This window comes from Orbicella franksi, chromosome 3 (assembly GCF_964199315.1).
Source record: "Orbicella franksi chromosome 3, jaOrbFran1.1, whole genome shotgun sequence".
Lineage (NCBI taxonomy): Eukaryota > Metazoa > Cnidaria > Anthozoa > Scleractinia > Merulinidae > Orbicella > Orbicella franksi.
The window spans coordinates 582431-726609 of record NC_138147.1 but is presented as its reverse complement, the minus strand read 5'-3'; the positions used below and the strand labels follow the sequence as shown (position 1 = coordinate 726609).

General features: G+C 45.8%; 1 protein-coding gene across 1 annotated transcript; it reads right to left on the bottom strand.

The window, feature by feature from the left end:
• Nucleotides 1-51742: 51742 nt before the first annotated feature.
• Nucleotides 51743-111616, bottom strand: LOC145482563 (uncharacterized). Its single transcript, XM_081461153.1, has 2 exons — nt 111040-111616; nt 51743-53092 (listed from the first exon to the last, which is right to left on the bottom strand). The coding sequence occupies exons 1-2, from the start codon at nt 111614-111616 to the stop codon at nt 51840-51842; spliced, it is 1830 nt and encodes a 609-aa protein (XP_081317279.1). The 3' UTR covers nt 51743-51839.
• Between the last annotated feature and the right edge of the window lie 32563 nt (nt 111617-144179).

Sequence of the window (144179 nt, the reverse complement as noted above, 5' to 3'; positions counted from 1 at the left end):
GCCGTCGATTCCCCTCAATACCACTCCACATTGCCTTAAAGAGCCAAAGCTTTCTGCTGTAAGAATCAGGGGCCTCAGGAATCTGTTTTTATCATATTGGCAATCATGCTGCGTGGCTGATATTCGAGACTCAGTAAAAGTTGTCACACAACCGTACGAGCAGCCCAGTCACGCTTTCACTGCTCTTGCGCAAATGTTCAACATTTCGCAATTTACCTAAACCGATTACAGGTTTAAAGTAGTGACAGTAGACTGAAATGCGCTTCTTAAAGCTGACCTATCCAGGAGCAATTATTTCTTGTTCTTGAATGGCTCTTGGTTGTAGCTACGGTCGGGAAGAGGGGGGGAGGGGGTACTCCTGGAAATTTCGGATATCTGTATGCAGTGGAAGGTTAAGTGGTCTCCAGCTCTTAACGCCAACACTGACACACCAGATGATTCTCGAAGTATCACAGGGATCACTAAGCTAAATAATTTTGAGTTTAGCTCCGCTGAGTCAATTACCTGTTGGCGCGCATATTGCATTGACCGTGGACAGGTGGAAAAACAGTTGGGAAACGGGAAAAGCCTGGTGCACATTGTAATTTAGCGTTGTCCAACACGCAATCGGTCAGGTTGTAATGCTAATCGTATTTGACAGAATCTCAAGTTTTCTTTGGACACATACTGGGGTGACATACTCCTAGATGGGCGTGGCCGGGAGCCATGAGTCAAGTCAGTCAACTCGCAAAGCTTAACAGAAGAGTGATAGCGAACCACTGGTGGAAGGACTGCAGATTGTCCCTACGCTTTACCCTGATAGGCCTCTGTTTTATTCTAATGAACTGATGCTGTGACAATGATACCAAAAAATCATAAATAAGTAGTTCTTTGTGAAAAACTATTTTCAGGAAAGTAAGCTGTTTGGGAGCTCTATGTTTTCAGATGTTCTAGAGTGATTAGTTTGTTAAGGCACTGTTGCGCTGCGTCTACGCGCAGTGTCGGAAACAAAATGCATTAGATCATCTAATTTTAAGTCGATAAAGGTAAATTAATCGTTGCAGCGAATTTGGAAAGGGTGACTCAAATCAAAAGGGTGATTCAAACCTCGTTCCTAGAGTCTCTCATCTTTCCGCCGGACTGGAGTACGCTCCAGGGTGCGGTAAGATGAGAGACCCTAGGAACGAGGTTGAGACGATTCGGCCATGAGGTTTTCCTCCAAAGGGTCTTCCTCCTCTACTCCCTCTCCCTCTCTACAAAAATTTAACGATCCTCCCCGCCCCGAAAAACTAGCACCTGAAAAAGACGAATATTATAAGGATCCTGGGCTCTGCGCATTTCCCGCGCCACCATTTCGGCGTCAAGCTTTCGGCCTGTCGTTTGACCAGTGCGGAATTTTGCCATAAGATATGAGTGCTGCTTGTCACTGACTGCCTTGAGAGCCCAACCCTCTTTTGAAACAACAAGGGCTTCTTGGAGACCTATTGTGGCTTTGAATAACGCGCCAACGCTTGCTCCAAGCAGGGTTTGTAGCACATTTTGGCTAAGTCCATAAGGGAATGTCTCTCCAGTGACTGAGTATATTTCTCCAGAGACAAGTGCCTCTCTAAAGTGGACAGGTTATGAAAGACACGAATGCAGCTGCCTTGAAGACATTAATACACTCCTGCCATGCATGGTTACTATCCATGGAAGCATCACCAGACGCTTTCTCGGTCACACCCGTTGATAATGGCACCGATGTTGGGGTCGCAGTGTTCGTGCCTTTTTAGAAAATGACCTGAAGTCTCCTTTAGAGAACGATGTTTCCAGCAGAAATAAAGAAAGGGCGATGTCTGACTAAATTGCAAAAGAAACCCTTGACAATTAGCATGTTCGTAAAGCTAAATAGTATTATTGTTACAGCATCAGTTCATTAGAATAAAACAGAGGCCTATCAGGGTAAAGCGTAGGGACAATCTGCAGTCCTTCCACCAGTGGTTCACTATCACTCTTCTGTTAAGCTTTGCGAGTTGACTGACTTGACTCATGGCTCCCGGCCACGCCCATCTAGGAGTATGTCACCCCAGTATGTGTCCAAAGAAAACTTGAGATTCTGTCAAATACGATTAGCATTACAACCTGACCGATTGCGTGTTGGACAACGCTAAATTACAATGTGCACCAGGCTTTTCCCGTTTCCCAACTGTTTTTCCACCTGTCCACGGTCAATGCAATATGCGCGCCAACAGGTAATTGACTCAGCGGAGCTAAACTCAAAATTATTTAGCTTAGTGATCCCTGTGATACTTCGAGAATCATCTGGTGTGTCAGTGTTGGCGTTAAGAGCTGGAGACCACTTAACCTTCCACTGCATACAGATATCCGAAATTTCCAGGAGTACCCCCTTCTCCCCCCCTTCCCGACCGTAGCTACAACTAAGAGCCATTCAAGAACAAGAAATAATTGCTCCTGGATAGGTCAGCTTTAAGAAGCGCATTTCAGTCTACTGTCACTACTTTAAACCTGTAATCGGTTTAGGTAAATTGCGAAATGTTGAACATTTGCGCAAGAGCAGTGAAAGCGTGACTGGGCTGCTCGTACGGTTGTGTGACAACTTTTACTGAGTCTCGAATATCAGCCACGCAGCATGATTGCCAATATGATAAAAACAGATTCCTGAGGCCCCTGATTCTTACAGCAGAAAGCTTTGGCTCTTTAAGGCAATGTGGAGTGGTATTGAGGGGAATCGACGGCTTTTAGGTATGTTTTCTGTAACATTTTCGGATTAAATTAGTCGTATTAATATTTTGTTTATTTGTTTCGGGGCAGAGCGTTTCACTTCTTGTTTCCATTTTACATAGGCGAAATTTATTTGGGACTTGCCACTACACTTTTAAACTTACACTTTTGTGACCTCGGTTTGATTTTGTTGTTGTACCGGTAATACATTGCCGAATTAACCTCTCGACTTCTTGAACTTGAACGGAGGTCGGCTGTTTGCCAAATTAGAGTAAGGGCGCGATTTTGATTTGCTTCAAGATATTTCAACTCGATTAATTTACAGTCCTTTAACGTCCTTAATGCTAAACAGCATTCCAAGTTGACCCATTATTGTGTCTTAACGAACTTAAAGCGTTTTGGTGAACCGAAAACATTAAGGTTACAGGAAATCTCTTGCGTTTGTCGTGAAAACCATTCACAGTGTTGTTTACATTAATGAAATACACGCGATGACAGACTAGACATGACGGCGGACAGGAAATTAAACAAAGTTAAGGCGCAATGTTTCGAAAACGTCTAAAAACAGTTTCTATGTAGTGGACATTATGTTTCTACTGATAGCAGTGAATTGACGGGATTTTAATGAATGATGGCCTATTACTTTCGCCGTTGAAACTGATTTGTCTCTTGTTCGTGTATAATTATTGTGTTATTTGCGCCCAACACATTGACATAGATTTTCGTTTTTCTCAAAGGGAAATACTGCGAGTTCGAGCATGAAACTTGGCATGATATATGTTTAATAATGATATTTCTAGGCTGTAACGTAAAATAATCGGAGAGTGAGGTACCAGATGCATTTTTATGCTGTTAAACATGACCTATATTTTGCCGTTATTTTTCACATGCTTCATAGGTGTTTTTAAAATGGTTCGGAAAACCACTATATCAACATCTCTGAGATTAGTTTAAAGCGAGGAATAAATTAGAGTGGTTGTTCCACATTTGTGTGAAGTTTGAAGTCAATTGAATTTATTTTAAGACTTTACCAGCGCGTCGTCCTCGCACCTTATTTCGGTCATTTTATTACACGAAAAACCGCACTTTGACCGCGCTTCCAAATTTTCGCGAATTTCTGAAAAATAAAAATTCGCTGGAACCTTGAAATATGATTTTTAGAATTAGGTCACCTAAGGGTATCTTTGGGCAAAATATGAGCGATTTGCCAAATGGGTCGTTGACCGGCGGTTCTCGATCCTAACAGTCAGCCATTCTTAAAGAGTAGCCGAGACCGGCTTGCGCGCATCGTGATTTTGACCATCTTCGGGTTGCTATTCCGGAACTTGGGGGATATTTTCCAGTCCCAGGGACTCTAAACTAACTCTTGATGGCCTTGGTTTGCAGTGAACTGGAGACAGGAAAACTTTTTGAACGCTCACCTTTAAGCTTCTGGGCCGAAATATAGCCCACTTTACTGTAATACTGAAAAAGTAGCCGAGACCGCCTTACGCGCATCGTGATTTTGACAAACTTCGGGTGAATTTCCCGGAACTTGGGGGATATTTTCCAGTCCCTTGGACGCTAAACTAGGTGCCGATGGCCTTGTTTTGCAGTGAAATGGACACAGCAAAGCTTTTTGAACGCTCACTTTCGAGCTTGTGGGCCGAAATATAGCCATACTTCACTTTAAGACTGAAACAGTAGCCGAGACCACGTTTCGCGCATCGTGATTTTGATCAACTTCGGCTCGATTTCCCGGAACTTGCCAAATATTTTCCAGTCCCGGCACTCTAAACTAACTCGTGCTGGTCTTGGTTTGCAGTGAAACGGAAACAGAAAAAGTTTTTGAACGCATACTTTCGAGCTTCTGGACCGAAATAGAAGCCCACTTCACTTGAAGACTGAAAGAGTAGCCGAGACCGCCTTACGTGCATCGTGATTTTGAGCAACTTCGGCTCGATTTACCGGAACTAAGGGGATATATTCCAGTTCTGAGGACTCTAAACTAATTCCTGATGGCCTTGGTTTGCAGTAAAATGGACCCAGCAAAACTTTTTGAACGCTCAATTTCGAGCTTCTGGGCCAAAATATAGCCCCCCATTACTTTAACACTGAAAGAGTAGCCGAGACCGCCTTACGTGCATCGTGATGTTGACAAACTTCGGGTTGATTTCCCGGAACTTGGGGGATATTTTCCAGTCCCGGGGACTCTCAACTAACTCCTGCTTGTCTTTGTTTGCAGTGAAATGGACACAGCGAAAGTTTTTGAAGGCTCACTCTCGAGCTTCTGGGCCGAAATAGAGCCCCCTTTTACTTTAAGACTGAAAGAGTAAGCGAGACCGTCTTGAGCGAATCGTGATTTTGACCAATTTCGCCTTTATTTCCCGAAACTTGGGGGATATATTCCAGTCAAAGGGACTCTAAAGTAACTCCTGATGGTCTTGGTTTTCAGTGAAATGGACAGAGCACAACTTTGGAGCTTCTGGGCAGAAATATAGCCCCACTTTACTTTAAGACTGAAAGCGTAGATGAGACCCCCTTACGCGCATCGTAATTTTGACGAGCTTCGAATGGATTTCCCGGAACTTGGGGGATGTTTTGCAGTCCCTTGGACGCTAAACTAAGTCCTGATGGCCTTGTTTTGAAGTAAAATGGACACAACAAAACTTTTTGAACGCTCACTTTCTAGCTTTTGGGCCGAAATATAGCCACACTTCACTTTAGGACTGACACATTAGCCGAGACCACGTTACGCGCATCATGAATTTGATCAACTTCGGCTCGATTTCCCGGGACTTGGGGGATATTCTTCAGTCCCGGGGAATCTAAACTAACTTCTGATGGCCTTGGTTCGCACTGAAAGTGACAGAGCAAAACTTTTTAAACACTCACTTTCGAGGTACTGGGCCGAAATATTGCCCCACTTCACTTTAAGACGGAAAGAGTAGCCGAGACCACCTTACGCACATCGTGATTTTGACCAACTTCGGCTCGATTTACCGGAACTTGGGGGATATTTTCCAGGCCCGAGGACTCTTAAGTAGCCAATGATGGCCTTGTTATGCATTGAAATGGATACAGCAAAACTTTTTGAACGCTCACTTTTGAGCTTGTGGGCAGAAATATAGCCCCACTTCACTTTAAGACTGAAAGAGTAGCCGAGACCGTGTTACGCGCATCGTGATTTTGACCAACGTCTTCTCGATTTTCCGGAACTTGGGAAATACATTCCACTCCCGGGGACTCTAAACTAACTCCTGATAGTCTTGGTTTGCAGTGAAATAGACACAGTAATTTTTTTTGAGCTTTGAGCTTGTGGGCCGAAATAGAGCCCCACTTCACTTAAGACTGAAGGAGTAGCCGACACCGCCTTAAGCGCACCGTGATTTTGACCAACTTCGGCTCGATTTGCCGGAACTTGGGGGATATTTTCCACTCCCGGGGACTCTAAACTAACTCCTGATTGTCTTGGTTTTCAGTGAAATGGACACAGTGAAAATTTTTGAACGCTCACTCTCGAGCTTCTGGACCGAAATATAGCCCCACTTTACTTTAAGACTGAAAGAGTAGCCGAATCCGTCTTGCGCAAATCGTGATTTTGACAAACTTCGGTTCGGTTTCCCGGAGCTTGGGGCATATATTCCATTTCCGCGGGCTCTAAACTAACTCTTGATGGCCTTGGTTTTCAGTGAAATTGACAAAGGAAAGCTTTTTGAACACTCTCTTTGTAGCTTCTGGGCCGAAATAGAATCCCACCTCACTTTCAGACTGAAATAGTAGCCGAGACCGCCTCACGCGCATCGTGAGTTAGACCAAGTTCAGCTCAATTTCACGCAACTTTTGGGATATTTTCCAGTCCGGGGGACTCTACACTAACTCCGGATGGCCTTGGTTTGCACTGAAATGCGCAGAGCATAACTTTTTGAACGCCCACTTTGGAGCTTCTGGGCCGAAATATAGCCCCACTTCACTTTAAGACTGAAAGAGTAGCCGAGATCGCCTTACGCCCATCGTGATTTTGACCATTCTCGGATCGATTTCTCGGAACTTGGAGGATATTTTCCAGTCCCGGGGACCCTAAAGTAACTTCTGATTGCCTTGCTTTGCATTGAAATGGACAGAGCAAAACTTTTTGAACGCTCACTTTCGAGCTTCTGGAACGAAATGTAGCCCTACTTCACTTTAAGACTGAAAGAGTAGCCGAGACCACCTTACGGGAATCGCTATTTTGACCAACTTCGTCTCGATTTCGCGGAACATGGGGCATATTTTCCAGTTGCGGGGACTCTAAACTACTTCCTGAGGGCCTTGCTTTGCAGTGAAATGGTCACAGCATAACTTTTTGAACGCGTACTTTCGAAATTCTGGACCGAAATATAGCCCCACTTCACTTTAAGACTGAAATAGTAGCCGAGACAGCCTTAGACGCATCGTGATTTTGACCAACTTCGGCTTGAGTTGCCAGAACTTAAGGGATATTTTCCAGTCCCGGGGACTCTAAACTAACTTATGATGGCCTTGGTTTTCAGTTAAATTGAGAGAGCAAAACTTTTTGAACGCTCACTTTCGAGCTTCTGGGCCGAAATATAAGGCCACGTCACTTTGAGACTAAAAGAGTAGCCGAGACTGCTTTAGGTGCATCGTGATTTTGACAAACTTCGGCTCGATTTCCCGGGACTTGGGGGATATTTTGATGTCCCGGACACTGTAAACAATCTGCTGATGCGGCTTGGTTTGCGGTAAAATGGACACAGCAAAACTTTTTGAACTTTCACTTTCTAGCTTCTCGGCCGAAATATAGTCCCAGTTCACTTTAAGAATGTAAGAGTAGCCGAGACCGCCTTACGCGCATCGTGATTTTGACAAACTTCGGCTCGATTTCCCCGAATTTGGGCGATATTTTCCAGTCCCGAGGAGTCTAAACTAACTCCTGATGGCCTTGGTTTGCAGTGAAATGAACACAGCAATACTTTTTGAACTTTCACTTTCTAGCCTGTCGGTCGAAATATAGAGCCAGTTCACTTTAAGATTGAAAGAGTAGCCGAGACCGCCTTACGCGCATCGTGATTTTGACAAAATTCGGCTCGATTTCCCCGAACTTGGGCGATATTTTCCAGTCCCGAGGAGTCTAAACTAACTCCTGATGGCCTTGGTTTTTAGTGAAATGAACACAGCAAAACTTTTTGATCTTTCACTTTCTAGCCTCTCGGCCGAAATATAGCGCCAGTTCACTTTAAGAATGAAAGAGTAGCCGAGACCGCCTTACGCGCATCGTGATTTTGACAAAATTCGGCTCGATTTCCCCGAACTTGGGCGATATTTTCCAGTCCCGAGGAGTCTAAACTAACTCCTGATGGCCTTGGTTTGCAGTGAAATGAACACAGCAATACTTTTTGAACTTTCACTTTCTAGCCTGTCGGTCGAAATATAGAGCCAGTTCACTTTAAGATTGAAAGAGTAGCCGAGACCGCCTTACGCGCATCGTGATTTTGACAAAATTCGGCTCGATTTCCCCGAACTTGGGCGATATTTTCCAGTCCCGAGGAGTCTAAACTAACTCCTGATGGCTTTTGTTTGCAGTGAAATGAACACAGTAACACTTTTTGAACGCTTATTTTCGAGCTTCTGGGATGAAATATAGCCCCACTTCACTTTAAGACTGAAAGAGTAGGCGAGACCGCCTTACGCGCATCGTGATTTTGAGCAACTTTCCCTCGATTTTCTAGAATTTTGGCGATATTTTCAAGTCCCGGGGACTGTAAACTAACTGCTGATGGCCTTGGTTTGCAGTGAAATGGACGCAGGAAAACTTTTTGAACGCTCAGTTTCGAGCTTCTGGGCCGAAATACAACCGTATTTCACTTTAAGACTGAAATAGTAGCCGAGGCCGCCTTACGCGCATCGTGATTTTGACCAAGTTCAGCTCGATTTCCCGGAACTTGGCGGATATTTTCCAGTCCGGGGGACTTTAAACTAACTCCTGATGGCCGTGGTTTGCAGTTAAATGCACAAAGCGTAACTTGTTAAAGGGTCATTTTCGAGCTTCTGGGCCGAAATATAGCCCCACTTTACTTTAAGACTGAAAGAGTAGCCGAGACCGCCTTACGCCCATCGTAATTTTGACCAACTTCGGCTCGATTTCACGGAACTTGGGGGATATTTTCCAGTCCCGCGGACTCTAAAGTATCTCCTGATGGCCTTGCTCTGGAGTGAAATGGACACAGCACAACTTTTTGAACACTCACTTTCGAGCTTCTGGGCGGAAATATTGCCCCAGTTCACTTTAAGAATGAAAGAGTAACCGGGACCGCCTTACGCTCATCGTGATTTTGACCAACATTGGCTCGATTTCCCGGGAAATGGGGGATATTTTCCGGTACCGGGGACTCTAAACTAACTCCTGATTGCCTTGGTTTGCAGTGAAATGGACGCAGGAAAACTTTTTGAACGCTCAGTTTCGAGCTTCTGGGACGAAATACAACCGTATTTCATTTTAAGACTGAAATAGTAGCCGAGGCCGCCTTAGGCGCATCGTGATTTTGACCAAGTTCAGCTCGATTTCCCGGAACTTGGGGGATATTTTCCAGTCCGGGGGACTTTAAACTAACTCCTGATGGCCGTGGTTTGCAGTTAAATGCACAAAGCGTAACTTTTTAAAGGGTCATTTTCGAGCTTCTGGGCCGAAGCATAGCCCTACTTCACTTTAAGACTGAAAGACTAGCCGAGACCGCCTTACGCGCATCGTGATTTTGGGCTACTTCGGCTCGATTTCCCGGAACTTGGGAGATAATTCCCAGTCCCGGGCACTCTAAACTAATTCCTGATGGCCTTGGTTTCCAGTGAAATGGACACAGCCAAACTTTTTGAACGTTCACTTTCGAGCTTCTGCGCCGAAATATAGCCCCACTTCACTTTAAGACTGAAAGAGTAGCCGAGACCGCCTTACGCGCATGGTGATTTTGGGCTACTTCGGCTCGATTTCCCGGAACTTGGGAGATAATTCCCAGTCCCGCGGACTCCAAAGTAACTCCTGATGGCCTTGCTCTGGAGTCAAATGGACACAGCACAACTTTTTGAACGCTCACTTTCGATCTTCTGGGCCGAAATAGAATCCCACCTCACTTTCAGACTGAAATAGTAGCCGAGACCGCCTCACGCGCATCGTGAGTTAGACCAAGTTCAGCTCGATATCACGCAACTTTTGCATATATTCCAGTCCGGGGGACTCTAAACTAACTCTGGATGGCCTTGGTTTGCACTGAAATGCGCACAGCATAACTTTTTGAACGCCCACTTTGGAGCTTCTGGGCCGAAATATAGCCCCACTTCACTTTAAGACTGAAAGAGTAGCCGAGATCGCCTTACGCGCATCGTGATTTTGACCATTTTCGGATCGATTTCTCGGAACTTAGGTAATATTTTCCAGTCCCGGGGACTCTAAACTAACTCCTGATCGCCTTGCTTTGCATTGAAATGGACAGAGCAAAACTTTTTGAACGCTCACTTTCGAGCTTGTGGGCCGAAATATAGCCACACTTTACTTTAAAACTGAAACAGTAGCCGAGACCGCATTTCGCGCATCGTGATTTTGATCAACTTCGGCTCGCTTTCCCGGAACTTGGGGAATGTTTTCCAGTCCCGGGGACCCTAAACTAACTTTTGATAGCTTTGGTTTGCAGTGAAATGCACACAGCAAAAGTTTTTGAACGCTCACTTTCGAGCTTCTGGACAGAAATATAGCCCGACTTTACTTTAAGACTGAAAGAGTAGCCGAAACCGCCTTACGTATATCGTAATTTTGACGAACTTCGAATGGATTTCCCGGAACTTGGGCGATATTTTGCAGTCCTTGGACGTTAAACTAAGTCCTGATGGCCTTGTTTTGAAGTGAAATGGACACAGCAAAACTTTTTGAATGCTCATTTTGTAGCTTCTGGGCCGAAATATAGGCACACTTGACTTTAAGACTGAAACAGTAGCCGAGACCACGTTACGCGCATCATGAATTTGATCAACTTCGGCTCCAATTCCCGGGACTTGGGGGATATTTTCCAGTCCCGGGGACTCTAAACTAACTCCTAATGGCCTTGGTTTGCATTGAAAAGGACACAGGATAATTTTTTGAACGCACACTTTCGAGATTCTGGGCCGAAATATAGCCCCACTTCACTTAAGACTGAAAGAGTAGCCGAGACCACCTTGCTCGCATCGTGAGTTTGACAAACTTCGGGTCGATATTCCGGAACTTGGGAGATAATTTCCAGTCCCAGGAACTCTAAACTAACTCCTGATGGCCTTGTTTTGCAGTGAAATGGACAGAGCAAAACTTTTTGAACGTTCACCTTCGAGCTTCCTGGCGGAAATAAAGCCCCACTTTACTTTAAGACTTAAAGAGTAATCGAGACCACCTTACGCGCATTGTGATTTTGACAAACTTCGGGTGGATCTCCCGGAACTTGGGGAACATTTTCCAGTCGCTTGGACGCTAAACTAAGTCCTGATGGCCTTGTTTTGCAGTGAAATGGACACAGCAAAACTTTTTGAACGCTCACTTTCGAGCTTGTAAGCCGAAATATAGCCACACTTTACTTTAAGACTGAAACAGTAGCCGAGACCGCATTTCGCGCATTGTGATTTTGATCAACTTCGGCTCGCTTTCCCGGAACTTGGGGAATATTTTCCTGTCCCGGGGACACTAAACTAACTTTTGATCGCTTTGGTTTGCAGTGAAATGCACACAGCAAAACTTTTGGAACGCTCACTTTCGAGCTTCTGGACAGAAATATAGCCCCACTTCACTTTAAGACTCAAAGGGTAGCCGAGACCGCTTTGAGAGCATCGTGATTTTGACAATCTTCAGCTCGATTTACCGGAACTTGGGGAATATTTTCCACTCCCAGGGACCCTAACCTAACTCGTGATGGGCTTGTTTTTCAGTCAAAGAACACAGCAAAACTTTTTGAAGGCTCACTTTCGGGCTTCTGGGCCGAAATATAGCCCCACTTCACTTTAAGATTGAAACAGTAGCCGATACCGTTTTTCGCGCATCGTGATTTTGATCAACGTCGGTTCGATTCCCCAGAACTTGGGCAATATTTTTCAGTCCCGGGGACTCTAAACTAACCCCTGATGGCCTTGGTTTGCAGCGAAATGGACACAGCAAAACTTTTTGAACGCTCACTTTCGGGCTTCTGGCCCGAAATATAGGCCCACTTCACTTTAAGACAGAAAGAGTAGCCGAGACCACTTTAGGGGCATCGTGATTTTGACCAACCTCAGCTCAATTTCCCTGACGTTGTGGCATATTTTCTTGTGCCGGGGACGCTAAACTGGCTCCTGATGGCCTTGGTTTGCAATGAAATGAACACAGCAAAACTTTTTGAACGCTCACTTTCGGGCTTCTGGCCCGAAATATAGCCCCACTTCACTTAAAGACTGAAAGAGTAGCCGACACTACCTTACGCAAATCGTGATTTTGACCAGCTTCGGCTCGATTCCCCGGAAGTTGGGGGATATTTTCCAGTCCCGGGGACTCTAAACTAGCTCCTGATGTCTTTGGTGTGGAGTGAAATAAACACAGGGAAACTTTTTGGATGCTCACTTTCAAGCTCCTGGGCAGGAATAAAGCCTCACTTCACTTTAAGACTGAAAAAGTACGCGAGACCGCCTAACGCGCAGCGTGATTTTGACCAACTTCGGCTAAATTTCCCTAAACTTGGCAGATATTTTCCAGTCCCGAAGACTCTTAAGTAACCCCTGATGGCCTTCGTTTGCATTGAAATGGATACAGCAAAACTTTTTGAACGCTCACGTTTGAGCTTCTGGGCCGAAATATAGCCCCACTTCACTTTAAGACTGAAAGACTAGCCAAGACCGTCTGCCGCGCATCGTGATTTTGACCAACGTCTTCTCGATTTTCCGGAACTTGGGAAATATATTGCAGTCCCGGCGACTCTAAACTAACTCCTGATGGCCTTGGTTTGCAGTGAAAGGGACACAGCAATATTTTTGCAGCGCTCACTTTGGAGCTTCTGGGCCGCAATAGAGCCCCACTTCACTTTAAGACTGGAATAGTAGCCGAGACCGCCTTAGACGCATCGTGATTTTGACCAACTTCGGCTTGAGTTGCCAGAACTTAAGGGATATTTTCCAGTCCCGTGGACTCTAAACTAACTCATGATGGCCTTGGTTTTCAGTTAAATTGAGACAGCAAAACTTTTTGACTTTTTTCCCCGGTAGCGGGGACTCTAAAGTAACTCCTGATTGCCTTGGTTTGCATTGAAATGGAGACAACAAAACTTTTTCAACGCTCCCCTTCGGGCTTCTGAGCCGAAATATAGCCCGACTTCAGTTTAAGACTGAAAGAGTACCCGACACCGTCTTACGCGCATGGTAATTTTGACCAACTTCGGCTCGATTTCCCGAAACTTCGGGGATATATTCAAGATCCAAGGATTCTAAACTAACCCCTGATGGCCTTGGTCTGCAGTGAAATGGACACAGCAAATTTTTTTGAAGGCTTACTTTCGAAATTCTGGGCCGAAATATAGCCCCACTTCACTTTAAGACTGAAATAGTTGCCGAGACCGCCTTAGACGCATCGTGATTTTGAGCAACTTCGGCTTGAGTCACCAGAACTTAAGGGATATTTTGCAGTCCCGTGGACTCTAAACTAACTCATGATGGCCTTCGTTTTCAGTTAAATTGAGAGAGCAAAACTTTTTGAACGCTCACTTTCGAGCTTCTGGGCCGAAATATACAGCCACGTCATTTTAAGACTAAAAGAGTAGCCGAGACTGCTTTACGCGCATCGTGATTTTGACAAACTTCGGCTCGATTTCCCGGGACTTGGGGGATATTTTGATGTCCCGGACACTGTAAACAATCTGCTGATGTGGCTTGGTTTGCGGTGAAATGGAGAGCAAAACTTTTTCAACTTTCATTTTCTAGCTTCCGGGCCGAAATATAGCCCCAGTTCACTTTAAGAATGAAAGAGTGGCCGAGACCGTCTTACGCGCATCGTGATTTTGACAACATTCGGCTCGATTTCCCCGAACTTGGGCGATATTTTCCAGTCCCGAGGAGTCTAAACTAACTCCTGATGGCCTTGGTTTGCAGTGAAATGAACACAGGAAAACTTTTTGAACTTTCACTTTCTAGCTTCTGGGCCGAAATATAGCCCCAGTTCACTTTAAGAATGAAAGAGTAGCCGAGACCGCCTTACGCGCATCGTGATTTTGGGATACTTTGGCTCGATTTCCCGTAAATAGGGGGATATTTTCCAGTCCTGGGGACTCTAAACTAACTCCTGACGGCCTTGGTTTCCAGTGAAATGGACACAGGAACACTTTTTGAACGCGCACGCTCGAGCTTCCTGGCCGAAATATAGCCCTACCTCTTTTTAAGACTGAAAGAGTAGGCGGGAGCGTCTTACGCGCATTGTGATTTTGAGGATCTTCGGCTCGATTTGGCGAGACTTGGGAGATATTTGCCAGTCCCAAAGTCTCTAAACTCACTCCTGATTGTCTAAGATGTGAGTGAAATAGAGACAAAAATTTTTGAAGCCTTACTTTCGAGCTTCTGGAGTTAAATCTAAGCCCACTTTACCTTAAGACTGAAAGAGTAGCCGAGACCCCCTTAGGCGCATCGTGATTTTGACTAACTTCGGGTGGATTTCCCGTAACTTGGGGGTTATTTCCAGTCCCTTGGACGCTAAACTAAGTCGTGATGGCCTTGTTTTGCAGTGAAATGGACACAGCAAAACTTTTTAAACACTCAGTTTCGAGCTTCTGGGCCGAAATATTGCCCCACTTCACGTTAAGACTGAAAGAGCAGCCGAGACCGCCGTACGCGCGTCGTGATTTTGACCAACTTCGGTTAAATTTCCCGGAGCTTGGGGGATATTTTCCAGTCCCCGGGACTCTAAACTGACCCCCGACGTCCTTCGTCTGCAGTAAAATGGACACAGCAAAACTTTTTGAACGCTCACTTTTGAGCTTCTGGGCCGAAATATAGCTCCACTTCACTTTAAGAGTGAAAGAGTGGCCGAGACCGCCTTACGCCCATCGTAATTTTGACCAGCTTCGGCTCGATTTCCCGGAACTAGGGGGATATTTTCCAGTCCCGCGGACTCTAAAGTAACTCCTGATAGCCTTGCTCTGGAGTGAAGTGGACACAGCACAACTTTTTGAACGCTCACTTTCGAGCTTCTGGGGGGAAATATTGCCCCAGTTCACTTTAAGAATGAAAGAGTAACCGTGACCGCCTTACGCGCATCGTGATTTTGACCAACATTGGCTCGATTTCCCGGGAAATGGGGGATATTTTCCGGTACGGGGGACTCTAAACTAACTCCTGATTGCCTTGGTTTGCAGTGGAATGGACACAGCACAACTTTTTGAACGCTCACGTTTGAGCTTCTGGGCCGAAGCATAGCCCTACCTCACTTTAAGACTGAAAGACTAGCCGAGACCGCCTTACGCGCATCGTGATTTTGGGCTACTTCGGCTCGATTTCCCGGAACTTGGGACATAATTCCCAGTTTTGGGCACTCTAAACTAATTCCTGATGGCCTTGGTTTTCGGTGAAATGGACACAGCCAAACTCTTTGAACGTTCACTTTCAAGCTTCTGGGCCGAAATATAGCCCACTCTACTTTAATACTGAAAAAGTAGCCGAGACCGCCTTACGCGCATCGTGATTTTGACAAACTTCGGGTGAATTTCCCGGAACTTGGGGGATATTTTCCAGTCCGTTGGACGCTTAACTAGGTGCCGATGGCCTTGTTTTGCAGTGAAATGGACACAGCAAAGCTTTTTGAACGCTTACTTTCGAGCTTGTGGGCCGAAATATAGCCATACTTCACTTTAAGACTGAAACAGTAGCCGAGACTACGTTTCGCGCATCGTGATTTTGATCAACTTCGGCTCGATTTCCCGGAACTTGCGAAATATTTTCCAGTCCCGGGCACTCTGAACTAACTCGTGCTGGTCTTGGTTTGCAGTGAAACGGAAACAGAAAAAGTTTTTGCACGCATACTTTCGAGCTTCTGGACCGAAATAGAAGCCCACTTCACTTGAAGACCGAAAGAGTAGCCGAGACCGCCTTACGTGCATCGTGACTTTGAGCAACTTCGCCTCGATTTGCCGGAACTAAGGGGATATATTCCAGTTCTGAGGACTGTAAACTAATTCCTGATGGCCTTGGTTTGCAGTAAAATGGACCCAGCAAAACTTTTTGAACGGTCAATTTCGAGCTTCTGGGCCAAAATATAGCCCCCCATTACTTTAACACTGAAAGAGTAGCCGACACCGCCTTACGCGTATCGTGATTTTGACAAACTTCGGGTTGATTTCCCGGAACTTGGGGGATATTTGCCAGTCCCGGGGACTCTCAACTAACTCCTGCTTGTCTTTGTTTGCAGTGAAATGGACAGCGCGAAAGTTTTTGAACGCTCACTCTCGAGCTTCTGGGCCGAAATAGAGCCCCATTTTACTTTAAGACTGAAAGAGTAGGCGAGACCGTCTTGAGCGAATCGTGATTTTGACCAATTTCGCGTTTATTTCCCGAAACTTGGGGGATATATTCCAGTCAAAGGGACTCTAAAGTAACTCCTGATGGCCTTGGTTTTCAGTGAAATGGACAGAGCACAACTTTGGAGCTTCTGGGCAGAAATATAGCCCCACTTTACTTTAAGACTGAAAGAGTAGATGAGACCGCCTTACGGGCATCGTAATTTTGACGAGCTTCGAATGGATTTCCCGGAACTTGGGGGATATTCTTCAGTCCCGGGGAATCTAAACTAACTTCTGATGGCCTTGGTTCGCAATGAAAGTGACAGAGCAAGACTTTTTAAACACTCACTTTCGAGGTACTGGGCCGAAATATTGCCCCACTTCACTTTAAGACGAAAAGAGTAGCCGAGACCACCTTACGCACATCGTGATTTTGACCAACTTCGGCTCGATTTACCGGAACTTGGGGGATATTTTCCAGGCCCGAGGACTCTTAAGTAGCCCCTGATGGCCTTGTTTTGCATTGAAATGGATACAGCAAAACTTTTTGAACGCTCACTTTTAAGCTTGTGGGCAGAAATATAGCCCCACTTCACTTTAAGACTGAAAGAGTATCCGAGACCGTCTTACAGGCATCGTGATTTTGACCAACGTCTTCTCGATTTTCCGGAACTTGGGAAATACATTCCACTCCCGGGGACCCTAAACTAACTCCTGATAGCCTTGGTTTGAAGTGAAATAGACACAGTAATTTTTTTTGAGCTTTGAGCTTGTGGGCCGAAATAGAGCCCCACCTCACTTTAAGACTGAAGGAGTAGCCGACACCGCCTTAAGCGCACCGTGATTTTGACCAACTTCGGCTCGATTTGCCGGAACTTGGGGGATATTTTCCAGTCCCGGGGACTCTAAACTAACTCCTGATTGTCTTGGTTTCCAGTGAAATGGACACAGCGAAAGTTTTTGAACGCTCACTCTCGAGCTTCTGGACCGAAATATAGCCCCACTTTACTTTAAGACTGAAAGAGTAGCCGAATCCGTCTTGCGCAAATCGTGATTTTGACCAAGTTCGGGTCGGTTTCCCGGAACTTGGGGGATATATTCCATTTCCGCGGGCTCTAAACTAACTCTTGATGGCCTTGGTTTTCAGTGAAATTGACAAAGGAAAGCTTTTTGAACACTCTCTTTGTAGCTTCTGGGCCGAAATAGAATCCCACTTCACTTTCAGACTGAAATAGTAGCCGAGACCGCCTCACGCGCATCGTGAGTTAGACCAAGTTCAGCTCGATTTCACGCAACTTTTGGGATATTTTCCAGTCCGGGGGACTCTACACTAACTCCGGATGGCCTTGGTTTTCACTGAAATGCGCACAGCATAACTTTTTGAACGCCCACTTTGGAGCTTGTGGGCCGAAATATAGCCCCACTTCACTTTAAGACTGAAAGAGTAGCCGAGATCGCCTTACGCCCATCGTGATTTTGACCATTCTCGGATCGATTTCTCGGAACTTGGGGGATATTTTCCAGTCCCGGGGACTCTAAAGTAACTTCTGATTGCCTTGCTTTGCATTGAAATGGACAGAGCAAAACTTTTTGAACGCTCACTTTCGAGCTTGTGGGCCGAAATATAGCCACACTTTACTTTAAGACTGAAACAGTAGCCGAGACCGCATTTCGCGCATCGTGATTTTGATCCACTTCGGCTTGAGTTGCCAGAACTTAAAAGATATTTTCTAGTCCCGGGGACTCTAGACTAACTCATGGTGGTCTTGGTTTTCAGTGAAATTCAGAGAGGAAAACTTTTTGAACGCTCACTTTCGAGCTTCTGGAACGAAATGTAGCCCTACTTCACTTTAAGACTGAAAGAGTAGCCGAGACCACCTTACGCGAATCGTTATTTTGACCAACTTCGTCTCGATTTCGCGGAACATGGGGCATATTTTCCAGTTGCGGGGACTCTAAACTACTTCCTGAGGGCCTTGCTTTGCAGTGAAATGGTCACAGCATAACTTTTTGAACGCGTACTTTCGAAATTCTGGGCCGAAATATAGCCCCACTTCACTTTAAGACTGAAATAGTAGCCGAGACAGCCTTAGACGCATCGTGATTTTGACCAACTTCGGCTTGAGTTGCCAGAACTTAAGGGATATTTTCCAGTCCCGGAGACTCTAAACTAACTTATGATGGCCTTGGTTTTCAGTTAAATTGAGAGAGCAAAACTTGTTGAACGCTCACTTTCGAGCTTCTGGGCCGAAATATACAGCCACGTCACTTTGAGACTAAAAGAGTAGCCGAGACTGCTTTAGGCGCATCGTGATTTTGACAAACTTCGGCTCGATTTCCCGGGACTTGGGGGATATTTTGATGTCCCGGACACTGTAAACAATCTTTTGATGTGGCTTAGTTTGCGGTAAAATGGACACAGCAAAACTTTTTGAACTTTCACTTTCTAGCTTCTCGGCCGAAATATAGTCCCAGTTCACTTTAAGAATGATAGAGAAGCCGAGACCGCCTTACGCGCATCGTGATTTTGACAAAACTCGGCTCGATTTCCCCGAACTTGGGCGATATTTTCCAGTCCCGAGGAGTCTAAACTAACTCCTGATGGCCTTGGTTTGAGGTGAAATGAACACAGCAAAACTTTTTGAACTTTCACTTTCTAGTTTCTCGGCCGAAATATAGCCCCAGTTCACTTTAAGAATGAAAGAGTAGCCGAGACCGCCTTACGCGCATCGTGATTTTGACAACATTCGGCTCGATTTCCCCGAACTTGGGCGATATTTTCCAGTCCCGAGGAGTCTAAACTAACTCCTGATGGCCTTGGTTTGCAGTGAAATGAACACAGCAAAACTTTTTGAACTTTCACTTTCTAGCCTGTCGGCCGAAATATAGCGCCAGTTCACTTTAAGATTGAAAGAGTAGCCGAGACCGCCTTACGCGCATCGTGATTTTGACAAAGTTCGGCTCGATTTCCCCGAACTTGGGCGATATTTTCCAGTCCCGAGGAGTCTAAACTAACTCCTGATGGCCTTGGTTTGCAGTGAAATGAACACAGTAACAATTTTTGAACGCTTATTTTCGACCTTCTGGGATGAAATATAGCCCCACTTCACTTTAAGACTGAAAGAGTAGGCGAGACCGCCTTACGCGCATCGAGATTTTGAGCAACTTTCCCTCGATTTTCTAGAATTTTGGCGATATTTTCAAGTCCCGGGGACTGTAAACTAACTGCTGATGGCCTTGGTTTGCAGTGAAATGGACGCAGGAAAACTTTTTGAACGCTCAGTTTCGAGCTTCTGGGCCGAAATACAACCGTATTTCACTTTAAGACTGAAATAGTAGCGGAGGCCGCCTCACGCGCATCGTGATTTTGACCAAGTTCAGCTCGATTTCCCGGAACTTGGCGGATATTTTCCAGTCCGGGGGACTTTAAACTAACTCCTGATGGCCGTGGTTTGCAGTTAAATGCAGAAAGCGTAACTTGTTAAAAGGTCATTTTCGAGCTTCTGGGCCGAAATATAGCCCCACTTTACTTTAAGACTGAAAGAGTAGCCGAGACCGCCTTACGCCCATCGTAATTTTGACCAACTTCGGCTCGATTTCACGGAACTTGGGGGATATTTTCCAGTCCCGCGGACTCTAAAGTATCTCCTGATGGCCCTTCTCTGGAGTGAAATGGACACAGCACAACTTTTTGAACACTCACTTTCGAGCTTCTGGGCGGAAATATTGCCACAGTTCACTTTAAGAATGAAAGAGTAACCGGGACCGCCTTACGCGCATCGTGATTTTGACCAACATTGGCTCGATTTCCCGGGAAATGGGGGATATTTTCCGGTACCGGGGACTCTAAACTAACTCCTGATTGCCTTGGTTTGCAGTGAAATGGACACAGCACAGCTTTTTGAACGCTCACGTTTGAGCTTCTGGGCCGAAGCATAGCCCTACCTCACTTTAAGACTGAAAGACTAGCCGAGACCGCCTTACGCGCATCGTGATTTTGGGCTACTTCGGCTCGATTTCCCGGAACTTGGGAGAAAATTTCCAGTCCCGCGGACTCTAAAGTAACTCCTGATGGCCTTGCTCTGGCCTGACACAGCAAAACGCTCATTTTGTAGCTTGTGGGCTGAAATATAGGCACACTTGACTTTAAGACTGAAACAGTAGCCGAGACCACGTTACGCGCATCATGAATTTGATCAACTTCGGCTCCAATTCCCGGGACTTGGGGGATATTTTCCAGTCCCGGGGACTCTAAACTAACTCCTAATGGCCTTGGTTGGCATTGAAAAGGACACAGCACAATTTTTTGAACGCACACTTTCGAGATTTTGGGCCGAAATATAGCCCCACTTCACTTAAGACTGAAAGAGTAGCCGAGACCACCTTGCTCGCATCGTGAGTTTGACAAACTTCGGGTCGATATTCCGGAACTTGGGAGATAATTTCCAGTCCCAGGAACTCTAAACTAACTCCTGATGGCCTTGTTTTGCAGTGAAATGGACAGAGCAAAACTTTTTGAACGTTCACCTTCGAGCTTCCTGGCGGAAATAAAGCCCCACTTTACTTTAAGACTTAAAGAGTAATCGAGACCACCTTACGCGCATTGTGATTTTGACAAACTTCGGGTGGAACTCCCGGAACTTGGGGAACATTTTCCAGTCCCTTGGACGCTAAACTAAGTCCTGATGGCCTTGTTTTGCAGTGAAATGGACACAGCAAAACTTTTTGAACGCTCACTTTCGAGCTTGTAAGCCGAAATATAGCCACACTTTATTTTAAGACTGAAACAGTAGCCGAGACCGCATTTCGCGCATCGTGATTTTGATCAACTTCGGCTCGCTTTCCCGGAACTTGCGGAATATTTTCCTGTCCCGGGGACACTAAACTAACTTTTGATCGCTTTGGTTTGCAGTGAAATGCACACAGCAAAACTTTTGGAACGCTCACTTTCGAGCTTCTGGACAGAAATATAGCCCCACTTCACTTTAAGACTGAAATGGTAGCCGAGACCGCTTTGGGAGCATCGTGATTTTGACAACCTTCAGCTCGATTTACCGGAACTTGGGGAATATTTTCCACTCCCAGGGACCCTAACCTAACTCGTGATGGGCTTGTTTTTCAGTCAAAGAACACAGCAAAACTTTTTGAAGGCTCACTTTCGGGCTTCTGGGCCGAAATATAGCCCCACTTCACTTTAAGATTGAAACAGTAGCCGATACCGCATTTCGCGCATCGTGATTTTGATCAACGTAGGTTCGATTCCCCAGAACTTGGGCAATATTTTTCAGTCCCGGGGACTCTAAACTAACCCCTGATGGCCTTGGTTTGCAGCGAAATGGACACAGCAAAACTTTTTGAACGCTCACTTTCGGGCTTCTGGCCCAAAATATAGCCCCACTTCACTTTAAGACAGAAAGAGTAGCCGAGACCACTTTAGGGGCATCGTGATTTTGACCAACCTCAGCTCAATTTCCCGGACGTTGTGGCATATTTTCTTGTGCCGGGGACGCTAAACTGACTCCTGATGGCCTTGGTTTGCAATGAAATGAACACAGCAAAACTTTTTGAACGCTCACTTTCGGGCTTCTGGCCCGAAATATAGCCCCACTTCACTTTAAGACTGAAAGAGTAGCCGACACTACCTTACGCAAATCGTGATTTTGACCAACTTCGGCTCGATTTCCCGGAAGTTGGGGGATATTTTCCAGTCCCGGGGACTCTAAACTAGCTCCTGATTGCTTTGGTTTGCAGTGAAATAAACACAGGGAAACTTTTTGGATGCTCACTTTCAAGCTCCTGGGCAGGAATAAAGCCTCACTTCACTTTAAGACTGAAAAAGTACGCGAGACCGCCTAATGCGCACCGTGATTTTGACCAACTTCGGCTAAATTTCCCTGAAATTGGCAGATATTTTCCAGTCCCGAAGACTCTTAAGTAACCCCTGATGGCCTTCGTTTGCATTGAAATGGATACAGCAAAACTTTTTGAACGCTCACTTTTGAACTTCTGGGCCGAAATATAGCCCCACTTCACTTTAAGACTGAAAGACTAGCCAAGACCGTCTGCCGCGCATCGTGATTTTGACCAACGTCTTCTCGATTTTCCGGAACTTGGGAAATATATTGCAGTCCCGGCGACTCTAAACTAACTCCTGATGGCCTTGGTTTGCAGTGAAAGGGACACAGCAATATTTTTGCAGCGCTCACTTTGAGCTTCTGGGCCGCAATAGAGCCCCACTTCACTTTAAGACTGGAATAGTAGCCGAGACCGCCTTAGACGCATCGTGATTTTGACCAACTTCGGCTTGAGTTGCCAGAACTTAAGGGATATTTTCCAGTCCCGTGGACTCTAAACTAACTCATGATGGCCTTGGTTTTCAGTTAAATTGAGACAGCAAAACTTTTTGACTTTTTTCCCCGGTAGCGGGGACTCTAAAGTAACTCCTGATTGCCTTGGTTTGCATTGAAATGGAGACAGCAAAACTTTTTCAACGCTCCCCTTCGGGCTTCTGAGCCGAAATATAGCCCGACTTCAGTTTAAGACTGAAAGAGTAGCCGACACCGTCTTACGCGCATGGTGATTTTGAGCAACTTCGGCTCGATTTCCCGAAACTTCGGGGATATATTCAAGTCCCAAGGACTCTAAACTAACCCCTGATGGCCTTGGTCTGCAGTGAAATGGACACAGCGAATTTTTTTGAAGGCTTACTTTCGAAATTCTGGGCCGAAATATAGCCCCACTTCACTTTAAGACTGAAATAGTTGCCGAGACCGCCTTAGACGCATCGTGATTTTGAGCAACTTCGGCTTGAGTCACCAGAACTTAAGGGATATTTTGCAGTCCCGTGGACTCTAAACTAACTCATGATGGCCTTCGTTTTCAGTTAAATTGAGAGAGCAAAACTTTTTGAACGCTCACTTTCGAGCTTCTGGGCCGAAATATACAGCCACGTCATTTTAAGACTAAAAGAGTAGCCGAGACTGCTTTACGCGCGTCGTGATTTTGACAAACTTCGGCTCGATTTCCCGGGACTTGGGGGATATTTTGATGTCCCGGACACTGTAAACAATCTGCTGATGTGGCTTGGTTTGCGGTGAAATGGACACAGCAAAACTTTTTGAACTCTCACTTTCTAGCTTCCGGTCCGAAATATAGCCCCAGTTCACTTTAAGAATGAAAGAGTGGCCGAGACCGTCTTACTCGCATCGTGTTTTTGACAAAATTCGGCTCGATTTCCCCGAACTTGGGCGATATTTTCCAGTCCCGAGGAGTCTAAACTAACTCCTGATGGCCTTGGTTTGCACTGAAATGAACACAGGAAAACTTTTTGAACTTTCACTTTCTAGCTTCTGGGCCGAAATATAGCCCCAGTTCTCTTTAAGAATGAAAGAGTAGCCGAGACGCCTTACGCGCATCCTGATTTTGACAAAATTCGGCTCGATTTCCCCGAACTTGGGCGGTATTTTCCAGTCTCGAGGAGTCTAAACTAACTCTTGATGGCCTTGGTTTCCAGTGAAATGAACACAGTAACACTTATTTTCGAGCTTCTGGGATGAAATATAGCCCTACTTCACTTTAAGACTAAAAGAGTACCCGAGACCGCCTTACGCGCATCGTAATTTTGACCAAGTTAGGCTCGATTTCCCGAAAGTTGTCGAATATTTTCAGTTCCCGGGGAAGCGAAACTAACTTCCGATGGCCTTAGTTTGCAGTTAAGTGGACACAGCAAAACTTTTTGAACGCTCACTTTCGAGCTTATGGGTCGAAATATAGCCCCACTTAACTTTAAGACTGAAAGAGTAGCCGAGACCACCTTACGCGCATCGTGATTTTGGGATACTTTGGCTCGATTTCCCGCAAATAGGGGGATATTTTCCAGTCCTGGGGACTCTAAACTAACTCCTGATGGCCTTGGTTTCCAGTGAAATGGACACAGAAACACTTTTTGAACGCGCACTTTCGAGCTTGGTGGCCGAAATATAGCCCTACTTCTTTTTAAGACTGAAAGAGTAGGCGGGAGCGCCTTACGCGCATTGTGATTTTAAGGATCTTCGGCTCGATCTGGCGAGACTTGGGAGATATTTGCCAGTCCCAAAGTCTCTAAACTCACTCCTGATTGTCTAAGATGTGAGAGAAATAGAGACAAAAGTTTTTAAAGCCTTACTTTCGAGCTTCTGGAGTTAAATCTAAGCCCACTTTACCTTAAGACTGAAAGAGTAGCCGAGACCCCCTTAGGCGCATCGTGATTTTGGGTAACTTCGGGTGGATTTCCCGTAACTTGGGGGGTATTGCCAGTCCCTTGGACGCTAAACTAAGTCGTGATGGCCTTGTTTTGCAGTGAAATGGACACAGCAAAACTTTTTAAACACTCAGTTTCGAGCTTCTGGGCCGAAATATTGCCCCACTTCACGTTAAGACTGAAAGAGCAGCCGAGACCGCCGTACGCGCGTCGTGATTTTGACCAACTTCGGTTAAATTTCCCGGAGCTTGGGGGATATTTTCCAGTCCGCGGGACTCTAAACTGACCCCCGACGTCCTTCGTCTGCAGTAAAATGGACACAGCAAAACTTTTTGAACGCTTACTTTTGAGCTTCTGGGCCGAAATATAGCTCCACTTCACTTTAAGAGTGAAAGAGTGGCCGAGCCCGCCTTACGCCCATCGTAATTTTGACCAGCTTCGGCTCGATTTCCCGGAACTAGGGGGCTATTTTCCAGTCCCGCGGACTCTAAAGTAACTCCTGATACCCTTGCTCTGGAGTGAAATGGACACAGCACAACTTTTTGAACGCTCACTTTCGAGCATCTAGGCGGAAATATTGGCCCAGTTCACTTTAAGAATGAAAGAGTAACCGTGACCGCCTTACGCGCATCGTGATTTTGACCAACATTGGCTCGATTTCCCGGGAAATGGGGGATATTTTCCGGTACCGGGGACTCTAAACTAACTCCTGATTGCCTTGGTTTGCAGTGAAATGGACACAGCACAGCTTTTTGAACGCTCACGTTTGAGCTTCTGGGCCGAAGCATAGCCCTACTTCACTTTAAGACTGAAAGACTAGTCGAGACCGCCTTACGCGCATCGTGATTTTGGGCTACTTCGGCTCGATTTCCCGGAACTTGGGAGATAATTCCCAGTCCCGAGCACTCTAAACTAATTCCTGATGGCCTTGGTTTTCAATGAAATGGACACAGCCAAACTTTTTGAACGTTCACTTTCGAGCTTCTGGGCCGAAATATAGCCCCACTTCACTTTAAGACTGAAAGAGTAGCCGGGACCGCCTTACGCGCATGGTAATTTTGTCGAACTTCGGCTTGATTTGCTGGGACTTGGGGGATATTTTCCAGTCCCGGAAGCCCTAAACTAACTCCTGAATGCCTTGGGTTTTAGTGAAATGGACACAGGTAAAAGGAGCGCACGCTCGGTTTCCAGGTTGTAGGCCGAAATATAGCCCCACTTTATTTTAAGACTGAAAGTGTACACGAAACCGCCTTAAGCGCATCGAAATTTTTAGCCACTATGGCTCGATATGCCAAAACTTGGGGGATATTTTCCACTCCCGGGGACTCTACCCTAACTCTTGATGGCCTTAGTTTTCAGTAAAATGGTGACAGGTAACAGGAGCGCACGCTCGGTGTCGAGCTTCTAGGCCGAAATGTAGCCCCAGTTCATTTTAAGACTGAAAGAGTAAACCAAACTGCCGTACGCCTATCCTAATTTTAAGAAAGTATGGCTCAATTTGCCGAAACTTGGAGGATAGCTTCCAGTCTCGAGGATTCTAAACTATCTCCCGATGGACTTAGTTCTTAGTGAAATGGACACAGGTAAAAGGAGAGCACGCTCGGTGTCGAGCTTGTAGAACCGAAATATAGCCCCACTTCATTTTCGGAGTAAACGAGTAGCCGAGACCGCCTTAGGCGCATCGTGATTTTGAGCATCTTTGGCTCGATTTGCCGGAATTCGGGCAATATTTTCCAGTCCCGAGGACTCTATGTTAACTCCTGATGAACTTAGTTTTCAGTGATATGTACACAGGCAAAAGGAGCGCACGCTCGGTGTTGAGCTTCTCGGCCGAAATATAGCCCCACTTCATTTTAAGACTGAAAGAGTAGCCGAGACCGCCTTACGCGCATCGTGATTTTGAGCAACTTTGGCTCGATCTGCCAGAATTTGGGAAATATTTTCCAGTGCCAAGGACTTTAAACTAACTCCTGATGGCCTAAGATGTCAGTAAAATGGACACAGGTAAAATTAGCGCACGCCCGGTCTCGAGCTTCTAGGTCGAAATATAGCCCCCCTTAATTTTAAGACTGAAAGAGTAGCCGAGACCGCCTTACGCGCATCGTGATTTTGGGCCACTTTTGCTCGATTTCCCGCAAGTTGGCGAATAATTTAAAGTCCCGGGGACGCTAAACTAACTCCTGATTACCTTGCTTTGCAGTTTAATGAACACAGCAAAACATTCTGAACGCTCACCTTCGACCTTCAGTGCCGCAATATAGCCCTACTTAAATTTAAGACTGAAAGAATAACCGAGAGCCCGTTACGCGCATCGTAATTTTCATCAACTTCGGCGCCATTTCCTGGAACTTGGAGAATATTTTCCAGTTCCGGGGACTCTAAACTAACTCCTGATTGCCTTGGTTTGCAGTCAAATGGACACAGCAAAACTTTTTGAACGCTCACTTTCGAGCTTGTGGGCCGAAATATAGCCCCACTTCACTTTAAGACTGAAAGGGTAGCCGAGACCGCTTTGGGAGCATCGTGATTTTGACCAACTTCAGCTCGATTTACCTGAACTTGGGGAATATTTTCCAGTCCTAGGGACGCTAAACTAACTCGTGATGGCCTTGTTTTTCAGTCATACAACACAGCAAAATTTTTTGAAGGCTCACTTTCGGGCTTCTGGGCCGAAATATAGCCCAACTTCACTTTAAGACTGAAACAGTAGCCGATACCGCATTTCGTGCATCGTGATTTTGCTCAACTTCGGTTCGATTCCCCGGAACTTGGGCAATATTTTTCAGTCCCGGCGACTGTAAACTAACCCCTCATGGCATTGGTTTGCAGTGAAATGGACACAGCAAAACTTTTTGAACGCTCACTTTCGGGCTTCTGGCCCGAAATATAGCCCCACTTCACTTTTAAGACAGAAAGAGTAGCCGAGACCACTTTAGGGGCATCGTGATTTTGACCAACCTCGGCTCAATTTCCCGGACCTTGGCGCATATTGTCCCGGGGACGCTAAACTAACTCCTGATGGCCTTGGTTTGCAGTGAAATGAACACAGCAAAATTTTTTTGAACGCTCACTTTCGGGCTTCTCGCCCGGAATATAGCCCCAGTTCACTTTAACACTGAAAGAGTAGCCGACACTACCTTACGTAAATCGTGATTTTGACCAACTTCGGCTCGATTTCCCGGAAGTTGGGGGATATTTTCCAGTCCCGGGGACTCTAAACTAGCTCCTGATGGCTTTGGTTTGCAGTCAAATAAACACAGGGAAACTTTTTGAATGCTCACTTTCAAGTTCCTGGGCAGGAATAAAGCCTCACTTCACTTTAAGACTGAAACAGTAAGCGAGACCGCCTAACGCGCACCGTGATTTTGACCAACTTCGGCTAAATTTCCCTGAACTTGGGGGGATATTTTCCAGTCCCGAAGACTCCTAAGTAACCCCTGATGCCCTTCGTTTGCATTGAAATGGATACAGCAAAACTTTTTGAAGCTCACTTTTGAGCTTCTGGGCCGAAATATAGCCCCACTTCACTTTAAGACTGAAAGACTAGCCAAGACCGTCTTGCGCGCATCGTGATTTTGACCGTCTTCTCGATTTTCCGGAACTTGGGAAATATATTGCAGTCCCGGGCACTCTAAACTAACTCCTGATAGCTTTGGTTTGCAGTGAAATGGACACCGCAATTTTTTTGCAGCGCTCACTTTGGAGCTTCTGGGCCGAAATAGAGCCCCACTTCACTTTAAGACCCAAAGAGTAGCCGAGGCCGCCTTAGGCGCATCGTGATTTTGACCAACTTCGGCTTGAGTTGCCAGAACTTAAAAGATATTTTCCACTCCCGGGGACTCTAAACTAACTCATGATGGCCTTGGTTTTCAGTGAAATTCAGAGAGGATATCTTTTTGAACGCTCACTTTCGAGATTCTGGACCGAAATATAGCCCTACTTCACTTTCAGACTCAAAGAGTAGCCGAGACCGCCTTACGCGAATCGTTATTTTGACCAACTTCGTCTCCATTTGGCGGAACTTGGAAGATATTTTCCAGTTCCGGGGACTGTAAACTACTTCCTGAGGGCCTTGCTTTGCAGTGAAATGGGCACAGCATAACTTTTTGAACGCTCACTTTCGAGCTTCTGGGCCAAAATATACAGCCACGTCACTTTAAGACTAAAAGAGTAGCCGAGACTGCTTTACGCGCACCGTGATTTTCAGAAACTTCGGCTCGATTTCCCGGAACTTGGGGGATATTTTGATGTCCCGGAGACTGTAAACTATCTCCTAATGTGGCTTGGTTCGCGGTGAAATGGACACAGCAAAACTTTTTGAACTTTCACTTTCGAGCTTCTGGGCCGAAATATAGCCCGAATTCACTTTAAGAATGAAAGAATAGCCGAGACCGCCTTACGCGCATCGTGATTTTGACCAACTTTCGCTCGATTTCCCAGGAAATGGGGAATAATTTCCGGTAGCGGGGACTCTAAAGTAACTCCTGATTGCCTTGGTTTGCACTGAAATGGAGAGAGCAAAACTTTTTCAACGCTCCCCTTCGGGCTTCTGAGCCGAAATATAGCCCCACCTCAGTTTAAGACTGAAAGAGTAGCTGAGACCGTCTTACGCGCATCGTGATTTTGATCAACTTCGGCTCGATTTCCCGAAACTTCGGGGATATATTCAAGTTCCAAGGACTCTAAACTAACCCCTGATGGCCTTGGTCTGCAGTGAAATGGACACAGGAAATATTTTTGAACGCTTAGTTTCGAAATTCTGGGCCGAAATATAGCCCCACTTCACTTTAAGACTGAAATAGTAGCCGAGACCGCCTTAGACGCATCGTGATTTTGACCAACTTCGGATTGAGTTGCCAGAACTTAAAAGATATTTTCCACTCCCTGGGACTCTAACCTAAATCATAATGGCCTTGGTTTTCAGTTAAATTGAGAGAGCAAAACTTTTTGAACGCTCACTTTCGAGCTTCTGGGCCGAAATATACAGCCACGTCACTTTAAGACTAAAAGAGTAGCCGAGACTGCTTTACGCGCATCGTGATTTTGACAAACTTTGGCTCGATTTCCCGGGACTTGGGGGATATTTTGATGTCCTGGACACTGTAAACAATCTGCTGATGCGGGATTGTTTGCGGTGAAATGGACACAGCAAAACGTTTTGAAGTTTCACTTTCGAGCTTGTGGGCCGAAATATAGCCCCAGTTCACTTTAAGAATCAAAGAGTAACCGAGACTGCTTTACGCGCATCGTGATTTTGACAAACTTCGGCTCGATTTCCCGGGACTTGGGGGATATTTTGATGTCCTGGACACTGTAAACAATCTGCTGATGCGGGATGGTTTGCGGTGAAATGGACACAGCAAAACGTTTTGAAGTTTCACTTTCGAGCTTGTGGGCCGAAATATAGCCCCAGTTCACTTTAAGAATCAAAGAGTAGCCGAGACCGCCTTACGCGCATCGTGATTTTGACAAAATTCGGCTCGATTTCCCCGAACTTGGGCGATATTTTCCAGTCCCGAGAAGTCTAAACTAACTCCTGATGGCCTTGGTTTGCAGTGAAATGAACAAGGTAACACTTTTTGAACGCTTATTTTCGAGCTTCTGGGATGAAATATAGCCCCACTTCACTTTAAGACTGAAAGAGTAGGCGAGACCGCCTTACGCGCATCGTGATTTTGAGCGACTTTCGCTGGATTTTCTAGAAGTTTGGCGATATTTTCAAGTCCCGGGGACTCTAAACTAACTCCTGATGGCCTTGGTTTGATGTGAAATGGACGCAGGAAAACTTTTTGAACGCTCAGTTTCGAGCTTCTGGGCCGAAATACAACCGTACTTCACTTTAAGACTGAAATAGTAGCCGAGACCTCCTTACGAGCATCGTGATTTTGGCCCAGTTCAGCTCGATTTCCCGAAACTTTGGGGATATTTTCCAGTCTGGGGGACTTTAAACTAACTCCTGATTGCCTTGGTTTGCAGTTAAATGTACAAAGCGTAACTTTTTAAAGGTTCACTTTCGAGCTTCTGGGCCGAAATATAGCCCCACTTTACTTTAAGACTGAAATAGTAGCCGAGACGTCCTTACGAGCATCGTGATTTTGGCCCAGTTCAGCTCGATTTCCCGAAACTTGGGGGATATTTTCCAGTCTGGGGGACTTTAAACTAACTCCTGATGGCCTTGGTTTGCAGTTAAATGTACAAAGCGTAACTTTTTAAAGGTTCACTTTCGAGCTTCTGGGCCGAAATATAGCCCCACTTTACTTTAAGACTGAAAGAGTAGCCGAGACCGTCTTACGCGCATCGTGATTTTGACCAACTTCCCTTCGATTTCCCGGAACTTCGGGGATATATTCCAGTCCCGGGGACTCTAAACTAACTGCTGATGGCCTTGGTTTGCAGTAAAATGGACACAGCACATTTTTTTGAACGCTCACTTTCGAGCTTCTCGGCCGAAATATAGCCCTACTTCAGTTTAAGACTGAAAGAGTAGGCGAGACCGCCTTACGCGCATCGTAATTTTGACCAACTTCGGCTCGATTTGCCGGAAGTAGGCGAATATTTTCAATTACCGGGGTGGCTAAACTAACTTCCGATTGCCTTAGTTTGCAGTTAAATGGACACGGCAACTTTTTGAACGCTCACTTTCGAGCTTATGGCTCGAAATATAGCCCCACTTAACTTGAAGACTGAAAGAGTAGCCGAGACCGCCCTACGCGCATCGTGATTTTGGGATACTTCGGCTCGATTTCCCGGAAATAGGGGGATATTTTCCAGTCCCGGGGACTCTAAACTAACTCCTGATGGCCTTGGTTTCCAGTGAAATGGACACAGAAACACTTTTTGAACGCGCACTTTCGAGCTTGCTGGCCGACATATAGCCCTACTTCTTTTTAAGACTGAAAGAGTAGGCGGGAGCGCCTTACGCGCATTGTGATTTTGAGGATCTTCGGCTCGATCTGGCGAAACTTGGGAGATATTTTCCAGTCCCAAAGTCTCTAAACTCACTCCTGATTGTCTAAGATGTGAGTGAAATAGACACAAAAATTTTTGAACCCTTACTTTCGAGCTTCTGGAGTTAAATCTAAGCCCACTTTACCTTAAGACTGAAAGAGTAGCCGAGACCCCCTTAAGCGCATGGTGATTTTGGGTAACTTCGGGTGGATTTCCCGTAACTTGGGGGATATTTCCAGTTCCTTTGACGCTAAACTAAGTCGTGATGGCCTTGTTTTGCAGTGAAATGGAGACAGCAAAACTTTTTAAACTCTCAGTTTCGAGCTTCTGGGCCGAAATATTGCCCCAATTCACTTTAAGACTGAAAGAGTAGCCGAGACCGCCGTACGCGCGTCGTGATTTTGACCAACTTCGGTTAAATTTCCCGGAACTTGGGGGATATTTTCCAGTCCCTTCGACGCTAAACTAAATCCTGATGGCCTTGTTTTGATGTAAAATGGACACAACAAAACTTTTTGAACGCTCAATTTCTAGCTTGTGGGCCGAAATATAGCCACACTTTACTTTAGGACTGACACAGTAGCCGAGACCACGTTACGCGCATCATGAATTTGATCAACTTCGGCTCGATTTCCCGGGACTTGGGGGATATTCTCTAGTCCCGGGGACTCTAAACTAACTTCTGATGGCCTTGGTTTGCACTGAAAGTGACAGAGCAAAACATTTTAAACACTGACTTCCGAGCTTCTGGGCCGAAATATAGCCCCACCTCACTTTAAGACTGAAAGAGTAGCCGAGACCACCTTACGCACATCGTGATTTTGACCAACTTCGGCTCGATTTACCGGAACTTGGGGGATATTTTCCAGTCCCGAGGACTCTTAAGTAACCCCTGATGGCCTTGGTTTGCATTAAAATGGATACAGCAAAACTTTTTGAACGCTCACTTTTGAGCTTCTGGACCGAAATATAGCCCCACTTCACTTTAAGACTGAAAGAGTAGCCGAGACCGTTTTACGCGAATCGTGATTTTGACCAACGTCTTCTCGATTTTCCGGAACTTGGGAAATACATTCCACTCCCGGGGACTCTAAACTAACTACTGATAGCCTTGGTTTGCAGTGAAATAGACACAGTAATTTTTTTTTGAGCTTTGAGCTTGTGGGCCGAAATAGAGCCCCACTTCACTTTAAGACTGAAGGAGTAGACGACACCGCCTTAAGCGCACCGTGATTTTGACCAACTTCGGCTCGATTTGCCGGAACTTGGGGGATATTTTCAGTCCCGGGGACTCTAAACTAACTCCTGATTGTCTTGGTTTCCAGCGAAATGGACACAGCGAAACTTTTTGAACGCTCACTCTCGAGCTTCTGGGCCGAAATATAGCCCCACTTTACTTTAAGACTGAAAGAGTGGCCGAGACCGTCTTGCGCAAATCGTGATTTTGACCAACCTCGGGTCGGTTTCCCGGAACTTGGGGGATATATTCCATTTTCGCGGGCTCTAAACTAACTCCTGATGGCCTTGGTTTTCAGTGAAATGGACAAAGGAAAGCTTTTTGAACACTCTCTTTGTAGCTTGTGGGCCGAAATAGAATCCCACTTCACTTTCAGACTGAAACAGTAGCCGAAACCGCCTCACGCGCATCGTGAGTTAGACCAAGTTCAGCTCGATTTCACGCAACTTTTGGGATATTTTCCAGTCCGCGGGACCCTAAATTAACTCTGGATGGCCTTGGTTTGCACTGAAATGCGCACAGCATAAATTTTTGAACGCCCACTTTGGAGCTTCTGGGCCGAAATATAGCCCCACTTCACTTTAAGACTGAAAGAGTAGCCGAGATCGCCTTACGCGCATCGTGATTTTTACTATTTTCGGATCGATTTCTCGGAACTTGGGGGATATTTTCCAGTCCCGGGGACTCTAAACTAACTCCTGATCGTCTTGCTTTGCATTGAAATGGACAGAGCAAAACTTTTTGAACGCTCACTTTCGAGCTTATCGGCCGAAATATAGGCACACTTTACTTTAAGACTGAAACAGTAGCCGAGACCGCATTGCGCGCATCGTGATTTTGATGAACTTCGGCTCGCTTTCCCGCAACTTGGGGAATATTTTCCAGTCCCGGGGATCCTAAACTAAGTCCTGATGGCCTTGTTTTGAAGTGAAACGGACACAGCAAAACTTTTTGAACGCTCACTTTCTAGCTTGTGGGCCGAAATATAGGCACCCTTGACTTTAAGACTGAAACAGTAGCCGAGACCACATTACGTCCATCATGAATTTGATCAACTTCGGCTCCAATTCCCGGGACTTGGGGGATATCTTCCAGTCCCGGCGACTCTAAACTAACGCCTGATGGCCTTGGTTAGCATTGAAATGGACACAGCACAATTTTTTGAACGCACACTTTCGAGATTCTGGGCCGAAATATAGCCCCACTTCACTTAAGACTGAAAGAGTAGCCGACACCGCCTTGCTCGCATCGTGAGTTTGACAAAATTCCAGTCGATATTCCGTAACTTGGGGGATATTTTCCAGTCCCAGGAGCTCTAAACTAACTCCTCATGGCCTTGGTTTGCAGTGAAATGGACAGAGCAAAACTTTTTGAACGCTCACCTTTGAGCTTCCTGGCCGAAATAAAGCCCCACTTTACTTTAAGACTTAAAGAGTAACCGAGACCACCTTACGGGCATTGTGATTTTGACAAACTTCGGGTGGATCTCCCGGAACTTGGGGAACATTTTCCAGTCCCTTGGACGCTAAGCTATGTCCTGATGGCCTTGTTTTGCAGTGAAATGGACACAGCAAAACTTTTTGAACGCTCACTTTCGAGCTTGTGGGCCGAAATATAGCCACACTTTACTTTAAGACTGAAACAGTAGCCGAGAGCGCATTTCGCGCATCGTGATTTTGATCAACTTCGGCTCGCTTTCCCGGAACTTGGGGAATATTTTCCAGTCCCGGGGACCCTAAACTAACTTTTGATAGCTTTGGTTTGCAGTGAAATGCACACAGCAAAACTTTTTGAACGCTCACTTTCGAGCTTCTGGACAGAAATATAGCCCCACTTCACTTTAAGACTGAAAGGGTAGCCGAGACCGCTTTGGGAGCATCGTGATTTTGACCAACTTCAGCTCGATTTACCGGAACTTGGGGAATATTTTCCAGTCCCAGGGACGCTAGACTATCTCTTGATGGACTTGTTTTTCAGTCAAAGAACACGGCAAAACTTTTTGAAGGCTCACTTTCGGGCTTCTGGCCCGAAATATAGCCCCACTTCACTTTAAGCCAGAAAGAGTAGCGAGACCACTTTAGGGGCATCGTGATTTTGACCAACCTCGGCTCAATTTCCCGGACCTTGGGGCATATTTTCTTGTCCCGGGGACGCTAAACTAACTCCTGATGGCCTTGGTTTGGAGTGAAATGAACACAGCAAAACTTTTTGAACGCTCACTTTCGGGCTTCTCGCCCGAAATCTAGCCCCACTTCACTCTAAGACTGAAAGAGTAGCCGACACTACCTTACGCAAATCGTGATTTTGACCAACTTCGGCTCGATTTCCCGGAAGTTGGGGGATATTTTCCAGTCCCGGGGACTCTAAACTAGCTCCTGATGGCTTTGGTTTGCAGTCAAATAAACACAGGGAAACTTTTTGAATGCTCACTTTCAAGCTCCTGGGCAGGAATAAAGCCTCACTTCACTTTAAGACTGAAACAGTAAGCGAGACCGCCTAACGCGCACCGTGATTTTGACCAACTTCGGCTAAATTTCCCTGAACTTGGGGGGATATTTTCCAGTCCCGAAGACTCTTAAGTAACCCCTGATGCCCTTCGTTTGCATTGAAATGGATACAGCAAAACTTTTTGAAGCTCACTTTTGAGCTTCTGGGCCGAAATATAGCCCCACTTCACTTTAAGACTGAAAGACTAGCCAAGACCGTCTTGCGCGCATCGTGATTTTGACCAACGTCTTCTCGATTTTCCGGAACTTGGGAAATATATTGCAGTCCCGGGCACTCTAAACTAACTCCTGATAGCCTTGGTTTGCAGTGAAATGGACACAGCAAATTTTTTGCAGCGCTCACTTTGGAGCTTCTGGGCCGAAATAGAGCCCCACTTTACTTTAAGACTGAAAGAGTAGCCGAGGCGGCCTTAGGCGCATCGCGATTTTGACCAACTTCGGCTTGAGTTGCCAGAACTTAAAAGATATTTTCCACTCCCGGGGACTCTAAACTAACTCATGATGGCCTTGGTTTTCAGTGAAATTGAGAGAGGAAAACTTTTTAAACGCTCACTTTCGAGCTTCTGGACCGAAATATAGCCCTACTTCACTTTCAGACTCAAAGAGTAGCCGAGACCGCCTTACGCGAATCGTTATTTTGACCAACTTCGTCTCGATTTCGCGGAACTTGGAGGATATTTTCCAGTTCCGGGGACTGTAAACTACTTCCTGAGGGCCTTGCTTTGCAGTGAAATGGGCACAGCATAACTTTTTGAACGCTCACTTTCGAGCTTCTGGGCCGAAATATACAGCCACGTCACTTTAAGACTAAAAGAGTAGCCGAGACTGCTTTACGCGCATCGTGATTTTGACAAACTTCGGCTCGATTTCCCGGAACTTGGGGGATATTTTGATGTCCCGGAGACTGTAAACTATCTCCTGATGTGGCTTGGTTCGCGGTGAAATGGACACAGCAAAACTTTTTGAACTTTCACTTTCGAGCTTCTGGGCCGAAATATAGCCCGAGTTCACTTTAAGAATGAAAGAATAGCCGAGACCGCCTTACGCGCATCGTGATTTTGACCAACTTTCGCTCGATTTCCCAGGAAATGGGGAATAATTTCCGGTAGCGGGGACTCTAAAGTAACGCCTGATTGCCTTGGTTTGCACTGAAATGGAGAGAGGAAAACTTTTTCAACGCTCCCCTTCGGGCTTCTGAGCCGAAATATAGCCCCCATTCAGTTTAAGACTGAAAGAGTAGCCGAGACCGTCTTAAGCGCATCGTGATTTACCAACTTCGGCTCGATTTCCCGAAACTTCTGGGATATATTCAAGTTCCAAGGACTCTAAACTGATGGCCTTGGTCTGCAGTGAAATGGACACAGCAAATTTTTTTGAACGCTTACTTTCGAAATTCTGGGCCGAAATATAGCCCCACTTCACTTTAAGACTGAAATAGTAGCCGAGACCGTCTTAGAGGCATCGTGATTTTGACCAACTTCGGCTTGAGTTGCCAGAACTTAAGGCATATTTTTTAGTCCCGCGGACTCTAAACTAACTCATGATGGCCTTGGTTTTCAGTTAAATTGAGAGAGCAAAACTTTTTGAACGCTCACTTTCGAGCTTCTGGGCCGAAATATACAGCCACGTCACTTTAAGACTAAAAGAGTAGCCGAGACTGCTTTACGCGCATCGTGATTTTGACAAACTTCGGCTCGATTTCCCGGGACTTGGGGGATATTTTGATGTCCCGACACTGTAAACAATCTGCTGATGTGGCTTGGTTTGCGGTGAAATGGACACAGCAAAACTTTTTGAACTTTCACTTTCGAGCTTCTGGGCCGAAATATAGCCCCACTTCACTTTAAGAATCAAAGAGTAGCCGAGACCGCCTTACGCGCATCCTGATTTTGACAAACTTCGGCTCGATTTCCCCGAACTTGGGCGATATTGTCCAGTCCCGAGGAGTCTTAACTAACTCCTGATTGCCTTGGTTTGCAGTGAAATGAACACAGCAAAACTTTTTGAACTTTCACTTTCTAGCTTCTCGGCCCAAATATAGCCCCAGTTCACTTTAAGAATCAAAGATTAGCCGAGACCGCCTTACGCGCATCGTGATTTTAAGCAACTTCTGCTCGATTTTCTAGAATTTTGGCGACATTTTCAAGTCCCGGGGACTCTAAACTAACTCCTGATGGCCTTGGTTTGATGTGAAATGGACGCAGGAAAACTTTTTGAACGCTCAGTTTCGAGCTTCTGGGCCGAAATACAACCGTACTTCACTTTAAGACTGAAATAGTAGCCGAGACCTCCTTACGAGCATCGTGATTTTCACCCAGTTCAGCTCGAATTCCCGGAACTTGGGGGATATTTTCCAGTCTGGGGGACTTTAAACTAACTCCTGATGGCGTTGGTTTGCAGTTAAATGCACAAAGCGTAACTTTTTAAAGGTTCTCTTTCGAGCTTCTGGGCCGAAATATAGCCCCACTTTACTTTAAGACTGAAAGAGTAGCCGAGACCGTCTTACGCGCATCGTGATTTTGAACAACTTCCGTTCGATTTCCCGGAACTTCGGGGATATATTCCAGTCCCGGGGACTCTAAACTAACTGCTGATGGCCTTGGTTTGCAGTGAAATGGACACGGCACATTTTTTTTAACGCTCACTTTCGAGCTTCTCCGCCGAAATATAGCCCTACTTCACTTTAAGACTGAAAGACTAGCCGAGACCGCTTTACGCGCATCGTAACTTTGACCAAATTCGGCTCGATTTGCCGGAAGTTGGCGAATATTTTCAATTCCCGGGGGAGCTAAACTAATTTCCGATGGCCTTAGTTTCCAGTTAAATGGACACGGCAAAACTTTTTGAACGCTCACTTTCGAGCTTATGGCTCGAAATATAGCCCCACTTAACTTGAAGACTGAAAGAGTAGCCGAGACCGCCTTACGCGCATCGTGATTTTGGGATAGTTCGGCTCGATTTCCCGGAAATAGGGGGATATTTTCCAGTCCCGGGGACTCTAAACTAACTCCTAATGGCCTTGGTTTCCAGTGAAATGGACACAGGCACACTTTTTGAACGCGCACTTTCGAGCTTGCTGGCCGACATATAGCCCTACTTCTTTTTAAGACTGAAAGAGTAGGCGGGAGCGCCTTACGCGCATTGTGATTTTGAGGATCTTCGGCTCGATCTGGCGAAACTTGGGAGATATTTTCCAGTCCCAAAGTCTCTAAACTCACTCCTGATTGTCTAAGATGTAAGTGAAATAGACACAAAAATTTTTGAACCCTTACTTTCGAGCTTCTGGAGTTAAATCTAAGCCCACTTTACCTTAAGACTGAAAGAGTAGCCGAGACCCCCTTAAGCGCATGGTGATTTTGAGTAACTTCGGGTGGATTTCCCGTAACTTGGGGGATATTTCCAGTTCCTTTGACGCTAAACTAAGTCGTGATGGCCTTGTTTTGCAGTAAAATGGAGACAGCAAAACTTTTTAAACACTCAGTTTCGAGCTTCTGGGCCGAAATATTGCCCCAATTCACTTTAAGACTGAAAGAGTAGCCGAGACCGCCGTACGCGCGTCGTGATTTTGACCAACTTCGGTTAAATTTCCCGGAACTTGGGGGATATTTTCCAGTCCCAGGGACTCTAAACTGGCCCCCGACGTCCTTGGTCTGCAGTAAAATGGACACAGCAAAACTTTTTGAACGCTCACTTTTGAGGTTCTGGGCCAAAATATAGCTCCACTTCACTTTAAGAGTGAAAGAGTGGCCGAGACCGCCTTACGCCCATCGTAATTTTGACCAACTTCGGCTCGATTTACCGGAACTTGGGGGATATTTTCCAGTCCCGAGGACTCTTAAGTAACCCCTGGTGGCCTTGGTTTGCATTGAAATGCATACAGCAAAACTTTTTGAACGCTCACTTTTGAGCTTCTGGGTCGAAATATAGCCCCACTTCACTTTAACACTGAAAGAGTAGCCAAGACCGTCTTGTGCAAATCGCGATTTTGACCAACTTCGGGTCGGTTTCCCGGAACTTGGGGGATATATTCCATTTCCGCGAGCTCTAAACTAACTCCTGATGGCCTTGGTTTTCAGTGAAATGGACAAAGGAAAGCTTTTTGAACACTCTCTTTGCAGCTTCTCGGCCGAAATAGAATTCCACTTCACTTTCAGACTGAAATAGTAGCCGAGACCGCCTCACGCGCATCGTGAGGTAGACCAAGTTCAGCTTGATTTCACGCAACTTTTGGGATATTTTCCAGTCCGGGGGACTCTAAACTAACTCCGGATGGCCTTGGTTTGCTTAAAATGCGCACAGCATAAATTGTTGAACGCCAACTTTGGAGCTTCTGCGCCGAAATATAGCCCCACTCCACTTTAAGACTGAAACAGTAGCCGAGATCGCCTTACGCGCATCGTGATTTTGACCATTTTCGGATCGATTTTTCGGAACTTGGGACATGTTTTCCAGTCCCGGGGTCTCTAAATTAACTCCTGATCGCCTTGCTTTGCATTGAAATGGACAAAGCAAAACTTTTTGAACGCTCACTTTCGAGCTTGTGGGCCGAAATATAGCCACACTTTACTTTAAGACTGAAACAGTTGCCGAGACCGCATTTCGCGCATCGTGATTTTGATCAACTTCGGCTCGCTTTCCCGGAACTTGGGGAATATTTTCCAGTCCCGGGACCCTAAACTAACTTTTGATAGCTTTGGTTTGCAGTGAAATGCACACAGCAAAACTTTTTGAACGCTCACTTTCGAGCTTCTGGAAAGAAATACAGCCCCACTTCACGTTAAGACTGAAAGGGTAGCCGAGACCGCTTTGGGAGCATCGTGATTTTGACCAACTTCAGCTCGATTTACCGGAACTTGGGGAATATTTTCCAGTGCCAGGGACGCTAAACTAAGTCGTGATGGTGTTGTTTTTCAGTCAAAGAACACAGCAAAACTTTTTGAAGGCTCACTTTCGGGCTTCTGGGCCGAAATATAGCCGCACTTCACTTTAAGACTGAAACAGTAGCCGATACCTCATTTCGCGCATCGTGATTTTGATCAACTTTGGTTCGATTCCGCGGAACTTGGGGAATATTTTTCAGTCCCGGAGACTCTAAACTAAGCCCTGATGGCCTTGGTTTGCAGTGAAAGTGACAGAGCAAAACTTTTTAAACGCTCACTTTCGAGCTTCTGGACCGAAATATAGCCCTACTTCACTTTCAGACTCAAAGAGTAGCCGAGACCGCCTTATGCAAATCGTTATTTTGACCAACTTCGTCTCGATTTCGCGGAACTTGGAGGATATTTTCCAGTTCCGGGGACTGTAAACTACTTCCTGAGGGCCTTGCTTTGTTGTGAAATGGGCACAGCATAACTTTTTGAAGGCTCACTTTCGAGCTTCTGGGCCAAAATATACAGCCACGTCACTTTAAGACTAAAAGAGTAGCCAAGACTGCTTTACGCGCATCGTGATTTTCACAAACTTCGGCTCGATTTCCTGGAACTTGGGGGATATTTTGATGTCCCGGAGACTGTAAACTATCTCCTGATGTGGCTTGGTTCGCGGTGAAATGGACACAGCAAAACTTTTTGAACTTTCACTTTCGAGCTTCTGGGCCGAAATATAGCCCGAGTTCACTTTAAGAATGAAAGAATAGCCGACACCGCCTTACGCGCATCGTGATTTTGACCATCTTTGGCTCGATTTCCCAGGAAATGGGGAATATTTTCCGGTACCGGGGACTCTAAAGTAACTCCTGATTGCCTTGGTTTGCATTGAAATGGAGAGAGCAAAACTTTTTCAACGCTCCCCTTCGCGCTTCTGAGCCGAAATATAGCCCCACTTCAGTTTAAGACTGAAAGAGTAGCTGAGACCCTCTTACGCGCATCGTGATTTTGACCAACTTCGGCTCGATTTCCCGAAACTTCGGGGATATATTCAAGATCCAAGGATTCTAAACTAACCCCTGATGGCCTTGGTCTGCAGTGAAATGGACACAGCAAATTTTTTTGACCGCTTACTTTCGAAATTCTGGGCCGAAATATAGCCCCACTTCACTTTAAGACTGAAATAGTAGCCGAGACCGCCTTAGACGCATCGTGATTTTGACCAACTTCGGCTTGAGTTGCCAGAACTTAAGGCATATTTCTTAGTCCCGCGGTCTCTAAACTAACTCATGATGGCCTTGGTTTTCAGTTAAATTGAGAAAGCAAAACTTTTTGAACGCTCACTTTCGAGCTTCTGGGCCGAAATATACAGCCACGTCACTTTAAGACTAAAAGAGTAGCCGAGACTGCTTTACGCGCATCGTGATTTTGACAAACTTCGGCTCGATTTCCCGGGACTTGGGGGATATTTTGATGTCCCGGACACTGTAAACAATCTGCTGATGTGGCTTGGTTTGCTGTGAAATGGACACAGCAAAACTTTTTGATTTTTGACTTTCGAACTTGTGGGCCGAAATATAGCCCCAGTTCAGTTTAACAATCAAAGAGTGGCCTAGACCGCCTTACGCGCATTGTGATTTTGAGAAACTTCGGCTCGATTTCCCCGAACTTGGGCGATATTTTCCAGTCCCGAGGAGTCTAAACTAACTCCTGATGGCCTTGGTTTGCAGTGAAATGAACACAACAAAACTTTTTGAACTTTCACCTTCTAACTTCTCGGCCGAAATATAGCCCCAGTTCACTTTAAGAATCAAAGAGTAGCCGAGACCGCCTTACGCACATCGTGATTTTGACAAAATTCGGCTCGATTTCTCCGAACTTGGGCGATATTTTCCAGTCCCGAGTAGTCTAAACTAACTCCTGATGGCCTTGGTTTGATGTGAAATGGACGCAGGAAAACTTTTTGAACGCTCAGGTTCGAGCTTCTTGGCCGAAATACAACCGTACTTCACTTTAAGACTGAAATAGTAGCCGAGACCTCCTTACGAGCATCGTGATTTTGACCAACTTCGGTTAAATTTCCCGGAACTTGCGGGATATTTTCCAGTCCCAGGGACTCTAAAATGACCCCCGACGTCCTTGGTCTGCAGTAAAATGGACACAGCAAGACTTTTTGAACGCTCACTTTTGAGGTTCTGGGCCGAAATATAGCTCCACTTCACTTTAAGAGTGAAAGAGTAGCCGAGACCGCCTTACGCCCATCGTAATTTTGACAAACTTCGGCTCGATTTCCCGGAACTTGGGGGATATTTTCCAGTCCCGCGGACTCTAAAGTAACTCCTGATGGCCTTGCTCTGTAGTGAAATGGACACAGCACAACTTTTTGAACGCTCACTTTCGAGCTTCTGGGGGGTAATATTGATCCAGTTGACTTTAAGAATGAAAGAGTAACCGGGACCGCCTTACGCGCATCGTGATGTTGACCAACTTTGGTTCGATTTCCCGGGAAATGGGGGATATTTTCCCGTACCGGGGACTCTAAACTAACTCCTGATTTCCTCGGTTTGCAGTGAAATGGACACAGCACAACTTTTTGAACGCTCACTTTTGAGCTTCTGGGCCGAAGCATAGCCCTACTTCACTTTAAGACTGAAAGACTAGCCAAGACCGCCTTACGCGCATCGTGATTTTGGGCTACTTCGGCTCGATTTCCCGGAACTTGGGAGATAATTCCCAGTCCCGAGCACTCTAAACTAATTTCTGATGGCCTTGGTTTTCAGTGAAATGGACACAGCCAAACTTTTTGAACGTTAACTTTCGAGCTTCTGGGCCGAAATATAGCCCCACTTCACTTTAAGACTGAAAGAGTAGCCGGGATCGCGTTACGCGCATGCTAATTTTGTCGAACTTCGGCTTGATTTCCTGGCACTTGGGGGATATTTTCCAGTCCCGGAAGCTCTAAACTGACTCCTGAATGCCTTGGTTTTTAGTGAAATGGACACAGGTAAAAGGAGCGCACGCTCAGTTTCCAGGTTGTAGGCCGAAATATAGCCCCACTTTATTTTAAGACTGAAAGTGTACACGAAACCGCCTTAAGCGCATCGCAATTTTTAGCCACTATGGCTCGATATGCCAAAACTTGGGGGATATTTTCCAGTCACGGGGACTCTACTCTAACTCTTGATGGCCTTAGTTTTCAGTAAAATGGTCACAGGTAACAGGAGCGCACGCTCGGTGTCGAGCTTCTAGGCCGAAATGTAGCCCCAGTTCATTTTAAGACTGAAAGAGTAAACGAAACTGCCGTACGCCTCTCGTAATTTTAAGAAAGTATGGCTCAACTTGCCGCAACGTGGAGGATAGCTTCCAGTCTCGAGGACTCTAAACTATCTCCTGGTGGGCTTAGTTCTTAGTGAAATGGACACAGGTAAAAGGAGAGCACGCTCGGTGTCGAGCTTGTAGAACCGAAATATAGCCCCACTTCATTTTCGGAGTAAACGAGTAGCCAAGACCGCCTTACGCGCATCGTGATTTTGAGCATCTTTGGCTCGATTTGCCGGAATTCGGGCAATATTTTCCAGTCCCGAGGACTCTATGTTAACTCCTGATGAACTTAGTTTTCAGTGATATGTACACAGGCAAAAGGAGCGCACGCTCGGTGTTGAGCTTCTCGGCCGAAATATAGCCCCACTTCATTTTAAGACTGAAAGAGTAGCCGAGACCGCCTTACGCGCATCGTGATTTTGAGTAACTTTGGCTCGATCTGCCAGAATTTGGGAAATATTTCCCAGTCCCAAGGACTCTAAACTAACTCCTGATGGCCTAAGATGTCAGTGAAATGGACACAGGTAAAATTAGCGCACGCCCGGTCTCGAGCTTCTAGGTCGAAATATAGCCTCCCTTAATTTTAAGACTGAAAGAGTAGCCGAGACCGCCTTACGCGCATCGTGATTTTGGGCCACTTTTGCTCGATTTCCCGCAAGTTGGCGAATAATTTAAAGTCCCGGGGACGCTAAACTAACTCCCGATGACCTTGCTTTGCAGTTTAATGAACACAGCAAAACATTCTGAACGCTCACCTTCGAGCTTCAGTGCCGCAATATAGCCCTACTTAAATTTAAGACTGAAAGAATAACCGAGAGCCCGCTACGCGCATCGTAATTTTCATCAACTTCGGCGCCATTTCCTGGAACTTGGAGAATATTTTCCAGTTCCGGGGACTCTAAACTAACTCCTGATTGCCTTGGTTTGCAGTCAAATGGACACAGCAAAACTTTTTGAACGCTAAGTTTCGAGCTTGTGGGCCTAAATATAGCCACACTTCACTTTAAGACTGAAACAGTTGCCGAGACCGCATTTCGCGCATCGTGATTTTGATCAACTTCGGCTCGCTTTCCCGGAACTTGGGGAATATTTTCCAGTCCCGGGGACCCTAAACTAACTTTTGATAGCTTTGGTTTGCAGTGAAATCCACACAGCAAAACTTTTTGAACGCTCACTTTCGAGCTTCTTGAAAGAAATATAGCCCCACTTCACTTTAAGACTGAAAGGGTAGCCGAGACCGCTTTGGGAGCATCGTGATTTTGACCAACTTCAGCTCGATTTACCGGAACTTGGGGAATATTTTCCAGTCCCGGGGACCCTAAACTAACTCCTGATAGCCTTGGTTTGCAGTGAAATGGACACAGCAAATTTTTTGCAGCGCTCACTTTGGAGCTTCTGGACCGAAATAGAGCCCCACTTCACTTTAAGACTAAAAGAGTAGCCGAGGCCGCCTTAGGCGCATCGTGATTTTGACCAACTTCGGCTTGAGTTGCCAGAACTTAAAAGATATTTTCCACTCCCGGGGACTCTAAACTAACTCATGATGGCCTTGGTTTTCAGTGAAATTGAGAGAGGAAAACTTTTTAAACGCTCACTTTCGAGCTTCTGGACCGAAATATAGCCCTACTTCACTTTCAGACTCAAAGAGTAGCCGAGACCGCCTTACGCGAATCGTTATTTTGACCAACTTCGTCTCGATTTCGCGGAACTTGGAGGATATTTTCCAGTTCCGGGGACTGTAAACTACTTCCTGAGGGCCTTGCTTTGGTGTGAAATGGGCACAGCATAACTTTTTGAACGCTCACTTTCGAGCTTCTGGGCCAAAATATACAGCCACGTCACTTTAAGACTAAAAGAGTAGCCGAGACTGCTTTACGCGCATCGTGATTTTCACAAACTTCGGCTGGATTTCCCGGAACTTGGGGGATATTTTGATGTCCCGGAGACTGTAAACTATCTCCTGATGTGGCTTGGCTCGCGGTGAAATGGACACAGCAAAACTTTTTGAACTTTCACTTTCGAGCTTCTGGGCCGAAATATAGCCCGAGTTCACTTTAAGAATGAAAGAATAGCCGAGACCACCTTACGCGCATCGAGATTTTGACCATCTTTGGCTCGATTTCCCAGGAAATGGACAATATTTTCCGGTACCGGGGACTCTAAAGTAACTCCTGATTGCCTTGGTTTGCATTGAAATGGAGAGAGCAAAACTTTTTCAACGCTCCCCTTCGGGCTTCTGAGCAGAAATATAGCCCCACTTCAGTTTAAGACTGAAAGAGTAGCCGAGACCGTCTTACGCGCATCGTGATTTTGACCAACTTCGGCTCGATTTCCCCGAACTTGGCCGCTATTTTCCAGTCCCGAGCAGTCCAAACTAACTCCTCATGGCCTTGGTTTGCAGTGAAATAAACAAGGTAACACTTTTTGAACGCTTATTTTCGAGCTTCTGGGATGAAATATAGCCCCACTTTACTTTAAGACTGAAAGAGTAGGCGAGACCGCCTTACGCGCATCGTGGTTTTGAGCAACTTCCGCTCGATTTTCTAGAATTTTAATTTTCAAGTTCCGGGGACTCTAAACTAACTCCTGATGGCCTTGGTTTGATGTGAAATGGACGCAGGAAAACTTTTTGAACGCTCCGTTTCGAGCTTCTGGGCCGAAATATAGCACTACTTCACTTTAAGACTGAAAGCGTAGCCGAGACCGCCTTACGCGCATCGTAATTTTGACCAACTTCGGCTCGATTTCCCGGAAGTTGGCGAATGTTTTCAATTCCCGGGGAAGCTAAACTAACTTCCGATGGCCTTACTCTGAGGTTAAATGGACACGGCAAAACTTTTTTAACGCTCACTTTCGAGCTTATGGCTCGAAATATAGCCCCACTTAACTTTAAGACTGAAAGAGTAGCCGAGACCGCCTTACGCGCATCGTAATTTTGGGATACTTCGGCTCGATTTCCCGGAAATAGGGGGATATTTTCCAGTCCCGGGGACTCTAAACTAACTCCTGATGGACTTGGTTTCCAGTGAAAGAGACACAGGCACACTTTTTGAACGCGCACTTTCGAGCTTGCTGGCCGAAATATAGTCCTACTTCTTTTTAAGACTGAAAGAGTACGCGGGAGCGCCTTACGCGCATTGTGATTTTGAGGATCTTCGGCTCGATCTGGCGAAACTTGGGAGATATTTTCCAGTCCCAAAGTCTCTAAACTCACTCCTGATTGTCTAAGAGGTGAGTGAAATAGACACACAAATTTTTGAACCCTTACTTTCGAGCTTCTGGAGTTAAATCTAAGCCTACTTTACCTTAAGACTGAAAGAGTAGCCGAGACCCCCTTAAGCGCATGGTGATTTTGGGTAACTTCGGGTGGATTTCCCGTAACTTGGGGGATATTTCCAGTTCCTTTGACGCTAAACTAAGTCGTGATGGCCTTGTTTTGCAGTGAAATGGAGACAGCAAAACTTTTTAAACACTCAGTTTCGAGCTTCTGGGCCGAAATATTGCCCCAATTCACTTTAAGACTGAAAGAGTAGCCGAGACCGCCGTACGCGCGTCGTGATTTTGACCAACTTCGGTTAAATTTCCCGGAACTTGGGGGATATTTTCCAGTCCCGGGGACTCTAAACTGACCCCCGACGTCCTTGGTCTGCAGTAAAATGGACACAGCAAAACTTTTTGAACGCTCACTTTTGAGCTTCTGGGCCGAAATATAGCTCCACTTCACTTTAAGAGTGAAAGAGTAGCCGAGACCGCCTTACGCCCATCGTAATTTTGACCAACTTCGGCTCGATTTCCCGGAACTTGGGGGATATTTGCCAGTCCCGCGGACTCTAAAGTAACTCCTGATGGCCTTGCTCTGGAGTGAAATGGACACAGCACAACTTTTTGGACGCTCACTTTCGAGCTTCTGGGGGGAAATATTGCCCCAGTTGACTTTAAGAATGAAAGAGTAACCGGGACCGGCTTACGCGCATCGTGATTTTGACCAACTTTGGCTCGATTTCCCGGGAAATGGGGGATATTTTCCGGTACCGGGGACTCTAAAGTAACTCCTGATTTCTTCGGTTTGCAGTGAAATGGACACAGCACAACTTTTTGAACGCTCACTTTTGAGCTTCTGGGCCGAAGCATAGCCCTACTTCACTTTAAGACTGAAAGACTAGCCGAGACCGCCTTAGGCACATCGTGATTTTGGGCTACTTCGGCTCGAATTCCCGGAACTTGGGAGATAATTCCCAGTCCCGGGTACTCTAAACTAATTCCTGACGGCCTTGGTTTTCAGTGAAATGGACACAGCCAAACTTTTTGAACGTTCACTTTCGCAGTTCTGGGCCGAAATATAACCCCACTTCACTTTAACACTGAAAGAGTAGCCAAGACCGCGTTACGCGCATGCTAATATTGTCGAACTTCGGCTTGATTTCCTGGCACTTGGGGGATATTTTCCATTCCCGGAAGCTCTAAACTAACTCCTGAATGCCTTGGTTTTTAGTGAAATGGACACAGGTAAAAGGAACGCACGCTCGGTTTCCAGGTTGTAGGCCCAAATATAGCCCCACTTTATTTTAAGACTGAAAGTGTACACGAAACCGCCTTAAGCGCATCGGAATTTTTAGCCACTATGGCTCGATATGCCAAAACTTGGGGGATAGTTTTCAGTCCCGGGGACTCTACCCTAACTCTTGATGGCTTTAGTTTTCAGTAAAATGGTGACAGGTAACAGGAGCGCACGCTCGGTGTCGAGCTTCTAGGCCGAAATGTAGCCCCAGTTCATTTTAAGACTGAAAGAGTAAACGAAACTGCCGTACGCCTATCGTAATTTTAAGAAAGTATGGTGCAATTTGCCGAAACTTGGAGGATAGCTTCCAGTCTCGAGGATTCTAAACTATCTCCTGATGGACTTAGTTCTTAGTGAAATGGACACAGGTAAAAGGAGAGCACGCTCGGTGTCGAGCTTGTAGAACCGAAATATAGCCCCACTTCATTTTCGGAGTAAACGAGTAGCCAAGACCGCCTTACGCGCATCGTGATTTTGAGCATCTTTGGCTCGATTTGCCGGAATTCGGGCAATATTTTCCAGTCCCGAGGACTCTATGTTAACTCCTGATGAACTTAGTTTTCAGTCATATGTACACAGGCAAAAGGAGCGCACGCTCGGTGTTGAGCTTCTCGGCCGAAATATAGCCCCACTTCATTTTAAGACTGAAAGAGTAGCCGAGACCGCCTTACGCGCATCGTGATTTTGAGCAACTTTGGCTCGATCTGCCAGAATTTGGGAAATATTTTCCAGTCCCAAGGACTCTAAAGTAACTCCTGATGGCCTAAGATGTCAGTGAAATGGACACAGGTAAAATTAGCGCACGCCCGGTCTCGAGCTTCTAGGTCGAAATATAGCCCCCCTTAATTTTAAGACTGAAAGAGTAGCCGAGACCGCCTTACGCGCATCGTGATTTTGGGCCACTTTTGCTCGATTTCCCGCAAGTTGGCGAATAATTTAAAGTCCCGGGGACGCTAAACTAACTCCTCATTTCCTTGGTTTGCAGTCAAATGGACACAGCAAAACTTTTTGAACGCTCACTTTCGAGCTTGTGGGCCTAAATATAGCCACACTTCACTTTAAGACTAAAACAGTAGCCGACACCGCGATCCGCGCATCGTGCTTTTGAGCAACTTCTGCTTGCTTTCTTGGAACTTGGGGAATATTTTCCAGTCCCGGGGACTCTAAACTAACTCCTGGTGGCCATGGTTTGCAGTGAAATTCACACAGGACAAGTTTTTGAACGAACACTTTCGAGCTTTTAGGCCGAAATATAGTCCCACATCACTTACGACTTAAAGAGTAGCCGAGACCGGCGTGCGCGCATCGTGATTTTGACCAACTTCGGGTCGATATTCCGGAACTTGGGGGATATTTTCCAGTCCCAGGGACTCTAAACTAACTCTTGATGGCCTTGGTTTGCAGTGAAATGGAGACAGCAAAAGTTTTTGAACGCGCACCTTCAAGCTTCTGGGCCGAAATATAGCCCACTTTACTTTAATACTGAAAAAGTAGCCGAGACCGCCTTACGCGCATCGTGATTTTGACAAACTTCGGGTAGATTTCCCGGAACTTGCGGGATATTTTCAAGTCCCTTGGACGCTAAACTAGGTGCCGATGGCCCTGTTTTGCAGTGAAATGGACACAGCAAAGCTTTTTGAACGCTCACTTTCGAGCTTGTGGGCCGAAATATAGCCATACTTCACTTTAAGACTGAAACAGTAGCCGAGACCACGTTTCGCGCATCGTGATTTTGATCAACTTCGGCTCGATTTCCCGGAACTTGCGAAATATTTTCCAGTCCCGGGGACTCTAAAGTAACTCGTGCTTGTCTTGGTTTGCAGTGAAACGGAAAGAGAAAAAGTTTTTGAACGCATACTTTCGAGCTTCTCGACCGAAATAGAACCCCACTTCACTTGAAGACTGAAAGAGTAGCCGAGACCGCCTTACGTGCATCGTGATTTTGAGCAACTTCGGCTCGATTTGCCGGAACAAAGGGGATATATTCCAGTTCTGAGAACGCTAAACTAATTCCTGAGGACCTTGGTTTGCAGTAAAATGGACCCAGCAAAGCTTTTTGAACGCTCAATTTCGAGCTTCTGGGTTAAAATATAGCCCCCCATTACTTTCACACTAAAAGAGTAGCCGAGACCGCCTTACGTGCATGGTGATTTTGACAAACTTCGGGTTGATTTCCCGGAACTTGGGGGATATTTTCCAGTCCCGGGGACTCTCAACTAACTCCTGCTTGTCTTGGTTTGCAGTGAAATGGACACAGCGAAAGTTTTTGAACCCTCACTCTCGAACTTCTGGGCCGAAATAGAGCCCCATTTTACTTTAAGACTGAAAGAGTAGGGCAGACCGTCTTGAGCGAATCGTGATTTTGACCAATTTCGCCTTTATTTCCCGAAACTTGGGGCATATATTCCAGTCAAAGGGACTCTACAGTAACTCCTGATGGCCTTGGTTTTCAGTGAAATGGACAGAGCACAACTTTGGAGCTTCTGGGCAGAAATATAGCCCCACTTTACTTTAAGACTGAAAGAGTAGATGAGACCGCCTTACGCGCATCGTAATTTTGACGAACTTCGAATGGATTTCCCGGAACTTGGGGCATATTTTGCAGTGTCTTGGACGCTAAACTAAGTCCTGATGGCCTTGTTTTGAAGTAAAATGGACACAACAAAACTTTTTGAACGCTCACTTTCTAGCTTGTGGGCCGAAATATAGCCACACTTGACTTTAGGACTGACACAGTAGCCGAGACCACGTTACGCGCATCATGAATTTAATCAACTTCGGCTCGATTTGCCGGGACTTGGGGGATATTCTGCAGTCCCGGGGACTCTAAACTAACTTCTGATGGCCTTGCTTAGCACTGAAAGTGACAGAGCAAAACTTTTTAAACACTCACTTTCGAGCTTCTGGGCCGAAATATAGCCCCACTTCACTTTAAGACTGAAAGAGTAGCCGAGACCACCTTACGCACATCGTGATTTTGACCAACTTCGGCTCCATTTACCGGAACTTAGGGGATATTTTCCAGTCCCGAAGACTCTTAAGTAACCCCTGATGGCCTTGGTTTGCATTGCAATGGAGACAGCAAAACTTTTTGAACGCTCAGTTTTGAGCTTCTGGGCCGAAATATAGCCCCACTTCACTTTAAGACTGAAAGAGTAGCCGAGACCGTCTTACGCGCATCGTGATTTTGACCAACGTCTTCTCGATTTTCCGGAACTTGGGAAATACTTTCCACTCCCGGGGACTCTAAACTAACTACTGATAGCCTTGGTTTGCAGTGAAATAGACACAGTAATTTTTTTGAGCTTTGAGCTTGTGGGCCGAAATAGAGCCCCACTTCACTTTAGCCTGAAGGAGTAGCCGACACCGCCTTAAGCGCACCGTGATTTTGACCAACTTCGGCTCCATTTGCCGGAACTTGGGGGATATTTTCCAGTCCCGTGGACTCTAAACTAACTCCTGATTGTCTTGGTTTTCAGTGAAATGGACACAGCGAAACTTTTTGAACGCTCACTCTCGAGCTTCTGGACCGAAATATAGCCCCACTTCACTTTAAGACTGAAATAGTAGCCGAGACCGCCTTAGACGCATCGTAATTTTGAATAACTTCGGCTTGAGTTGCCAGAACTTAAGGGATATTTTTTAGTCCCGCGGACTCTAAACTAACTCATGATGGCCTTGGTTTTCAGTTAAATTGAGAGAGCAAAACTTTTTGAACGCTCACTTTCGAGCTTCTGGGCCGAAATATACAGCCACGTCACTTTAAGACTAAAAGAGTATAAGGTCGTAATACTAGCAATAATGATAAATATTGCATAAAACGTACAACAGTTTTTAAAGACATGTTTCGGCATGCTTATACCATCTTCAGTTTAATAGAGTGACTAATGATACGTGACACAAGTTATATACTACAAAATATGAATAAATTATTTACAATATGCATTACAAAACAGTGGAAACGGAAATTACAGAGTTAAAAAGGTGTTGAAGTGATGTAACTGTTTGTTAAGGTCAGGTTTGTTCTTACTAATATAAAAGGCTTCTTTAAGTTTAAGATCAATAGAGCTATTCGCTGAGTCTAAGATGCGAAAACAAGAAGGTGTGTACATGTCCCTGCATGAAGAAAATTGAGAAAGATGTTTAAAAATATGCGAGTTTTTATCGCTTACTGTATGTTCTTTAATCCTGGTAGAAAAATGGCGACTGGTTTCACCAATATAACAGGAATTACATCCCGCACAAGTAAATTGATAAACTACCATGGATTTTAGAGCATCAGGAGTACGATCTTTAAAACTGAACATATTCTTGATTTTGAAAGAAGTAAAAACTAATTTGATATTAAGATCCGTTTCACAAAAACGTTTAAGTAATTGCCGTAGTTTGAGTTCCGTTATTCTAGAGTACTGGCCGATAAAAGGAAGCTTAAAATAGCGTATATTGTTTTCATCATTAACGTTGCGGCTTTTTTGATCAGAAGGCTTGTTAAGATACCGCTTGAAGGTTTTTTCAATGATGTGTGAAGGAAACGAGTTACGTTTTAGAGTGTCCGAAAGCTTGATCAGATCGTTTTCAAAACCGGAAGAAGTGTTGTTGATTTTATAAGTTCGGTCAATGAGAGTACGGACAAGGCCAATTTTATAGCGAAACGGAGTGAAACTAAAAAAAATTGTTAAGAGACCAGTGTAGGTTTTTTTATGAAAAACTGAAAAAACGCAGTCATGCGAAGAGTTGTCAATCAGAACATCCAAAAAGGAAAGTTTACCGTCGTTCTGTTTCTCGAAAGTAAATTTGATGTTGGGATGTTGAGAATTGATGAATTCAAAGAAAGACATGGCATCCCGCTCATTTTTAAAGACGCAAAAAGTATCGTCAACATAACGCCTATAGAGTAAGATGTCGGCCTTGTTAAAATTATTTAGCCATGTTTCTTCGTGAAATCCAAGAAAAAGATTAGCTAAAATAGGTGCTAAAGGGGAGCTCATAGCTACCCCATCGACTTGATCATAAAATTTACCATTGAAAAGAAAATGAGTCTCGGATGTGGCAAATGAAAACAATTTCTTAAGGTCGGGTTTTTTGATGGAAAATTTGGGATGACGTTTCAAAATAAGGTCAACGGCAATATCGATAGTTTCATTTAGCGGAATGTTTGTAAAAAGGCTTTCAACATCGAAGGAAATAAGGAACTTGTTGTTAAAATCGAAACTCCTGAGCTCTTCAACAAAAGAAAAGGAATCCTTAACCGAATATTTATCAGGCAAAAGCGGAACAAGAAGAGAACTTAAGTACTTAGCTAAATTAAAATTGTAAGCTCCAATAGAGGAGAAACCAGTCGCCATTTTTCTACCAGGATTAAAGAACATACAGTAAGCGATAAAAACTCGCATATTTTTAAACATCTTTCTCAATTTTCTTCATGCAGGGGCATGTACACACCTTCTTGTTTTCGCATCTTAGACTCAGCGAATAGCTCTATTGATCTTAAACTTAAAGAAGCCTTTTATATTAGTAAGAACAAACCTGACCTTAACAAACAGTTACATCACTTCAACACCTTTTTAACTCTGTAATTTCCGTTTCCACTGTTTTGTAATGCATATTGTAAATAATTTATTCATATTTTGTAGTATATAACTTGTGTCACGTATCATTAGTCACTCTATTCAACTGAAGATGGCATAAGCATGCCGAAACATGTCTTTAAAAACTGTTGTACGTTTTATGCAATACTAAAAGAGTAGCCGAGACTGCTTTACGCGCATCGTGATTTTGACAAACCTCGGCTCGATTTCCCGGGACTTGGGGGATATTTTGATGTCCCGGACACTGTAAACAACCTGCTGATGTGGCTTGGTTTGCGGTGAAATGGACACAGCAAAACTTTTTGAACTTTCACTTTCGAGCTTCTGGGCCGAAATATAGCCCCAGTTCACTTTAAGAATCAAAAAGTAGCCGAGACTGCTTTACGCGCATCGTGATTTTGACAAACTGCGGCTCGATTTCGCGGAACTTGGAGGATATTTTGATGTCCTGGACACTGTAAACAATCTGCTGATGTGGCTTGGTTTGCGGTGAAATGGACACAGCAAAACGTTTTGAACTTTCACCTTCGAGCTTCTGGGCCGAAATATAGCCCCAGTTCACTTTAAGAATCAAAGAGTAGCCGAGACCGCCTTACGCGCATCGTGATTTTGACAAAATTCGGCTCGATTTCCCCGAACTTGGGCGATATTTTCCAGTCCCGAGGAGTCTAAACTAACTGCTGATGGCCTTGGTTTGCAGTGAAATGAACACAGCAAAACTTTTTTAAACTTTCACTTTCTAGCTTCTCGGGCGAAACATAGCCCCAGTTCACTTTAAGAATCAAAGAGTAGCCGAGACCGCCTTAGGCGCATCGTGATTTTGACAAAATTCGGCTCGATTTCCCCGAATTTGGGCGATATTTTCCAGTCCCGAGCAGTCTAAACTAACTCCTGATGGCCTTAGTTTGATGTGAAATGGACGCAGGAAAACTTTTTGAACGCTTAGTTTCGAGCTTCTGGGCCGAAATACAACCGTACTTCACTTTAAGACTGAAATAGTAGCTGAGACCTGCTTACGATTATCATGATTTTGACCCAGTTCAGCTCGATCTCCCGGAACTTGGGGGATATTTTCCAGTCCGGGGGACTTTAAACTAACTCCTGATGGCCTTGGTTTGCAGTTAAATGCATAAAGCGTAACTTTTTAAAGGTTCACTTTCGAGCTTCTGGGCCGAAATATAGCCCCACTTTACTTTAAGACTGAAAGAGTAGCCGAGACCGTCTTACGCGCATCGTGATTTTGACCAACTTCCGTTCGATTTCCAGGAACTTCCGGGTTATATTCCAGTCCCGGGGACTCTAAACTAACTGCTGATGGCCTTGGTTTGCAGTGAAATGGACACAGCACATTTTTTTTCAACGCTCACTTTCGAGCTTATGGCTCGAAATAAAGCCCCACTTAACTTTAAGACTGAAAGAGTAGCCGAGACCGCCTTACGCGCATCGTGATTTTGGGATACTTCGGCTCGATTTCCCGGAAATAGGGGGATATTTTCCAATCCCGGGGACTCTAAACTAACTCCTGATGGCCTTGGTTTCCAGTGAAATGGACATAGGCACACTTTTTGAACGCGCACTTTCGAGCTTGCTGGCCGAAATATAGCCCTACTTCTTTTTAAGACTGAAAGAGTAGCAGGGAGCGCCTTACGCGCATTGTGATTTTGAGGATCTTCGGCTCGATCTGGCGAAACTTGGGAGATATTTTCCAGTCCCAAAGTCTCTAAACTCACTCCTGATTGTCTAAGATGTGAGTGAAATAGACACAAAAATTTTTGAACCCTTACTTTCGAGCTTCTGGAGTTAAATCTAAGCCTACTTTACCTTAAGACTGAAAGAGTAGCCGAGACCCCCTTAAGCGCATGGTGATTTTGACTAACTTCGGGTGGATTTCCCCTAACTTGGGGAATATTTCCAGTTCCTTTGACGCTAAACTAAGTCGTGATGGCCTTGTTTTGCAGCATAGCCCCACTTCATTTTCGTAGTAAACGAGTAGCCGAGACCGCCTTACGCGCATCGTGATTTTGAGCATCTTTGGCTCGATTTGCCGGAATTCGGGCAATATTTTCCAGTCGAGAGGACTCTATGTTGACTCCTGATGAACTTAGTTTTCAGTGATATGTACACAGGCAAAAGGAGCGCACGCTCGGTGTTGAGTTTCTCGGCCGAAATATAGCCCCACTTCATTTTAAGACTGAAAGAGTAGCCGAGACCGCCTTACGAGCATCGCGATTTTGAGCAACTTTGGCTCGATCTGCCAGAATTTGGGAAATATTTTCCAGTCCCAAGGACTCTAAACTAACTCCTGATGGCCTAAGATGTCAGTGAAATGGACACAGGTAAAATTAGTGCAGGCCCGGTCTCGAGCTTCTAGGTCGAAATATAGCCTCCCTTAATTTTAAGACTGAAAGAGTAGCCGAGACCGCCTTACGCGCATCGTGATTTTGGGCCACTTTTGCTCGATTTCCCGCAAGTTGGCGAATAATTTAAAGTCCCGGGGACGCTAAACTAACTCCCGATGACCTTGCTTTGCAGTTTAATGAACACAGCAAAACATTCTGAACGCTCACCTTCGAGCTTCAGTGCCGCAATATAGCCCTACTTAAATTTAAGACTGAAAGAATAACCGAGAGCGCGTTACGCGCATCGTAATTTTCATCAACTTCGGCGCCATTTCCTGGAACTTGGAGAATATTTTCCAGTTTCGGGGACTCTAAAATAACTCCTGATTGCCTTGGTTTGCAGTCAAATGGACACAGCAAAACTTTTTGAACGCTCACTTTCGAGCTTGTGGGCCTAAATATAGCCACACTTCACTTTAAGACTGAAACAATAGCCGAGACCGCGTTACGCGCATCGTGATTTTGAGGAACTTCTGCTCGCTTTCCTGGAACTTGCGGAATATTTTCCAGTCCCGGGGACTCTAAACTAACTCCTGATGGCCATGGTTTGCAGTGAAATTCACACAGCACAAGCTTTTGAACGAACACTTTCGAGCTTTTAGGCCGAAATATAGTCCCACATCATTTACGACTTAAAGAGTAGCCGAGACCGGCGTGCGCGCATCGTGATTTTGACCAACTTCGGGTCGATATTGCGGAACTTGGGGGATATTTTCCAGTCCCAGGGACTCTAAACTAACTCTTGATGGCCTTGGTTTGCAGTGAAATGGAGACAGCAAAAGTTTTTGAACGCGCACCTTCAAGCTTCTGGGCCGAAACATAGCCCACTTTACTTTTATACTGAAAAAGTAGCCGAGACCGCCTTACGCGCATCGTGATTTTGACAAACTTCGGGTGGATTTCCCGGAACTTGGGGGATATTTTCCAGTCCCTTGGACGCTAAACTAGGTGCCGATGGCCTTGTTTTGCAGTGAAATGGACACAGCAAAGCTTTTTGAACGCTTACTTTCGAGGTTGGGGGCCGAAATATAGCCATACTTCACTTTAAGACTCCAACAGTAGCCGAGACCACGTTTCGCGCATCGTGATTTTGATCAACTTCGGCTCGATTTCTTGGAACTTGCGAAACATTTTCCAGTCCCGGGGACTCTAAAGTAACTCGTGCTGGTCTTGGTTTGCAGTGAAACGGAAACAGAAAAAGTTTTTGAACGCATACTTTCGAGCTTCTCGACCGAAATAGAACCCCACTTCACTTTAAGACTGAAAGAGTAGCCGAGACCGCCTTACGTGAATCGTGATTTTGAGCAACTTCGGCTCGATATGCCGGAACTAAGGGGATATATTCCAGTTCCGAGGACTCTAAACTAATTCCTGATGGCCTTGGTTTGCAGTAAAATGGACCCAGCAAAACTTTTTGAACGCACAATTTCGAGCTTCTGGGCCAAAATATAGCCCCCTATTACTTTAACACTGAAAGAGTAGCCGAGACCGCCTTACGTGCATCGTGATTTTGACAAAGTTCGGGTTGATTTCCCGCAACTTGGGGGATATTTTCCAGTCCCGGGCACTCCCAACTAACTCCTGCTTGTCTTGGTTTGCAGTGAAATGGACACAGCGAAAGTTTTTGAACGCTCACTCTCGAGCTTCTGGGCCGAAATAGAGCCCCATTTTACTTTAAGACTGAAACAGTAGGCGAGACCGTCTTGAGCGAATCGTGATTTTGACCAATTTCGCCTTTATTTCCCGAAACTTGGGGCATATATTCCAGTCAAAGGGACTCTACAGTAACTCCTGATAGCCTTGGTTTTCAGTGAAATGGACAGAGCACAACTTTGGAGCTTCTGGGCAGAAATATAGCCCCACTTTACTTTAAGACTGAAAGAGTAGATGAGACCGCCTTACGCGCATCGTAATTTTGACGAACTTCGAATGGATTTCCCGGAACTTGGGGCATATTTTGCAGTGTCTTGGACGCTAAACTAAGTCCTGATGGCCTTGTTTTGAAGTAAAATGGACACAACAAAACTTTTTGAACGCTCACTTTCTAGCTTGTGGGCCGAAATATAGCCACACTTGACTTTAGGACTGACACAGTAGCCGAGACCACGTTACGCGCATCATGAATTCGATCAACTTCGGCTCCATTTCCCGGGACTTGGGGGATATTCTGCAGTCCCGGGGACTCTAAAGTAACTTCTGATGGCCTTGGTTAGCACTGAAAGTGACAGAGCAAAACTTTTTAAACACTCACTTTCGAGCTTCTGGGCCGAAATATAGCCCCACTTCGCTTTAAGACTGAGAGAGTGGCCGAGACCACCTTACGCACATCGTGATTTTGAGCAACTTCGGTTCGATTTACCGCAACTTGGGGGATATTTTCCAGTCCCGAGGACTGTTAGGTAACCCCTGATTGCCTTGGTTTGTATTGAAATGGATACAGCAAAACTTTTTGAACGCTCACTTTTGAGCTTCTGGGCCGAAATATAGCCCCACTTCACTTTAAGACTGAAAGAGTAGCCGAGACCGTCTTACGCGCATCGTGATTTTGACCAACGTCTTCTCGATTTTCCGGAGCTTGGGAAATACATTCCACTCCCGGGGACTCTAAACTAACTACTGATAGTCTTGGTTTGCAGTGAAATAGACACAGTAATTTTTTTGAGCTTTGAGCTTGTGGGCCGAACTAGAGCCCCACTTCACTTTAAGACTGAAGGAGTAGCCGACACCACCTTAAGCGGACCATGATTTTGACCAACTTCGGCTCGATATGCCGGAACTTGGGGGATATTTTCCAGTCCCGGGGACTCTAAACTAGCTCCTGATTGTCTTGGTTTTCAGTGAAATGGACACAGCGAAACTTTTTGAACGCTCACTCTCGAGCTTCTGGACCGAAATATAGCCCCACTTCACTTTAAGACTGAAAGGGTAGCCGAGACCGCTTTGGGAGCATCGTGATTTTGACCAACTTCTGCTCGATTTACCAGAACTTGGGGAATATTTTCCAGTCCCGGGCACCCTAAACTAACTTTTGATAGCTTTGGTTTGCAGTGAAATGCACACAGCAAAACTTTTTGAACGCTCACTTTCGAGCTTCTGGAGAGAAATATAGCCCCACTTCACTTTAAGACTGAAAGGGTAGCCGAGACCACTTTGGGAGCATCGTGATTTTGACCAACTTCAGCTCGATTTACCAGAACATGGGGAATATTTTCCAGTCCCAGGGACGCTAAACTAACTCCTTATGGCCTTGTTTTTCAGTCAAAGAACACAGGAGAACTCTTTGAACGGTCACTTTCGGGCTTCTGGCCCGAAATATAGCCCCACTTCACTTTAAGACAGAAAGAGTAGCCGAGACCACTTTAGGGGCATCGTGATTTTGACCAACCTCGGCTCAATTTTCCGGACCTTGGGGCATACTTTCTTGTCCCGGGGACGCTAAACTAACTCCTGATGGCCTTGGTTTGCAGTGAAATGAACACAGCAAAACTTTTTGAACGCTCACTTTCGGGCTTCTCGCCCGAAATATAGCCCCACTTCACTCTAAGACTGAAAGAGTAGCCGACACTACCTTACGCAAATCGTGATTTTGACCAACTTCGGCTCGATTTCCCGGAAGTTGGGGGATATTTTCCAGTCCCGGGGACTCTAAACTAGCTCCTGATGGCTTTGGTTTGCAGTCAAATAAACACAGGGAAACTTTTTGAAGGCTTACTTTCAAGCTCCTGGGTAGGAATAAAGCCTCACTTCACTTTAAGACTGAAACAGTAAGCGAGACCGCCTAACGCGCAGCGTGATTTTGACCAACTTCGGCTAAATTTCCCTGAACTTGGGGGGATATTTTCCAGTCCCGAAGACTCTTAAGTAACCCCTGATGGCCTTCGTTTGCATTGAAATGGATACAGCAAAACTTTTTGAAGCTCACTTTTGAGCTTCTGGGCCTAAATATAGCCCCACTTCACTTTAAGACTGAAAGACTAGCCAAGACCGTCTTGCTCACATCGTGATTTTGACCAACGTCTTCTCGATTTTCCGGAACTTGGGAAATATATTGCAGTCCCGGGGACTCTAAACTAACTCCTGATGGCCTTGGTTTGCAGTGAAATGGACACAGCAAATTTTTTGCAGCGCTCACTTTGGAGCTTCTGGGCCGAAATAGAGCCCAACTTCACTTTAAGACTGAAGGAGTAGCCGAGGCCGCCTTAGGCGCATCGTGATTTTGACCAACTTCGGCTTGAGTTGCCAGAACTTAAAAGATATTTTCCACTCCCGGGGACTCTAAACTAACTCATGATGGCCTTGGTTTGCAGTGAAATGGGCACAGCATAACTTTTTGAACGCTCACTTTCGAGCTTCTGGGCCAAAATATACAGCCACTTCACTTTAAGACTGAAAGAGTAGCCGAGACCGCCTTACGCGCATCGTCATTTTTACCAACTTTGGCTCGAGTTCCCAGGAAACGGGGAATATTTTCCGGTACCGGGGACCCTAAAGTAACTCCTGATTGCCTTGGTTTGCATTGAAATGGAGAGAGCGAAACTTTTTCAACGCTCCCCTTCGGGCTTCTGAGCCGAAATATAGCCCCACTTCAGTTTAAGACTGAAAGAGTAGCCGAGACCGTCTTAGCGCATCGTGATTTTGACCAACTTCGGCTCGATTTCCCGAAACTTCGGGGATATATTCAAGTTGCAAGGACTCTAAACTAACCCCTGATGGCCTTGGTCTGCAGTGAAATGGACACAGCAAATTTTTTTGAACGCTTACTTTCGAAATTCTGGGCCGAAATATAGCCCCACTTCACTTTAAGACTGAAATAGTAGCCGAGACCGCCTTAGACGCATCGTGATTTTGACCAACTTCGGCTTGAGTTGCCAGAACTTAAGGGCTATTTTTTAGCCCCGCGGACTCTAAACTAACTCATGATGGCCTTGGTTTTCAGTTAAATTGAGAGAGCAAAACTTTTTGAACGCTCACTTTCGAGCTTCTGGGCCGAAATATACAGCCACGTCACTTTAAGACTAAAAGAGTAGCCGAGACTGCTTTACGCGCATCGTGATTTTGACAAACTTCGGCTCGATATGCCCGGACTTGGGGGATATTTTGATGTCCCGGACACCGCAAACAATCTGCTAATGTGGCTTGGTTTGCGGTGAAATGGACACAGCAAAACTTTTTGAACTTTCACTTTCGAGCTTCTGGGCCGAAATATAGCCCCAGTTCACTTTAAGAATCAAAGAGTAGCCGAGACCGCCTCACGCGCATCGTGATTTTGACAAAACTCGGCTCGATTTCCCCGAACTTGGGCCATATTTTCCAGTCCCGAGGAGTCTAAACTAACTCCTGATGGCCTTGGTTTGCAGTGAAATGAACACAGCAAAACTTTTTGAACTTTCACTTTCTAGCTTCTCGGCCGAAATATAGCCCCAGTTCACTTTAAGAATCAAAAAGTAGCCGAGACCGCCTTACGCGCATCGTGATTTTGACAAAATTCGGCTCGATTTCCCCAAACTTGGGCGATATTTTCCAGTCCCAAGCAGTCTAAACTAACTCCTGATGGCCTTGGTTTGCAGGGAAATGAACAAGGTAACACTTTTTGAACGCTTATTTTCGAGCTTCTGGGATGAAATATAGCCCCACTTCACTTTAAGACTGAAAGAGTAGGCGAGACCGCCTTACGCGCATCGTGATTTTGAGCAACTTCCGCTCGATTTTCTAGAATTTTGGCGATATTTTCAAGTCCCGGGGACTCTACACTAACTCCTGATGGCCTTGGTTTGCAGTTACATGCACAAAGCGTAACTTTTTAAAGGTTCACTTTCGAGCTTCTGGGCCGAAATACAACCGTACTTCACTTTAAGACTGAAAGAGTAGCCGAGACCGTCTTACGCGCATCGTGATTTTGACCAACTTCCGTTGGATTTCCCGGAACTTCGGGGATATATTCCAGTCCCGGGAACTCTAAACTAACGGCTGATTGCGTTGGTTTGCAGTGAAATGGACACAGCACATTTTTTTGAACGCTCACTTTCGAGCTTCTGGGCCGAAATATAGCCCTACTTCACTTTAAGACTGAAAGAGTAGCCGAGACCGCCTTACGCGCATCGTAAGTTTGACCAACTTCGGCTCGATTTCCCAGAAGTTGGCGAATATTTTCAATTCCCGGGGAAGCTAAACTAACTTCCGATGGGCTTAGTTTGAAGTGAAATGGACACAGCAAGACTTTTTGAACGCTCACTTTCGAGCTTATGGCTCGAAATATAGCCCCACTTAACTTTAAGACTGAAAGAGTAGCCGAGACCGCCTTACGCGCATCGTGATTTTGGGATAGTTCGGCTCGATTTACCGGAAATAGGGGGATATTTTCCAGTCCCGGGGACTCTAAACTAACTCCTGATGGCCTTGGTTTCCAGTGAAATGGACACAGGAACACTTTTTGAACGCGCACTTTCGAGCTTGCTGGCCGAAATATAGCCCTACTTCTTTTTAAGACTGAAAGAGTTGACGGGAGCGCATTACGCGCATTGTCATTTTGAAGATCTTCGGCTCGATCTGGCGAAACTTGGGAGATATTTTCCAGTCCCAAAGTCTCTAAACTCACTCCTGTTTGTCTAAGATATGAGTGAAATAGACACAAAAGCTTTTGAACCCTTACTTTCGAGCTTCTGGAGTTAAATCTAAGCCTACTTTACCTTAAGACTGAAAGGGTAGCCGAGACCCCCTTAAGCGCATGGTGATTTTGACTAACTTCGGGTGGATTTCCCGTAACTTGGAGGATATTTCCAGTTCCTTTGACGCTAAACTAAGTCGTGATGGCCTTGTTTTGCAGTGAAATGGAGACAGCAAAACTTTTTAAACACTCAGTTTCGAGCTTCTGGGCCGAAATATTGCCCCAATTCACTTTAAGACTGAAAGAGTAGCCGAGACCGCCGTACGCGCGTCGTGATTTTGACCAACTTCGGTTAAATTTCCCGGAACTTGGGGGATATTTTCCAGTCCCGGGGACTCTAAACTGACCCCCGACGTCCTTGGTCTGCAGTAAAATGGACACAGGAAAACTTTATGAACGCTCACTTTTGAGCTTCTGGGCCGAAATATAGCTCCACTTCACTTTAAGAGTGAAAGAGTAGCCGAGACCGCCTTACGCGCATCGTGATTTTGACCAACTTCGGCTCGATTTCCCGGAACTTGGGGGATATTTTCTAGTCCCGCGGACTCTAAAGTAACTCCTGATGGCCTTGCTCTGGAGTGAAATGGACACAGCACAACTTTTTGAACGCTCACTTTCGAGCTTCTGGGGGGAAATATTGCCCCAGTTGACTTTAAGAATGAAAGAGTAACCGGGACCGGCTTACGCGCATCGTGATTTTGACCAACTTTGGCTCGATTTCCCGGGAAATGGGGGATATTTTCCGGTACCGGGGACTCTAAAGTAACTCCTCACTTCCTCAGTTTGCATTGAAATGGACACAGCACAACTTTTTGAACGCTCACTTTTGAGCTTCTGGGTCGAAGCATAGCCCTACTTCACTTTAAGACTGAAAGACTAGCCGAGACCGCCTTACGCGCATCGTGATTTTGGGCTACTTCGGCTCGATTTCCCGGAACTTGGGAGATAATTCCCAGTCCCGAGCACTCTAAACTAATTTCTGATGGCCTTGGTTTTGAGTGAAATGGACACAGCCAAACTTTTTGAGCGTTCACTTTCGAGCTTCTGGGCCGAAATATAGCCCCACTTCACTTTAAGACTGAAAGAGTAGCCGGGACCGCCTTACGCGCATGGTAATTTTGTCGAACTTCGGCTTGATTTCCTGGGACTTGGGGGATATTTTCCAGTCCCGGAAGCTCTAAACTAACTCCTGAATGCCTTGGTTTTTAGTGAAATGGACACAGGTAAAAGGAGCGCACGCTCGGTTTCCAGGTTGTAGGCCGAAATATAGCCCCACTTTATTTTAAGACTGAAAGTGTACACGAAACCGCCTTAAGTGCATCGAAATTTTTAGCCACTTGGCTCGATATGCCAAAAAGTGGGGGATATTTTCCAGTCCCGGGGACTCTAACCTTACTCTTGCTGGCCTTAGTTTTCAGTAAAATGGTCACAGGTAACAGGAGCGCACGCTCGGTGTCGAGCTTCTAGGCCGAAATGTAGCCCCAGTTCATTTTAAGACTGAAAGAGTAAACCAAACTGCCGTACGCCTATCGTAAATTTAAGAAAGTATGGCGCAATTTGCCGAAACTTGGAGGATAGCTTCCAGTCTCGAGGACTCTAAACTATCTCCTGATGGACTTAGTTCTTAGTGAAATGGACACAAGTAAAAGGAGAGCACGCTCGGTGTCGAGCTTGTAGAACCGAAATATAGCCCCACTTCATTTTCGGAGTAAACGAGTAGCCGAGACCGCCTTAGGCGCATCGTGATTTTGAGCATCTTTGGCTCGATTTGCCGGAATTCGGGCAATATTTTCCAGTCCCGAGGACTCTATGTTAACTCCTGATGAACTTAGTTTTCAGTGATATGTACACAGGCAAAAGGAGCGCACGCTCGGTGTTGAGCTTCTCGGCCGAAATATAGCCCCACTTCATTTTAAGACTGAAAGAGTAGCCGAGACCGCCTTACGCGCATCGTGATTTTGAGCAACTTTGGCTCGATCTGCCAGAATTTGGGAAATATTTTCCAGTCCCAAGGACTCTAAACTAACTCCTGATGGCCTAAGATGTCAGTGAAATGGACACAGGTAAAATTAGCGCACGCCCGGTCTCGAGCTTCTAGGTCGAAATATAGCCCCCCTTAATTTTAAGACTGAAAGAGTAGCCGAGACCGCCTTACGCGCATCGTGATTTTGGGCCACTTTTGCTCGATTTCCCGGAAGTTGGCGAATAATTTAAAGTCCCGGGGACGCTAAACTAACTCCCGATGACCTTGCTTTGCAGTTTAATGAACACAGCAAAACATTCTGAACGCTCACCTTCGAGCTTCAGTGCCGCATTATAGTCCTACTTAAATTTAAGGCTGAAAGAACAACCGAGAGCCCGTTACGCGCATCGTAATTTTCTTCAACTTTGGCGCCATTTCCTGGAACTTGGGGAATATTTTCCAGTTCCGGGGACTCTAAAATAACTCCTGATTGCCTTGGTTTGCAGTCAAATGGACACAGCAAAACTTTTTGAACGCTCACTTTCGAGCTTGTGGGCCTAAATATAGCCACACTTCACTTTAAGACTGAAACAGTAGCCGAGACCGCGTTACGCGCATCGTGATTTTGAGGAACTTCTGCTCGCTTTCCTGGAACTTGGGGAATATTTTGCAGTCCCTGGGACTCTAAACTAACTCCTGATGGCCATGGTTTGCAGTGAAATTCACACAGCACAAGTTTTTGAACGAACACTTTCGAGCTTTTAGGCCGAAATATAGTCCCACATCACTTACGACTTAAAGAGTAGCCGAGACCGGCGTGCGCGCATCGTGGTTTTGACCAACCTCGGGTTGATATTCCGGAACTTGGGGGATATTTTCCAGTCCCAGGGACTCTAAACTAACTCATGATGGCCTTGGTTTGCAGTGAAATGGGCACAGCATAACTTTTTGAACGCTCACTTTCGAGCTTCTGGGCCAAAATATACAGCCACTTCACTTTAAGACTGAAAGAGTAGCCGAGACCGCCTTACGCGCATCGTCATTTTTACCAACTTTGGCTCGAGTTCCCAGGAAACGTTGAATATTTTCCGGTACCGGGGACCCTAAAGTAACTCCTGATTGCCTTGGTTTGCATTGAAATGGAGAGAGCGAAACTTTTTCAACGCTCCCCTTCGGGCTTCTGAGCCGAAATATAGCCCCACTTCAGTTTAAGACTGAAAGAGTAGCCGAGACCGTCTTAGCGCATCGTGATTTTGACCAACTTCGGCTCGATTTCCCGAAACTTCGGGGATATATTCAAGTTGCAAGGACTCTAAACTAACCCCTGATGGCCTTGGTCTGCAGTGAAATGGACACAGCAAATTTTTTTGAACGCTTACTTTCGAAATTTTGGGCCGAAATATAGCCCCACTTCACTTTAAGACTGAAATAGTAGCCGAGACCGCCTTAGACGCATCGTGATTTTGACCAACTTCGGCTTGAGTTGCCAGAACTTAAGGGCTATTTTTTAGCCCCGCGGACTCTAAACTAACTCATGATGGCCTTGGTTTTCAGTTAAATTGAGAGAGCAAAACTTTTTGAACGCTCACTTTCGAGCTTCTGGGCCGAAATATACAGCCACGTCACTTTAAGACTAAAAGAGTAGCCGAGACTGCTTTACGCGCATCGTGATTTTGACAAACTTCGGCTCGATATGCCCGGACTTGGGGGATATTTTGATGTCCCGGACACCGCAAACAATCTGCTAATGTGGCTTGGTTTGCGGTGAAATGGACACAGCAAAACTTTTTGAACTTTCACTTTCGAGCTTCTGGGCCGAAATATAGCCCCAGTTCACTTTAAGAATCAAAGAGTAGCCGAGACCGCCTCACGCGCATCGTGATTTTGACAAAACTCGGCTCGATTTCCCCGAACTTGGGCCATATTTTCCAGTCCCGAGGAGTCTAAACTAACTCCTGATGGCCTTGGTTTGCAGTGAAATGAACACAGCAAAACTTTTTGAACTTTCACTTTCTAGCTTCTCGGCCGAAATATAGCCCCAGTTCACTTTAAGAATCAAAAAGTAGCCGAGACCGCCTTACGCGCATCGTGATTTTGACAAAATTCGGCTCGATTTCCCCAAACTTGGGCGATATTTTCCAGTCCCAAGCAGTCTAAACTAACTCCTGATGGCCTTGGTTTGCAGGGAAATGAACAAGGTAACACTTTTTGAACGCTTATTTTCGAGCTTCTGGGATGAAATATAGCCCCACTTCACTTTAAGACTGAAAGAGTAGGCGAGACCGCCTTACGCGCATCGTGATTTTGAGCAACTTCCGCTCGATTTTCTAGAATTTTGGCGATATTTTCAAGTCCCGGGGACTCTACACTAACTCCTGATGGCCTTGGTTTGCAGTTACATGCACAAAGCGTAACTTTTTAAAGGTTCACTTTCGAGCTTCTGGGCCGAAATACAACCGTACTTCACTTTAAGACTGAAAGAGTAGCCGAGACCGTCTTACGCGCATCGTGATTTTGACCAACTTCCGTTGGATTTCCCGGAACTTCGGGGATATATTCCAGTCCCGGGAACTCTAAACTAACGGCTGATTGCGTTGGTTTGCAGTGAAATGGACACAGCACATTTTTTTGAACGCTCACTTTCGAGCTTCTGGGCCGAAATATAGCCCTACTTCACTTTAAGACTGAAAGAGTAGCCGAGACCGCCTTACGCGCATCGTAAGTTTGACCAACTTCGGCTCGATTTCCCAGAAGTTGGCGAATATTTTCAATTCCCGGGGAAGCTAAACTAACTTCCGATGGGCTTAGTTTGAAGTGAAATGGACACAGCAAGACTTTTTGAACGCTCACTTTCGAGCTTATGGCTCGAAATATAGCCCCACTTAACTTTAAGACTGAAAGAGTAGCCGAGACCGCCTTACGCGCATCGTGATTTTGGGATAGTTCGGCTCGATTTACCGGAAATAGGGGGATATTTTCCAGTCCCGGGGACTCTAAACTAACTCCTGATGGCCTTGGTTTCCAGTGAAATGGACACAGGAACACTTTTTGAACGCGCACTTTCGAGCTTGCTGGCCGAAATATAGCCCTACTTCTTTTTAAGACTGAAAGAGTTGACGGGAGCGCATTACGCGCATTGTCATTTTGAAGATCTTCGGCTCGATCTGGCGAAACTTGGGAGATATTTTCCAGTCCCAAAGTCTCTAAACTCACTCCTGTTTGTCTAAGATATGAGTGAAATAGACACAAAAGCTTTTGAACCCTTACTTTCGAGCTTCTGGAGTTAAATCTAAGCCTACTTTACCTTAAGACTGAAAGGGTAGCCGAGACCCCCTTAAGCGCATGGTGATTTTGACTAACTTCGGGTGGATTTCCCGTAACTTGGAGGATATTTCCAGTTCCTTTGACGCTAAACTAAGTCGTGATGGCCTTGTTTTGCAGTGAAATGGAGACAGCAAAACTTTTTAAACACTCAGTTTCGAGCTTCTGGGCCGAAATATTGCCCCAATTCACTTTAAGACTGAAAGAGTAGCCGAGACCGCCGTACGCGCGTCGTGATTTTGACCAACTTCGGTTAAATTTCCCGGAACTTGGGGGATATTTTCCAGTCCCGGGGACTCTAAACTGACCCCCGACGTCCTTGGTCTGCAGTAAAATGGACACAGGAAAACTTTATGAACGCTCACTTTTGAGCTTCTGGGCCGAAATATAGCTCCACTTCACTTTAAGAGTGAAAGAGTAGCCGAGACCGCCTTACGCGCATCGTGATTTTGACCAACTTCGGCTCGATTTCCCGGAACTTGGGGGATATTTTCTAGTCCCGCGGACTCTAAAGTAACTCCTGATGGCCTTGCTCTGGAGTGAAATGGACACAGCACAACTTTTTGAACGCTCACTTTCGAGCTTCTGGGGGGAAATATTGCCCCAGTTGACTTTAAGAATGAAAGAGTAACCGGGACCGGCTTACGCGCATCGTGATTTTGACCAACTTTGGCTCGATTTCCCGGGAAATGGGGGATATTTTCCGGTACCGGGGACTCTAAAGTAACTCCTCACTTCCTCAGTTTGCATTGAAATGGACACAGCACAACTTTTTGAACGCTCACTTTTGAGCTTCTGGGTCGAAGCATAGCCCTACTTCACTTTAAGACTGAAAGACTAGCCGAGACCGCCTTACGCGCATCGTGATTTTGGGCTACTTCGGCTCGATTTCCCGGAACTTGGGAGATAATTCCCAGTCCCGAGCACTCTAAACTAATTTCTGATGGCCTTGGTTTTGAGTGAAATGGACACAGCCAAACTTTTTGAGCGTTCACTTTCGAGCTTCTGGGCCGAAATATAGCCCCACTTCACTTTAAGACTGAAAGAGTAGCCGGGACCGCCTTACGCGCATGGTAATTTTGTCGAACTTCGGCTTGATTTCCTGGGACTTGGGGGATATTTTCCAGTCCCGGAAGCTCTAAACTAACTCCTGAATGCCTTGGTTTTTAGTGAAATGGACACAGGTAAAAGGAGCGCACGCTCGGTTTCCAGGTTGTAGGCCGAAATATAGCCCCACTTTATTTTAAGACTGAAAGTGTACACGAAACCGCCTTAAGTGCATCGAAATTTTTAGCCACTTGGCTCGATATGCCAAAACTTGGGGGATATTTTCCAGTCCCGGGGACTCTAACCTTACTCTTGCTGGCCTTAGTTTTCAGTAAAATGGTGACAGGTAACAGGAGCGCACGCTCGGTGTCGAGCTTCTAGGCCGAAATGTAGCCCCAGTTCATTTTAAGACTGAAAGAGTAAACCAAACTGCCGTACGCCTATCGTAAATTTAAGAAAGTATGGCGCAATTTGCCGAAACTTGGAGGATAGCTTCCAGTCTCGAGGATTCTAAACTATCTCCTGATGGACTTAGTTCTTAGTGAAATGGACACAAGTAAAAGGAGAGCACGCTCGGTGTCGAGCTTGTAGAACCGAAATATAGCCCCACTTCATTTTCGGAGTAAACGAGTAGCCGAGACCGCCTTAGGCGCATCGTGATTTTGAGCATCTTTGGCTCGATTTGCCGGAATTCGGGCAATATTTTCCAGTCCCGAGGACTCTATGTTAACTCCTGATGAACTTAGTTTTCAGTGATATGTACACAGGCAAAAGGAGCGCACGCTCGGTGTTGAGCTTCTCGGCCGAAATATAGCCCCACTTCATTTTAAGACTGAAAGAGTAGCCGAGACCGCCTTACGCGCATCGTGATTTTGAGCAACTTTGGCTCGATCTGCCAGAATTTGGGAAATATTTTCCAGTCCCAAGGACTCTAAACTAACTCCTGATGGCCTAAGATGTCAGTGAAATGGACACAGGTAAAATTAGCGCACGCCCGGTCTCGAGCTTCTAGGTCGAAATATAGCCTCCCTTAATTTTAAGACTGAAAGAGTAGCCGAGACCGCCTTACGCGCATCGTGATTTTGGGCCACTTTTGCTCGATTTCCCGGAAGTTGGCGAATAATTTAAAGTCCCGGGGACGCTAAACTAACTCCCGATGACCTTGCTTTGCAGTTTAATGAACACAGCAAAACATTCTGAACGCTCACCTTCGAGCTTCAGTGCCGCATTATAGTCCTACTTAAATTTAAGGCTGAAAGAACAACCGAGAGCCCGTTACGCGCATCGTAATTTTCTTCAACTTTGGCGCCATTTCCTGGAACTTGGGGAATATTTTCCAGTTCCGGGGACTCTAAAATAACTCCTGATTGCCTTGGTTTGCAGTCAAATGGACACAGCAAAACTTTTTGAACGCTCACTTTCGAGCTTGTGGGCCTAAATATAGCCACACTTCACTTTAAGACTGAAACAGTAGCCGAGACCGCGTTACGCGCATCGTGATTTTGAGGAACTTCTGCTCGCTTTCCTGGAACTTGGGAAATATTTTGCAGTCCCTGGGACTCTAAACTAACTCCTGATGGCCATGGTTTGCAGTGAAATTCACACAGCACAAGTTTTTGAACGAACACTTTCGAGCTTTTAGGCCGAAATATAGTCCCACATCACTTACGACTTAAAGAGTAGCCGAGACCGGCGTGCGCGCATCGTGGTTTTGACCAACCTCGGGTTGATATTCCGGAACTTGGGGGATATTTTTCAGTCCCAGGGACTCTAAACTAACTCTTGATGGCCTTGGTTTGCAGTGAAATGGAGACAGCAAAACTTTTTGAACGCTCACCTTCAAGCTTCTGGGCCGAAATATAGCCCACTTTACTTTAATACTGAAAAAGTAGCCGAGACCGCCTTACGCGCATCGTGATTTTGACAAACTTCGGGTGGATTTCCCGGAGCTTGGGAGATATTTTCCAGTCCCTTGGACGCTAAACTAGGTGCCGATGGCCTTGTTTTGCAGTGAAATGGACACAGCAAAGCTTTTTGAAGGCTCACTTTCGAGGTTGGGGGCCGAAATATAGCCATACTTCACTTTAGGACTGACACAGTAGCCGAGACCACGTTACGCGCATCATGAATTCGATCAACTTCGGCTCGATTTCCCGGGACTTGCGGGATATTCTCCAGTCCCGGGGACTCTAAACTACCTTCTGATGGCCTTGGTTAGCACTGAAAGCGACAGAGCAAAACTTTTTAAACACTCACTTTCGAGCTTCTGGGCCGAAATATAGCCCCACTTCACTTTAAGACTGAAAGAGTAGCCGAGACCACCTTACGCACATCGTGATTTTGAGCAACTTTGGCTCGATTTGCCGGAACTAAGGGGATATATTCCAGTTCTGAGGACTCTAAACTAATTCCTGATGGCCTTGGTTTGCAGTAAAATGGACCCAGCAAAACTTTTTGAACGCTCAATTTCGAGCTTCTGGGCCAAAATATAGCCCCCCATTACTTTAACACTGAAAGAGTAGCCGAGACCGCCTTACGTCCATCGTGATTTTGACAAACTTCGGGTTGATTTCCCGCAACTTGGGGGATATTTTCCAGTCCCGAGGACTCTTAAGTAACCCCTGATTGCCTTGGTTTGTATTGAAATGGATACAGCAAAACTTTTTGAACGCTCACTTTTGAGCTTCTGGGCCGAAATATAGCCCCACTTCACTTTAAGACTGAAAGAGTAGCCGAGACCGTCTTACGCGCATCGTGATTTTGACCAACGTCTTCTCCATTTTCCGGAACTTGGGAAATACATTCCACTCCCGGGGACTCTAAACTAACTACTGATAGCCTTGGTTTGCAGTGAAATAGACAGTAATTTTTTTTGAGCTTTGAGCTTGTGGGCCGAAATAGAGCCCCACTTCACTTTAAGACTGAAGGAGTAGCCGACACCGCCTTAAGCGCACAATGATTTTGACCAACTTCGGCTCGATATGCCGGAACTTGGGGGATATTTTCCACTTCCGGGGACTCTAAACTAGCTCCTGATTGTCTTGGTTTTCAGTGAAATGGACACAGCGAAACTTTTTGAACGCTCACTCTCGAGCTTCTGGACCGAAATATAGCCCCACTTCACTTTAAGACTGAAAGGGTAGCCGAGACCGCTTTGGGAGCATCGTGATTATGACCAACTTCAGCTCGATTTACCAGAACATGGGGAATATTTTCCAGTCCCAGGGACGCTAAACTATCTCGTGATGGCCTTGTTTTTCAGTCAAAGAACACAGGAAAACTCTTTGAACGGTCACTTTCGGGCTTCTGGGCCGAAATATAGCCACACTTCACTTTAAGACTGAAACAGTAGCCGAGACCGCATTTCGCGCATCGTGATTTTGATCAACTTCGGCTCGATTTCCCGGAACTTGGGCAATATTTTTCAGTCCCGGGGACTCTAATTTAACCCCTGATGGCCTTTGTTTGCAGTGAAATGGACACAGCAAAACTTTTTGAACGCTCACTTTCGGGCTTCTGGCCCGAAATATAGCCCCACTTCACTTTAAGACAGAAAGAGTAGCCGAGACCACTTTAGGGGCATCGTGATTTTGACCAACCTTGGCTCAATTTCCCGGACCTGGGGGCATACTTTCTTGTCCCGGGGACTCTAAACTAACTCCTGATGGCCTTGGTTTGCAGTGAAATGAACACAGCAAAACTTTTTGAACGCTCACTTTCGGGCTTCTCGCCCGAAATATAGCCCCACTTCACTCTAAGACTGAAAGAGTAGCCGACACTACCTTACGCAAATCGTGATTTTGACCAACTTCGGCTCGATTTCCCGGAAGTTGGGGGATATTTTCCAGTCCCGGGGACTCTAAACTAGCTCCTGATGGCTTTGGTTTGCAGTCAAATAAACACAGGGAAACTTTTTGAAGGCTTACTTTCAAGCTCCTGGGCAGGAATAAAGCCTCACTTCACTTTAAGACTGAAACAGTAAGCGAGACCGCCTAACGCGCAGCGTGATTTTGACCAACTTCGGCTAAATTTCCCTGAACTTGGGGGGATATTTTCCAGTCCCGAAGACTCGTAAGTAACCCCTGATGGCCTTCGTTTGCATTGAAATGGATACAGCAAAACTTTTTGAAGCTCACTTTTGAGCTTCTGGGCCTAAATATAGCCCCACTTCACTTTAAGACTGAAAGACTAGCCAACACCGTCTTGCGCACATCGGGATTTTGACCAACGTCTTCTCGATTTTCCGGAACTTGGGAAATATATTGCAGTCCCGGGGACTCTAAACTAACTCCTGATGGCCTTGGTTTGCAGTGAAATGGACACAGCAAATTTTTTGCAGCGCTCACTTTGGAGCTTCTGGGCCGAAATAGAGCCCAACTTCACTTTAAGACTGAAGGAGTAGCCGAGGCCGCCTTAGGCGCATCGTGATTTTGACCAACTTCGGCTTGAGTTGCCAGAACTTAAAAGATATTTTCCACTCCCGGGGACTCTAAACTAACTCATGATGGCCTTGGTTTGCAGTGAAATGGGCACAGCATAACTTTTTGAACGCTCACTTTCGAGCTTCTGGGCCAAAATATACAGCCACTTCACTTTAAGACTGAAAGAGTAGCCGAGACCGCCTTACGCGCATCGTCATTTTTACCAACTTTGGCTCGAGTTCCCAGGAAACGGGGAATATTTTCCGGTACCGGGGACCCTAAAGTAACTCCTGATTGCCTTGGTTTGCATTGAAATGGAGAGAGCGAAACTTTTTCAACGCTCCCCTTCGGGCTTCTGAGCCGAAATATAGCCCCACTTCAGTTTAAGACTGAAAGAGTAGCCGAGACCGTCTTAGCGCATCGTGATTTTGACCAACTTCGGCTCGATTTCCCGAAACTTCGGGGATATATTCAAGTTGCAAGGACTCTAAACTAACCCCTGATGGCCTTGGTCTGCAGTGAAATGGACACAGCAAATTTTTTTGAACGCTTACTTTCGAAATTCTGGGCCGAAATATAGCCCCACTTCACTTTAAGACTGAAATAGTAGCCGAGACCGCCTTAGACGCATCGTGATTTTGACCAACTTCGGCTTGAGTTGCCAGAACTTAAGGGCTATTTTTTAGCCCCGCGGACTCTAAACTAACTCATGATGGCCTTGGTTTTCAGTTAAATTGAGAGAGCAAAACTTTTTGAACGCTCACTTTCGAGCTTCTGGGCCGAAATATACAGCCACGTCACTTTAAGACTAAAAGAGTAGCCGAGACTGCTTTACGCGCATCGTGATTTTGACAAACTTCGGCTCGATATGCCCGGACTTGGGGGATATTTTGATGTCCCGGACACCGCAAACAATCTGCTAATGTGGCTTGGTTTGCGGTGAAATGGACACAGCAAAACTTTTTGAACTTTCACTTTCGAGCTTCTGGGCCGAAATATAGCCCCAGTTCACTTTAAGAATCAAAGAGTAGCCGAGACCGCCTCACGCGCATCGTGATTTTGACAAAACTCGGCTCGATTTCCCCGAACTTGGGCGATATTTTCCAGTCCCGAGGAGTCTAAACTAACTCCTGATGGCCTTGGTTTGCAGTGAAATGAACACGGCAAAACTTTTTGAACTTTCACTTTCTAGCTTCTCGGCCGAAATATAGCCCCAGTTCACTTTAAGAATCAAAAAGTAGCCGAGACCGCCTTACGCGCATCGTGATTTTGACAAAATTCGGCTCGATTTCCCCAAACTTGGGCGATATTTTCCAGTCCCAAGCAGTCTAAACTAACTCCTGATGGCCTTGGTTTGCAGGGAAATGAACAAGGTAACACTTTTTGAACGCTTATTTTCGAGCTTCTGGGATGAAATATAGCCCCACTTCACTTTAAGACTGAAAGAGTAGGCGAGACCGCCTTACGCGCATCGTGATTTTGAGCAACTTCCGCTCGATTTTCTAGAATTTTGGCGATATTTTCAAGTCCCGGGGACTCTAAACTAACTCCTGATGGCCTTGGTTTCATGTGAAATGGACGCAGGAAAACTTTTTGAACGCTCAGTTTCGAGCGTCTGGGCCGAAATACAACCGTACTTCACTTTAAGACTGAAATAGTAGCCGAGACCTCTTTACGAGCATCGTGACTTTGACCCAGTTCAGCTCGATCTCCCGGAACTTGGGGGATATTTTCCAGTCCGGGGGACTTTAAACTAACTCCTGATGGCCTTGGTTTGCAGTTACATGGACAAAGCGTAACTTTTTAAAGGTTCACTTTCGAGCTTCTGGGCCGAAATATAGCAACACTTTACTTTAAGACTGAAAGAGTAGCCGAGACCGTCTTACGCGCATCGTGACTTTGACCAACTTCCGTTCGATTTCCCGGAACTTCGGGGATATATTCCAGTCCCGGGAACTCTAAACTAACGGCTGATTGCGTTGGTTTGCAGTGAAATGGACACAGCACATTTTTTTGAACGCTCACTTTCGAGCTTCTGGGCCGAAATATAGCCCTACTTCACTTTAAGACTGAAAGAGTAGCCGAGAGCGCCTTACGCGCATCGTAATTTTGACCAACTTCGGCTCGATTTGCCAGAAGTTGGCGAATATTTTCAATTCCCGGGGAAGCTAAACTAACTTCCGATGGCCTTAGTTTGCAGTGAAATGGACACAGCAAGACTTTTTGAACGCTCACTTTCGAGCTTATGGCTCGAAATATAGCCCCACGTAACTTTAAGACTGAAAGAGTAGCCGAGACCGCCTTACGCGCATCGTTATTTTGGGATACTTCGGCTCGATTTACCGGAAATAGGGGGATATTTTCTAGTCACGGGGACTCTAAACTAACTCCTGATGGACTTGGTTTCCAGTGAAATGGACACAGGAACACTTTTTGAACGCGCACTTTCGAGCTTGCTGGCCGAAATATAGCCCTACTTCTTTTTAAGACTGAAAGAGTTGGCGGGAGCGCATTACGCGCATTGTCATTTTGAGGATCTTCGGCTCGATCTGGCGAAACTTAGGAGATATTTTCCAGTCCCAAAGTCTCTAAACTCACTCCTGATTGTCTAAGATGTGAGTGAAATAGACACAAAAGCTTTTGAACCCTTACTTTCGAGCTTCTGGAGTTAAATCTAAGCCTACTTTACCTTAAGACTGAAAGGGTAGCCGAGACCCCCTTAAGCGCATGGTGATTTTGACTAACTTCGGGTGGATTTCCCGTAACTTGGAGGATATTTCCAGTTCCTTTGACGCTAAACTAAGTCGTGATGGCCTTGTTTTGCAGTGAAATGGAGACAGCAAAACTTTTTAAACACTCAGTTTCGAGCTTCTGGGCCGAAATATTGCCCCAATTCACTTTAAGACTGAAAGAGTAGCCGAGACCGCCGTACGCGCGTCGTGATTTTGACCAACTTCGGTTAAATTTCCCGGAACTTGGGGGATATTTTCCTGTCCCGGGGACTCTAAACTGACCCCCGACGTCCTTGGTCTGCAGTAAAATGGACACAGGAAAACTTTATGAACGCTCACTTTTGAGCTTCTGGGCCGAAATATAGCTCCACTTCACTTTAAGAGTGAAAGAGTAGCCGAGACCGCCTTACGCGCATCGTGATTTTGACCAACTTCGGCTCGATTTCCCGGAACTTGGGGGATATTTTCTAGTCCCGCGGACTCTAAAGTAACTCCTGATGGCCTTGCTCTGGAGTGAAATGGACACAGCACAACTTTTTGAACGCTCACTTTCGAGCTTCTGGGGGGAAATATTGCCCCAGTTGACTTTAAGAATGAAAGAGTAACCGGGACCGGCTTACGCGCATCGTGATTTTGACCAACTTTGGCTCGATTTCCCGGGAAATGGGGGATATTTTCCGGTACCGGGGACTCTAAAGTAACTCCTGATTTCCTCGGTTTGCAGTGACATGGACACAGCACAACTTTTTGAACGCTCACTTTTGAGCTTCTGGGTCGAAGCATAGCCCTACTTCACTTGAAGACTGAAAGACTAGCCGAGACCGCCTTACGCGCATCGTGATTTCGGGCTACTTCGGCTCGATTTCCCGGAACTTGGGAGATAATTCCCAGTCCCGAGCACTCTAAACTAATTCCTGATGGCCTTGGTTTTGAGTGAAATGGACACAGCCAAACTTTTTGAGCGTTCACTTTCGAGCTTCTGGGCCGAAATATAGCCCCACTTCACTTTAAGACTGAAAGAGTAGCCGGGACCGCCTTACGCGCATGGTAATTTTGTCGAACTTCGGCTTGATTTCCTGGGACTTGGGGGATATTTTCCAGTCCCGGAAGCTCTAAACTAACTCCTGAATGCCTTGGTTTTTAGTGAAATGGACACAGGTAAAAGGAGCGCACGCTCGGTTTCCAGGTTGTAGGCCGAAATATAGCCCTACTTTATTTTAAGACTGAAAGTGTACACGAAACCGCCTTAAGCGCATCGAAATTTTTAGCCACTATGGCTCGATATGCCAAAACTTGGGGGATATTTTCCAGTCCCGGGGACTCTAACCTTACTCTTGCTGGCCTTAGTTTTCAGTAAAATGGTGACAGGTAACAGGAGCGCACGCTCGGTGTCGAGCTTCTAGGCCGAAATGTAGCCCCAGTTCATTTTAAGACTGAAAGAGTAAACCAAACTGCCGTACGCCTATCGTAAATTTAAGAAAGTATGGCGCAATTTGCCGAAACTTGGAGGATAGCTTCCAGTCTCGAGGATTCTAAACTATCTCCTGATGGACTTAGTTCTTAGTGAAATGGACACAAGTAAAAGGAGAGGACGCTCGGTGTCGAGCTTGTAGAACCGAAATATAGCCCCACTTCATTTTCGGAGTAAACGAGTAGCCGAGACCGCCTTAGGCGCATCGTGATTTTGAGCATCTTTGGCTCGATTTGCCGGAATTCGGGCAATATTTTCCAGTCCCGAGGACTCTATGTTAACTCCTGATGAACTTAGTTTTCAGTGATATGTACACAGGCAAAAGGAGCGCACGCTCGGTGTTGAGCTTCTCGGCCGAAATATAGCCCCACTTCATTTTAAGACTGAAAGAGTAGCCGAGACCGCCTTACGCGCATCGTGATTTTGAGCAACTTTGGCTCGATTTGCCGGAACTAAGGGGATATATTCCAGTTCTGAGGACTCTAAACTAATCCCTGATGGCCTTGGTTTGCAGTAAAATGGACCCAGCAAAACTTTTTGAACGCTCAATTTCGAGCTTCTGGGCCAAAATATAGCCCCCCACTACTTTAACACTGAAAGAGTAGCCGAGACCGCCTTACGTGCATCGTGATTTTGACAAACTTCGGGTTGATTTCCCGGAACTTGGCGGATATTTTCCAGTCCCTGGGACTCTCAACTAACTCCTGCTTGTCTTGGTTTGCAGTGAAATGGACACAGCGAAAGTTTTTGAACGCTCACTCTCGAGCTTCTGGGCCGAAATAGAGCCCCATTTTACTTTAAGACTGAAACAGTAGGCGAGACCGTCTTGAGCGAATCGTGATTTTGACCAATTTCGCCTTTATTTCCCGAAACTTGGAGGATATATTCCAGTCAAAGGGACTCTACAGTAACTCCTGATGGCCTTGGTTTTCAGTGAAATGGACAGAGCACAACTTTGGAGCTTCTGGGCAGAAATATAGCCCCACTTTACTTTAAGACTGAAAGAGTAGATGAGACCGCCTTACGCGCATCGTAATTTTGAGGAACTTCGAAAGGATTTCCCGGAACTTGGGGGATATTTTGCAGTCCCTTGGACGCTAAACTAAGTCCTGATGGCCTTGTTTTGAAGTAAAATGGACACAACAAAACTTTTTGAACGCTCACTTTCTAGTTTGTGGGCCGAAATATACCACACTTCACTTTAGGACTGACACAGTAGCCGAGACCACGTTACGCGCATCATGAATTCGATCAACTTCGGCTCGATTTCCCGGGACTTGGGGGATATTCTCCAGTTCGGGGGACTCTAAACTAACTTGTGATGGCCTTGGTTTGCACTGAAAGTAACAGAGCAAAACTTTTTAAACACTCACTTTCGAGCTTCTGGGCCGAAATAGAGCCCCACTACACTTTAAGACTGAAGGAGTAGCCGACACTGCCTTAAGCGCACCGTGATTTTGACCAACTTCGGCTCGATTTCCCGGAAGTTGGGGGATATTTTCCAGTCCCGGGGACTCTAAACTAGCTCCTGATGGCTTTGGTTTGCAGTCAAATAAACACAGGGAAACTTTTTGAACGCTCACTTTCAAGCTCCTGGCCAGGAATAAAGCCTCACTTCACTTTAAGACTGAAACAGTAAGCGAGACCGCCTAACGCGCAGCGTGCTTTTGACCAACTTCGGCTAAATTTCCCTGAACTTGGGGGGATATTTTCCAGTCCCGAAGACTCTTAAGTAACCCCTGATGGCCTTGGTTTGCATTGAAATGGATACAGCAAAACTTTTTGAAGCTCACTTTTGAGCTTCTGGGCCGAAATATAGCCCCACTTCACTTTAAGACTGAAAGACTAGCCAAGACCGTCTTGCGCGCATCGTGATTTTGACCAACGTCTTCTCGATTTTCCGGAACTTGGGAAATATATTGCAGTCCCGGGGACTCTAAACTAACTCCTGATAGCCTTTGTTTGCAGTGAAATGGACACAGCAAATTTTTTGCAGCGCTCACTTTGGAGCTTCTGGGCCGAAATATAGCCCAAGTTCACTTTAAGAATCAAAGAGTAGCCGAGACCGCCTTACGCGCATCGTGATTTTGACAAACTTCGGCTCGATTTCCCCGAACTTGGGCGATATTTTCCAGTCCCGCGGAGTCTAAACTAACCCCTGATGGCCTTGGTTTGCAGTGAAATGAACACATCAAAACTTTTTGAACTTTCACTTTCTAGCTTCTCGGCCGAAATATAGCCCCAGTTCACTTTAAGAATCAAAGAGTAGCCGAGACCGCCTTACGCGCATCGTGATTTTGACAAAATTCGGCTGGATTTCCCCGAACTTGGGCGATATTTTCCAGTCCCGAGCAGTCTAAACTAACTCCTGATGGACTTGGTTTGCAGTGAAATGAACAAGGTAACACTCTTTGAACGCTTATTTTCGAGCTTCTGGGATGAAATATAGCCCCACTTCACTTTAAGAATGAAAGAGTAGGCGACACCGCCTTACGCGCATCGTGATTTTGAGCAACTTTCGCTCGATTTTCTAGAATTTTGGCGATATTTTCAAGTCCCGGGGACTCTAAACTAACTTCTGATGGCCTTGGTTTGATATGACATGCACGCAGGAAAACTTTTTGAACGCTCATTTTCGAGCTTCTGGGCCGAAATACAACCATACTCCACTTTAAGACTGAAATAGTAGCCGAGACCTCCTTACGAGCATGGTGATTTTGACCCAGTTCAGCTCGATTTCCCGGAACTTGGGGGATATTTTCCAGTCCGGGGGACTTTAAACTAACTCCTGATGGCCTTGGTTTGCAGTTAAATGCACAAAGCGTAACTTTTTAAAGGTTCACTTTCGAGCTTCTGGGCCGAAATATAGCCCCACTTTATTTTAAGACTGAAAGAGTAGCCGAGACTGTCTTACGCGCATCGTGATTTTGAACAACTTCCGGTGGATTTCCCGGAACTTCGGGGATATATTCCAGTCCCGGGGACTCTAAACTAACTGCTGATGGCCTTGGTTTGCAGTGAAATGGACACAGCACATTTTTTTGAACGCTCACTTTCGAGCTTCTTGGCCGAAATATAGCCCTACTTCACTTTAAGACTGAAAGAGTAGCCGAGACCGCCTTACGCGCACCGTAATTTTGACCAACTTCGGCTCGATTTCCCGGAAGTTGGCGAATATTATCAATTCCCGGGGAAGCTAAACTAACTTCCGATGGCCTTAGTTTGCAGTTAAATGGACACAGCAAAACTTTTTGAACGCTCACTTTCGAGCTTATGGCTCGAAATATAGCCCAACTTAACTTTAAGACTGAAAGAGTAGCCGAGACCGCCGTACGCGCGTCGTGATTTTGACCAACTTCGGTTAAATTTCCCGGAACTTGGGGGATATTTTTCAGTCCCGGGGACTCTAAACTGACCCCCGACGTCCTTGGTCTGCAGTAAAATGGACACAGCAAAACTTTTTGAACGCTCACTTTTGAGCTTCTGGGCCGAAATATAGCTCCACTTCACTTTAAGAGTGAAAGAGTAGCCGAGACCGCCTTACGCCCATCGTAATTTTGACCAAGTTCGGCTCGATTTCCCGGAACTTGGGGAATATTTTCCAGTCCCGCGGACTCTAAAGTAACTCCTGATGGCTTTGCTCTGGAGTGAAATGGACAGAGCACAACTTTTTGAACGCTCACTTTCGAGCTTCTGGGGGGAAATATTGCCCCAGTTGACTTTAAGAATGAAAGAGTAACCGGGACCGCCTTACGCGCATCGTGATTTTGACCAACTTTGGCTCGATTTCCCGGGAAATGGGGGATATTTTCCGGTACCGGGGACTCTAAAGTAACTCCTGATTTCCTCGGTTTGCAGTGAAATAGACACAGCACAACTTTTTGAACGCTCACTTTTGAGCTTCTGGGCCGAAGCATAGCCCTACTTCACTTTAAGACTGAAAGACTAGCCGAGACCGGCTTACGCGCATCGTGATTTTGGGCTACTTTGGCTCGATTTCCCGGAACTTGGGAGATAATTCCCATTCCCGGGCACTCTAAACTAATTCCTGATGGCCTTGGTTTTCAGTGAAATGGACACAGCCAAACTTTTTGAGCGTTCACTTTCGAGCTTCTGGGCCGAAATATAGCCCCACTTCACTTTAAGACTGAAAGAGTAGCTTGGACCGCGTTACGCGCATGCTAATATTCGCGAATTTCGGCTTGATTTCCTGGGACTTGGGGGATATTTTCCAGTCCCGGAAGCTCTAAACTAACTCCTGAATGCCTTGGTTTTTAGTGAAATGGACACAGGTAAAAGGAGCGCACGCTCGGTTTCCAAGTTGTACGCCGAAATATAGCCCCACTTTATTTTAAGAGTGAAAGTGTACACGAAACCGCCTTAAGCGCATCGAAATTTTTAGCCACTATGGCTCGATATGCCAAAACTTGGTGGATATTTTCCAGTCCCGGGCACTCTACCCTAACTCTTGATGGCCTTAGTTTTCAGTAAAATGGTGACAGGTAACAGGAGCGCACGCTCGGTGTCGAGCTTCTAGGCCGAAATGTAGCCCCAGTTCATTTTAAGACTGAAAGAGTAAACGAAACTGCCGTACGCCTATCGTAATTTTAAGACAGTATGGCTCAATTTGCCGAAACTTGGAGGATAGCTTCCAGTCTCGAGGATTCTAAACTATCTCCTGATGGACTTAGTTCTTAGTGAAATGGACACAGGTAAAAGGAGCGCACGCTCGGTGTCGAGCTTGTAGAACCGAAATATAGCCCCACTTCATTTTCGGAGTAAACGAGTAGCCGAGACCGCCTTACGCGCATCGTGATTTTGAGCATCTTTGGCTCGATTTGGCGGAATTCGTGCAATATTTTCCAGTCCCCAGGACTCTATGTTAACTCATGATGAACTTAGTTTTCAGTGATATGTACACAGGCAAAAGGAGCGCACGCTCGGTGTTGAGCTTCTCGGCCGAAATATAGCCCCACTTCATTTTAAGACTGAAAGAGTAGCCGAGACCGCCTAACGCGCATCGTGATTTTGAGCAACTTTGGCTCGATCTGCCAGAATTTGGGAAATATTTTCCAGTCCCAAGGACTGTAAACTAACTCCTGATGGCCTAAGATGTCAGTGAAATGGACACAGGTAAAATTAGCGCACGCCCGGTCTCGAGCTTCTAGGTCGAAATATAGCCCCCCTTAATTTTAAGACTGAAAGAGTAGCCGAGACCGCCTTACGCGCATCGTGATTTTGGGCCACTTTTGCTCGATTTCCCGCAAGTTGGCGAATAATTTAAAGTCCCGGGGACGCTAAACTAACTCCCGATGACCTTGGTTTGCAGTTTAATGAACACAGCAAAACATTCTGAACGCTCACCTTCGAGCTTTAGTGCCGCAATATAGCCCTTTTTAAATTTAAGACTGAAAGAATAACCGAGAGCCCGTTACGCGCATCGTAATTTTCATCAACTTCGGCGCCATTTCCTGGAACTTGGAGAATATTTTCCAGTTTTGGGGACTCTAAACTAACTCCTGATTGCCTTGGTTTGCAGTCAAATGGACACAGCAAAACTTTTTGAACGCTCACTTTCGAGCTTGTGGGCCTAAATATAGCCACACTTCACTTTAAGACTGAAACAGTAGCCGAGACCGCGTTACGCGCATCGTGATTTTGATCAACTTCTGCTCGCTTTCCTGCAACTTGGGGAATATTTTCCAGTCCCTGGGACTCTAAACTAACTCCTGATGGCCATGGTTTGCAGTGAAATTCACACAGCACAAGCTTTTGAACGAACACTTTCGAGCTTTTAGGCCGAAATATAGTCCCACATCACTTACGACTTAAAGAGTAGCCGAGACCGGCGTGCGCGCATCGTCATTTTGACCAACTTCGGGTCGATATTCCGGAACTTGGGGGATATTTTCCAGTCCCAGGGACTCTAAACTAACTCTTGATGGCCTTGGTTTGCAGTGAAATGGAGACAGCAAAACTTTTTGAACGCTCACTTTCAAGCTGCTGGGCCCAAATATAGCCCACTTTACTTTAATACTGAAAAAGTAGCCGAGACCGCCTTACGCGCATCGTGATTTTGACAAACTTCGGGTGGATTTCCTGGAGCTTGGGGGATATTTTCCAGTCCCTTGGACGCTAAACTAGGTGCCGATGGCCTTGTTTTGCAGTGAAATGGACAAAGCAAAGCTTTTTGAAGGCTCACTTTCGAGGTTGTGGGCCGAAATATAGCCATACTTCACCTTAAGACTGAAACAGTAGCCGAGACCACGTTTCGCGCATCGTGATTTTGATCAACTTCGGCTCGATTTCCTGGAACTTGCGAAATACTTTCCAGTCCCGGGGACTCTAAAGTAACTCGTGCAGGTCTTGGTTTGCAGTGAAACAGAAAGAGAAAAAGTTTTTGAACGCATACTTTCGAGCTTCTGGACCGAAATAGAACCCCACTTCACTTGAAGACTGAAAGAGTAGCCGAGACCGCCTTACGTGCATCGTGATTTTGAGCAACTTCGGCTCGATTTGCGGGAACTAAGGGGATATATTCCAGTTCTGAGGACTCTAAACTAACTCCTGATGGCCTTGGTTTGCAGTAAAATGGACCCAGCAAAACTTTTTGAAAGCTCAATTTCGAGCTCTGGGCCAAAATATAGCCCCCCATTACTTTAACACTGAAAGAGTAGCCGAGACCGCCTTACGTGCATCGTGATTTTGACAAACTTCGGGTTGATTTCTCGGAACTTGGGGGATATTTTCCAGTCCCGGGCATTCCCAACTAACTCCTGCTTGTCTTGGTTTGCAGTGAAATGGACACAGCGAAAGTTTTTGAACGCTCACTCTCGAGCTTCTGGCCCGAAATAGAGCCCCATTTTACTTTAAGACTGAAAGAGTTGGCGAGACCGTCTTGAGCGAATCGTGATTTTGAGCAATTTCGCGTTTATTCCCGGAACTTTGGGGATATTTTGCAGTCCCTTGGACGCTAAACTAAGTCCTGATGGCCTTGTTTTGAAGTAAAATGGACACAGCAAAACTTTTTGAACGCTCACTTTCTAGCTTGTGGGCCGAAATATAGCCACACTTCACTTTAGGACTGACACAGTAGCCGATACCACGTTACGCGCATCATGAATTTGATCAACTTCGGCTCGATTTGCCGGGACTTGGGGGATATTCTCCAGTCTGGGGGACTCTAAACTAACTTCTGATGGCCTTGGTTTGTACTGAAAGTGACAGAGCAAAACTTTTTAAACACTCACTTTCGAGCTTCTGGGCCGAAATATAGCCCCACTTCACTTTAAGACTGAAAGAGTAGCCGAGACCACCTTACGCACATCGTGATTTTGACCAACTTCGGCTTGATTTACCGGAACTTGGGGGATATTTTCCAGTCCCGAGGACTCTTAAGTAACCCCTGATGGCCTTGGTTTGCATTGAAATGGATACAGCAAAACTTTTTGAACGCTCACTTTTGAGCTTCTGGGCCGAAATATAGCCCCACTTCACTTTAAGACTGAAAGAGTAGCCGAGACCGTCTTATGCGCATCGTGATTTTGACCAACGTCTTCTAGATTTTCCGGAACTTGGGAAATACATTCCACTCCCGGGGACTCTAAACTAACTACTGATAGCCTTGGTTTGCAGTGAAATAGACACAGTAATTTTTTTTGAGCTTTGAGCTTGTGGGCCGAAATAGAGCCCCACTACACTTTAAGACTGAAGGAGTAGCCGACACTGCCTTAAGCGCACCGTGATTTTGACCAACTTCGGCTCGATTTGCCGGAAATTGGGGGATATTTTCCAGTCCCGGGGACTCTAAACTAACTCCTGATTGTCTTGGTTTTCAGTGAAATGGACACAGCGAAACTTTTTGAACGCTCACTCTCGAGCTTCTGGACCGAAATATAGCCCCACCTCACTTTAAGACTGAAAGAGTAGCCGAGACCGTCTTGCGCAAACCGTGATTTTGATCAACTTCGGGTCGCTTTCCCGGAACTTGGGGGATATATTCCATTTCCGCGGCCTCTAAACTAACTCCTGATGGCCTTGGTTTTCAGTGAAATGAACAAAGGAAAGCTTTTTGAACACTCTCTTTGTAGCTTCTGGGCCGAAATAGAATCCCACTTCACTTTCAGACTGAAACAGTAGCCGAGACCGCCTCACGCGCATCGTGAGTTAGACCAAGTTCAGCTCGATTTCACGCAACTTTTGGGATATTTTCCAGTCCGGGTGACTCTAAACTAACTCCGGTTGGCCTTGGTTTGCACTGAAATGCGCACAGCATAAATTTTTGAACGCCCACTTTGGAGCTTCTGGGCCGAAATATAGCGACACTTTACTTTAAGACTGAAACAGTAGCCGAGAGCGCATTGCGCGCATCGTGATTTTGATCAACTTCGGCTCGCTTTCCCGCAACTTGGGGAATATTTTCCAGTCCCGGGGACCCTAAACTAAGTCCTGATGGCCTTGTTTTGAAGTGAAACGTACACAGCAAAACTTTTTGAACGCTCACTTTCTAGCTTGTGGGCCGAAATATAGGCACACTTGACTTTAAGACTGAAACAGTAGCCGAGACCACGTTACGCGCATCATGAATTTGATCAACTTCGGCTCCAATTCCCGGGACTTGGGGGATATGTTCCAGTCCCGGGGACTCTAAACTAACTCCTGATGGCCTGCGTTTGCATTGAAATAGACACAGCACAATTTTTTGAACGCACACTTTCGAGATTCTGGGCCGAAATATAGCCCCACTTCACTTAAGACTGAAAGAGTAGCCGACACCGCCTTGCTCGCATCGTGAGTTTGACAAACTTCCGGTCGATATTCCGGAACTTGGGGGATATTTTCCAGTCGCAGGAACTCTAAGCTAACTCCTCATGGCCTTGGTTTGCACTGAAAGGGACAGAGCAAAACTTTTTGAACGCTCACCTTCGAGCTTCCTGGCCGAAATAAAGCCCCACTTTACTTTAAGACTTAAAGAGTAACCGAGACCACGTTACGCGCATTGCGATTTTGACAAACTTCGGGTGGATCTCCCGGAACTTGGGGAACATTTTCCAGTCCCTTGGACGCTAAACTAAGTCCTGATGGCCTTGTTTTGCAGTGAAATGGACACAGCAAAACTTTTTGAACGCTCACTTTCGAGCTTGTGGGCCGAAATATAGGCACACTTTACTTTAAGACTGAAACAGTAGCTGATACCGGATTTCGCGAATCGTGATTTTGATCAACTTCGGTTCGATTCTTCGGAACTTGGGCAATATTTTTCAGTCCCGGGGACTCTAAACTAAGCCCTGATGGCCTCGGTTTGCAGTGAAATGGACACAGGAAAACTTTTTGAACGCTCACTTTCGGGCTTCTGGCCCGAAATATAGCCCCACTTCACTCTAAGACAGAAAGAGTAGCCGAGATTACTTAAGGGGCATCGTGATTTTGACCAACCTCGGCTCAATTTCCCGGACCTTGGGGCATATTTTCTTGTCCCGGGGACGCTAAACTAACTCCTGATGGCCATGGTTTGCAGTGAAATGGACACAGCAAAACTTTTTGAAATTTCAGTTTCGAGCTTGTGGGCCGAAATATAGGCACACTTTACTTTAAGACTGAAACAGTAGCCGATACCGCATTTCGCGCATCGTGATTTTGATCAACTTCGGTTCGATTCTTCGGAACTTGGGCAATATTTTTCAGTCCCGCGGACTCTAAACTAAGCCCTGATGGCCTCGGTTTGCAGTGAAATGGACACAGCAAAACTTTTTGAAATTTCAGTTTCGAGCTTGTGGGCCGAAATATAGGGACACTTTACTTTAAGACTGAAACAGTAGCCGATACCGCATTTCGCGCATCGTGATTTTGATCAACTTCGGTTCGATTCTTCGGAACTTGGGCAATATTTTTCAGTCCCGGGGACTCTAAACTAAGCCCTGATGGCCTCGGTTTGGAGTGAAATGGACACAGCAAAACTTTTTGAACGCTCACTTTCGGGCTTCTGGCCCGAAATATAGCCCCACTTCACTTTAAGACAGAAAGAGTAGCCGAGATTACTTTAGGGGCATCGTGATTTTGACCAACCTCGGCTCAATTTCCCGGACCTTGGGGCATATTTTCTTGTCCCGGGGACGCTAAACTAACTCCTGATGGCCTTGGTTTGCAGTGAAATGAACACAGCAAAACTTTTTGAACGCTCACTTTCGGGCTTCTCGCCCGAAATATAGCCCCACTTCACTCTAAGACTGAAAGAGTAGCCGACACTACCTTACGCAAATCGTGATTTTGACCAACTTCGGCTCGATTTCCCGGAAGTTGGGGGATATTTTCCAGTCCCGGGGACTCTAAACTAGCTCCTGATGGCTTTGGTTTGCAGTCAAATAAACACAGGGAAACTTTTTGAACGCTCACTTTCAAGCTCCTGGGCAGGAATAAAGCCTCACTTCACTTTAAGACTGAAACAGTAAGCGAGACCGCCTAACGCGCACCGTGATTTTGACCAACTTCGGCTAAATTTCCCTGAACTTGGGGGGATATTTTCCAGTGCCGAAGACTCTTAAGTAACCCCTGATGGCCTTGGTTTGCATTGAAATGGATACAGCAAAACTTTTTGAAGCTCACTTTTGAGTTTCTGGGCCGAAATATAGCCCCACTTCACTTTAAGACTGAAAGACTAGCCAAGACAATCTTGCGCGCATCGGGATTTTGACCAACGTCTTCTCGATTTTGCGGAACTTGGGAAATATATTGCAGTCCCGGGGACTCCAAACTAACTCCTGATGGCCTTGGTTTGCAGTGAAATGGACACAGCAAATTTTTTGCAGCGCTCACTTTGGAGCTTCTGGGCCAAAATAGAGCCCCACTTCACTTTAAGACTGAAAGAGTAGCCGAGGCCGCCTTAGGCGCATCCTGATTTTGACCAACTTCGGCTTGAGTTGCCAGAACTTAAAAGATATTTTCCACCCCCGGGGACTCTAAACTAACTCATGATGGCCTTGGTTTTCAGTGAAATTGAGAGAGGAAAACTTTTTGAACGCTCACTTTCGAGCTTCTGGACCGAAATATAGCCCTGCTTCACTTTCAGACTCAAAGAGTAGCCGAGACCGCCTTACGCGAATCGTTATTTTGACCAACTTCGTCTCGATTTCGCGGAACTTGGAGGATATTTTCAAGTTCCGGGTACTGTAAACTACTTACTGAGGGCCTTGCTTTGCAGTGAAATGGGCACAGCATAACTTTTTGAACGCTCACTATCGAGCTTATGGGCCGAAATATACAGCCACGTCACGTTAAGACTAAAAGAGTAGCCGAGACTGCTTTACGCGCATCGTGATTTTGACAAGCTTCGGCTGGATTTCCCGGAACTTGGGGGATATTTTGATGTCTCGGACACTGTAAACAATCTGCTGATGTGGCTTGGTTTGCGGTGAAATGGACACAGCAAAACTTTTTGAACTTTCACTTTGGAGGTTCTGGGCCGAAATATAGCCCCAGTTCACTTTAAGAATCAAAGAGTAGCCGAGACCGCCTTACGGGCATCGTGATTTTGACAAAATTCGGCTGGATTTCCCGAACTTGGGCGATATTTTCCAGTCCCGAGCAGTCTAAACTAACTCTTGATGGCCTTGGTTAGCAGTGAAATGAACAAGGTAACACTTTTTGAACGCTTATTTCCGAGCTTCTGGGATGAAATATAGCCCCACTTCACTTTAAGACTAAAAGAGTAGGCGAGACCACCTTACGCGCATCATAATTTTGAGCAACTTCCGCTCGATTTTCTAGAGTTTTGGCGACATTTTCAAGTCCCGGGGACTCTAAACTAACTCCTGATGGCCTTGGTTTGATGTGAAATGGACGCAGGAAAACTTTTTGAACGCTCAGTTTCGAGCGTCTGGGCCGAAATACAACCGTACTTCACTTTAAGACTGAAATAGTAGCCGAGACCTCCTTACGAGCATCGTGATTTTGACCCAGTTCAGCCCGATTTCCCGGAACTTGGGGGATATTTTCCAGTCCGGGGGACTTTAAACTAACTCCTGATGGCCTTGGTTTGCAGTTAAATGCACATAGCGTAACTTTTTAAAGGTTCACTTTCGAGCTTGCTGGCCGCAATATAGCCCTACTTCTTTTTAAGACTGAAAGAGTAGGCGGGAGCGCCTTACGCGCATTGTGATTTTGAGGATCTTCGGCTCGATCTGGCGAAACTTGGGAGATATTTTCCAGTCCCAAAATCTCTAAACTCACTCCTGATTGTCTATGATGTAAGTGAAATAGACACAAAAATTTTTGAACCCTTACTTTCGAGCTTCTGGAGTTAAATCTAAGCCCACTTTACCTTAAGACTGAAAGAGTAGCCGAGACCCCCTTAAGCGCATGGTGATTTTGACTAAGTTCGGGTGGATTTCCCGTAACTTGGGGGATATTTCCAGTTCCTTTGACGCTAAACTAAGTCGTGATGGCCTTGTTTTGCAGTGAAATGGAGACAGCAAAACTTTTTAAACACTCAGTTTCGAGCTTCTAGGCCGAAATATTGCCCCAATTCACTTTAAGACTGAAAGAGTAGCCGAGACCGCCGTACGCGCGTCGTGATTTTGACCAACTTCGGTTAAATTTCCCGGAGCTTGGGGGATATTTTCCAGTCCCGGGCACTCTAAACTGACCCCCGACGTCCTTGGTCTGCAGTAAAATGGACACAGCAAAACTTTTTGAACGCTCACTTTTGAGCTTCTGGGCCGAATATAGCTCCACTTCACTTTAAGAGTGAAAGAGTAGCCGAGACCGCCTTACGCCCATCGTAATTTTGACCAACTTCGGCTCGATTTCCCGGCACTTGGGGGATATTTTCCAGTCCCTCGGACTCTAAAGTAACTCCTGATGGCCTTGCTCTGGAGTGAAATGGACACAGCACAACTTTTTGAACGCTCACTTTCGAGCTTCTGGGGGGAAATATTGCCCCAGTTGACTTTAAGAATGAAAGAGTAACCGGGACCGCCTTACGCGCATCGTGATTTTGACCAACTTTGGCTCGATTTCCCGGGAAATGGGGGATATTTTCCGGTACCGGGGACTCTAAAGTAACTCCTGATTTCCTCGGTTTGCAGTGAAATAGACACAGCACAACTTTTTGAACGCTCACTTTTGAGCTTCTGGGCCGAAGCATAGCCCTACTTCACTTTAAGACTGAAAGACTAGCCGTGACCGCCTTACGCGCATCGTGATTTTGGGCTACTTCGGCTCGATTTCCCGGAACTTGGGAGATAATTCCCATTCCCAGGCACTCTAAGCTAATTACTGATGGCCTTGGTTTTCAGTGAAATGGACACAGCCAAGCTTTTTGAGCGTTCACTTTCGAGCTTCTGGGCCGAAATATAGCCCCACTTCACTTTAAGACTGAAAGAGTAGCCGGGACCGCCTTACGCGCATGCTAATATTCGCGAACTTCGGCTTGATTTCCTGGGACTTGGGGGATATTTTCCAGTCCCGGAAGCTCTAACCTAACTCCTGAATGCCTTGGTTTTTAGTGAAATGGACACAGGTAAAAGGAGCGCACGCTCGGTTTCCAGGTTGTAGGCCCAAATATAGCCCCACTTTATTTTAAGACTGAAAGTGTACACGAAACCGCCTTAAGCGCATCGAAATATTTAGCCACTATGGCTCGATATGCCAAAACTTGGGGGATAGTTTCCAGTCCCGGGGACTCTACCCTAACTCTTGATGGCCTGAGTTTTCAGTAAAATGGTGACAGGTAACAGGAGCGCACGCTCGGTGTCGAGCTTCTAGGCCGAAATGTAGTCCCAGTTCATTTTAAGACTGAAAGAGTAAACCAAACTGCCGTACACCTATCGTAATTTTAAGAAAGTATGGCTCAATTTGCCGAAACTTGGAGGTTAGCTTCCAGTCTCGAGGATTCTAAACTATCTCCTGATGGACTTAGTTCTTAGTGAAATGGACACAGGTAAAAGGAGCGCACGCTCGGTGTCGAGCTTGTAGAACCGAAATATAGCCCCACTTCATTTTCGGAGTAAACGAGTAGCCGAGACCGCCTTACGCGCATCGTGATTTTGAGCATCTTTGGCTCGATTTGGCGGAATTCGTGCAATATTTTCCAGTCCCCAGGACTCTATGTTAACTCATGATGAACTTAGTTTTCAGTGATATGTACACAGGCAAAAGGAGCGCACGCTCGGTGTTGAGCTTCTCGGCCGAAATATAGCCCCACTTCATTTTAAGACTGAAAGAGTAGCCGAGACCGCCTAACGCGCATCGTGATTTTGAGCAACTTTGGCTCGATCTGCCAGAATTTGGGAAATATTTTCCAGTCCCAAGGACTGTAAACTAACTCCTGATGGCCTAAGATGTCAGTGAAATGGACACAGGTAAAATTAGCGCACGCCCGGTCTCGAGCTTCTAGGTCGAAATATAGCCCCCCTTAATTTTAAGACTGAAAGAGTAGCCGAGACCGCCTTACGCGCATCGTGATTTTGGGCCACTTTTGCTCGATTTCCCGTAAGTCTGCGAATAATTTAAAGTCCCGGGGACGCTAAACTAACTCCCGATGACCTTGCTTTGCAGTTTAATGAACACAGCAAAACATTCTGAACGCTCACCTTCGAGCTTCAGTGCCGCAATATAGCCCTACTTAAATTTAACACTGAAAGAATAATCGAGAGGCCGTTACGCGCATCGTAATTTTTATCAACTTCGGCGCCATTTCCTGGAACTTGGAGAATATTTTCCAGTCCCTGGGACCCTAAACTATCTCCTGATTGCCATGGTTTGCAGTGAAATTCACACAGCACAAGTTTTTGAACGAACACTTTCGAGCTTTTAGGCCGAAATATAGTCCCACAGCACTTACGACTTAAAGAGTAGCCGAGACCAGCGTGCGCATCGTGATTTTGACCAACTTCGGGTCGATATTCCGGAACTTGGGGTATATTTTCCACTCCCAGGGACTCTAAACTAACTCTTGATGGCCTTGGTTTGCAGTGAAATGGAGACAGGAAAACGTTTTGAACGCTCACCTTCAAGCTTCTGGGCCGAAATATAGCCCACTTTACTTTAATACTGAAAAAGTAGCCGAGACCGCCTTACGCGCATCGTGATTTTGACAAACTTCGGGTGGATTTCCCGGAGCTTGGGGGATATTTTCCAGTCTCTTGGACGCTAAACTAGGTGCCGATGGCCTTGTTTTGCAGTGAAATGGACGCAGAAAAGGTTTTTCAAGGCTCACTTTTGAGGTTGTGGGCCAAAATATAGCCATTCTTCACTTTAAGACTGAAACGGTAGCCGAGACCACGTTTCGCGCATCGTGATTTTGATCAACTTCGGCTCGATTTCCCGGAACTTGCGAAATATTTTCCAGTCCCGGGGACTCTAAACTAACTCGTGCTGGTCTTGGTTTGCAGTGAAACGGAAAGAGAAAAAGTTTTTGAACGCATACTTTCGAGCTTCTGGGCCGAAATATAGCCCCACTTCACTTGAAGACTGAAAGAGTAGCCGAGACCGCCTTACGTGCATCGTGATTTTGAGCAACTTCGGCTCGATTTGCCGGAACTAAGGGGATATATTCCAGTTCTGAGGACTCTAAACTACTTCCTGATGGCCTTGGTTTGCAGTAAAATGGAGCCAGCAAAACTTTTTGAACGCGCAATTTCGAGCTTCTGGGCCAAAATATAGCCCCCCCATTACTTTAACACTAAAAGAGTAGCCGAGATCGCCTTACGTGCATCGTGATTTTGACAAACTTCGGGTTGATTTCTCGGAACTTGGGGGATATTTTCCAGTCCCGGGGACTCTCAACTAATCCCTGCTTGTCTTGGTTTGCAGTGAAATGGACACAGCGAAAGTTTTTGAACGCTCACTCTCGAGCTTCTGGGCCGAAATAGAGCCCCATTTTACTTTAAGACTGAAAGAGTAGGCGAGACCGCCTTGAGCGAATCGTGATTTTGACCAATTTCGCGTTTATTTCCCGAAACTTGGGGGATATATTCCAGTCAAAGGGACTCTACAGTAACTCCTGATGGCCTTGGTTTTCAGTGAAATGGACAGAGCACAACTTTGGAGCTCCTGGGCAGAAATATAGCCCCACTTTACTTTAAGACTGAAAGAGTAGATGAGACCGCCTTACGCGCATCGTAATTTTGACGACCTTCGAATGGATTTCCCGGAACTTCGGGGATATTTTGCAGTCCTTTGGACGCCAAACTAAGTCCTGATGGCCTTGTTTTGAAGTAAAATGGACACAACAAAACTTTTTGAACGCTCACTTTCTAGCTTGTGGGCCGAAATATAGCCACACTTCACTTTAGGACTGACACAGTAGCCGAGACCACGTTACGCGCATCATGAATTTGATAAACTTCGGCTCGATTTTCCGGAACTTGGGGGATATTCTCCAGTCTGGGGGACTCTAAACTAACTTCTGATGGCCTTGGTTTGCACTGAAAGTGACAGAGCAAAACTTTTTAAACACTCACTTTCGAGCTTCTGGGCCGAAATATAGCCCCACTTCACTTTAAGACTGAAAGAGTAGCCGAGACCACCTTACGCACATCGTGATTTTGACCAACTTCGGCTGGATTTACCGTAACTTGGGGGATAGTTTCCAGTACCGAGGACTCTTAAGTAACCCCTGATGCCCTTGGTTTGCATTGAAATGGATACAGCAAAACTTTTTGAACGCTCACTTTTGAGCTTCTGGGCCGAAATATAGCCCCACTTCACTTTAAGACTGAAAGAGTAGCCGAGACCGTCTTACGCGCATTGTGATTTTGACCAACGTCTTCTAGATTTTCCGGAACTTGGGAAATATATTCCATTTCCGCGGGCTCTAAACTAACTCCTGATGGCCTTGGTTTTCAGTGAAATGGGGAAAGGAAAGCTTTTTGAACACTCACTTTGTAGCTTCTGGGCCGAAATAGAATCCCACTTCACTTTCAGACTGAAATAGTAGCCGAGACCGCCTCACGCGCGTCGTGAGTTACACCAAGTTCAGCTCGATTTCACGCAACTTTTGGGATATTTTCCAGGCCGGGGGACTCTAAACTAACTCCGGATGGCTTTGGTTTGCACTGAAATGCGCACAGCATAAATTTTTGAACGCCCACTTTGGAGCTTCTGGGCCGAAATATAGCCCCACTTCACGTTAAGACTGAAAGAGTAGCCGAGATCGCCTTACGCGCATCGTGATTTTGACCATTTTCGGATCGATTTCTCGGAACTTGGGGAATATTTTCCAGTCCCAGGGACTCTAAACTAACTCCTGATCGCCTTGCTTTGCATTGAAATGGACACAGCAAAACTTTTTGAACGCTCACTTTAAAGCTTGTGGGCCGAAATATAGCCACACTTTACTTTAAGACTGAAACAGTAGCCGAGACCGCATTGCGCGCATCGTGATTTTTATCAACTTCGGCTCGCTTTCCCGGAACTTGGGGAATATTTTCCAGTCCCGGGGACCCTAAACTAAGTCCTGATGGCCTTGTTTTGAAGTGAAACGTACACAGCAAAACTTTTTGAACGCTCACTTTCTAGCTTGTGGGCCGAAATATAGGCACACTTGACTTTAAGACTGAAACAGTAGCCGAGACCACGTTACGCGCATCATGAATTTGATCAACTTCGGCTCCAATTCCCGGGACTTGGGGGATATGTTCCAGTCCCGGGGACTCTAAACTAACTCCTGATGGCCTTGGTTTGCATTGAAATGGACACAGCACAATTTTTTGAACGCACACTTTCGAGCTTGTGGGCCGAAATATAGCCCCACTTCACTTAAGAGTGAAAGAGTAACAAGACCACCTTGCTCTCATCGTGAGTTTGACAAACTTCCGGTCGATATTCCGGAACTTGGGCGATATTTTCCAGTCGCAGGAACTCTAAGCTAACTCCTCATGGCCTTGGTTTGCAGTGAAATGGACACAGCAAAACTTTTTGAACGCTCACCTTCGAGCTTCCTGGCCGAAATAAAGCCCCAATTTACTTTAATACTTAAAGAGTAACCGAGACCACCTTACGCGCATTGCGATTTTGAAAAACTTCGGGTGGAACTCCCGGAACTTGGGGAATATTTTCCAGTCCCGGGGACCCTAAACTAACTTTTGATAGCTTTGGTTTGCAGTGAAATGCACACAGCAAAACTTTTTGAACGCTCACTTTCGAGCTTCTGGACAGAAATATAGCCCCACTTGACTTTAAGACTGAAAGGGTAGCCGAGACCGCTTTGGGAGCATCGTGATTTTGACCAACTTCAGCTCGATTTACCGGAACCTGGGGAATATTTTCCAGTGCCAGGGACGGTAATCTAACTCGTGATGGCCTTGTTTTTCAGTCAAAGAACACAGCAAAACTTTTTGAAGGCTCACTTTCGGGCTTCTGGGCCGAAATATAGCCCCACTTCACTTTAAGACTGAAACAGTAGCCGATACCCCATTTCGCGCATCGTGATTTTCATCAACTTCGGTTCGATTCCCCGGAACTTGGGCAATCTTTTTCAGTCCCGGGGACTCTAAACTAACCCCTGATGGCCTTGGCTTGCAGTGAAATGGACACAGCAAAACTTTTTGAACGCTCACTTTCGGGCTTCTGGCCCGAAATATAGCCCCACTTCACTTTAAGACAGAAAGAGTAGCCGAGATTACTTTAGGGGAATCGTGATTTTGACCAACCTCGGCTCAATTTCCCGGACCTTGGGGCATATTTTCTTGTCCCGGGGACGCTAAATTAACTCCTGATGGCCTTGGTTTGCAGTGAAATGAACACAGCAAGACTTTTTGAACGCTCACTTTCGGGCTTCTCGCCCGAAATATAGTCCCACTTCACTCTAAGACTGAAAGAGTAGCCGACACTACCTTACGCAAATCGTGACTTTGACCAACTTCGGCTCGATTTCCCGGAAGTTGGGGGATATTTTCCAGTCCCGGGGACTCTAAACTAGCTCCTGATGGTTTTGGTTTGCAGTCAAATAAACACAGGGAAACTTTTTGAACGCTCACTTTCAAGCTCCTGGCCAGGAATAAAGCCTCACTTCACTTTAAGACTCAAACAGTAAGCGAGACCGCCTAACGCGCAGCGTGATTTTGACCAACTTCGGCTAAATTTCCCTGAACTTGAGGGAATATTTTCCAGTCCCGAAGACTCTTAAGTAACCCCTGATGCCCTTGGTTTGCATTGAAATGGATACAGCAAAACTTTTTGAAGCCCACTTTTGAGCTTCTGGGCCGAAATATAGCCCCACTTCACTTTAAGACTGAAAGACTAGCCAAGATCGTCTTGCGCGCATCGTGATTTTGACCAACGTCTTCTCGATTTTCCGGAACTTGGGAAATATATTGCAGTCCCGGGGACTTTAAACTAACTCCTGATGGTCTTGGTTTGCAGTGAAATGGACACAGCAAATTTTTTGCAGCGCTCACTTTGGAGCTTCTGGGCCGAAATAGAGCCCCACATCACTTTAAGACTGAAAGAGTAGCCGAGGCCGCCTTAGGCGCATCCTGATTTTGACCAACTTCGGCTTGAGTTGCCAGAACTTAAAAGATATTTTCCACTCCCGGGGACTCTAAACTAACTCATGATGGCCTTGGTTTTCAGTGAAATTGAGAGAGGAAAACTTTTTGAACGCTCACTTTCGAGCTTCTGGACCGAAATATAGCCCTACTTCACTTTAAGACTTAAAGAGTAGCCGAGACCGCCTTACGCGAATCGTTATTTTGACCTACTTCGTCTCGATTTGGCGGAACTTGGAGGATATTTTCCAGTTCTGGGGACTGTAAATTACTTCCTGAGGGCCTTGCTTTGCAGTGAAATGGGCACAGCATAACTTTTTGAACGCTCACTTTCGAGCTTCTGGGCCAAAATATACAGCCACGTCACTTTAAGACTAAAAGGGTAGCCGAGACTGCCTTACGCGCATCGTGATTTTCACAAACTTCGGCTCGATTTCCGGAACTTGGGGGATATTTTGATGTCCCGGAGACTTTAAACTATCTCCTGATGTGGCTTGGTTCGCGGTGAAATGGACACAGCAAAACTTTTTGAACTTTCACTTTCGAGCTTCTGGGCCGAAATATAGCCCGAGTTCACTTTAAGAATGAAAGAATAGCGGAGACCGCCTTACGCGCATCGTGATTTTGATCAACTTTGGCTCGATTTTCCAGGAAATGGGGAATATTTTCCGGTACCGGGGACCCTAAAGTAACTCCTGATTCCCTTGGTTTGCACTAAAATGGAGAGAGCAAAACTTTTTCAACGCTTCGCTTTGGGCTTCTGAGCCGTAATATAGCCCCACTTCAGTTTAAGACTGAAAGAGTAGCCAAGACCGTCTTACGCGCATCGTGATTTTGACCAACTTCGGCTCGATTTCCCGAAACTTCTGTGATATATTGAAATTCCAAGGACTCTAAACTGATGGCCTTAGTCTGGACACAGCAAAACTTTTTGAACTTTCACTTTCGAACTTCTGGGCCGAAATATAGCTCCAGTTCACTTTAAGAATCAAAGAGTAGCCGAGAACGCCTTACGCGCATCGTGATTTTGACAAAATTCGGCTCGATTTCCCCGAACTTGGGCGATATTTTCCAGTCCCGAGCAGTCTAAACTAACTTATGATGGCCTTGGTTTGCAGTGAAATGAACAAGGTAACACTTTTTGAACGCTTATTTTCGAGCTTCTGGGATAAAATATAACCCCACTTCACTTTAAGGCTGAAAGAGTAGGCGAGACCGCCTTACGCGCATTGTAATTTTGAGCAACTTCCGGTCGATTTTCTAGAATTTTGGCGATATTTTCAAGTCCCGGGGACTCTAAACTAACTCCTGATGGCCTTGGTTTGATGTGAAATGGACGCAGGAAAACTTTTTGAACGCTCAGTTTCGAGCTTCTGGGCCGAAATACAACCGTACTCCACTTTAAGACTGAAATAGTAGCCGAGACCTCCTTACGAGCATGGTGATTTTGACCCAGTTCAGCTCGATTTCCCGGAACTTGGGGGATATTTTCCAGTCCGGGGGACTTTAAACTAACTCCTGATAGCCTTGGTTTCCAGTGAAATGCACAAAGCGTAACTTTTTAAAGGTTCACTTTCGAGCTTCTGGGCCGAAATATAGCCCCACTTTACTTTAAGACTGAAAGAGTAGGCGGGAGCGCCTTACGCGCATTGTGATTTTGAGGATCTTCGGCTCGATCTGGCGAAACTTGGGAGATATTTTCCAGTCCCAAAGTCTCTAAACTCACTCCTGATTGTCTAAGATGTAAGTGAAATAGACACAAAAATTTTTGAACCCTTACTTTCGAGCTTCTGGAGTTAAATCTAAGCCCACTTTACCTTAAGACTGAAAGAGTAGCCGAGACCCCCTTAAGCGCATGGTGATTTTGAGTAACTTCGGGTGGATTTCCCGTAACTTGGGGGATATTTCCAGTTCCTTTGACGCTAAACTAAGTCGTGATGGCCTTGTTTAGCAGTGAAATGGAGACAGTAAAATTTTTTAAACACTCAGTTTCGAGCTTCTGGGCCGAAATATTGCCCCAATTCACTTTAAGACTGAAAGAGTAGCCGAGACCGCCGTACGCGCGTCGTGATTTTGACCAACTTCGGTTAAATTTCCCGGAGCTTGGGGGATATTTTCCAGTCCTGGGGACTCTAAACTGACCCCCGACGTCCTTGGTCTGCAGTAAAATGGACACAGCAAAACTGTTTGAACGCTCACTTTTGAGCTTCTGGGCCGAAATATAGCTCCACTTCACTTTAAGAGTGAAAGAGTAGCCGAGACCGCCTTACGCCCATCGTAATTTTGACCAACTTCGGCTCGATTTCCCGGAACTTCGGGGATATTTTCCAGTCCCGCGGACTCTAAAGTAACTCCTGATGGCCTTGCTCTGGAGTGAAATGGACACAGCACAACTTTTTGAACGCTCACTTTCGAGCTTCTGGGGGGAAAAATTGCCCCAGTTGACTTTAAGAATGAAAGAGTAACCGGGACCGCCTTACGCGCATCGTGATTTTGACCAACTTTGGCTCGATTTCCCGGGAAATGGGGGATATTTTTCGGTACCGGGGACTCTAAAGTAACTCCTGATTTCCTCGGTTTGTATTGAAATGGACACAGCACAACTTTTTGAACGCTCACTTTTGAGCTTCTTGGCCATAGCATAGCCCTACTTCACTTTTTGACTGAAAGACTAGCCGAGACCGCCTTACGCGCATCGTAATTTTGGGCTACCTCGGCTCGATTTCCCGGAACTTGGGAGATAATTCCCAGTCCCGGGCACTCTAAGCTAATTCCTGATGGCCTTGGTTTTCAGTGAAATGGACACAGCCAAACTTTTTGAACGTTCACTTTCGAGCTTCTGGGCCGAAATATAGCCCCACTTCACTTTAAGACTGAAAGAGTAGCCGGGATCGCGTTACGCGCACGCTAATTTTGTCGAACTTCGGCTTGATTTCCTGGGACTTGGGGGATATTTTCCAGTCCCGGAAGCTCTAACCTAACTCCTGAATGCCTTGGTTTTTAGTGAAATGGACACAGGTAAAAGGAGCGCACGCTCGGTTTCCAGGTTGTAGGCCGAAATATAGCCCCACTTTATTTTAAGACTGAAAGTGTACACGAAATCGCCTTAAGCGCATCGAAATTTTTAGCCACTATGGCTCGATATGCCAAAACTTGTGGGATATTTTCAGGTGGCGGGGACTCTACCCTAACTCTTGATGGCCTTAGTTTTCAGTAAAATGGTGACAGGTAACAGGAGGGCACGCTCGGTGTCGAGCTTCTAGGCCGAAATGTAGCCCCAGTTCATTTTAAGACTGAAAGAGTAAACGAAACTGCCGTACGCCTCTCGTAATTTTAAGAAAGTATGGCTCAATTTGACGCAACTTGGAGGATAGCTTCCAGTCTCGAGGATTCTAAACTATCTCCTGGTGGACTTAGTTCTTAGTGAAATGGACACAGGTAAAAGGAGAGCACGCTCGGTGTGGAGCTTGTAGAACCGAAATAAAGCCCCACTTCATTTTCAGAGTAAACGAGTAGCCGAGACCGCCTTACGCGCATCGTGATTTTGAGCATCTTTGGCTCGATTTGCCGGAATTCGGGCAATATTTTCCAGTCCCGAGGACTCTATGTTAACTCCTGATGAACTTAGTTTTCAGTGATATGTACACAGGCAAAAGGAGCGCACGCTCGGTGTTGAGCTTCTCGGCCGAAATATAGCCCCACTTCATTTTAAGACTGAAAGAGTAGCCGAGACCGCCTTACGCGCATCGTGATTTTGAGCAACTTTGGCTCGATCTGCCAGAATTTGGGAAATATTTTCCAGTCCCAAGGACTCTAAACTAACTCCTGATGGCCTAAGATGTCAGTGAAATGGACACAGGTAAAATTAGCGCACGCCCGGTCTCGAGCTTCTAGGTCGAAATATAGCCCCCCTTAATTTTAAGACTGAAAGAGTAGCCGAGACCGCCTTACGCGCATCGTGATTTTGGGCCACTTTTGCTCGATTTCCCGCAAGTTGGCGAATAATTTAAAGTCCCGGGGACGCTAAACTAACTCCCGATGACCTTGCTTCTTCGAGCTTCAGTGCCGCAATATAGCCCTACTTAAATTTAAGACTGAAAGAATAACCGAGAGCCCGTTACGCGCATCGTAATTTTCATCAACTTCGGCGCCATTTCCTGGAACTTGGACAATATTTTCCAGTTCCGGGGACTCTAAACTAGCTCCTGATTGCCTTGGTTTGCAGTCAAATGGACACAGCAAAACTTTTTGAACGCTCACATTCGAGCTTGTGGGCCTAAAAATAGCCACACTTCACTTTAAGACTGAAACAGTAGCCGAGACCGCGTTACGCGCATCGTGATTTTGAGCAACTTCTGCTCGCTTTCCTGTAACTTGGGGAATCTTTCCCAGTCCCGGTGACCCTAAACTAAGTCCTGATGGCCTTGTTTTGAAGTGAAACGGACACAGTTAAACTCTTTGAACGGTCACTTTCTAGCTTGTGGGCCGAAATATAGGCACACTTGACTTTAAGACTGAAACAGTAGCCGAGACCACGTTACGCGCATCATGAATTTGATCAACTTCGGCTCCAATTCCCGGGACTTGTGGGATATGTTCCAGTCCCGGGGACTCTAAACTAACTCCTGATGGCCTTGGTTTGCATTGAAATGGACACAGCACAATTTTTTGAACGCACACTTTCGAGCTTGTGGGCCGAAATATAGCCCCACTTCACTTAAGACTGAAAGAGTAGCCGACACCGCCTTGCTCGCATTGTGAGTTTGACAAAATTCCGGTCGATATTCCGAAACTTGGGGAATATTTTCCAGTGCCAGGGACGCTAAACTAAGTCGTGATGTCCTTGTTTTTCAGTCAAAGAACACAGCAAAACTTTTTGAAGGCTCACTTTCGGCCTTCTGGCCCGAAATATAGCCGCACTTCACTTTAAGACAGAAAGAGTAGCCGAGACCACTTTAGGGGCATCGTGATTTTGACCAACCTCGGCTCAATTTCCCGGACCTTGGGGCATATTTTCTTGTCCCGGGGACGTCAAACTAACTCCTGATGGCCTTGGTTTGCAGTGAAATGAACACAGCAAAACTTTTTGAACGCTCACTTTCGGGCTTCTCGCCCGAAATATAGCCCCACTTCATTCTAAGACTGAAAGAGTAGCCGACACTACCTTAGGCAAATCGTGATTTTGACCAACTTCGGCTCGATTTCCCGGAAGTTGGGGGATATTTTCCAGTCCCGGGGACTTAAACTAGCTCCTGATGGCTTTGGTTTGCAGTCAAATAAACACAGGGAAACTTTTTGAACGCTTACTTTCAAGCTCCTGGGCAGGAATAAAGCCTCGCTTCACTTTAAGACTGAAACAGTAAGCGAGACCGCCTAACGCGCACCGTGATTTTGACCAACTTCGGCTCGATTTACCGGAACTTGGGGGGATATTTTCCAGTCCCGAAGACTCTTAAGTAACCCCTGATGGCCTTGGTTTGCATTGAAATGGATACAGCAAAACTTTTTGAAGCTCACTTTTGAGCTTCTGGGCCGAAATAGAGCCCCACTTCACTTTAAGACCCAAAGAGTAGCCGAGGCCGCCTTAGGCGCATCGTGATTTTGACCAACTTCGGCTTGAGTTGCCAGAACTTCAAAGATATTTTCCACTCCCGGGGACTCTAAACTAACTCATGATGGCCTTGGTTTTCAGTGAAATTGAGAGAGTAAAACTTTTTGAACGCTCACTTTCGAGCTTCTGGACCGAAATATAGCTCTACTTCACTTTCAGACTCAAAGAGTAGCCGAGACCGCCTTACGCGAATCGTTATTTTGACCAACTTCGTCTCGATTTGGCGGAACTTGGAGGATATTTTCCAGTTCCGGGGACTGTAAACTACTTCCTGAGGGCCTTGCTTTGGTGTGAAATGGGCACAGCATAACTTTTTGAACGCTCACTTTCGAGCTTCTGGGCCAAAATATACAGCCACGTCACTTTAAGACTAAAAGAGTAGCCGAGACTGCTTTACGCGCATCGTGATTTTGACAAACTTCGGCTCGATTTCCCGGAACTTGGGGGATATTTTGATGTCCCGGAGACTGTAAACTATCTCCTGATGTGACTTGGTTCGCGGTGAAATGGACACAGCAAAACTTTTTGAACTTTCACTTTCGAGCTTCTAGGCCGAAATATAGCCCGAGTTCACTTTAAGAATGAAAGAATAGCCGAGACCACCTTACGCGCATCGTGATTTTGACCATCTTTGGCTCGATTTCCCAGGAAATAGAAAATATTTTCCGGTACCGGGGACTCTAAAGTAACTCCTGATTGCCTTGGTTTGCATTGAAATGGAGAGAGCAAAACTTTTTCAACGCTCCCTTTCGGGCTTCTGAGCAGAAATATAGCCCCACTTCAGTTTAAGACTGAAAGAGTAGCCGAGACCGTCTTACGCGCATCGTGATTTTGACCAACTTCGGCTCGATTTCCCGCAACTTCGGGGATATATTCAAGTTCTAAGGACTCTAAACTAACCCCTGATGGCCTTGGTCTGCAGTGAAATGGACACAGCAAAATTTTTTGAACGCTTACTTTCGAAATTCTGGGCCGAAATATAGCCCCACTTCACTTTAAGACTGAAATAGTAGCCGAGACCGCCCTAGACGCATCGTGATTTTGACCAACTTCGGCTTGAGTTGCCAGAACTTAAGGGATATTTTTTAGTCCCGCAGACTCTAACCTAACTCATGATGGCCTTGGTTTCCAGTTAAATTGAGAGAGCAACACTTTTTGAACGCTCACTTTCGAGCTTCTGGGCCAAAATATACAGCCACGTCACTTTAAGACTAAAAGAGTAGCCGAGACTGCTTTACGCGCATCGTGATTTTGACAAACTTCGGCTCGATTTCCCGGGACTTGGGGGATATTTTGATGTCCCGGACACTGTAAACAATCTGCTGATGTGGCTTGGTTTGCGGTGAAATGGACACAGCAAAACTTTTTGAACTTCCACTTTCTAGCTTCTCGGCCGAAATATAGCCGCAGTTCACTTTAAGAATCAAAGAGTAACCGAGACCGCCTTACGCGCATCGTGATTTTGACAAAATTCGGCTGGATTTCCCCGAACTTGGCCGCTATTTTCCAGTCCGGAGCAGTCCAAACTAACTCCTGATGGCCTTGGTTTGCAGTGAAATGAACAAGGTAACACTTTTTGAACGCTTATTTTCGAGCTTCTGGGATGAAATATAGACCCACTTTACTTTAAGACTGAAAGAGTAGGCGAGACCGCCTTACGCGCATCGTGGTTTTGAGCAACTTGCGCTCGATTTTCTAGAATTTTGGCGATATTTTCAAGTCCTGGGGACTCTAAACTAACTCCTGATGGCCTTGGTCTGATGTGAAATGGACGCAGGAAAACTTTTTGAACGCTCCGTTTCGAGCTTCTGGGCCGAAATATAGCCCTACTTCACTTTAAGACTGAAAGAGTAGCCGAGACCGCCTTACGCGCATCGTAATTTTGACCAACTTCGGCTCGATTTCCCGGAAGTTGGCGAATATTTTCAATTCCCGGGGAGGCTAAACTAACTTCCGATGGCCTTACTTTGAGGTTAAATGGACACGGCAAAACTTTTTTAACGCTCACTTTCGAGCTTATCGCTCGAAATATAGCCCCACGTAACTTTAAGACTGAAAGAGTAGCCGAGACCGTCTTACGCGCATCGTAATTTTGGGATACTTCGGCTCGATTTCCCGGAAATAGGGGGATATTTTCCAGTCCCGGGGACTCTAAACTAACTCCTGATGGCCTTGGTTTCCAGTGAAAGAGACACAGGCACACTTTTTGAACGCGCACTTTCGAGCTTGCTGGCCGAAATATAGCCCTACTTCTTTTTAAGACTGAAAGAGTTGACGGGAGCGCCTTACGCGCATTGTGATTTTGAGGATCTTCGGCTCGATCTGGCGAAACTTGGGAGATATTTTCCAGTCCCAAAGTCTCTAAACTCACTCCTGATTGTCTAAGATGTGAGTGAAATAGACACAAAAATTTTTGAACCCTTACTTTCGAGCTTCTCGAGTTAAATCTAAGCCCACTTTACCTTAAGACTGAAAGAGTAGCCGAGACTCCCTTAAGCGCATGGTAATTTTGACTAACTTCGGGTGGATTTCCCGTAACTTGGGGGATATTTCCAGTTCTTTTGACGCTAAACTAAGTCGTGATGGCCTTGTTTTGCAGTGAAATGGAGACAGCAAAACTTTTTAAACACTCAGTTTCGAGCTTCTGGGCCGAAATATAGCCCTACTTCACTTTAAGACTGAAAGAGTAGCCGAGACCGCCTTACGCGCATCGTAATTTTGACCAACTTCGGCTCGATTTCCCGGAAGTTGGCGAATATTTTCAATTCCCGGGGAGGCTAAACTAACTTCCGATGGCCTTACTTTGAGGTTAAATGGACACGGCAAAACTTTTTTAACGCTCACTTTCGAGCTTATCGCTCGAAATATAGCCCCACGTAACTTTAAGACTGAAAGAGTAGCCGAGACCGTCTTACGCGCATCGTAATTTTGGGATACTTCGGCTCGATTTCCCGGAAATAGGGGGATATTTTCCAGTCCCGGGGACTCTAAACTAACTCCTGATGGCCTTGGTTTCCAGTGAAAGAGACACAGGCACACTTTTTGAACGCGCACTTTCGAGCTTGCTGGCCGAAATATAGCCCTACTTCTTTTTAAGACTGAAAGAGTTGACGGGAGCGCCTTACGCGCATTGTGATTTTGAGGATCTTCGGCTCGATCTGGCGAAACTTGGGAGATATTTTCCAGTCCCAAAGTCTCTAAACTCACTCCTGATTGTCTAAGATGTGAGTGAAATAGACACAAAAATTTTTGAACCCTTACTTTCGAGCTTCTCGAGTTAAATCTAAGCCCACTTTACCTTAAGACTGAAAGAGTAGCCGAGACCCCCTTAAGCGCATGGTAATTTTGACTAACTTCGGGTGGATTTCCCGTAACTTGGGGGATATTTCCAGTTCTTTTGACGCTAAACTAAGTCGTGATGGCCTTGTTTTGCAGTGAAATGGAGACAGCAAAACTTTTTAAACACTCAGTTTCGAGCTTCTGGGCCGAAATATTGCCCCAATTCACTTTAAGACTGAAAGAGTAGCCGAGACCGCCGTACGCGCGTCGTGATTTTGACCAACTTCGGTTAAATTTCCCGGAACTTGGGGGATATTTTCCAGTCCCGGGGACTCTAAACTGACCCCCGACGTCCTTGGTCTGCAGTCAAATGGACACAGCACAACTTTTTGAACGCTCACTTTTGAGCTTCTGGGCCGAAGCATAGCCCTACTTCACTTTAAGACTGAAAGACTAGCCGAGACCGCCTTACGCGCATCGTGATTTTGGGCTACTTTGGCTCGATTTCCCGGAACTTGGGAGATAATTCCCAGTCCCGGGCACGCTAAACTAATTCCTGATGGCCTTGGTTTTCAGTGAAATGGACACAGCCAAGCTTTTTGAACGTTCACTTTCGCACTTCTGGGCCGAAATATAACCCCACTTCACTTTAAGACTGAAAGAGTAGCCGGGACCGCCTTACGCGCATGGTAATTTTGTCGAACTTCGGCTTGATTTCCTGGGACTTGGGGCATCTTTTCTAGTCCCGGAAGCTCTAAACTAACTCCTGAATGCCTTGGTTTTTAGTGAAATGGACACAGGTAAAAGGAGCGCACGCTCGGTTTCCAGGTTGTAGGCCCAAATATAGCCCCACTTTATTTTAAGACTGAAAGTGTACACGAAACCGCCTTAGGCGCATCGGAATTTTTAGCCACTATGGCTCGATATGCCAAAACTTGGTGGATAGTTTCCAGTCCCGGGGACTCTACCCTAACTCTTGATGGCCTTAGTTTTCAGTAAAATGGTGACAGGTAACAGGAGCGCACGCTCGGTGTCGAGCTTCTAGGCCGAAATGTAGCCCCAGTTCATTTTAAGACTGAAAGAGTAAACGAAACTGCCGTACGCCTATCGTAATTTTAAGAAAGTATGGCTCAATTTGCCGAAACTTGGAGGATAGCTTCCAGTCTCGAGGATTCTAAACTCTCTCCTGATGGACTTAGTTCTTAGTGAAATGGACACAGGTAAAAGGAGAGAACGCTCGGTGTCGAGCTTGTAGAACCGAAATATAGCCCCACTTCATTTTCGGAGTAAACGAGTAGCCAAGACCGCCTTACGCGCATCGTGATTTTGAGCATCTTTGGCTCGATTTGCCGGAATTCGGGCAATATTTTCCAGTCCCGAGGACTCTATGTTAACTCCTGATGAACTTAGTTTTCAGTGATATGTACACAGGCAAAAGGAGCGCACGCTCGGTGTTGAGCTTCTCGGCCGAAATATAGCCCAACTTCATTTTAAGACTGAAAGAGTAGCCGAGACCGCCTTACGCGCATCGTGATTTTGAGCAACTTTGGCTCGATCTGCCAGAATTTGGGAAATATTTTCCAGTCCCAAGGACTCTAAACTAACTCCTGATGGCCTAAGATGTCAGTGAAATGGACACAGGTAAAATTAGCGCACGCCCGGTCTCGAGCTTCTAGGTCGAAATATAGCCCCCCTTAATTTTAAGACTGAAAGAGTAGCCGAGACCAGCGAGCGCGCATCGTAATTTTGACCAACTTCGGGTCGATATTCCGGAACTTGGGGGATATTTTCCAGTTCCAGGGACTCTAAACTAACTCTTGATGGCCTTGGTTTGCAGTGAAATGGAGACAGCAAAAGTTTTTGAACGCGCACCTTCAAGCTTCTGGGCCGAAATATAGCCCACTTTACTTTAATACTGAAAAAGTAGCCGAGACCGCCTTACGCGCATCGTGATTTTGACAAACTTCGGGTGGATTTCCCGGAACTTGGGAGATATTTTCCAGTCCCTTGGACGCTAAACTAGGTGCCGATGGCCCTGTTTTGCAGTGAAATGGACACAGGAAAGCTTTTTGAAGGGCCGAAATATAGCCATACTTCACTTTAAGACTGAAACAGTAGCCGAGACCACGTTTCGCGCATCGTGATTTTGATCAACTTCGGCTCGATTTCCCGGAGCTTGCGAAATATTTTCCAGTCCCGGGGACTCTAAACTAACTCGTGCTGGTCTTGGTTTGCAGTGAAACGGAAACAGAAAAAGTTTTTGAACGCATACTTTCGAGCTTCTCGACCGAAATAGAACCCCACTTCACTTGAAGACTGAAAGAGTAGCCGAGACCGCCTTACGTGCATCGTGATTTTGAGGAACTTCGGCTCGATATGCCGGAACTAAGGGGATATATTCCAGTTCTGAGGACTCTAAACTAATTCCTGAGGACCTTGGTTTGCAGTAAAATGGACCCAGCAAAGCTTTTTGAACGCTCAATTTCGAGCTTCTGGGCCAAAATATAGCCCCCCCCATTCCTTTAACACTAAAAGAGTAGCCGAGACCGCCTTACGTGCATCGTGATTTTGACAAACTTCGGGTTGATTTCCCGGAACTTGTGGTATATTTTCCAGTCCCGGGGACTCTCAACTAACTCCTGCTTGTCTTGGTTTGCAGTGAAATGGACACAGCGAAAGTTTTTGAACCCTCACTCTCGAACTTCTGGGCCGAAATAGAGCCCCATTTTACTTTAAGACTGAAAGAGTAGGCCAGACCGTCTAGAGCGAATGGTAATTTTGACCAATTTCGCCTTTATTTCCCGAAACTTGGGGGATATATTCCAGTCAAAGGGACTCTACAGTAACTCCTGATGGCCTTGGCTTTCAGTGAAATGGACAGAGCACAACTTTGGAGCTCCTGGGCAGAAATATAGCCCCACTTTACTTTAAGACTGAAAGAGTAGATGAGACCGCCTTACGCGCATCGTAATTTTGACGAACTTCGAATGGATTTCCCGGAACTTGGGGGATATTTTGCAGTCCCTTGGACGCTAAACTAAGTCCTGATGGCCTTGTTTTGAAGTAAAATGGACACAACAAAACTTTTTGAACGCTCCCTTTCTAGCTTGTGGGCCGAAATATAGCCACACTTCACTTTAGGACTGACACAGTAGCCGAGACCACGTTACGCGCATCATGAATTTGATCAACTTCGGCTCGATTTGCCGGGACTTGGGGGATATTCTCCAGTCCCGGGGACTCTAAACTAACTTCTGATGGCCTTGGTTAGCACTGAAAGTGACAGAGCAAAACTTTTTAAACACTCACTTTCGAGCTTCTGGGCCGAAATATGGCCCGACTTCACTTTAAGACTGAAAGAGTAGCCGAGACCACCTTACGCACATCGTGATTTTGACCAACTTCGGCTCGATTTACCGGAACTTAGGGGATATTTTCCAGTCCCGAGGACTCTTAAGTAACCCCTGATGGCCTTGGTTTGCATTGCAATGGAGACAGCAAAACTTTTTGAACGCTCAGTTTTGAGCTTCTGGGCCGAAATATAGCCCCACTTCACTTTAAGACTGAAAGAGTAGCCGAGACCGTCTTACGCGCATCGTGATTTTGACCAACGTCTTCTCGATTTTCCGGAACTTGGGAAATACATTCCACTCCCGGGGACTCTAAACTAACTCCTGATAGCCTTGGTTTGCAGTGAAATAGACACAGTAATTTTTTTGAGCTTTGAGCTTGTGGGCCGAAATAGAGCCCCACTTCACTTTAGCCTGAAGGAGTAGCCGACACCGCCTTAAGCGCACCGTGATTTTGACCAACTTCGGCTCCATTTGCCGGAACTTGGGGGATATTTTCCAGTCCCGTGGACTCTAAACTAACTCCTGATTGTCTTGGTTTTCAGTGAAATGGACACAGCGAAACTTTTTGAACGCTCACTCTCGAGCTTCTGGACCGAAATATAGCCCCACTTCACTTTAAGACTGAAATAGTAGCCGAGACCGCCTTAGACGCATCGTAATTTTGAATAACTTCGGCTTGAGTTGCCAGAACTTAAGGGATATTTTTTAGTCCCGCGGACTCTAAACTAACTCATGATGGCCTTGGTTTTCAGTTAAATTGAGAGAGCAAAACTTTTTGAACGCTCACTTTCGAGCGTCTGGGCCGAAATATACAGCCACGTCACTTTAAGACTAAAAGAGTATAAGGTCGTAATACTAGCAATAATGATAAATATTGCATAAAACGTACAACAGTTTTTAAAGACATGTTTCGGCATGCTTATACCATCTTCAGTTTAATAGAGTGACTAATGATACGTGACACAAGTTATATACTACAAAATATGAATAAATTATTTACAATATGCATTACAAAATAAGTGGAAACGGAAATTACAGAGTTAAAAAGGTGTTGAAGTGATGTAACTGTTTGTTAAGGTCAGGTTTGTTCTTACTAATATAAAAGGCTTCTTTAAGTTTAAGATCAATAGAGCTATTCGCTGAGTCTAAGATGCGAAAACAAGAAGGTGTGTACATGCCCCTGCATGAAGAAAATTGAGAAAGATGTTTAAAAATATGCGAGTTTTTATCGCTTACTGTATGTTCTTTAATCCTGGTAGAAAAATGGCGACTGGTTTCACCAATATAACAGGAATTACATCCCGCACAAGTAAATTGATAAACTACCATGGATTTTAGAGCATCAGGAGTACGATCTTTAAAACTGAACATATTCTTGATTTTGAAAGAAGTAAAAACTAATTTGATATTAAGATCCGTTTCACAAAAACGTTTAAGTAATTGCCGTAGTTTGAGTTCCGTTATTCTAGAGTACTGGCCGATAAAAGGAAGCTTAAAATAGCGTATATTGTTTTCATCATTAACGTTGCGGCTTTTTTGATCAGAAGGCTTGTTAAGATACCGCTTGAAGGTTTTTTCAATGATGTGTGAAGGAAACGAGTTACGTTTTAGAGTGTCCGAAAGCTTGATCAGATCGTTTTCAAAACCGGAAGAAGTGTTGTTGATTTTATAAGTTCGGTCAATGAGAGTACGGACAAGGCCAATTTTATAGCGAAACGGAGTGAAACTAAAAAAAATTGTTAAGAGACCAGTGTAGGTTTTTTTATGAAAAACTGAAAAAACGCAGTCATGCGAAGAGTTGTCAATCAGAACATCCAAAAAGGAAAGTTTACCGTCGTTCTGTTTCTCGAAAGTAAATTTGATGTTGGGATGTTGAGAATTGATGAATTCAAAGAAAGACATGGCATCCCGCTCATTTTTAAAGACGCAAAAAGTATCGTCAACATAACGCCTATAGAGTAAGATGTCGGCCTTGTTAAAATTATTTAGCCATGTTTCTTCGTGAAATCCAAGAAAAAGATTAGCTAAAATAGGTGCTAAAGGGGAGCTCATAGCTACCCCATCGACTTGATCATAAAATTTACCATTGAAAAGAAAATGAGTCTCGGATGTGGCAAATGAAAACAATTTCTTAAGGTCGGGTTTTTTGATGGAAAATTTGGGATGATGTTTCAAGATAAGGTCAACGGCAATATCGATAGTTTCATTTAGCGGAATGTTTGTAAAAAGGCTTTCAACATCGAAGGAAATAAGGAACTTGTTGTTAAAATCGAAACTCCTGAGCTCTTCAACAAAAGAAAAGGAATCCTTCACCGAATATTTATCAGGCAAAAGCGGAACAAGAAGAGAACTTAAGTACCTAGCTAAATTATAATTGTAAGCTCCAATAGAGGAGAAACCAGTCGCCATTTTTCTACCAGGATTAAAGAACATACAGTAAGCGATAAAAACTCGCATATTTTTAAACATCTTTCTCAATTTTCTTCATGCAGGGGCATGTACACACCTTCTTGTTTTCGCATCTTAGACTCAGCGAATAGCTCTATTGATCTTAAACTTAAAGAAGCCTTTTATATTAGTAAGAACAAACCTGACCTTAACAAACAGTTACATCACTTCAACACCTTTTTAACTCTGTAATTTCCGTTTCCACTGTTTTGTAATGCATATTGTAAATAATTTATTCATATTTTGTAGTATATAACTTGTGTCACGTATCATTAGTCACTCTATTAAACTGAAGATGGCATAAGCATGCCGAAACATGTCTTCAAAAACTGTTGTACGTTTTATGCAATACTAAAAGAGTAGCCGAGACTGCTTTACGCGCATCGTGATTTTGACAAACCTCGGCTCGATTTCCCGGGACTTGGGGGATATTTTGATGTCCCGGACACTGTAAACAACCTGCTGATGTGGCTTGGTTTGCGGTGAAATGGACACAGCAAAACTTTTTGAACTTTCACTTTCGAGCTTCTGGGCCGAAATATAGCCCCAGTTCACTTTAAGAATCAAAGAGTAGCCGAGACTGCTTTACGCGCATCGTGATTTTGACAAACTTCGGCTCGATTTCGCGGGACTTGGAGGATATTTTGATGTCCTGGACACTGTAAACAATCTGCTGATGTGGCTTGGTTTGCGGTGAAATGGACACAGCAAAACGTTTTGAACTTTCACTTTCGAGCTTCTGGGCCGAAATATAGCCCCAGTTCACTTTAAGAATCAAAGAGTAGCCGAGACCGCCTTACGCGCATCGTGATTTTGACAAAATTCGGCTCGATTTTTCCGAACTTGGGCCATATTTTCCAGTCCCGAGGAGTCTAAACTAACTGCTGATGGCCTTGGTTTGCAGTGAAATGAACACAGCAAAACTTTTTGAACTTTCACTTTCTAGCTTCTCGGCCGAAACATAGCCCCAGTTCACTTTAAGAATCAAAGAGTAGCCGAGACCGCCTTAGGCGCATCGTGATTTTGACAAAATTCGGCTCGATTTCCCCGAATTTGGGCGATATTTTCCAGTCCCGAGCAGTCTAAACTAACTCCTGATGGCCTTAGTTTGATGTGAAATGGACGCAGGAAAACTTTTTGAACGCTTAGTTTCGAGCTTCTGGGCCGAAATACAACCGTACTTCACTTTAAGACTGAAATAGTAGCTGAGACCTCCTTACGAGCATCATGCTTTTGACCCAGTTCAGCTCGATTTCCCGGAACTTGGGGGATATTTTCCAGTCCGGGGGACTTTAAACTAACTCCTGATGGCCTTGGTTTGCAGTTAAATGCATAAAGCGGAACTTTTTAAAGGTTCACTTTCGAGCTTCTGGCCCGAAATATAGCCCCACCTAAGTTAGGACTGAAAGAGTAGCCGAGACCGTCTTACGCGCATCGTGATTTTGACCAACTTCCGTTCCATTTCCCGGAACTTCCGGGATATATTCCAGTCCCGGGGACTCTAAACTAACTGCTGATGGCCTTGGTTTGCAGTGAAATGGACACAGCACATTTTTTGAACGCTCACTTTCGAGCTTATGGCTCGAAATAAAGCCCAACTTAACTTTAAGACTGAAAGAGTAGCCGAGACCGCCTTACGCGCATCGTGATTTTGGGATACTTCGGCTCGATTTCCCGGAAATAGGGGGATATTTTCCAGTCCCGGGGACTCTAAACTAACTCCTGATGGCCTTGGTTTCCAGTGAAATGGACATAGGCACACTTTTTGAACGGGCACTTTCGAGCTTGCTGGCCGAAATATAGCCCTACTTCTTTTTAAGACTGAAAGAGTAGGAGGGAGCGCCTTACGCGCATTGTGATTTTGAGGATCTTCGGCTCGATCTGGCGAAACTTGGGAGATATTTTCCAGTCCCAAAGTCTCTAAACTCACTCCTGATTGTCTAAGATGTGAGTGAAATAGACACAAATTTTTGAACCCTTACTTTCGAGCTTCTGGAGTTAAATCTAAGCCCACTTTACCTTAAGACTGAAAGAGTAGCCGAGACCCCCTTAAGCGCATGGTGATTTTGAGTAACTTCGGGTGGATTTCCCGTAACTTGGGGGATATTTCCAGTTCCTTTGAGGCTAAACTAAGTCGTGATGGCCTTGTTTTGCATTGAAATGGACACAGCAAAGCTTTTTAAACACTTAGTTTCGAGCTTCTGGGCCGAAATATTGCCCCAATTCACTTTAAGACTGAAAGAGTAGCCGAGACCGCCGTACGCGCGTCGTGATTTTGACCAACTTCGGTTAAATTTCCCGGAACTTGGGGGATATTTTCCAATCCCAGGGACTCTAAACTGACCCCCGACGTCCTTGGTCTGCAGTCAAATGGACACAGCAAAACTTTTTGAACGCTCACTTTTGAGCTTCTGGGCCGAAATATAGCTCCACTTCACTTTAAGAGTGAAAGAGTAGCCGAGACCGCCTTACGCCCATCGTAATTTTGACCAACTTCGGCTCGATTTCCCGGCACTTGGGGGATATTTGCCAGTCCCGCGGACTCTAAAGTAACTCCTGATGGCCTTGCTCTGGAGTGAAATGGACACAGCACAACTTTTTGGACGCTCACTGTCGAGCTTCTGGGGGGAAATATTCCCCCAGTTGACTTTAAGAATGAAAAAGTAACCGGGACCGGCTTACGCGCATCGTGATTTTGACCAACTTTGGCTCGATTGCCCGGGAAATGGGGGATATTTTCCGGTGCTGGGGACTCTTAAGTAATTCCTGATTTCCTCGGTTTGCAGTGAAATGGACACAGCACAACTTTTTGAACGCTCACTTTTGAGCTTCTGGGCCGAAATATAGCCCCACTTCACTTTAAGACTGAAAGAGTAGCCGGGACCGCCTTACGCGCATGCAAATTTTGTCGAACTTCGGCTTGATTTCCTGGGACTTGGGGGATATTTTCCAGTCCCGGAAGCTCTAAACTAACTCTTGAATGCCTTGGTTTTTAGTGAAATGGACACAGGTAAAAGGAGTGCACGCTCGGTTTCCAAGTTGTAGGCCGAAATATAGCCCCACGTTATTTTAAGACTGAAAGTGTACACGAAACCGCCTTAAGCGCATCGAAATTTTTAGCCACTATGGCTCGATATGCCAAAACTTGGGGGATATTTTCCAGTCCCGGGGACGCTACCCTAACTCTTGATGGCCTTAGTTTTCAGTAAAATGGTCACAGGTAACAGGAGCGCACGCTCGGTGTCGAGCTTCTAGGCCGAAATGTAGCCCCAGTTCATTTTAAGACTGAAAGAGTAAACCAAACTGCCGTACGCCTATCGTAATTTTAAAAAAGTATGGCTCAATTTGCCGAAACTTGGAGGATAGCTTCCAGTCTCGAGGATTCTAAACTATCTCCTGATGGACTTAGTTCTTAGTGAAATGGACACAGGTAAAAGGAGCGCACGCTCGGTGTCGAGCTTGTAGAACCGAAATATAGCCCCACTTCATTTTCGGAGTAAACGAGTAGCCGAGACCGCCTAACGCGCATCGTGATTTTGAGCATCTTTGGCTCGATTTGCCGGAATTCGGGCAATATTTTCCAGTCGAGAGGACTCTATGTTGACTCCTGATGAACTTAGTTTTCAGTGATATGTACACAGGCAAAAGGAGCGCACGCTCGGTGTTGAGTTTCTCGGCCGAAATATAGCCCCACTTCATTTTAAGACTGAAAGAGTAGCCGAGACCGCCTTACGAGCATCGCGATTTTGAGCAACTTTGGCTCGATCTGCCAGAATTTGGGAAATATTTTCCAGTCCCAAGGACTCTAAACTAACTCCTGATGGCCTAAGATGTCAGTGAAATGGACACAGGTAAAATTAGTGCAGGCCCGGTCTCGAGCTTCTAGGTCGAAATATAGCCTCCCTTAATTTTAAGACTGAAAGAGTACCCGAGACCGCCTTACGCGCATCGTGATTTTGGGCCACTTTTGCTCGATTTCCCGCAAGTTGGCGAATAATTTAAAGTCCCGGGGACGCTAAACTAACTCCCGATGACCTTGCTTTGCAGTTTAATGAACACAGCAAAACATTCTGAATGCTCACCTTCGAGCTTCAGTGCCGCAATATAGCCCTACTTAAATTTAAGACTAAAAGAATAACCGAGAGCGCGTTACGCGCATCGTAATTTTCATCAACTTCGGCGCCATTTCCTGGAACTTGGAGAATATTTTCCAGTTTCGGGGACTCTAAACTAACTCCTGATTACCTTGGTTTGCAGTCAAATGGACACAGCAAAACTTTTTGAACGCTCACTTTCGAGCTTGTGGGCCTAAATATAGCCACACTTCACTTTAAGACTGAAACAGTAGCCGAGACCGCGTTACGCGCATCGTGATTTTGAGGAACTTCTGCTCGCTTTCCTGGAACTTGGGGAATATTTTGCAGTCCCTGGGACTCTAAACTAACTCCTGATGGCCATGGTTTGCAGTGAAATTCACACAGCACAAGTTTTTGAACGAACACTTTCGAGCTTTTAGGCCGAAATATAGTCCCACATCACTTACGACTTAAAGAGTAGCCGAGACCGGCGTGCGCGCATCGTCATTTTGACCAACTTCGGGTCGATATTCCGGAACTTGGGGGATATTTTCCAGTCCCAGGGACTCTAAACTAACTCTTGATGACCTTGGTTTGCAGTGAAATGGAGACAGCAAAACTTTTTGAACGCGCACCTTCAAGCTTCTGGGCGGAAATATAGCCCACTTTACTTTAATACTGAAAAAGTAGCCGAGACCGCCTTACGCGCATCGTGATTTTGACAAACTTCGGGTGGATTTCCCGGAGCTTGGGGGATATTTTTGCAGTCCCTTGGACGCTAAACTAGGTGCCGATGGGCTTGTTTTGCAGTGAAATGGACACAGCAAAGCTTTTTGAAGGCTCACTTTCGAGGTTGGGGCCGAAATATAGCCATACTTCACTTTAAGACTGAAACAGTAGCCGAGACCACGTTTCGCGCATCGTGATTTTGATCAACTTCGGCTCGATTTCCTGGAACTTGCGGGATATTTTCCAGTCCCGGGAACTCTAAAGTAACTCGTGCTGGTCTTGGTTTGCAGTGAAACGGAAAGAGAAAAAGTTTTTGAACGCATACTTTCGAGCTTCTCGACCGAAATAGAACCCCACTTCACTTGAAGACTGAAAGAGTAGCCGAGACCGTCTTACGTGAATCGTGATTTTTAGCAACTTCGGCTCGATATGCCGGAACTAAGGGGATATATTCCAGTTCTGAGGACTCTAAACTAATTCCTGATGGCCTTGGTTTGCAGTAAAATGGACCCAGCAAAACTTTTTGAACGCTCAATTTCGAGCTTCTGGGCCAAAATATAGCCCCCCATTACTTTAACACTGAAAGAGTAGCCGAGACCGCCTTACGTGCATCGTGATTTTGACATACTTCGCGTTGATTTCCCGCAACTTGGGGGATATTTTCCAGTCCCGGGGACTCTAACCTAACTCCTACTTGTCTTGGTTTGCAGTGAAATGGACACAGCGAAAGTTTTTGAACGCTCACTCTCGAGCTTCTGGGCCGAAATAGAGCCCCATTTTACTTTAAGACTGAAAGAGTAGGCGAGACCGTCTTGAGCGAATCGTGATTTTGACCAATTTCGCCTTTATTTCCCGAAACTTGGGGCATATATTCCAGTCAAAGGGACTCTACAGTAACTCCTGATAGCCTTGGTTTTCAGTGAAATGGACAGAGCACAACTTTGGAGCTTCTGGGCAGAAATATAGCCCCACTTTACTTTAAGACTGAAAGAGTAGATGAGACCGCCTTACGCGCATCGTAGTTTTGACGAACTTCGAATGGATTTCCCGGAACTTGGGGCATATTTTGCAGTCCCTTGGACGCTAAACTAAGTCCTGATGGCCTTGTTTTGAAGTAAAATGGACACAACAAAACTTTTTGAACGCTCCCTTTCTAGCTTGTGGGCCGAAATATAGCCACACTTCACTTTAGGACTGACACAGTAGCCGAGACCACGTTACGCGCATCATGAATTCGATCAACTTCGGCTCGATTTCCCGGGACTTGGGGGATATTCTCCAGTCCCGGGGACTCTAAACTAACTTCTGATGGCCTTGGTTTGCACTGAAAGTGACAGAGCAAAACTTTTTAAACACTCACTTTCGAGCTTCTGGGCCGAAATATAGCCCCACTTCGCTTTAAGACTGAAAGAGTAGCCGAGACCACCTTACGCACATCGTGATTTTGACCAACTTCGGCTAGATTTACCGGAACTTGGGGGATATTTTCCAGTCGCGAGGACTCATAAGTAACCCCTGATTGCCTTGGTTTGTATTGAAATGGATACAGCAAAACTTTTTGAACGCTCACTTTTGAGCTTCTGGGCCGAAATATAGCCCCACTTCACTTTAAGACTGAAAGAGTAGCCGAGACCGTCTTACGCGCATCGTGATTTTGACCAACGTCTTCTCGATTTCCGGGAACTTGGGAAATACATTCCACTCCCGGGGACTCTAAACTAACTACTGATAGCCTTGGTTTGCAGTGAAATAGACACAGTAATGTTTTTTGAGCTTTGAGCTTGTGGGCCGAAATAGAGCCCCACTTCACTTTAGCCTGAAGGAGTAGCCGACACCGCCTTAATTGCACCATGATTTTGACCAACTTCGGCTCGATATGCGGGAACTTGGGGGATATTTTCCAGTCCCGGAGACTCTAAACTAGCTCCTGATTGTCTTGGTTTTCAGTGAAATGGACACAGCGAAACTTTTTGAACGCTCACTCTCGAGCTTCTGGACCGAAATATAGGTCCACTTCACTTTAAGACTGAAAGGGTAGCCGAGACCGCTTTGGGAGCATCGTGATTTTGACCAAATTCTGCTCGATTTACCAGAACTTGGGGAATATTTTCCAGTCCCGGGAACCCTAAAGTAACTTTTGATAGCTTTGGTTTGCAGTGAAATGCACACAGCAAAACTTTTAGAACGCTCACTTTCGAGCTTCTGGACAGAAATATAGCCCCACTTCACTTTAAGACTGAAAGGGTAGCCGAGACCGCTTTGGGAGCATCGTGATTTTGACCAACTTCAGCTCGATTTACCAGAACATGGGGAATATTTTCCAGTGCCAGGGACGCTAAACTAACTCGTGATGGCCTTGTTTTTCAGTCAAAGAACACAGGAAAACTCTTTGAACGGTCACTTTCGGGCTTCTGGCCCGAAATATAGCCCCACTTCACTTTGACAGAAAGAGTAGCCGAGACCACTTTAGGGGCATCGTGATTTTGACCAACCTCGGCTCAATTTCCCGGACCTTGGGGCATACTTTCTTGTCCCGGGGACGCTAAACTAACTCCTGATGGCCTTGGTTTGCAGTGAAATGAACACAGCAAAACTTTTTGAACGCTCACTTTCGGGCTTCTCGCCCGAAATATAGCCCCACTTCACTCTAAGACTGAAAGAGTAGCCGACACTACCTTACGCAAATCGTGATTTTGACCAACTTCGGCTCGATTTCCCGGAAGTTGGGAGATATTTTCCAGTCCCGGGGACTCTAAACTAGCTCCTGATGGCTTTGGTTTGCAGTCAAATAAACACAGGAAAACTTTTTGAACGCTCACTTTCAAGCTCCTGGGCAGGAATAAAGCCTCACTTCACTTTAAGACTGAAACAGTAAGCGAGACCGCCTAACGCGCACCGTGATTTTGACCAACTTCGACTAAATTTCCCTGAACTTGGGGGGATATTTTCCAGTCCCAAAGACTCGTAAGTAACCCCTGATGGCCTGCGTTTGCATTGAAATGGATACAGCAAAACTTTTTGAAGCTCACTTTTGAGCTTCTGGGCCTAAATATAGCCCCACTTCACTTTAAGACTGAAAGACTAGCCAAGACCGTCTTGCTCACATCGTGATTTTGACCAACGTCTTCTCGATTTTCCGGAACTTGGGAAATATATTGCAGTCCCGGGGACTCTAAACTAACTCCTGATGGCCTTGGTTTGCAGTGAAATGGACACAGCAAATTTTTTGCAGCGCTCACTTTGGAGCTTCTGGGCCGAAATAGAGCCCCACTTCACTTTAAGACTAAAAGAGTAGCCGAGGCCGCCTTAGGCGCATCGTAATTTTGACCAACTTGGGCTTGAGTTGCCAGAACTTCAAAGATATTTTCCACTCCCGGGGACTCTAAACTAACTCATGATGGCCTTGGTTTTCAGTAAAATTGAGAGAGGAAAACTTTTTGAACGCTCACTTTTGAGCTTCTGGACCGAAATATAGCTCCACTTCACTTTAAGAGTGAAAGAGTAGCCGAGACCGCCTTACGCGCATCGTGATTTTGACCAACTTTGGCTCAATTTCCCGGGAAATGGGGGATATTTTCCGGTACCGGCGACTCTAAAGTAACTCCTCACTTCCTCGGTTTGCAGTGAAATGGACATAGCACAACTTTTTGAACGCTCACTTTTGAGCTTCTGGGTCGAAGCATACCCCTACTTCACTTTAAGACTGAAAGACTAGCCGAGACCGCCTTACGCGCATCGTGATTTTGGGCTACTTCGGCTCGATTTCCCGGAACTTGGGAGATAATTCCCAGTCCCGAGCACTCTAAACTAATTCCTGATGGCCTTGGTTTTCAGTGAAATGGACACAGCCAAACTTTTTGAGCATTCACTTTCGAGCTTCTGGGCCGAAATATAGCCCCACTTCACTTTAAGACTGAAAGAGTAGCCGGGACCGCCTTACGCGCATCGTAATTTTGTCGAACTTCGGCTTGATTTCCTGGGACTTGGGGGATATTTTCCAGTCCCGGAAGCTCTAAACTAACTCCTGAATGCCTTGGTTTTTAGTGAAATGGACACAGGTAAAAGGAGCGCACGCTCGGTTTCCAGGTTGTAGGCCGAAATATAGCCCTACTTTATTTTAAGACTGGAAGTGTACACGAAACCGCCTTAAGCGCATCGAAATTTTTAGCCACTATGGCTCGATATGCCAAAACTTGGGGGATATTTTCCAGTCCCGGGCACTCTAACCTTACTCTTGCTGGCCTCAGTTTTCAGTAAAATGGTGACAGGTAACAGGAGCGCACGCTCGGTGTCGAGCTTCTAGGCCGAAATGTAGCCCCAGTTCATTTTAAGACTGAAAGAGTAAACGAAACTGCCGTACGCCTATCGTAATTTTAAGAAAGTATGGCGCAATTTGCCGAAACTTGGAGGATAGCTTCCAGTCTCGAGGATTCTAAACTATCTCCTGATGGACTTAGTTCTTAGTGAAATGGACACAAGTAAAAGGAGAGCACGCTCGGTGTCGAGCTTGTAGAACCGAAATATAGCCCCACTTCATTTTCGGAGTAAACGAGTAGCCGAGACCGCCTTACGCGCATCGTGATTTTCAACATCTTTGGCTCGATTTTCCGGAATTCGGGCAATATTTTCCAGTCCCCAGGACTCTATGTTAACTCCTGATGAACTTAGTTTTCAGTGATATGTACACAGGCAAAAGGAGCGCACGCTCGGTGTTGAGCTTCTCGGCCGAAATATAGCCCCACTTCATTTTAAGACTGAAAGAGTAGCCGAGACCGCCTTACGCGCATCGTGATTTTGAGCAACTTTGGCTCGATCTGCCAGAATTTGGGAAATATTTTCCAGTCCCAAGGACTCTAAAGTAACTCCTGATGGCCTAAGATGTCAGTGAAATGGACACAGGTAAAATTAGCGCACGCCCGGTCTCGAGCTTCTAGGTCGAAATATAGCCTCCCTTAATTTTAAGACTGAAAGAGTAGCCGAGACCGCCTTACGCGCATCGTGATTTTGGGCCACTTTTGCTCGATTTCCCGCAAGTTGGCGAATAATTTAAAGTCCCGGGGACGCTAAACTAACTCCCGATGACCTTGCTTTGCAGTTTAATGAACACAGCAAAACAATCTGAACGCTCACCTTCGAGCTTCAGTGCCGCATTATAGTCCTACTTAAATTTAAGGCTGAAAGAACAACCGAGAGCGCGTTACGCGCATCGTAATTTTCGTCAACTTTGGCGCCATTTCCTGGAACTTGGAGAATATTTTCCAGTTCTGGGGACTCTGAACTAACTCCTGATTGCCTTGGTTTGCAGTCAAATGGACACAGCAAAACTTTTTGAACGCTCACTTTCGAGCTTGTGGGCCTGAATATAGCCACACTTCACTTTAAGACTGAAACAGTAGCCGAGACCGCGTTACGCGCATCGTGATTTTGAGGAACTTCTGCTCGCTTTCCTGGAACTTGGGGAATATTTTGCAGTCCCTGGGACTCTAAACTAACTCCTGATGGCCATGGTTTGCAGTGAAATTCACACAGCACAAGTTTTTGAACGAACACTTTCGAGCTTTTAGGCCGAAATATAGTCCCACATCACTTACGACTTAAAGAGTAGCCGAGACCGGCGTGCGCGCATCGTGGTTTTGACCAACTTCGGGTCGATATTCCGGAACTTGGGGGATATTTTCCAGTCCCAGGGACTCTAAACTAACTCTTGATGGCCTTGGTTTGCAGTGAAATGGAGACAGGAAAACTTTTTGAACGCTCACCTTCAAGCTTCTGGGCGGAAATATAGCCCACTTTACTTTAATACTGAAAAAGTAGCCGAGACCGCCTTACGCGCATCGTGATTTTGACAAACTTCGGGTGGATTTCCCGGAGCTTGGGGGATATTTTCCAGTCCCTTGGACGCTAAACTAGGTGCCGATGGCCTTGTTTTGCAGTGAAATGGACACAGCAAAGCTTTTTGAAGGCTCACTTTCGAAGTTGGGGGCCGAAATATAGCCATACTTCACTTTAGGACTGACACAGTAGCCGAGACCACGTTACGCGCATCATGAATTCGATCAACTTCGGCTCGATTTCCCGGGACTTGCGGGATATTCTCCAGTCCCGGGAACTCTAAACTAACTTCTGATGGCATCGGTTAGCACTGAAAGTGACAGAGCAAAACTTTTTAAACACTCACTTTCGAGCTTCTGGGCCGAAATATAGCCCCACTTCACTTTAAGACTGAAAGAGTAGCCGAGACCGCCTTACGTGCATCGTGATTTTGAGCAACTTCGGCTCGATTTGCCGGAACTAAGGGGATATATTCCAGTTCTGAGGACTCTAAACTAATTCCTGATGGCCTTGGTTTGCAGTAAAATGGACCCAGCAAAACTTTTTGAACGCTCAATTTCGAGCTTCTGGGCCAAAATATAGCCCCCCATTACTTTAACACTGAAAGAGTAGCCGAGACCGCCTTACGTGCATCGTGATTTTGACATACTTCGCGTTGATTTCCCGCAACTTGGGGGATATTTTCCAGTCCCGCGGACTCTCAACTAACTCCTGCTTGTCTTGGTTTGCAGTGAAATGGACACAGCGAAAGTTTTTGAACGCTCACTCTCGAGCTTCCGGGCCGAAATAGAGCCCCATTTTACTTTAAGACTGAAAGAGTAGGCGAGACCGTCTTGAGCGAATCGTGATTTTGACCAATTTCGCGTTTATTTCCCGAAACTTGGGGGATATATTCCAGTCAAAGGGACTCTACAGTAACTCCTGATAGCCTTGGTTTTCAGTGAAATGGACAGAGCACAACTTTGGAGCTTCTGGGCAGAAATATAGCCCCACTTTACTTTAAGACTGAAAGAGTAGATGAGACCGCCTTACGCGCATCGTAGTTTTGACGAACTTCGAATGGATTTCCCGGAACTTGGGGCATATTTTGCAGTCCCTTGGACGCTAAACTAAGTCCTGATGGCCTTGTTTTGAAGTAAAATGGACACAACAAAACTTTTTGAACGCTCACTTTCTAGCTTGTGGGCCGAAATATAGCCACACTTCACTTTAGGACTGACACAGTAGCCGAGACCACGTTACGCGCATCATGAATTTGATCAACTTCGGCTCGATTTTCCGGGACTTGGGGGATATTCTCCAGTCCCGGGGACTCTAAACTAACTTCTGATGGCCTTGGTTTGCACTGAAAGTGACAGAGCAAAACTTTTTAAACACTCACTTTCGAGCTTCTGGGCCGAAAGATAGCCCCACTTCACTTTAAGACTGAAAGAGTAGCCGAGACCGCCTCACGCGCATCGTGATTTTGACCAACGTCTTCTCGATTTCCCCGAACTTGGGCCATATTTTCCAGTCCCGAGGAGTGTAAACTAACTCCTGATGGCCTTGGTTTGCAGTGAAATAGACACAGTAATTTTTTTTGAGCTTTGAGCTTGTGGGCCGAAATAGAGCTCCACTACACTTTAAGACTGATGGAGTAGCCGACACGGCCTTAAGCGCACCGTGATTTTGAGCAACTTCGGCTCGATTTGCCGGAACTTGGGGGATATTTGCCAGTCCCGGGGACTCTAAACTAACTCCTGATTGTCTTGGTTTTAGGTGAAATGGACACACGAAACTTTTTGAACGCTCACTCTCGAGCTTCTGGACCGAAATATAGCCCCACTTCACTTTAAGACTGAAAGAGTAGCCGAGACCGTCTGGCGCAAATCGTGATTTTGACCAACTTCCGGTCGGTTTCCCGGAGCTTGGGGGATATATTCCATTTCCGCGGGCTCTAAACTAACTCCTGATGGCCTTGGTTTTCAGTGAAATGGACAAAGGAAAGCTTTTTGAACACTCTCTTTGTAGCTTCTGGGCCGAAATAGAATCCCACTTCACTTTCAGACTGAAACAGTGGCCGAGACCAGCTCACGCGCATCGTGAGTTACACCAAGTTCAGCTTGATTTCACGCAACTTTTGGGATATTTTCCAGTCCGGGGGACTCTAAACTAACTCCGGATGTCCTTGGTTTGCACTGAAATGCGCACAGCATAAATTTTTGAACGCCCACTTTGGCGCTTCTGGGCCGAAATATAGCGACACTTTACTTTAAGACTGAAACAGTAGCCGAGACCGCATTGCGCGCATCGTGATTTTGATCAACTTCGGCTCGCTTTCCCGGAACTTGGGGAATATTTTCCAGTCCCGGGGACCCTAAACTAAGTCCTGATGGCCTTGTTTTGAAGTGAAATGGACACAGCAAAACTTTTTGAACGCTCACTTTCGAGCTTGTGGGCCGAAATATAGGCACACTTGACTTTAAGACTGAAACAGTAGCCGAGACCACGTTACGCGCATCATGAATTTGATCAGCTTCGGCTCCAATTCCCGGAACTTGGGGGATATGTTCCAGTCCCGGGGACTCTAAACTAACTCCTGATGGCCTTGGTTTGCATTGAAATGGACACAGCACAATTTTTTGAACGCACACTTTCGAGATTCTGGGCCGAAATATAGCACCACTTCACTTAAGACTGAAAGAGTAGCCGAGACCGCCTTGCTCGCATCGTGAGTTTGACAAACTTCCGGTCGATATTCCGGAACTTGGGGGATATTTTCCAGTCGCAGGAACTCTAAACTAACTCTTCATGGCCTTGGTTTGCAGTGAAATGGACAGAGCAAAACTTTTTCAACGCTCACCTTCGAGCTTCCTGGCCGAGATAAAGCCCCACTTTACTTTAAGACTTAAAGAGTAACCGAGACCACGTTACGCGCATTGTGATTTTGACAAACTTCGGGTGGATCTCCCGGAACTTGGGGAACATTTTCCAGTCCCTTGGACGCTAAACTAAGTCCTGATGGCCTTGTTTTGCAGTGAAATGGACACAGCAAAACTTTTTGAACGCTCAGTTTCGAGCTTGTGGGCCGAAATATAGACACACTTTACTTTAAGACTGAAACAGTAGCCGATACCGCATTTCGCGCATCGTGATTTTGATCAACTTCGGTTCGATTCCCCGGAACTTGGGCAATATTTTTCAGTCCCGGGGACTCTAAACTAAGCCCTGATGGCCTTGGTTTGCAGTGAAATGGACACAGCAAAACTTTTTGAACGCTCACTTTCGGCCTTCTGGCATGAAATATAGCCCCACTTCACTTTAAGACAGAAAGAGTAGCCGAGACCACTTTAGGGGCATCGTGATTTTGACCAACCTCGGCTCAATTTCCCGGACCTTGGCGCATATTTTCTTGTCCCGGGGACGCTAAACTAACTCCTGATGGCCTTGGTTTGCAGTGAAATGAACACAGCAAAACTTTTTGAACGCTCACTTTCGGGCTTCTCGCCCGAAATATAGCCCCACTTCACTCTAAGACTGAAATAGTAGCCGACACTACCTTACGCAAATCGTGATTTTGACCAACTTCGGCTCGATTTCCCGGAAGTTGGGGGATATTTTCCAGTCCCGGGGACTCTAAACTAGCTCCTGATGGCTTTGGTTTGCAGTCAAATAAACACAGGGAAACTTTTTGAACGCTCACTTTCAAGCTCCTGGCCAGGAATAAAGCCTCACTTCACTTTAAGACTCAAACAGTAAGCGAGACCACCTAACGCGCACCGTGATTTTGACCAACTTCGGCTAAATTTCCCTGAACTTGGGGGGATATTTTCCAGTCCCGAAGACTCTTAAGTAACCCCTGATGCCCTTCGTTTGCATTGAAATGGATACAGCAAAACTTTTTGAAGCTCACTTTTGAGCTTCTGGGCCGAAATATAGCCCCCCTTCACTTTAAGACTGAAAGACTAGCCAAGACCGTCTTGCGCGCATAGTGATTTTGACCAACGTCTTCTCGATTTTCCGGAACTTGGGAAATATATTGCAGTCCCGGGGACTCCAAACTAACTCCTGATGGCCTTGGTTTGCAGTGAAATGGACACAGCAAAGTTTTTGCAGCGCTCACTTTGGAGCTTCTGGGCCAAAATAGAGCCCCACTTCACTTTAAGACTGAAAGAGTAGCCGAGGCCGCCTTAGGCGCATCGTGATTTTGACCAACTTCGGCTTGAGTTGCCAGAACTTAAAAGATATTTTCCACTCCCGGGGACTCTAAACTAACTCATGATGGCCTTGGTTTTCAGTGAAATTGAGAGAGGAAAACTTTTTGAACGCTCACTTTCGAGCTTCTGGACCGAAATATAGCCCTGCTTCACTTTCAGACTCAAAGAGTAGCCGAGACCGCCTTACGCGAATCGTTATTTTGACCAACTTCGTCTCGATTTGGCGGAACTTGGAGGATATTTTCAAGTTCTGGGGACTGTAAACTACTTCCTGAGGGCCTTGCTTTGCAGTGAAATGGGCACAGCATAACTTTTTGAACGCTCACTATCGAGCTTCTGGGCCGAAATATACAGCCACGTCACGTTAAGACTAAAGGAGTAGCCGAGACTGCTTTACGCGCATCGTGATTTTGACAAACTTCGGCTCGCTTTCCCGGAACTTGGGGGATATTTTGATGTCCCGGACACTGTAAACAATCTGCTGATGTGGCTTGGTTTGCGGTGAAATGGACACAGCAAAACTTTTTGAACTTTCACTTTGGAGCTTCTGGGCCGAAATATAGCCCCACTTCACTTTAAGAATCAAAGAGTAGACGAGACCGCCTTACGCGCATCGTGATTTTGACAAACTTCGGCTCGATTTCCCCGAACTTGGGCGATATTTTCCAGTCCCGAGGAGTCTAAACTAACTCCTGATGGCCTTGGTTTGCAGTGAAATGAACACAGCAAAACTTTTTGAACTTTCACTTTCTAGCTTCTCGGCCGAAATATAGCCCCAGTTCACTTTAAGAATCAAAGAGTAGCTGAGACCGCCTTACGCGCATCGTGATTTTGACAAACTTCGGCTGGATTTCCCCGAACTTGGGCGATATTTTCTAGTCCCGAGCAGTCTAAACTAACTCCTGATGGCCTTGGTTTGCAGTGAAATGAACAAGGTAACACTTTTTGAACGCTTATTTTCGAGCTTCTGGGATGAAATATAGCCCCACTTCACTTTAAGACTGAAAGAGTAGGCGAGACCGCCTTACGCGCATCGTGATTTTGAGCAACTTCCGCTCGATTTTCTAGAATTTTGGCGATATTTTCAAGTCTCGGGGACTCTAAACTAACTCCTGATGGCCTTGGTTTGATGTGAAATGCACAAAGCGTAACTTTTTAAAGGTTCACTTTCGAGCTTCTGGGCCGAAATATAGCCCAACTATATTTTAAGACTGAAAGAGTAGCCGAGACGGTCTTACGAGCATCGTGATTTTGACCAACTTCCGTTGGATTTCCCGGAACTTCGGGGATATATTCCAGTCCCGGGGACTCTAAACTAACTGCTGATGGCCTTGGTTTGCAGTGAAATGGACACAGCACATTTTTTTGAACGCTCACTTTCGAGCTTCTGGGCCGAAATATAGCCCTACTTCACTTTAAGACTGAAAGAGTAGCCGAGAGCGCCTTACGCGCATCGTAATTTTGACCAACTTCGGGTCGATTTCCCGGAAGTTGACGAATATTTTCAATTCCCGGGGAAGCTAAACTAACTTCCGATGACCTTAGTTTGCAGTTAAATGGACACGGCAAAATTTTTTGAACGCTCACTTTCGAGCTTATGGCTCGAAATATAGCCCCACTTAACTTTAAGACTGAAAGAGTAGCCGAGACCGCCTTACGCGCATCGTGATTTTGGGATACTTCGGCTCGATTTCCCGGAAATAGGGGGATATTTTCCAGTCCTGGGGACTCTAAACTAACTCCTGATGGCCTTGGTTTGCAGTGAAATGGACACAGGAACACTTTTTGAACGCGCACTTTCGAGCTTGCTGGCCGCAATATAGCCCTACTTCTTTTTAAGACTGAAAGAGTAGGCGGGAGCGCCTTACGCGCATTGTGATTTTGAGGATCTTCGGCTCAATCTGGCGAAACTTGGGAGATATTTTCCAGTCCCAAAGTCTCTAAACTCACTCCTGATTGTCTATGATGTAAGTGAAATAGACACAAAAGCTTTTGAACCCTTACTTTCGAGCTTCTGGAGTTAAATCTAAGCCCACTTTACCTTAAGACTGAAAGAGTAGCCGAGACCCCCTTAAGCGCATGGTGATTTTGACTAACTTCGGGTGGATTTCCCGTAACTTGGGGGATATTTCCAGTTCCTTTGACGCTAAGCTAAGTCGTGATGGCCTTGTTTTGCAGTGAAATGGAGACAGCAAAACTTTTTAAACACTCAGTTTCGAGCTTCTGGGCCGAAATATTGCCCCAATTCACTTTAAGACTGAAAGAGTAGCCGAGACCGCCGTACGCGCGTCGTGATTTTGACCAACTTCGGTTAAATTTCCCGGAGCTTGGGGGATATTTTCCAGTCCTGGGGACTCTAAACTAACTCCTGATGGCCTTGGTTTCCAGTGAAATGGACACAGGAACACTTTTTGAACGCGCACTTTCGAGCTTGCTGGCCGCAATATAGCCCTACTTCTTTTTAAGACTGAAAGAGTAGGCGGGAGCGCCTTACGCGCATTGTGATTTTGAGGATCTTCGGCTCAATCTGGCGAAACTTGGGAGATATTTTCCAGTCCCAAAGTCTCTAAACTCACTCCTGATTGTCTATGATGTAAGTGAAATAGACACAAAAGCTTTTGAACCCTTACTTTCGAGCTTCTGGAGTTAAATCTAAGCCCACTTTACCTTAAGACTGAAAGAGTAGCCGAGACCCCCTTAAGCGCATGGTGATTTTGACTAACTTCGGGTGGATTTCCCGTAACTTGGGGGATATTTCCAGTTCCTTTGACGCTAAGCTAAGTCGTGATGGCCTTGTTTTGCAGTGAAATGGAGACAGCAAAACTTTTTAAACACTCAGTTTCGAGCTTCTGGGCCGAAATATTGCCCCAATTCACTTTAAGACTGAAAGAGTAGCCGAGACCGCCTTACGCCCATCGTAATTTTGACCAAGTTCGGCTCGATTTCCCGGAGCTTGGGGGATATTTTCCAGTCCCGCGGACTCTAAAGTAACTCCTGATGGCCTTGCTCTGGAGTGAAATGGACACAGCACAACTTTTTGAACGCTCACTTTCGAGCTTCTGGGGGGAAATATTGCCCCAGTTGACTTTAAGAATGAAAGAGTAACCGGGACCGCCTTACGCGCATCGTGATTTTGACCAACTTTGGCTCGATTTCCCGGGAAATGGGGGATATTTTCCGGTACCGGGGACTCTAAAGTAACTCCAGATTTCCTCGGTTTGCAGTGAAATAGACACAGCACAACTTTTTGAACGCTCACTTTTGAGCTTCTGGGCCGAAGCATACCCCTACTTCACTTTAAGACTGAAAGACTAGCCGAGACCGCCTTACGCGCATCGTGATTTTGGGCTACTTCGGCTCGATTTCCCGGAACTTGGGAGATAATTCCCAGTCCCGAGCACTCTAAACTAATTCCTGATGGCCTTGGTTTTCAGTGAAATGGACACAGCCAAACTTTTTGAGCGTTCACTTTCGAGCTTCTGGGCCGAAATATAGCCCCACTTCACTTTAAGACTGAAAGAGTAGCCGGGACCGCCTTACGCGCATCGTAATTTTGTCGAACTTCGGCTTGACTTCCTGGGACTTGGGGGATATTTTCCAGTCCCGGAAGCTCTAAACTAACTCCTGAATGCCTTGGTTTTTAGTGAAATGGACACAGGTAAAAGGAGCGCACGCTCGGTTTCCAGGTTGTAGGCCGAAATATAGCCCTACTTTATTTTAAGAGTGAAAGTGTACACGAAACCGCCTTAAGTGCATCGAAATTTTTAGCCACTATGGCTCGATATGCCAAAACTCGGTGGATATTTTCCAGTCCCGGGCACTCTAACCTTACTCTTGCTGGCCTCAGTTTTCAGTAAAATGGTGACAGGTAACAGGAGCGCACGCTCGGTGTCGAGCTTCTAGGCCGAAATGTAGCCCCAGTTCATTTTAAGACTGAAAGAGTAAACGAAACTGCCGTACGCCTATCGTAATTTTAAGAAAGTATGGCGCAATTTGCCGAAACTTGGAGGATAGCTTCCAGTCTCGAGGATTCTAAACTATCTCCTGATGGACTTAGTTCTTAGTGAAATGGACACAAGTAAAAGGAGAGCACGCTCGGTGTCGAGCTTGTAGAACCGAAATATAGCCCCACTTCATTTTCGGAGTAAACGAGTAGCCGAGACCGCCTTACGCGCATCGTGATTTTCAACATCTTTGGCTCGATTTTCCGGAATTGGGGCAATATTTTCCAGTCCCCAGGACTCTATGTTAACTCCTGATGAACTTAGTTTTCAGTGATATGTACACAGGCAAAAGGAGCGCACGCTCGGTGTTGAGCTTCTCGGCCGAAATATAGCCCCACTTCATTTTAAGACTGAAAGAGTAGCCGAGACCGCCTTACGCGCATCGCGATTTTGAGCAACTTTGGCTCGATCTGCCAGAATTTGGGAAATATTTTCCAGTCCCAAGGACTCTAAAGTAACTCCTGATGGCCTAAGATGTCAGTGAAATGGACACAGGTAAAATTAGCGCACGCCCGGTCTCGAGCTTCTAGGTCGAAATATAGCCCCCCTTAATTTTAAGACTGAAAGAGTAGCCGAGACCGCCTTACGCGCATCGTGATTTTGGGCCACTTTTGCTCGATTTCCCGCAAGTTGGCGAATAATTTAAAGTCCCGGGGACGCTAAACTAACTCCCGATGACCTTGCTTTGCAGTTTAATGAACACAGCAAAACAATCTGAACGCTCACCTTCGAGCTTCAGTGCCGCATTATAGTCCTACTTAAATTTAAGGCTGAAAGAACAACCGAGAGCCCGTTACGCGCATCGTAATTTTCGTCAACTTTGGCGCCATTTCCTGGAACTTGGAGAATATTTTCCAGTTCTGGGGACTCTGAACTAACTCCTGATTGCCTTGGTTTGCAGTCAAATGGACACAGCAAAACTTTTTGAACGCTCACTTTCGAGCTTGTGGGCCTGAATATAGCCACACTTCACTTTAAGACTGAAACAGTAGCCGAGACCGCGTTACGCGCATCGTGATTTTGAGGAACTTCTGCTCGCTTTCCTGGAACTTGGGGAATATTTTGCAGTCCCTGGGACTCTAAACTAACTCCTGATGGCCATGGTTTGCAGTGAAATTCACACAGCACAAGTTTTTGAGCGAACACTTTCGAGCTTTTAGGCCGAAATATAGTTCCACATCACTTACGACTTAAAGAGTAGCCGAGACCGGCGTGCGCGCATCGTGGTTTTGACCAACTTCGGGTCGATATTCCGGAACTTGGGGGATATTTTCCAGTCCCAGGGACTCTAAACTAACTCTTGATGGCCTTGGTTTGCAGTGAAATGGAGACAGGAAAACGTTTTGAACGCTCACCTTCAAGCTTCTGGGCCGAAATATAGCCCACTTTACTTTAATACTGAAAAAGTAGCCGAGACCGCCTTACGCGCATCGTGATTTTGACAAACTTCGGGTGGATTTCCCGGAGCTTGGGGGATATTTTCCAGTCCCTTGGACGCTAAACTAGGTGCCGATGGCCTTGTTTTGCAGTGAAATGGACACAGCAAAGCTTTTTGAAGGCTCACTTTCGAGGTTGGGGGCCGAAATATAGCCATACTTCACTTTAGGACTGACACAGTAGCCGAGACCACGTTACGCGCATCAAGAATTCGATCAACTTCGGCTCGATTTCCCGGGACTTGCGGGATATTCTCCAGTCCCGGGGACTCTAAACTAACTTCTGATGGCATCGGTTAGCACTGAAAGTGACAGAGCAAAACTTTTTAAACACTCACTTTCGAGCTTCTGGGCCGAAATATAGCCCCACTTCACTTGAAGACTGAAAGAGTAGCCGAGACCGCCTTACGGGCATCGTGATTTTGAGCAACTTCGGCTCGATTTGCCGGAACTAAGGGGATATATTCCAGTTCTGAGGACTCTAAACTAATTCCTGATGGCCTTGGTTTGCAGTAAAATGGACCCAGCAAAACTTTTTGAACGCTCAATTTCGAGCTTCTGGGCCAAAATATAGCCCCCCATTACTTTAACACTGAAAGAGTAGCCGAGACCGCCTTACGTGCATCGTGATTTTGACATACTTCGCGTTGATTTCCCGGAACTTGGGGGATATTTTCCAGTCCCGGGGACTCTCAACTAACTCCTGCTTGTCTTGGTTTGCAGTGAAATGGACACAGCGAAAGTTTTTGAACGCTCACTCTCGAGCTTCTGGGCCGAAATAGAGCCCCATTTTACTTTAAGACTGAAAGAGTAGGCGAGACCGTCTTGAGCGAATCGTGATTTTGACCAATTTCGCGTTTATTTCCCGAAACTTGGGGGATATATTCCAGTCAAAGGGACTCTACAGTAACTCCTGATGGCCTTGGTTTTCAGTGAAATGGACAGAGCACAACTTTGGAGCTTCTGGGCAGAAATATAGCCCCACTTTACTTTAAGACTGAAAGAGTAGATGAGACCGCCTTACGCGCATCGTAGTTTTGACGAACTTCGAATGGATTTCCCGGAACTTGGGGCATATTTTGCAGTCCCTTGGACGCTAAACTAAGTCCTGATGGCCTTGTTTTGAAGTAAAATGGACACAACAAAACTTTTTGAACGCTCACTTTCTAGCTTGTGGGCCGAAATATAGCCACACTTCACTTTAGGACTGACACAGTAGCCGAGACCACGTTACGCGCATCATGAATTTGATCAACTTCGGCTCGATTTTCCGGGACTTGGGGGATATTCTCCAGTCCCGGGGACTCTAAACTAACTTCTGATGGCCTTGGAATGCACTGAAAGTGACAGAGCAAAACTTTTTAAACACTCACTTTCGAGCTTCTGGGCCGAAAGATAGCCCCACTTCACTTTAAGACTGAAAGAGTAGCCGAGACCGCCTCACGCGCATCGTGATTTTGACCAACGTCTTCTCGATTTCCCTGAACTTGGGCGATATTTTCCAGTCCCGAGGAGTGTAAACTAACTCCTGATGGCCTTGGTTTGCAGTGAAATAGACACAGTAATTTTTTTTGAGCTTTGAGCTTGTGGGCCGAAATAGAGCTCCACTACACTTTAAGACTGATGGAGTAGCCGACACGGCCTTAAGCGCACCGTGATTTTGAGCAACTTCGGCTCGATTTGCCGGAACTTGGGGGATATTTGCCAGTCCCGGGGACTCTAAACTAACTCCTGATTGTCTTGGTTTTAGGTGAAATGGACACACGAAACTTTTTGAACGCTCACTCTCGAGCTTCTGGACCGAAATATAGCCCCACTTCACTTTAAGACTGAAAGAGTAGCCGAGACCGTCTGGCGCAAATCGTGATTTTGACCAACTTCGGGTCGGTTTCCCGGAGCTTGGGGGATATATTCCATTTCCGCGGGCTCTAAACTAACTCCTGATGGCCTTGGTTTTCAGTGAAATGGACAAAGGAAAGCTTTTTGAACACTCTCTTTGTAGCTTCTGGGCCGAAATAGAATCCCACTTCACTTTCAGACTGAAACAGTGGCCGAGACCAGCTCACGCGCATCGTGAGTTACACCAAGTTCAGCTTGATTTCACGCAACTTTTGGGATATTTTCCAGTCCGGGGGACTCTAAACTAACTCCGGATGTCCTTGGTTTGCACTGAAATGCGCACAGCATAAATTTTTGAACGCCCACTTTGGCGCTTCTGGGCCGAAATATAGCGACACTTTACTTTAAGACTGAAACAGTAGCCGAGACCGCATTGCGCGCATCGTGATTTTGATCAACTTCGGCTCGCTTTCCCGGAACTTGGGGAATATTTTCCAGTCCCGGGGACCCTAAACTAAGTCCTGATGGCCTTGTTTTGAAGTGAAATGGACACAGCAAAACTTTTTGAACGCTCACTTTCGAGCTTGTGGGCCGAAATATAGGCACACTTGACTTTAAGACTGAAACAGTAGCCGAGACCACGTTACGCGCATCATGAATTTGATCAGCTTCGGCTCCAATTCCCGGGACTTGGGGGATATGTTCCAGTCCCGGGGACTCTAAACTAACTCCTGATGGCCTTGGTTTGCATTGAAATGGACACAGCACAATTTTTTGAACGCACACTTTCGAGATTCTGGGCCGAAATATAGCACCACTTCACTTAAGACTGAAAGAGTAGCCGAGACCGCCTTGCTCGCATCGTGAGTTTGACAAACTTCCGGTCGATATTCCGGAACTTGGGGGCTATTTTCCAGTCGCAGGAACTCTAAACTAACTCTTCATGGCCTTGGTTTGCAGTGAAATGGACAGAGCAAAACTTTTTCAACGCTCACCTTCGAGCTTCCTGGCCGAGATAAAGCCCCACTTTACTTTAAGACTTAAAGAGTAACCGAGACCACGTTACGCGCATTGTGATTTTGACAAACTTCGGGTGGAACTCCCGGAACTTGGGGAACATTTTCCAGTCCCTTGGACGCTAAACTAAGTCCTGATGGCCTTGTTTTGCAGTGAAATGGACACAGCAAAACTTTTTGAACGCTCAGTTTCGAGCTTGTGGGCCGAAATATAGACACACTTTACTTTAAGACTGAAACAGTAGCCGATACCGCATTTCGCGCATCGTGATTTTGATCAACTTCGGTTCGATTCCCCGGAACTTGGGCAATATTTTTCAGTCCCGGGGACTCTAAACTAAGCCCTGATGGCCTTGGTTTGCAGTGAAATGGACACAGCAAAACTTTTTGAACGCTCACTTTCGGCCTTCTGGCATGAAATATAGCCCCACTTCACTTTAAGACAGAAAGAGTAGCCGAGACCACTTTAGGGGCATCGTGATTTTGACCAACCTCGGCTCAATTTCCCGGACCTTGGCGCATATTTTCTTGTCCCGGAGACGCTAAACTAACTCCTGATGGCCTTGGTTTGCAGTGAAATGAACACAGCAAAACTTTTTGAACGCTCACTTTCGGGCTTCTCGCCCGAAATATAGCCCCACTTCACTCTAAGACTGAAATAGTAGCCGACACTACCTTACGCAAATCGTGATTTTGACCAACTTCGGCTCGATTTCCCGGAAGTTGGGGGATATTTTCCAGTCCCGGGGACTCTAAACTAGCTCCTGATGGCTTTGGTTTGCAGTCAAATAAACACAGGGAAACTTTTTGAACGCTCACTTTCAAGCTCCTGGCCAGGAATAAAGCCTCACTTCACTTTAAGACTCAAACAGTAAGCGAGACCACCTAACGCGCACCGTGATTTTGACCAACTTCGGCTAAATTTCCCTGAACTTGGGGGGATATTTTCCAGTCCCGAAGACTCTTAAGTAACCCCTGATGCCCTTCGTTTGCATTGAAATGGATACAGCAAAACTTTTTGAAGCTCACTTTTGAGCTTCTGGGCCGAAATATAGCCCCCCTTCACTTTAAGACTGAAAGACTAGCCAAGACCGTCTTGCGCGCATAGTGATTTTGACCAACGTCTTCTCGATTTTCCGGAACTTGGGAAATATATTGCAGTCCCGGGGACTCCAAACTAACTCCTGATGGCCTTGGTTTGCAGTGAAATGGACACAGCAAAGTTTTTGCAGCGCTCACTTTGGAGCTTCTGGGCCAAAATAGAGCCCCACTTCACTTTAAGACTGAAAGAGTAGCCGAGGCCGCCTTAGGCGCATCGTGATTTTGACCAACTTCGGCTTGAGTTGCCAGAACTTAAAAGATATTTTCCACTCCCGGGGACTCTAAACTAACTCATGATGGCCTTGGTTTTCAGTGAAATTGAGAGAGGAAAACTTTTTGAACGCTCACTTTCGAGCTTCTGGACCGAAATATAGCCCTGCTTCACTTTCAGACTCAAAGAGTAGCCGAGACCGCCTTACGCGAATCGTTATTTTGACCAACTTCGTCTCGATTTGGCGGAACTTGGAGGATATTTTCAAGTTCTGGGGACTGTAAACTACTTCCTGAGGGCCTTGCTTTGCAGTGAAATGGGCACAGCATAACTTTTTGAACGCTCACTATCGAGCTTCTGGGCCGAAATATACAGCCACGTCACGTTAAGACTAAAGGAGTAGCCGAGACTGCTTTACGCGCATCGTGATTTTGACAAACTTCGGCTCGCTTTCCCGGAACTTGGGGGATATTTTGATGTCCCGGACACTGTAAACAATCTGCTGAGTGGCTTGGTTTGCGGTGAAATGGACACAGCAAAACTTTTTGAACTTTCACTTTGGAGCTTCTGGGCCGAAATATAGCCCCACTTCACTTTAAGAATCAAAGAGTAGACGAGACCGCCTTACGCGCATCGTGATTTTGACAAACTTCGGCTCGATTTCCCCGAACTTGGGCGATATTTTCCAGTCCCGAGGAGTCTAAACTAACTCCTGATGGCCTTGGTTTGCAGTGAAATGAACACAGCAAAACTTTTTGAACTTTCACTTTCTAGCTTCTCGGCCGAAATATAGCCCCAGTTCACTTTAAGAATCAAAGAGTAGCCGAGACCGCCTTACGCGCATCGTGATTTTGACAAACTTCGGCTCGATTTCCCCGAACTTGGGCGATATTTTCCAGTCCCGAGCAGTCTAAACTAACTCCTGATGGCCTTGGTTTGCAGTGAAATGAACAAGGTAACACTTTTTGAACGCTTATTTTCGAGCTTCTGGGATGAAATATAGCCCCACTTCACTTTAAGACTGAAAGAGTAGGCGAGACCGCCTTACGCGCATCGTGATTTTGAGCAACTTCCGCTCGATTTTCTAGAATTTTGGCGATATTTTCAAGTCTCGGGGACTCTAAACTAACTCCTGATCGCCTTGGTTTGATGTGAAATGGACGCAGGAAAACTTTTTGAACGCTCAGTTTCGAGCTTCTGGGCCGAAATACAACCGTACTCCACTTTAAGACTGAAATAGTAGCCGAGACCTCCTTACGAGCATGGTGATTTTGACCCAGTTCAGCTCGATTTCCCGGAACTTGGGGGATATTTTCCAGTCCGGGGGACTTTAAATTAACTCCTGATGGCCTTGGTTTGATGTGAAATGCACAAAGCGTAACTTTTTAAAGGTTCACTTTCGAGCTTCTGGGCCGAAATATAGCCCCACTATATTTTAAGACTGAAAGAGTAGCCGAGACCGTCTTACGAGCATCGTGATTTTGACCAACTTCCGTTGGATTTCCCGGAACTTCGGGGATATATTCCAGTCCCGGGGACTCTAAACTAACTGCTGATGGCCTTGGTTTGCAGTGAAATGCACACAGCACATTTTTTTGAACGCTCACTTTCGAGCTTGTCCGCCGAAATATAGCCCTACTTCACTTTAAGACTGAAAGAGTAGCCGAGACCGCCTTGCGCGCATCGTAATTTTGACCAACTTCGGGTCGATTTCCCGGAAGTTGACGAATATTTTCAATTCCCGGGGAAGCTAAACTAACTTCCGATGGCCTTAGTTTGCAGTTAAATGGACACGGCAAAACTTTTTGAACGCTCACTTTCGAGCTTATGGCTCGAAATATAGCCCCACTTAACTTTAAGACTGAAAGAGTAGCCGAGACCGCCTTACGCGCATCGTGATTTTGGGATACTTCGGCTCGATTTCCCGGAAATAGGGGGATATTTTCCAGTCCCGGGGACTCTAAACTAACTCCTGATGGCCTTGGTTTGCAGTGAAATGGACACAGGAACACTTTTTGAACGCGCACTTTCGAGCTTGCTGGCCGCAATATAGCCCTACTTCTTTTTAAGACTGAAAGAGTAGGCGGGAGCGCCTTACGCGCATTGTGATTTTGAGGATCTTCGGCTCGATCTGGCGAAACTTGGGAGATATTTTCCAGTCCCAAAATCTCTAAACTCACTCCTGATTGTCTATGATGTAAGTGAAATAGACACAAAAGCTTTTGAACCCTTACTTTCGAGCTTCTGGAGTTAAATCTAAGCCCACTTTACCTTAAGACTGAAAGAGTAGCCGAGACCCCCTTAAGCGCATGGTGATTTTGACTAACTTCGGGTGGATTTCCCGTAACTTGGGGGATATTTCCAGTTCCTTTGACGCTAAGCTAAGTCGTGATGGCCTTGTTTTGCAGTGAAATGGAGACAGCAAAACTTTTTAAACACTCAGTTTCGAGCTTCTGGGCCGAAATATTGCCCCAATTCACTTTAAGACTGAAAGAGTAGCCGAGACCGCCGTACGCGCGTCGTGATTTTGACCAACTTCGGTTAAATTTCCCGGAGCTTGGGGGATATTTTCCAGTCCTGGGGACTCTAAACTAACTCCTGATGGCCTTGGTTTCCAGTGAAATGGACACAGGAACACTTTTTGAACGCGCACTTTCGAGCTTGCTGGCCGCAATATAGCCCTACTTCTTTTTAAGACTGAAAGAGTAGGCGGGAGCGCCTTACGCGCATTGTGATTTTGAGGATCTTCGGCTCGATCTGGCGAAACTTGGGAGATATTTTCCAGTCCCAAAATCTCTAAACTCACTCCTGATTGTCTATGATGTAAGTGAAATAGACACAAAAGCTTTTGAACCCTTACTTTCGAGCTTCTGGAGTTAAATCTAAGCCCACTTTACCTTAAGACTGAAAGAGTAGCCGAGACCCCCTTAAGCGCATGGTGATTTTGACTAACTTCGGGTGGATTTCCCGTAACTTGGGGGATATTTCCAGTTCCTTTGACGCTAAGCTAAGTCGTGATGGCCTTGTTTTGCAGTGAAATGGAGACAGCAAAACTTTTTAAACACTCAGTTTCGAGCTTCTGGGCCGAAATATTGCCCCAATTCACTTTAAGACTGAAAGAGTAGCCGAGACCGCCGTACGCGCGTCGTGATTTTGACCAACTTCGGTTAAATTTCCCGGAGCTTGGGGGATATTTTCCAGTCCCGGGGACTCTAAACTGACCCCCGACGTCCTTGGTTTGCAGTAAAATGGACACAGCAAAACTTTTTGAACGCTCACTTTTGAGCTTCTGGGCCGAATATAGCTCCACTTCACTTTAAGAGTGAAAGAGTAGCCGAGACCGCCTTACGCCCATCGTAATTTTGACCAAGTTCAGCTCGATTTCCCGGAACTTGGGGGATATTTTCCAGTCCCGCGGACTCTAAAGTAACTCCTGATGGCCTTGCTCTGGAGTGAAATGGACACAGCACAACTTTTTGAACGCTCACTTTCGAGCTTCTGGGGGGGAAATATTGCCCCAGTTGACTTTAAGAATGAAAGAGTAACCGGGACCGCCTTACGCGCATCGTGATTTTGACCAACTTTGGCTCGATTTCCCGGGAAATGGGGGATATTTTCCGGTACCGGGGACTCTAAAGTAACTCCAGATTTCCTCGGTTTGCAGTGAAATAGACACAGCACAACTTTTTGAACGCTCACTTTTGAGCTTCTGGGCCGAAGCATACCCCTACTTCACTTTAAGACTGAAAGACTAGCCGTGACCGCCTTACGCGGATCGTGATTTTGGGCTACTTCGGCTCGAATTCCCGGAACTTGGGAGATAATTCCCAGTCCCAGGCACTCTAAGCTAATTCCTGATGGCCTTGGTTTTCAGTGAAATGGACACAGCAAAACTTTTTGAACGTTCGCTTTCGAGCTTCTGGGCCGAAATATAGCCCCACTTCACTTTAAGACTGAAAGAGTAGCCGGGCCCGCCTTATGCGCATGCTAATTTTCGCGAACTTCGGCTTGATTTCCTGGGACTTGACGGATATTTTCCAGTCCCGGAAGCTCTAACCTAACTCCTGAATGGCTTGGTTTTTAGTGAAATGGACACAGGTAAAAGGAGCGCACGCTCGGTTTCCAGGTTGTAGGCCGAAATATAGCCCCACTTTATTTTAAGACTGAAAGTGTACACGAAACCGCCTTAAGCGCATCGAAATTTTTAGCCACTATGGCTCGATATGCCAAAACTTGGTGGATAGTTTCCAGTCCCGGGCACTCTACCCTAACTCTTGATGGCCTTAGTTTTCAGTAAAATGGTGACAGGTAACAGGAGCGCACGCTCGCTGTCGAGCTTCTAGGCCGAAATGTAGCCCCAGTTCATTTTAAGACTGAAAGAGTAAACCAAACTGCCGTACGCCTATCGTAATTTTAAGAAAGTATGGCTCAATTTGCCGAAACTTGGAGGTTAGCTTCCAGTCTCGAGGATTCTAAACTATCTCCTGATGGACTTAGTTCTTAGTGAAATGGACACAGGTAAAAGGAGAGCACGCTCGGTGTCGAGCTTGTAGAACCGAAATATAGCCCCACTTCATTTTCGGAGTAAACGAGTAGCCGAGACCGCCTTACGCGCATCGTGATTTTGAGCATCTTTGGCTCGATTTGGCGGAATTCGGGCAATATTTTCCAGTCCCCAGGACTCTATGTTAACTCATGATGAACTTAGTTTTCAGTGATATGTACACAGGCAAAAGGAGCGCACGCTCGGTGTTGAGCTTCTCGGCCGAAATATAGCCCCACTTCATTTTAAGACTGAAAGAGTAGCCGAGACCGCCTTACCCGCATCGTGAGTTTGAGCAACTTTGGCTCGATCTGCCAGAATTTGGGAAATATTTTCCAGTCCCAAGGACTCTAAACTAACTCCTGATGGCCTAAGATGTCAGTGAAATGGACACAGGTAAAATTAGCGCACGCCCGGTCTCGAGCTTCTAGGTCGAAATATAGCCCCCCTTAATTTTAAGACTGAATGAGTAGTCGAGACCGCCTTACGCGCATCGTGATTTTGGGCCACTTTTGCTCGATTTCCCGGAAGTTGGCGAATAATTTAAAGTCCCGGGGACGCTAAACTAACTCCCGATGACCTTGCTTTGCAGTTTAATGAACACAGCAAAACATTCTGAACGCTCACCTTCGAGCTTCAGTGCTGCAATATAGACCTACTTAAATTTAAGACTGAAAGAATAATCGAGAGCCCGTTACGCGCATCGTAATTTTCATCAACTTCGGCGCCATTTCCTGGAACTTGGAGAATATTTTCCAGTTCCGGGGACTCTAAAATAACTCCTGATTGCCTTGGTTTGCAGTCAAATGGACACAGCAAAACTTTTTGAACGCTCACTTTCGAGCTTGTGGGCCTAAACATAGCCACACTTCACTTTAAGACTGAAACAGTAGCCGAGACCGCGTTACGCGCATCGTGATTTTGAGCGACTTCTGCTCGCTTTCCTGGAACTTGGGATATATTTTCCTGTCCCTGGGACTCTAAACTAACTCCTGATGGCCATGGTTTGCAGTGAAATTCACACAGCACAAGTTTTTGAACGAACACTTTCGAGCTTTTAGGCCGAAATATAGTCCCACATCACTTACGACTTAAAGAGTAGCCGAGACCGGCGTGCGCGCATCGTGATTTTGACCAACTTCGGGTCGATATTCCGGAACTTGGGGGATATTTTCCAGTCCCAGGGACTCTAAACTAACTCTTGATGGCCTTGGTTTGCAGTGAAATGGAGACAGGAAAACGTTTTGAACGCTCACCTTCAAGCTTCTGGGCCGAAATATAGCCCACTTTACTTTAATACTGAAAAAGTAGCCGAGACCGCCTTACGCGCATCGTGATTTTGACAAACTTCGGGTGGATTTCCCGGAGCTTGGGAGATATTTTCCAGTCTCTTGGACGCTAAACTAGGTGCCGATGGCCTTGTTTTGCAGTGAAATGGACCCAGAAAAGCTTTTTCAAGGCTCACTTTTGAGGTTGTGGGCCAAAATATAGCCATACTTCACTTTAAGACTGAAACAGTAGCCGAGACCACCTTTCGCGCATCGTGATTTTGATCAACTTCGGCTCGATTTCCCGGAACTTGCGAAATATTTTCCAGTCCCGGGGACTCTAAACTAACTCGTGGTGGTCTTGGTTTACAGTGAAACGGAAACAGAAAAAGGTTTTGAACGCATACTTTCGAGCTTCTGGGCCGAAATATAGCCCCACTTCACTTTAAGACTGAAAGAGTAGCCGAGACCGCCTTACGTGCATCGTGATTTTGAGCAACTTCGGCTCGATTTGCCGGAACTAAGGGGATATATTCCAGTTCTGAGGACTCTAAACTACTTCCTGATGGCCTTGGTTTGCAGTAAAATGGACCCAGAAAATCTTTTTGAACGCTCAATTTCGAGCTTCTGGGCCAAAATATAGCCCCCCATTACTTTAACACTAAAAGAGTAGCCGAGACCGCCTTACGTGCATCGTGATTTTGACAAACTTCGGGTTGATTTTCCGGAACTTGGGGGATATTTTCCAGTCCCGGGGACTCTCAACTAACCCCTGCTTGTCTTGGTTTGCAGTGAAATGGACACAGCGAAAGTTTTTGAACGCTCACTCTCGAGCTTCCGGGCCGAAATAGAGCCCCATTTTACTTTAAGACTGAAAGAGTAGGAGAGACCGCCTTGAGCGAATCGTGATTTTGACAATTTCGCGTTTATTTCCCGAAACTTGGGGGATATATTCCAGTCAAAGGGACTCTACAGTAACTCCTGATGGCCTTGGTTTTCAGTGAAATGGACAGAGCACAACTTTGGAGCTTCTGGGCAGAAATATAGCCCCACTTTACTTTAAGACTGAAAGAGTAGATGAGACCGCCTTACGCGCATCGTAATTTTGACGACCTTCGAATGGATTTCCCGGAACTTGGGGGATATTTTGCAGTCCCTTGGACGCTAAACTAAGTTCTGATGGCCTTGTTTTGAAGTAAAATGGACACAACAAAACTTTTTGAACGCTCACTTTCTAGCTTTTGGGCCGAAATATAGCCACACTTCACTTTAGGACTGACACAGTAGCCGAGACCACGTTACGCGCATCATGAATTTGATCAACTTCGGCTCGATTTTCCGGGACTTGGGGGATATTCTCCAGTCCCGGGGACTCTAAACTAACTTCTGATGGCCTTGGTTTGCACTGAAAGTGACAGAGCAAAACTTTTTAAACACTCACTTTCGAGCTTCTGGGCCGAAATATAGCCCCACTTCACTTTAAGACTGAAAGAGTAGCCGAGACCACCTTACGCACATCGTGATTTTGACCAACTTCGGCTGGATTTACCGTAACTTCGGGGATAGTTTCCAGTCCCGAGGACTCTTAAGTAACCCCTGATGGCCTTGGTTTGCATTGAAATGGATACAGCAAAACTTTTAGAACGCTCACTTTGGAGCTTCTGGGCCGAAATATAGCCCCACTTATCTTTAAGACTGAAAGAGTAGCCGAGACCGTCTTACGCGCATTGTGATTTTGACCAACGTCTTCTAGATTTTCCGGAAGTTGGGAAATATATTCCATTTCCGCGGGCTCTAAACTAACTCCTGATGGCCTTGGTTTTCAGTGAAATGGACAAAGGAAAGCTTTTTGAACACTCACTTTGTAGCTTCTGGGCCGAAATAGAATCCCACTTCACTTTCAGACTGAAATAGTAGCCGACACCGCCTCACGCGCATCGTGAGTTAGACCAAGTTCAGCTCGATTTCACGCAACTTTTGGGATATTTTCCAGGCCGGGGGACTCTAAACTAACTGCGGATGGCCTTGGTTTGCACTGAAATGCGCACAGCATAAATTTTTGAACGCCCACTTTGGAGCTTCTGGGCCGAAATATAGCCCCACTTCACGTTAAGACTGAAAGAGTAGCCGAGATCGCCTTACGCGCATCGTGATTTTGACTATTTTCGGATCGATTTCTCGGAACTTGGGGAATATTTTCCAGTCCCAGGGACTCTAAACTAACTCCTGATCGCCTTGCTTTGTATTGAAATGGACACAGCAAAACTTTTTGA

What these genes read in the sequence shown, in the direction of transcription:
- LOC145482563 (XM_081461153.1), bottom strand. Translation starts at nt 111,616, where the DNA reads ATGGCGACTGGTTTCTCCTCTATTGGAGCTTACAATTATAATTTAGCT. An exon ending in TTTCGAGAAACAGAACGACG is followed by an intron (nt 53,093 to 111,039) that starts GTAAACTTTCCT and finishes CTTTTGTTGAAG; the next exon opens with AGCTCAGGAGTTTCGATTTT.